Source organism: Triturus cristatus, chromosome 4_2 (assembly GCF_964204655.1).
Source record: "Triturus cristatus chromosome 4_2, aTriCri1.1, whole genome shotgun sequence".
NCBI lineage: Eukaryota > Metazoa > Chordata > Amphibia > Caudata > Salamandridae > Triturus > Triturus cristatus.
The window spans coordinates 454,306,720-454,450,898 of record NC_140586.1 but is presented as its reverse complement, the minus strand read 5'-3'; positions in this window follow the sequence as shown (position 1 = coordinate 454,450,898).

The following is a 144,179-nucleotide window of genomic DNA, read 5'->3' as shown; positions in this document are numbered from 1 at the left end:
CATCCAAGAAGTGTTGGCAGCCATCTTGGGACCAATATACATGATAGCACCTCATTAAAAAGCATTGCAGTTAATAGAAGGTTTTAAGACTTTTGTTACATTATAAATCATTTGTTGATGGTACCATACTCATTTTAGGAATTGTGGTGTGTTCTAAGGTGATTTTACCATGTGAAAAAGCCTTCTGCTGTGAAATCATGAATCATGTTTGAGAGAAAACTATTTTCTCATGCTTTTCCCACAGAGGTTTGGAAGGTGATCTATAAGCTAAACTGAGAGCATATTTTCTGTAAATTCACATTATCGTTCTCAGTCATGTGAGAATGAAGTCTGACATTCTCAGTAAAACATGTACATCCAACAAGGGCAGAGACTGTCAGTTGATTCCTTTGTGTTCTACTGCAGCTTCCCAGAGTGTTCTAAAGAATAACTAGAGCGCTAACAGTCCTACTTATGACAAACGTATTGCACACCTGAAGCCATCTTGATTGGAATAAAGGGGTAACTCTTAAAACATTTAATTTAAAAAGGAACAAAATGAGGGGGTTCATTTTGCCATAGAAAATATTGCTGCAGAAAGAAAGATTAGGATACATTTTGAGTGACCTCTCAAAGCCTCTTCTATTTCATTAAAAACTTCTGACATGCAGACTGAAACATGCACTTTCAATACCAGCAGCAGACTTCCCTGGTGAGCAGTAGCTTTACTACAGTGATCTAATGAGCAACTAGAGTGCTAACATTCTGAATTGATGGCAAATTTGTGACACATCTGAATGCCTTCTTGATGGAATCAAATTAAAAAACTGAAAGTAATTCCTACTGAGGAGACTGTAGTAAATGAGGAAATTAGGAAACTTCATAACAAATAAGTCTCTCAAAATGGCCACCAGAGACTAAAGAGCCCAAATGTAGCCCAAATATCACCCAGATGTAGCCCAAGTATAGCCCAATGACAGAATGTCCCAGAGTGTTCTTAAGAACAACTAGAGCGCTTACTGTCTTACTTATGACAAAAGTATGGCACACCTGAAGCCATCATGATTGGAATAAAGTGGTAACACTTAAAAGATTTAATTTACAAAGGAAGAACATGAGGGGGTTCATTTTGCCATACAAATTATGATTAGTGCTGAAGAAAGTAAAATTAGGGCACATTTTGAGTGACTTCTCAAATCCTCTTCTATTTCATTAAAATATTCTGATATGCAGACTGAAACATGCACTTTTAATACCAGCAGCAGACTTCCGTGGTGAGCAGTAGCTTTACTACAGTGATCTAATGAGCAACTAGTGTGCTAACATTCAGAATTTATGGCAAATGTGTGACATATCTGAATACCTTCTTGATGGAATCAAAGTAAAAAACTGAAAGCATTTCCTCCTGAGGAGACTGCAGTAAATGAGGAAATTAGGAAACTTCATAACAAATAAATCTCCCATGATGGCCACCAGAGACAAAAGAGCTCAAATGTAGCCCAAATATCACCCAGATGTAGCCCAAATATAGCCCAATGACAGAAGTGTGCAAAACACTTATTTTTTTGTATTTGCAGTTTTATATAGTGCAGAATCTAGGTATTGTGCACGGCGAGGCTGTTTCACATTCGCCCCACGCTATTTGAATTTAATCGAAGCTGCTAATCTTTGCTCTGCATTTTTGATCTGATTTTGGCACATAATTGTAATTTGCACAACTTGTTTTTAAACCTGTTTTAAACGTTCATTAAATAGCAAGTGTCTTTTATTGGGGAATTTCTTACTTGCTTTGGGGCTCTCCTACCTGCTGCACACAGCGTGGGTTCCTCGGCGGGTCGCAGTCCCCGGTCCGTCACGGCTAACAGTGCCGACTGAACGGAGGGACGGACGCGACTCCGCCCACCTCGTGCCTTCATTTCCGGGTCCGTGGGTATTTTAAACAGATGGCTTGCCGGCCGCGTAGCGGACGCGCCAAGGGCGCGCCTAAGGCAAGCCCGTCTGCGCCCATCCGCGGCCAGACGCCGGCCAGAGCCGGCCTGTATGCGAGAGTCAGGAGCGATCAGCCCGTTCGCTGGTCGCGGGATGAGCTGCTGGATCTTCAAGGTCCTCTCTGCATTAGAGCTCACCAGCATGATCTTGCGGCCTCCCCATTACCACCGAGTTGTGGGACCTGCCACAGGAGCTTGGATATGGTTAAGGCCCCCAATATAAGACAACCTGGTCTTCGGGGGGACTCTAAGGAGCGCAAGGTTAATATTAAAGCCTGCCTGATTAACTGTAGATCTTTGGTCAGGCATGCCACGGAGGTGTGGTCCCTTCTTAACAATGTGGTCTAGGACCTAATATTCTTGACAGAAACCTGGCTCCACCCAGATTCGGTGACTTCAATTGCATTAGCTACACCGTCTGGCTTTAACTTCTTTCATGCCGACCGCGAGGGCGGGAAAAGAGGGGGCGGAGTCGCTATCATCCTCAAGGATTCTTGGGTGATGACGTCCTCGGAACCACTGGTCGAGCTGGGCATTGAAGGCCTCAACTTCTGTATCCAATTCAATCCGTCTTTTGCCCTGGCGGGCATTCTTATTTACAGACCCCCGACTGTGCCACCCCGGCTCTGCTAAACTTATGCAGTTTGATTGCCCAAAAATCAGTAAAATACACGAATTTCCTGGTATTGGGGATTTTAATGTTCATGCGGACACCTCAAATTGCACACAAGCAGTTCAATTGATATCTGCTTTGGCAGGCGCTAACCTCACCCAACAGGTCTCTTCCCCCACGCACATAGCAGGTCACACCTTAGACTTAGTTTTTACCTCTCTCACAGAGTTAGTGATGGAGAGTCCTGTCCCTTTAACATGGTCTGACCACTATCTGATCCCTTTTGGCTTTCACCTGCTAAATGGAGGACAAACGGAAGGCCCCCGTTGGATGCTAAAGAGAAACTGGAAAAACTTGAACGAGGCAGACTTAAGTGCGGCCTTGCAAGCCACTCGTCCCCACCTATTTTCTGATCCGAACGCAGACGCAGTCTCTATTCATAAATGGATTGCCTCCGCAGTAGACGAGGTGGCACCGGTTACAGTAGCTAAATCTACGAGATTATCCCCGACTGCCGCCTGGTTCTCTTGTGCCCTTAAAGCAACAAAAAGTAAGTGCAAAAGATTGGAACACCCGTGGAGAGTGAGCTACTGCGATTCAATCAAGGCATCCTATAAAAAAGCTCTAAAAGACTACCATAGGGACATAAAAGCAGCTATGAGAGCTCACTTTATAAATCGCATCCAGAATGCAGATCACTCCGGCCGCGAGATTTTTAAAGTAGTCCAATCCTTTTTTAACCCCAAGGCGCTGGAGACTAAAGTAAACCCCACCCCAGCCTTGTGTGGCAAAATAGCCAATCATTTTGAAAACAAAATTTTAAAAGTCTATGACTCCTTTGCTCCACCAGAGCCTACTACGGCATCGGACAAATCCATAATTGCACCAGGGGCCCCTGGGCTCCTCAATTTTACCCCAATACAATCTCTGGATGCTTTAACTGCTATCCAGAGTTGTCGCTCAGGCGCTCCCGACGATCCCTGCCCACCAAAACTTTGGAAAACAATAGCTAACCCTTTGGCGGATTCACTATTGCAGTTATGGAACTCCTCGCTGGATACGGGCATTTTCCCGGATTCATGGAAACATGCAACTCTATTGCCACTAAAAAAGAATCCTAATGGCGACCCAGACGATCTCAGCAATCTCTGTCCCATTTCCCTACTCTCAGCCCCAGGCAAAATGTTGGAGAAACTGGTGCAGCACCAATTGACCTCTTTCATCGAGCTTAGAGGGGCCTTACATGACACACAATCAGGTTTCAGAGCCAGTTTCAGTACAGAAACCGCGCTCCTTGAGGTTGCTGAGTCAGTTAGGTGGGCAATGGACTCAGGTGATTCAGCAATGCTGGTGCTACTGGACCTGTCTGCGGCGTTTGATACCGTGGACCATTCTATACTGATCCAGAGGTTACATGCCGCGGGCATTGGGGGTAAGGCTCTAGCCTGGCTGACATCCTATATGAGCGGCCGCACGCAGAGGGTCACCCTTAAGCCATTTGAGTCTGACCCGAGACATCTCTGATGTGGTGTTCCACAGGGTTCTGCCCTGAGCCCCCTACTCTTCAACCTATATCTCGCGCCGCTCTTCTCTTTGATCGCCAATTGGGGTGTTAAAGCGATCTCCTATGCTGATGACACCCAGCTGTTTTTCTCTTTTAAAGAGCAGTCGGCGGAGGCCTTTATGAACTTTAAAGCTGCCTACGGGATATTGCGGTCTGGATGAACTCAAACAAACTCAAACTGAATGCGGGGAAGACCGAGGTTTTGTTCTTCGGTCAGGGCGGCGCCCCTGATGCAGAGCTGTGGTGGCCAGTGGAAATGGGCCCACCGCCCTCCCCCGCTAAATGCATCCGGAATTTAGGGGTGAGATGGGAGACAGATCTCTCCCTCTCAGCGCAAATCCAGCAAGTCTCTGCAACTTGTTTTAGTAAATTAAAAAACCTAAGGAAAATTCTGCATTGCTTACCTGAAGACTGCCGTAAAACGGTAGTTCATGCAACAGTCACTTCGAGGCTGGACTATGCAAATGCCCTGTACCATGGCCTTCCTAAATATGCGATTCATCGACTCCAGATAGTACAGAATGCGGCTGCGAGACTGGTCTGCCGCCTGCCTTTTCGAGACCATGTCTCTCCACATCTCCTGAGACTACACTGGCTGCCAGTTGAGAAGAGAATTATTTTTAAGGCTATGACCCTGTCCTACAGGGCTCTAAGAGGCAGGTGCCCGAGCTATCTGGAAGACAGACTACGCCCCTACAAACAGTCCCGCGCACTGCGTTCTAACGCCCAAAACCTGCTCCACTCTTTCAACTTTAGGAAAGCCCGTCTGGGGGGCAGAACCTTCTTGGTTAGAGCGGCCACACTGTGGAACTCCCTGCCAGGTCACCTTCGCCTGGCTAACACAGAACTTGTTTTCCGGAAAGCCCTAAAGACCTGACTGTTCAAGTCAGACTAAGATAACAGGGGTGGTTGTTGACCCTTCTTTGCCTATGCTATTGCCTGATGTTTTCAGCGCCTGGACGCCCCTGTTTGGGGTAGCTGTCGCGCTCTATAAGCTTCTGTATTATTATTATTATTGTCAGGTATTGGAGTGCTTTACATGAGCATTGATTACATCACACAAGATCAAATTAATTTTGGTTGTAGACATGGGGAGATTAAGTGATTTGACCAGAATCACAGAATGTTGAGCTGAAGCAGAAACTCCAACCTGGTTCCCCAGTTGCAACGTCTGCAGCTCTGGAAGTAACACCACATCCTCTCCCCTAAGTGCAACATTTAATCAAGTGGTCAACTGGTTAAAAATACTAATAAACAACAAGAGTATGGGAAAAATACTACAAAAAGAGGAAGGGGAAAAAAAGCAAAAGCTACAAATTCAATCAAATTTGTAAAAAGAGCCCTCACTCACCAACCTAGTTGGTGACATGCTTTATCATTGGACTCCCACCAGGGGGGTCTAATACCTCCCCGGTGTGCTACACCGCCTGTTTACAGCGGAGCTGGCGATTGAGTATAATGTGTGAGGTGCAAGGTGGTGTGCAAAGTGAAGTAAAAAATGTCGAGGTTTTAACCAAAATCCTTTATTATGCTAAACCCGGCATTAGTTAAAAAAGGGGGTTGTAATAACTAAATACCAGATCTGGTTAGTTAACCCTTAATAGTGAAAAGAATAAAAAATTGGTCAACATGTTTCTGCCTTTTTGGGGGTGTTCACCAGGCATTCATCAGGACCCTACTGCCCCGGTGGTATGCACACACTAAGGTGCACCCAGCCGTTGGCAGCAATGCTTAAAAAACTCACGGTTCTTGTTACCGGAAGGCTTCAGGATTTCTGAAAAAATATGTCTGCAAAAATAAACAGAAACACAAACGAGTATTTGTTATATGAGAAATTCCAACTGGATAAAAAAACATAAAGATTACAAATAATTTAAAAGTTCTTTGTCGCTATTTGAAAACTCAGAAAATATGTCCTCATTTTAGTTTTTTAGAGCACTAACCATAATTTTGATGCAAATAAGACCCTCTCATATATGTAATTTCTAAAGGAAATGCTCTAGGTATTACAGTTTTGATTAAATCAAGATGACGTCAGGCGTTCCACACTTTTGTAATAAATATAGAATGTTAGCAATCTAGTTGTTCATTGGGAAACTGTTGAGAGGCAGAGGCCAGGGGCACGGACTCTGAAAATTGAAGGCAGGTAGGAGAGTGCTGAGGCAACAATTTGACCACACTGGGCAGGCAGGAAGGGCAGTGGCAGCATAACAGACTATGGAGGGCAGTGGAAAGGGGGGCAGGGGCAACAAACCAACAATACAGGACTGGCAAGAGAGGTTGTGGCAATATAATAGACCATTGTGGGCAGAAGGAAGAGGCAGTGGTAGTACAACCATACATGCCAACAGACCCGTTTCAGCCAGGAAACGTCCAATGTTTTTAAGCTCAAATGGGCTTTATTTGATCTGTCTCCTGTCTACAATCTCCTCTTTTTCAATGTAACTCAAAGGGGAAAATCAATACCCCAGTTTTTTTTCAAAATCTCCCTCTTACAAAGTTCAAAATGTTTGCAAGTATGGTACATTGTATCATGGTAGGGAGGAGGAATTGGGGTAGGGACATGGACTCGGATAATAGAGGACAGGAGGGACATGGAGAGGTGCACCAAACTAACCCTACAGGGCAGGCATCAGGGTTTGCAGCATCACAATACACCACACAGGGCGTGCGGGACGGGAGTGCAGCACAACAATCCATAGAAAGCAATAGGGAGGGGACAGGACCATGCCTATGGACAACAGAGAACAGAGGGGAAAGAGGCAAGGGTAGCTAGCTGACCATAATGGACAGACAGGAGAGAAAGCTGCAGCATGAAGGACCATAAAGGGCAGGAGGGACGGATCAGGGGCATTACAATGGAACAGACAAGCCAGGAGGGAAGGAATAGGGGCCTGCACATGGAAACAGAGGGCTGGGGGCAAGGGGGCAGGGCAGGAGCAGCAAGATGACCATGGAGGTCAGGCAGGATGGGCACTAGAAACAAGACACACCATGGAGAGCAACAGTGAGACTATGATGGAATACACACAGACCATGGAGGGAAGGTGGGAGGGGGTCAGGGGCAGCTAGCTGACCACACAGGGAAGGTGTGAGGGGCCATGGCAGCATAGAAGACCATGCATGGCAAGCAGGAGGGTTAGTGGCAGCTCAATGGCTATGATGGCAAGAAGGAGGGTGCAGGGGCATGCACAAAGGACCATGGAGGATAGAAGGGAGGGTCAGGTCCTGGGCACAGACAAGAGAGTTCAGGGGAAGGGGCCTCACAACAGACCGCGCGGGGCAGGCAGGAGGAGCAGTTGCAGCACAACTGACCAGGGAGGGCAGAAGGGTGTGGCAGTAAAATGGACCATGGAGGACAGGGGGAAGGGGATAGGGGCATGGCATGTGGACAGGCAGGGTGGAGGTGGCAGGCAGGTGGGAGGGGAGTGGCAGCTCAACAGAACACTCAGAGTAGATAGGATTGGCAGGTCCATGGAACATGGTGGGCAAAAAGGATGGAGCAGGGGCATGCACAAAGACATCGGAGGGCAGGGGGAAGGAGAATAGGGGCAGCAAGCTAAACACAGAGGCTAAGCAGGAGGTCAATGATGGGCCATATAATTGGGCAATGGAGGGCAGGAGGAGTGGACTGGTACATCATGCTAAATGGAGGGCAGTGGCAGCACATCAGACCATGCATGGCAAGAGGGAGGAGGCTAGTCCATCGATTCAGACAACAGAGGATAGGGAGGAGGTGGATGGGGCAGCAAGCTAACTGTTCAGAGAAGGTGGGTATTAGGAACTTTATTGTTTTTAAAATGTGTGTCTTTGCGAACTACTTAAAATATGAACAAGTATGCAGCATAATCTCACTTTTATTCAGGAAGAAGAGGACGTTTGTGACTGTGACTCCGGGCTCACTTGGCAGAAACACCCCCTGACCCTCCACCCCCCATCGCAAAATGTAATGCCCGTGAAAAGGGTAGATGGACACAGTGGTAATGAAAATGAAAACTAGATATAGTATATGGTATAAGCTATGCACCAAAAAGTGTGATATAAGATGAACCGGGGTGTGAAATATAATATGCAATACATTGTGCGCAATGACAGATTCATTGGAGAGCACGAGATAGCACAGGCACTAGCACGTGCTATGCGATATGCGCCTTAGAGTGTAATATGCACAGGGCAGTGTTGTGTAACCTAACTAGTCTCTAAAGTTGTAATATAAAATATGTGCTGGGGAGTGTAACATTGCTTATGCACTGTGACAAAGATATGGATCCCAGATTGTAATATGTATGGCATAGCGCTGTGCGTTATAACATAGGCATCGAGGAAGGCACTTTAGATGGGGCAATGTAACCCATGCAAAGGCAAGTGTGGCATGACATATTCACGGGTGGTGTTACAAAGCACATGGGCTAGAGAGTGTCATAGCATTCGCACTAGCTGGTGGAATACAACACAGAGGTGTGTGGCACTCGGCGGGCACTGGTGGGCTCAGCCAGGAGCACGCTGTGACTCTCAAGTGAGGTTCGTCTCCTATCCAGTGAGTAAAATAAAAAGTATTACACATCCGGCGGTGGATGTGTGTTTTATTAACCGTGAGGGGGGTTTCTTGCATAGTTTGGTAAAATTTTTGTCGAATCCCCTTTGAATGGCTTGGTGTGCGTGTGTATTAAATGTCCCCGTCAATAGCTACCCATGTTTGCATTAATAAATGACAAGGGTGTCTACTTGGAGAGTACCCACCGGCGGGGCGCAGGGATTAGGCACAGTAGGGCGTCAGACACGTCAGAGCTTCACTAGCGGTGTAAATACATTCCACGTGGATTCATTGTATGCATAGTCGCCTTTTATTGAATATCATGCAAATCGTCATGGTGATAGGTAGATACGGTTTGTCTAGCATGTCCTAGGTGTTTCTATAAATATATTTTTAAAAAACAAAGGCCGGCCCCGGGGGATGGGGTCCCCGGGACCATAAGTGGCCTGAGGAGGGGGGTAACGCAGCCCCCCTCCTAAAGATTTTTTTTTTAAAAAGGCCATGACCCGGGTGTTGGGGTCCCCGGGGCCGATTGAGGCCTTGGGAGGGCCAAATTTATTTTTTTAACAAAAACAATTAGGGTGCAGGCCCTGGGGGATGGGGTCCCCAGGGCCAGTAAATTAGAAAAAGAAGGGGAGCACACAGCCCTCCTTCTTAAAAAAATAAAATAAATAAAAGACTGGCATTGCGCCGGAGGCCACGCCCCCTCCTTGCAGTACTCTGCAAACGCGCCCCCTGGCCAGTTGTAAGTTGGGGAATTAATTCCCCTTCAATACTGAGGGTCCCTGAGGGCCAACTAGCCCAACAGGTATCTCCAGTATGCGCCAGGGAGCTGCGTTGCAGACAGGTGTTCTGAGGCCATGCCCCTTTTTACACCTCTATGCAACGCAGCTCTGTGGCGCTTACTGGAGGTACCTAATGGGCTAGTTTGACCCTAGGGACCCTTAAGATTCAAGGGGACTTAATCTCTCAACGGCCACAGGGTGGGTTTACACAGTGGTGAAGGGAGGGGACGGGGCCTGAGGTGACGTGTGCAAACACGCCCTGTGGCGCGTTTTAAGTTGGGGAAATAATTCCCTTTCAATCCTGAGGGACCCTGGATGCCAACTAGCCCACCAGGTGCTTCCAGTAAGCGCCACTGCTCTTCGTTGCAGAGAGGTGGTGCAGGCCGTGCCCCTTTTTACACCTCTCTGCAATGACGCTTACTGGACGTACCTAGTGGGCTATTTTGCCCCTAGGGACCCTCAGGATTCAAGGGGACTTAATCTCCCAACTTAAAAAATGGCCACAGGGCGTGTTTACACAGTGGGGAAGGGAGGGGACGGGGCCTGAGGTGACATGTGCAAACATGCCCTATGGCGCGTTTTAAGTTGGGGAAATAATTCCCCTTCAATCCTGAGGGCCCCTGGGGGCTAACTAGCCCACCAGGTGCTTCCAGTAAGCACCACTGAGTTGCGTTGCAGAGAGGTGGTCCAGGCCGTGCCACTTTTTACACCTCTCTGCAACGCAGCTCTGTGGCGCTTGCTGGAGGTACCTAGTGGTCTAGTTGGACCCTAGGGACCCTCAGGATTCAAGGGGGCTTAATCTCCCAACTTAAAACTGCCACAGAGCGTGTTTACACAGTGGGGAAGGGAGGGGGCGGGGCCTGAGGTGACGTGTGCAAACACGCCCTGTGGCGCGTTTTAAGAGGTAGTTTTAATCCCACGCCCTATTATATACTAGGGGCTTACAGAGGAGGTCATGCTAATCACAGGGAGACCCCAAGGCATAGTGTTCCCTAGCGTATGTAGGTGTTTTCACTGTATTCTGAGTGTCTTTTAACATAGCACTGGCTCTAGGACTGGTTAGTCAGACTCAGTTACCACCAGTATCCTTCTGAAAAAGTTGAGGGTACAGGATGATTTTGCAACAAGGCTTCTTTCCGCTCGTCTGTTTGTTCTTTCTGCACGTTATCCTTCTTCCTGCACTTTTCTTCATTTTTGAGGACTTCTGTTGCTTCTTTCTGCATTTCTTTTTTTTCTTTCTGTGCGTGTTTTCTTCTTTCTTCACATGTCCTATCTCTGTAGGCATAGTTAGAAATTAGCATTTAAAAAACCTTTGAAATTCACTGAAAAAGCCATAGGTTTCAGGCACGTTATAGTTAGGAATTAGCATTTTAAAAAACCTTAGAAATTCACTGAAAAAATCAGAGGTTTCAGGAGCGTTATAGTTAGCTGGACTTTTCACTCGTACAAAACCATTGAAACTCCCTCGTTATAGTTAGTTCAGCTAACTATAACTCGCGCGCCCGCAATGCACTGCTGATGACGTCACATATTACATCACTCATGACATGGTCAGTGACATCACTCATGACATCACTGATGACATCTCAAATGACATCACTGATGACATCACTGATGACATCATCCTTGTGATAGAGTGGCAGACATCCTCTCCCCCTAATATAACCTTGATACACACATTCAAAAATAGAAACAAAAATGTTCTTTTTTTTGCACGTGCATTTTGTGATGCAGGGCGCGCAACAAAATTCGTTTTATTTACTTTATTGTTTACTTACCTGCAATTATCCATATTCCGGTTTTTAGAACCCCCCACCCTGCCCTTCCCCCGCCCGCCTTTCCACCCCACGGAGCTCCCTCCACGGGCCCTGGCTGGTCATGAGTGATGTAATATGTGACATCATCAGCAGTGCATTGCGGGCGCGCGAGTTATAGTTAGCTGAACTAACTATAACGGGGGAGTTTCAATGGTTTTGTACGAGTGAAAAGTCCAGCTAACTATAAAGCCCCTGAAACCTATGGTTTTTTCAGTGAATATAGATATATATATATATATATATATATATATATATATATATATATATATATATATGCAACTCCTTGAACTCCTCGAACCTCCGCTACAAACACGCAGCAGCAGCGGCGAACAGAGTAAACGGACCCCAATTGCTGGCAGGAAGATTTTATTTCTGCTCCTCTGCTAAATGACGCGTTTCGAGCACAGCCGTGCCCTTGATCACACACAGGTAACAGTTTGCCAAAGCCTTTTAAACATGCAGGGTGAATTCACTTCCTGTGTCAGGTGATCATAGACACAGGAAAAAGACTTGCAAAGAAAGACAGATTCGGTACATTTCAATATACACTCGCCATAAATTGCCTAAATGCATCACACAATTACTAGATGATGTATGCAATATATCTGTATAAATACAAATAAAATTAAAACAGCATCATCGTAAAATATATATCACTTGGTTCACTTCATGAAGTTCAAAGTGAAAAAAATAATGTAAATACATATATAAATATATTTACAACAACAACACTGGTAATGGATAAAAGAATGTAACACGATATAAAAACTGTTAATAAATAGGATAAAATATCACTAATAAAACAGAAAAAATAGTGCCACATAATCCAGTAATGACCCAGCGAAGGTGATACATAACAGCCTGAATGCTAATGAATGATATGAATATGGCTTGAGTGTGGTTGTTACATGTCTTAATGCATAGTCTGAGGTAGAAATAAATATAAAGTGCCACAATTATGTGCAAAAGCATGATCTGATTTTTCCTTTAGAAAGTTTATTTTCATCTCTATTGAAAAAAGGAAAATCTACAATAAGTACAACCCTTGAAAATTCCCTAAAAGATCCTGAAAGAATCTAAAAAATCTAAAAAAAACACAAATGTGCAAAACGTGCAAAAGCAGCTGGAGTTCTGTAATGGTGCTGATATAAAAGACAAAATAGAGCCCGTTAAAAAACCCTTCAAGATATTGTAGAGGAGTGAGGGCCGGAAAAGCAGAGGTGTGACTAAAATACCTATAAAAATCTACCAAAAACCCGTAAACAAAACCATGAAAATTCATAAAAGCTTGTAAAACTATTTATAAAAGCTCATAATCAATCTACAAAGTAATGGGTCCAAGGAGAAGTCAACACAATGTAAAAGAGGGAGCAGCCAATAATACTAAAGGAAGTTGTGCAGATCTTCATTTGTATTTAACCCATGTGGTGTTTTACTATCAAGTTCTAGAATAATGCGAGATTCTAATTGCCTTAATTTCTTTTCTTTGTTTCCACCCCTTCTTAAGGGGGGAATCGCATTGATAACAAAGTACGAGAGGCAGCTGAGATCATTGTTGTGTTCTCGTTTGAAGTGTCTGGCTACAGGATAGGAAGAGTCATTGTTAACTATAGCCCGAATATGTTGAAGAATTCTGACGTGCACCTGTAGCTTGGTGCTACCGACGTAACGCAAGCCACAGGTACACGCCAAAACATAGACCGCAAACTCAGTGCGGCAGTTGTAACTCCCATAGATAACACATTTTTCTTCCGAAAATGGGGTGGTGTAATGTGTAGTATTGACACCAAACTTGCACGCACGACACGTGGAGCATTTAAAAAAACCCTTTCTTGGTTTCAGCCACGTGCCTGAAGTTCCTGTTTCTGGGCAGCTTTTAACTAACTGACTCCTCATAGACTTTGCTCTTCTAAAAGTGATAGTAGGAATATCAGGTAGACGAGGACCCAAAACCCCATCTGTAAGGACTATGGGCCAATTTTTTTTGATAATGTTTTTTATCTTTCTCTCTTGTCTACTGTATGTAGTGATTAGCCTTGGACATGAGTCAGCTTCAGCTACATCAGTTACTTTGGCTGTCCCATGTAGAAGGGTATCTCTAGGTCTGTCTCGTGTTTTCAACACCGCACGGGTCAAAATTTGGTCACTGTATCCTCTTTGTTTTAATCTTTGTAACACATCCTTGGTGCATTTGTCAAGTTGTTCCGTTGTACTGCAGATACGTTTGATCCGCAGTAGTTCACCAAACGGAATGCTCTCTATTAGATGTTTAGGATGGCTACTATTAGAATGTAGAGTGCTGTTGCCAGCTGTGGGCTTCCTAAATAAGGTTGTTTCAAGTATGTTATCTTCAATCAGCACTCTAACATCTAAAAATTCGACCGTGGTTGTGCTGATTTGTGATGTGAAGTGCAAATTCATATGATTCTGGTTGATGGTAGAAATAAAACTGATTGCACTTTCCTCATTTCCCCTCCAAATCACAAAGACATCATCTATAAAGCGTAGCCAATGCACCACATGCCGATTAAAAATTTCCCCATGTTGTTTTTTGAGGACCTGTTCCTCCCACCAGCCAACATGTAAACAGGCATAGCTGGGGGAGAAACAGGATCCCATAGCCACGCCTCTTTGCTGTTTAAAAATGTCATTCCCAAATAAAAAGAAGTTATTATTCAGACACCAATTTATCAAATTGATTAACATTCTGTTATGAAGAAACAATTCACTCCCCCTTGAGTCAAGGAAATACTTAACAGCATTCAGCCCATCCGCGTGATTGATGCTAGTATATAGCGATTCAATGTCTAAAGCAATCAATAAAAAGTTCGTCTCCCATGTGATGTCATTGATCTTGTTTAAAAAATCACCAGTGTCTTTGATGTAGCTGGGGAGTTTTTTTACAAAGTCCTGTAGAAAAAAGTCAATATACTGGGAGACGTGTTCACTCACACTGTTGATGGCGATAATAATCGGTCTTCCTGGTACTGGTTGAGTTAGTTTGTGCACCTTTGGGATCAAGTACAGTGTGGGTAACACAGGGAAGTCCATGTCTAAAAATTTGTATTCCGATGAAGAAATAAGACCCTCCCTTTTGTATTTTAATAATTGCTTCCTTAATGATTCTTTGGCAAGGTTGTACTCTTTAAGATTTGATTTACCATAGCATTCTTGATTGTTTAATTGTCTTTTTGCTTCAATAATATACTCCTTTTTTGGCCAGAGTACGATGTTACCCCCTTTGTCAGATGCCATAATAATAATTTCATTGTTCTTCCCCAGTTTAGTCATCAGACGATCATATTGGTTGTTCATATAAGATGAATTTTTTGGTTTCTTTCTGGTTTGGATATACAATTTTTTAATATCATCTGTCACCCGGTCATGGAATACATCCACTGAATCTTTGGGCATCATAGGAATGAAGGTGCTCTTAGGTTTAAACGGACTGATCCCAGCTCCATGTTGAACAATTCCTTCATTGGACAGTCTGTTTTGGGTGTTAGAAACAGCCTCTGTATCAAGTTGTACCACCGCTTGTTCATTGCTCAATTCCTGCATAGTTAAAAGGGTCGGTATATCAGCAGCTTGTAAACCCAGCAAGTTCCCAGGCAAATTGTCTTGCGTTGTTTGGCATGTTCTTCAACTATTTTTTTTGGTCCAGTTTTCTTCAAATATAGATATTGTTGCTGTTCTTTTCTCTTTCTTGACTTTATAGGCATATTTAATTAATTTCACTGTTGTTCAGCAATACATGAAAGAAACTAAAAAAAAAAATACCTTTATGTAATTTTAATACATGACGATTTTTTTTCAGAGCTTTTCAAATCCTATCATATGACCTGTCCCTTTCCTACAACTGCAAGTCTGACAGAACAAGAGCAACACGAATTAAATCTGTAACATCAATTCTTGTGTGCACACAGACTCATGGTGTGATTCTAGGCAAAAAACTATTTTGGTTTGGCAATTTCAAAGCACATTTACTACTATGGAAGAGTGAGTGATAATTACTATGGCAGCCTGACACATTTTCCTTATATTTTAGAGAGGCAGAAAAGACTACACGTCCTAACAGCTACTTGAGACCATCAACATGTGTTACAGGGTGAGTGATTAGAGTAGAGCAAAGGAAATGAGCCTTGGTCACGTTGAATGTGTTAGCATTACACACTGCTATCTGAAATACCACACAGAGCTGAAGAGTAAGCATGAGAGTGCAGGAGAAGCACCTGTCTGTGTGCTAAGAGCGTGCTTCTGGAGGCCGTGTATTGTCAGGTGCAACACAGATCTGCATGGACGCTTGCACAACTGCATGAAGACTGCAGAGATGTTTGTAAGAGTACATGTGTGGTAAAGGTTAATTGGAGTTTTGAACATGTAGGATCTACCTCACCCATTGCGGGAGTGGAAGGAAAACTTACCATGCTAATTTCAAATGTGTTAGCATTTGCCTCTCATTTGTTAGAAAGTGATTTCTGGTAAATGCTAACCATCACGGTTCTTGATAACAAAGCTGCCCCTTCCTGCGAGTGCAAGTCTAACAGAGCTAGGGCAACACAAATTAAATCTCTGAGAAGAATTCCTGTGTGCACACAGACTCATGGTGTGATTCTAGGCACAAAACAGTATTCCTGGGTGATACCAGTACACCTTAACTTATGGTGAAGACATACTCCATAATATCTGACATGTTCAAGGCAGTTAAATATCTTCCTTAACATAAAATGTAAAACACAACTTTTAAAGTGGTAGGAAAATGTACCATGCTAATTTCACATGTGTTAGCATTTGCCTCTCATTTGTGAGAAAGTGATTTCTGCTGAATGCTAACCATCACGGTTCTTGAAAACAAGCTGCCCCTTTCCTGCGAGTGCAAGTCTAACAGAGCAAGAGCAACACGAATTAAATCTCTGAGAAGAATTCCTGTGTGCACACAGACTCATGGTGTGATTCTAGGCACAAAACAGTATTCCTGGGTGATACCAGTACACCTTAACTTATGGTGAAGACATACTCCATAATATCTGACATGTTCAAGGCAGTTAAATATCTTCCTTAACATAAAATGTAAAACACAACTTTTAAAGTGGTAGGAAAATGTACCATGCTATTTTCAAATGTGTTTGCATTTGCCTCTCATTTGTGAGAAAGTGATTTCTGCTGAATGCTAACCATCACAGTTCTTGAAAACAAGCTGCCCCTTTCCTGCTAGTGCAAGTCTAACAGAGTAACAGCAACACAAATTAAATCTCTGTGAAAAATTCTTGTGTACAGATAGACTCATGGTGTGATTCTAGGCACAAAACAGTATTTCTGGGTGATACCAGTACACCTTAACTTATGGTGAAGACATACTCCATAATATCTGACATGTTCAAGGCAGTTAAATATCTTCCTTAACATAAAATGTAAAACACAACTTTACAAGAAGAATCACATTTCTATTATTTATATCCAACTACACCACATACATCCCCTCTCAAATTCATAACTCACCTTTAAAAGTAGTTAGTTGAGAAAGAAATGTGCCACTCACACAGCAGATTATCAGAGCCAGAATCTCTGAACTGTACACCTCTCAGCAGAACCAGTAAATGGCAATGTTTCCCTCTCTTTTTTCACACATATACATGTTAACTTCAAATCACAGTGTTTCCCACATTTTTTCATATGGAATCACACATTTCTATTGGTTGCAAATTCAACCCTTTTCCAAATGATCCCTTCCCCCAACATGACTTCTGCCTGCTACCATAGCAACAGGTCATGGAACACTGGTGTGAGCAGAGAGGTCAGAAGTTCAGCACACAATGTTTCAAATCCAAAGAGCAAGAGTGCTTGAATTTTCAAACCTAACAGCAAATCCAAACTAATGTTCTGTGGGAACACATTTTTCTGAATCAATACAAAACATGTTTTTAAAAATGTAAACATACAGCCTAGTTTTTAGTGTTGAATGGTCTAAAACAGCCAATGATTGCTTTTTATTTTGAAAAAGTATGTAAGCCTCCATTTTACATCTACCTTCTGAGTGCATCCAGATCTCCTTGGAAGATGTTCACAGTGTGGATTATAGGTCACAGCTATGTCTTCTGGAGTGAAACGTTTGCAGAAAAAAGAGGTATTGTGAAAGATCTTGCTTTGCCAAATGTAGACATTAAATGGATTGGTCAGAGAGGGTTAAAGTGGCACCAATTAATGCCTTTGGTGAAAACCTTTCTACATCTCCCACAGCCTAACCTTATTATTGTGCACTGTGGTGGAAATGACCTAGGCACTTTAACTGGGGTAGGTCTGGAAATGCTTATTAAGGACACCTTTGTGCAATTGATGTCACTTTTTCCACAAACTGCCTTTGTATATTCTAATATATGCCAAAGGCAAAAGTGGAACTGGTCCAACCAACATTGTCCGCAGATTGACAAAGCAAGAAAGCACGTCAATAAGTCTGTTTCTGCTTTCCTCGGAGACTATGGTATGGGTTCTATATACCACAACAACTTGCGTTACAACATGCAAGGCATTTATAGAGGTGATGGTGTACATTTCAATGATGAAGGGAACAGAGTCTTCCTCTTGAACTTTAGACTCTGCATCGGTACTTACTTGTAGGTACCAAAAAACACTCAATAAACACAACGGCTCTTTTTAGAGCCACCTAATATCTAAACACTTAATCTTCTTTTTTACATCTTTTTTTAAAACATTTTTTGCCGTGCGCGCTCGGTGAGCGCACCTCGCGAATTTTAAAAAAAAATTTAAATCTTTTTTTTTGCCCTTCGGGGTCCCACTGTGACCCCCTGACAAACGCTAGGGGGTCAGGAACTCCCTACTCTGCCCCCTTTTCACGTTCTCCACCTTTCCTTTTCAGTGTGACAGACAAAATGACGGCCGACACTTCCTGATTTCGACCGATTCGAATGTTTACAGACATGTACCAACCAATCAGAATTTCGCTCGCGCATGTTAGGGTGCGCGCACGGTACGCTTACGGTGCGCGCACGGTACGCGCGTATAGATATTTATATGCTTTTAAATTCTATTTTCTCAGGAACTACTGAACAGATTGACACCAGACCTGCAAAAGGCACTTCCCTGACCTGAGGACTACTTCTCTGCCAAATTTCAAGAAACTCTGTTCAGCCGTTCGGGCTGTACCTTCGACTAAAGGTCCTATGGAAAAATGCATGGGGAAAATGCATTTTGGGACCCCTTTTTTCTCGGCCTCCGCTTGACGAATCACCCCGAGACTTTCAGGGTAGGAGCTGAGCGGAGCGCCCCATTAGTTTTGAAATTTTCGTGAAGATTTGTCAACCGGCGCCAAAGTTATTCAAAATAGAATTTTGAGATTTCCTATGGAAACACGGTCCTAACTATAACTATCTACCGCCAGTAGATAATATATATATATATATATATATATATATATATATATATATATATATATATATATATATATATATATAGGAAACAGTCATTCCTGAACTTCCTGGTATGGCGAAAAGGAATGAAGCGAATTCCTCCTAGTGGCAATAGAAGTTTGAATTTATTTATCTCTCAACTGCCTGGCGTGACGCGTTTCGGCCGGAACGTCGGCCTTGATCACATATGGTAAGCTTTGCGGAAAGATTCTTTTTTTTTTGGGAAATTGCTAAACCCTGTGTCACATGATCAGTAGACATGGAAAACAAACTTATTACAATACATGTAGATTGGAAGACATACTGGCGAATAGTGCACAATAATAACATCATAGTCAAAAAACAGTGATTTCATTGTTAATAACTAGAGTTATATGGTAAATCACATGTGTTATTACAATAAATAAATAAATACGCATTTAAATATATGTTATATAAATAAATGAATTAATAAATATATCCCTGTATAAATACAGTTATAAAACACATAGGTAGGTCTGTAATAACAGCATAAATGCAGGATGGCTACTTGGATGTAATAAAAATTTACATCAATATTAGTGCATATATGTTACATATAACACATCTATTCGACACAGTAAAAAGTCCAAAATATAAGTAAAAGTCTGCAAAAAGCTCCATGATAAAATGTCAGCTGGCCAACTCCTAAATGAGCAAAAAGTGCAATATTTGTATATGTTGCGCTGCTAACATTCATAAATTCATATTAGTGCGATATTTAAAGTGCTTAAAGATGTGCAAATGTGCCGATTTCTAAAAAACATATAAAAAATATATACATATGCAGTAACCAATAATGAGTTATATGGAGACTGCAGAGGTAGAAGGAGGTGTCCTCAAATGTGATAGACAGAAAAATTCTGATCATGCCAATAATAAATGTATGGGTGTGGAGTACACTGAATATATATTATAAATCATACCCAAGTAAATAAATATATACATATATATATATGGTGAGAAAAACAACTGACGAATGTTACAGATACAGAGAGTTGAGGAAACAGAAGAGGCAGAGGCTACAGGTCAAAATACACTACAGATAAGTGTGCATGTCCTCAGTAGTGTTCAGACCAAAGGGGGCCTTTGTATCGAGTTCCAATATTAGCCGGGTCTCCAATTGTCTCAACATCTTTTCCCTATTGCCACCCCTTCGTAATTTGAGGATGGCATCAATTACAAAATAACTGAGACATTGGAGGTCATTGTTGTGCCTTTCTTTAAAATGACGAGCCACCGGATAGGTGGCATCGTTATTAACAATTGCTCTCAGATGTGGGAGAATGCGGGCATGCACTTGAAGTTTGGTGCTGCCCACATAAGAAAGACCACAAGTGCAAGTAAGAACATAGACAGCATATTCTGTTCGGCATGTGTAGTGCCCTTTGATCTGCATTTCCTTGGAACTAAAAGGAGTGGTGTATGTTGTGCGGTTGATGACAAATTTACATGCCGTACATGAGGTGCATTTATAGAAGCCCTTCTTTGGTTGCAGCCACGTGTTACTTTATGTGATCTCAGGGCTGCTTTTGACTAATTGGTTTCTCATAGAGACAGCACATCTGCAAGTAATTGACGGTTTGTCTGGTAAGTAAGGTGCCAACACACCATCTGTTCTCAAAATAGGCAAATTTTTGTTTATAATTGCCTTCAATTGTTTATGTTGCCTGTTGAAAGTGGTGATAAGACGCGGAGCATTATCCTCATCTCCCTTGTGTCCTATCTCACAAAACCTACTGGCATTGCCTAATAGGGACTCTCTTGTTCTTAGTGCCGCCTTGTCACTGGCTTCTCTGAGTATAGACTCACTGTAGCCTCTATCCTTAAATCTAACTAGTGCCTCTTGAGAACACTTGGTAAGCTCAGCATCAGTGTTACAAATTCGTTTAAGTCTAAGAAGTTCCCCATAGGGGATACTTCTAATCAGGTGGCTGGGGTGGGAGCTTGGTGCGTGCAGGGTAGCATTACCCGCAGTGGGTTTCCTAAAAAGTGTAGATTCCAATTTGTTTCCTGATACATAGATGGTAGTATCAAGGAAGGCTACCTGTGTTTGGCTAATATATGATGTAAATTTAAGATTCATGTCATTATTGCTAAGCTCATTGATGAAGGATATAGCACTGTTAGTATTTCCCTTCCATATCAAAAACACGTAATCAATATATCTTAGCCAATGCATCACATTACTGTCATATATTGTACCCATAGAGCCCCTGAGAACCTGCTCCTCCCACCAGCCAACGTGCAAACACGCATAGCTGGGAAAGAAGCAGGCTCCCATAGCCACGCCTTGTTTTTGACAAAATAACTTGTTATCAAACATGAAAAAGTTATTGAATAAGCACCACTTAATCATTTCAAGGAGCATCACATTATGGTTATGAAGAGTAAGCGATCTTTTGTCTAGGTAATACTTTACAGCAGTCAAACCTGTTTGATGATTGATACTCGTATAGAGTGATTTAATGTCCATGGTAATGAGCAAAAAATTGTCCTCCCATGTAATGTTTTTAATTTTGTCAAGGAAATCACTAGTATCCCTAACATAAGATGGGAGAGCTTCTACATGTGTTTGCAAAAAATAATCAACATACTGTGCAATCTGTTCGCTCATACCACCTATTGCAGAGATAATGGGTCTGCCAGGGGTTGGACTAGTTTCCTTGTGAATCTTTGGAATGAGATACAACATAGGAATTACTGGAAAGTCATTCATCATGAATTTAAATTCTTGATTAGATATCAGCCCTTGTCTTTTCCAACTCATCAAATCTTTTTTGAGACTTTCCTTTGCCTTGTTGTATTCCGTCATGGTACTGATGACATAGCAGGCCGGGTCGGATAGTTCTTTATATGCCTCTTCGATGTACTCTTTGCATGGCCAAATGAGAACATTGCCACCCTTATCCGATTTATTAATAACTATATCCTTGTTATTGCGCAATTTATGAATAAGATTTTCATATTCAATGTCACGATGTTGAAATCTTTCTTTGCTGTGATTGATCTTGTGATATAGTTTCTTTATTTCATCAGTAACTCTCTCATTGAATATATCGATTGCGTCTTTAGGCATCATAGGGTAAAACGAAGATTTGACTTTAAATGGGATGATACCTGCACTTGGCTGAACAAGATTCAAAGCTGTCAGTCTTTCTTGAGTGGAAATTTGGCTGTTATCTCCCACATCTGCTTGACAGTTTTCATTATTTAATTCATGCAATGCAAGTAAAGTTGTGGCATCAGATGCTAGGAGGGTTGGAGTATTAGTGGCTACTTGAGTTGTCTCATTTTCTGTGATTTTGGTGCCATTTTTGATCCTGAAGAACTTTTTTAACTTGAGCTTTCTAATGTATTTGTATATGTCCACTCGAGTTTTGCCATAATTAAAGTTATTTTCAGGACAATATGATAACCCAAGAGCCAACAACTGAGTTTCAGCCTTTGTTAGAGCGATGGTTGATAAATTAATAACAGTTTTTGAGTCTTCTTCTATCGTCTGCGCCATTGTTGCCTCTTTGATTTTCCTCTCCCTATGCTTGCGCCTTTCTCTACGGCACCGCTTTCTTCTTTGCCAGGTACTTTTGCTGCATTCCGGGTCCATGGTCGTAAGGTCTGCAGGCGATCCGTTACTAAAAAAGTTAGCTCTTCCGAAGGACTCAGTATATTGGCCATGTCAGGATTGTTGGTTCTCTCTGCCCCGTCTTCGGATTCATTATCACTTGTTAATGAGCCCGTTTCAGAGCTTGACGCTTCAGTAATGACTCCACTTGCCACAGTTTCTTTTTCCTGGACCGTTGCATTGTGGGTTACATTTCCTGATCGGATTTTTTTGGCCTGATCATATTTGCGAGAAAATGTAAATACCTGGCCCAACTCATAGTCCGCTTTAACTCGCGCATATTTGAATGCCTTTCGTGTTTTTATTTTATCATCATGTTTCTTCATTCTATCATCAATATCCTTTTTGAATTTATGAATGAATTCCGTTTGTTCCAGCTTATTCAATTGTTCATTAATATCTTCTATTTCTTTCAATAGCTGTACACGATCACTTTGAGCATACTTTATCAAAATCCTTACCAAATTCATGGATGCTGCCAAATTGTTTGTAGCCCATTCTTTAAGCATCTCCGGATTAGGATTTTCAAATGAAGGTGCCAATAAAATTTGTAGTCCTCGTGGCACACGTCCTGCCTCCTCATACTTCTGTAGTGATTTGTATTCCCACCATTTTGTAATTTAATTTCTAGTACATTTCTCTAATCTTTTGAGTAATGGATTTATGCCAATTAATTGAGTACCCTGATTGATCTCCCAGGTTCTTGAGGATCAACATGATTCTGCCTTTGGAGTGTTGTGGGGAGGTGACATGCAGCAGGACATTGTCTGCGTACAATGATATATGATCTTCCCAGCCTTCCACCCAGTGCAAACCCTGTATCAGATGATCTCCTCTAATCCACACCTCCAGTGGCTCAATAACTAATGTGAACATAAGCGGTGACAAGGGGCGGTCCTGCCAAGTCCCCCTCCGCAGCTTGAACACAGTCGAAGCTCTCACATTTACCACCACCTGTGCCATGGGTCCGGAATACAGGAGCTTGATCCATGCCCGACACTTGGGGCCAAACCCTATCTTTTCCAACACAGCGAATAGGTATGTCCCCTCCACTGTATCGAATGCCATGCGTTCTTCAAGGGACAGAATCACCGTCTCCTCTCTAATCGTATCTTTCCGACCAAGTGCCCCGAAAGGCAGCGCAGGTTTAGCGCTGTATTTCCTCCCAGAATGAAGCCCGATTGATCTGGGTGGTTCAGGTGAGAGACATGCCGATTAAGCCTAGAGGCAAGGATTTTGGCAAGTAATTTAATTTCAGCGTTTAGGAGCAACATGGGTTGGTACGAGGAACAACGGTCAGCCGGTTTGCCTGGTTTGGATATGACAACTATCGTGGCGAGCCACTGCTCCGGTGGCAGCTCCTCGCTGGACACACTTTCTGAGTACATATGTTACAAGTGTGGTGCCACTACTTTATACAGTTCAATTGGGATACCGTTTGGGCCCATAGCCTTTCCGGACTGAATAGCTCTAATGGCAGAGGATATTTTCCCAGTCGAAATATCACTATCTAAGTCTGATTTGGCCTCTGGGGTGAGGATCGGAAGTGGGAGATCCGCCAATATGGTTCTAGCCTCCTTCGCTGTGGCCGTTGGAATCTCTGTATAGATGGAGGCATAGTATTGTAGAAATCCATCCGCAATTTCTTTTGAGTCATTCATAATCTCTCCTGAATCTGTGGTGATTGCGCATACCCATCTGCTTACCCCCTCTCTTCTCTACAGCCAGGCCAAGAGTTCCCCAGCCTTGTCCCCTTGCCCATATATTCTATCTCAAGATGCTTTTAGTTTGGCTCGACATTTCCGTCGCCAGCTACCGGTATTCCAGTCTTTTAAGTTGCAAGGTACGTGTCAGCTCTTCGGAGGGGTTATCGATCAGCTGGTTTTCCAACTGTAGTATGGCCCTCTCAATCGCCTCTATAGCCACACAGAGCCAGACTTTCCCTTCTGTTTCAACCCTTAGCTTTGCCGGAACTAGCATTACATATTTAAGGTTCCTAATCCTCAGAGCTGTCTTTACTTCCAGGAAGTTACGTCTCTGTCTCTGAAGCTTGTGAAATCTGGGAAAAATTAGTTTACACTATTCTCACATCGCACTGGTGGTGCGCTGCATGCTGCTTGAAGAATTACATCCCGGTCACGGAGATTGAAGACACGTGCCAGTATCGGTCTAGGAGGTGCCCCAGGTGGGCACGTCCTATTGAAAAATATTTGGAGATGTTTTCGGGCTGAATTGAGTTTAGGATTAAGTCTTCAACAAATAGGTCTACTGCTGCTCCCTCGGCCGTTCTGTTACTCCTATGATTCTGACGTTATTGCGTATAGACCTTCTTTCACAATCGTCCAGCTTAGCTTCCAATTCTCTGCTGCTTTTGGAGAGTACTTTAACTTGTTGTTTAAGAGTACCCATGTCTCGTTCTATGTCCGCTGTCTTTTCCTCCACCTCCGTGACTCTCAAGCTCATTTTCCTTAGATCTGCCCTGATCAGTGAGACTTTTGTGTTGATGGATTCAATTCTAGTTTCCAATAAAGTCTGTACTCTGTTCAAGGCCACCATAATGTCTTGCAGTGTTATACTTTCTGTGGAGGCTGGTTCTGAGGCGCTAGCTGTGGCGCCTGTGCTTGTATTTGTTTCTGCTTCGGTCTGTTTTGTTCAGGCGTATTTGTCCAGCTTGGCTTGATGAGTGCTTCTCTCTTCTTTGCCACCTGACATGGTGGGGAAGATGCAGATGTTATTTAGGTCACAGCGATTACTGTTATTCTGTCCCATCTGGGTTCTTCCACCGCCTAACTGTTGTGTCTTGGGGCACTACGCGGCTTGTCGGGTGCACCCCGGTAGGACCACAATGGGGAGCCTGGAGGACCCCCAGCCAACGCTCCGGAGCGGCCCTCTGAATCAAAATGCGAACAGATTCTTCACATTTCGGAACTATGGTTGTGATTGTTCCCTTAGGTGGTCCTCTCTTCTTTAAGCGTGCTTTTGGTACAAATTTGTGGTCAGTGTACAGCTGGAGAAGTCGAATCGCCCCCCCCCCCGCTTCATGTGTCTATGTTCAAATTGCCCAGGTCTCAGTCGGTCCTGGGGGTATTGTGCACTCCTTCAGCCTCCCCTTCTGGCCCCTTTTTGCATTACCATTGTTGTGGAGACTGTCCTTTCCCTCCCTTCCTCGTGATGCAGCCTTCCCCTTCTTCTAGGGTGTGTGCAGGCCTTATTTAAACCCAGCTGGTGGCCACTTGCTGCTTGGGTCTCTTAACCTGGTGGAACAGCGTCTATGGGTAACTGCTTTGCAGTAGATCAATTTTGTCTCCCCCACCTCTTATTGCCGTTACTGACCGAGGCTCCGTCTCTTCGGGGTGTCTGCCCCTTCCGTCCTGGGCCTGGCTGACGTTACTCCCGATCCGAGGGCCATGTCAGATTACATGCCTGCACCTGATTGTCACTTTTGTCTCCTCCACTGCCTCGCGGGTCTCCGTCCCCCCGATTGGCACCCCCAGCTCACCTTGGTCTCTTGGGCAGTCTGACAGCGTCTCTTGTTTCAGGGGGGATGAGACCCACACCACCTCTGCATGTCCCTCTCTGCATGGGCGTCGGGTCCCCCAACTCGAGACCCCGGCTGACGGCCACTGAGTAGGCCTCACTGTGGATTGAGTCACTTGCTTCACCAAGAGGCTCACTTCTTCAGCCCCTGTGATCCGGAGTGTTCACACGGTCAGCAATGTCTTTTCTTGTTTTCCCAGCATGGATATTTAACTCAGATTTTTCAATTAGGGGGTTTGGGGAATGGGAGCTTCCCTAACTATCCCCGTTAACTCAACTGAGCCGTCAAACCATATCTCTCCAACCCACCATCACCCTTACTAATAACGTGGAACTGATCCCATCTCTCTGCCCTGAAGAACCTCTCTCCAACTCATGGACATCCACCATCACTCACTATAATCACACTACCCCTATCATTACTCTCCGACACCAAACACCCACAACTATTACATCTACTGAGCACACTAGGAACAACAAACTCACAATTAACAAACACCACAAGACCGATCTAGATCTTGACAGTTCGGACTCTAACCTCTTCCCTCCCATAACCGAAATCCCCACAGGCAATCTCCGCTCGACCCGTGATAACCTGAACCCTCCCTCACAAACTACCTCTTCCTCCAACACAGACCCTTTTCCCCCGACCCTTACGTCCCCCTTGTCCAACGTCATCTCCAATCCAGTGATCTCTCTGCCCCCTACTACCACTGCACACTCCCCCGCTGATGTCCCACTTCCACAGACACAACCGGTCGCCACTGATTACCTCACTGATAACCCCCACGACATCCCCATGACCAACGTCCTCACCAATCCTTTAAACTCGTTCCCCCCTATTATCACTACACGCTCCCCCTCCCCCTCCGCCGTCGCACACCCACATACACAACCTGCCTCCACCGCTAATCTCATTGACATTCCCCGGAAATCTGACTTCTTACCTAGAACTTCTCTCCCTCCTCAATTGGACAGTAGACCCTCTACTCCTCCTTTGAACCCCTTGAATGGGAGCATTACTAATCCGGCTCCCTGCGCCCAACCTCTCCCCTCTCCTAACCCCACTGACTCTGTCCAATCCCCGACCCCTGTTCACTCTCCCTCCAAAGACCCAAGTCATTCTCGGCCCCTGCCTAAAACCTTTAACTTTTTCAGCTCAATAGCACAGCAACTGAACAGAATGGAGCTGAAAATTAACTCCCTTGCTGCTGATCTCCTTTACTTACAACAAGATCTTCTCAACAGGACCAAGCCGCCGGGCTCCCTCTCCCCGGGTAGATTTACTCCCACCCCACTCACTACCACTCCCTTGGCCCCTCAGTGCACCCCTCATCCCTCCAGTCCATCAGCGAGTCAGGCACTTCGACCCAACCGGGATCGCCAACCCTTTTCGATACCGAAACCTGATGAGATCAACAACTCTTAACTCACTTCTAGCCAGAAGTCAGCCCCTTTTCCCATCCCTGTTATTATCGGCACTAACAGAATCCCAAAAAATGTCCACTCACCTAGACCTCCTGCTCAATACTCCTCTATCCACCTCACTCCCCCCATCATCGAAGCTCCCCGTCCTCTCTCTTGCATGCTCCTCAACTGCAGATCAGCAGTACAACACGCCACAGACATTGCTGAAGCTCTACTCGCTGAAGAAATTGACATCGCTTTCTCCACTGAATCCTGGCTCAATGTCCACTCCACACCCATTCTTGACATTCTCACCCCTCCAGGGTACACCATCACCAGACAAGACAGACCGATCAAAACGGGGGGGACTAGCCATCATCCACAAGGCAGGAATTCAGATTACCAAACTTAAACCTGCAGAATACCTATCGTTTGAATACCTGGGTGTCAAACTCAGTGCCAAGGGCACCTCACCCATCAAATTCCACACCATCTACCATCCTCCTGGAGAGCGTAACCTTTTCCCTGAAGAACTAACAGACCTAATATCACGGTTCTCCATTACAGACACTAAAGATGTGTTCCTGGGTGACCTCAATATCCACTGGAACGACCCAGAAGACTCCACTGCCAAGAACCTATCCAACCTACTTGAAATTTATAACCTCAAACAACTCTGCAATAAACCAACTCACATCAAAGGTGCAACACTGGATGCGATCATTACCAACAATGATCTGGTCTCTCTGACAGTGATTTCTCCCCTTGACTGGTCCGACCACCACCTCATTCTGTTCAAGATTGATGCACTTGTCGTCCACCAACCTATTCGTGATGACAAACCTAAACACTGGACCAGAAATATCAAAGCAATCCCTTTATCCGAACTTGAATCCAAGATTCATGCCCATCTTCAACTCCAACCCTCATCATCGACGGCCGATGACCTCACTACACACTTTAACTCAAAAATGACAGAGGTTCTAGACCAAGTAGCTCCTCTCAAACTCAAACAAGTGAGGCGAACCAAATCTAAACCCTGGTTTAAAGTGGTTCTCAATGAGGAAAGGCGCCAACTCAGACAAACGGAAAGGTCTTGGAGACTAAACCCCTCGACCTTACACCTAGCGCAACTTAGATCTGCTCGGCAAGCATACAAAAAACACATTTTCAGTGAAAAGGCGTCTTTCTTCCGCAGCCAACTAGATCTGGCAAAAAACAGACCGAGAGAACTCTTCAACATTGTCAAAAGCCAAACTAACTACACTCCCTCTCAAGAAATCAAAGCCACCAATGAACGTTGTGAAGAAATTGCCACCTTCTTCACTAATAAAGTTTCGAAAATTGATCAATCCTTCATCCAAACCTCTAACCCTACTTCCCTCTTAACCTGCCCCACTCTAACCACCCCTGATCCTTCAGAAAGAGTTCTTACCAAGAACAATCAGGTTTGCCTCCAGCTAAAAAACAACGCGCATTGATCCGACTTTGAGCTAATGTCGGATAATGAGGTTTTCAATATAATTTCTAACCTAAAACCTTCCTCCCACACTATGGACCCCATCCCATCCACAATCATAAAAGAACTTAACCACACCATTTCCCCTTTCTGGACTAAAATCATCAATGACTCTCTCACCTCAGGCTGTGTCCCAGACTCCCTTCAACTTGGACAAATCACACCCATTCTCAAAAAACCATGGACCGACCCTAATGATCTCAACAACATCAGACCTATCTCCAACCTCCGATTCCTTGCAAAAACATTGGAGAAATGCGTTCTCCACCAACTCAACAAACACATTGATGAGTTCAACCTCCTCGACACCTTTCAATCAGGTTTCAGGAAAGGCTGTAGCACGGAAACAGCTATGCTCAACGTCTCGGACGATATTCACAAGGCTTTAGATGAAGGTGATGCTTGCCTACTCATTCTTATTGACCTATCTGCAGCATTCGACACAGTAAATCATCCAGCACTTCTGGAGACCTTGTCGAAGCGCTCCGCCATCAATGGCACAGTACTAAAATGGTTCACCTCCTTCCTTCAACACCGCTCGCAACAAATTAAAATCAACTCCTGTCTCTCGAAGCCAACAAAAGTCACACTTGAGGTCCCGCAAGGCTCGATCCTCTCCCTGGCCCTCTTCAATCTTTTCATGGAGCCCCTCACAATCATCTTGAAAAAAGCTGGCGTGAATTACCACATTTACGCTGATGACACCCAAATCTATTTCAAAATCAAGTCTCCCAGCGACATCCAACACCTCAATGCCACTCTAACGGAGATCCAAACTTGCTTCAACGCTAACCACTTAAAACTCAATCCAGATAAAACAGAACTAATCCTATTCTCTCCAAAAAGCAACCATCGTCCAATCCAAGAGTGGATCAATTATCTGGTCGCCCTAAACTGCCCCATCGTCCTATCCGACTCAGTTAAGTCTCTAGGTATCACCCTTGACAAGAACTTATCTTTGGAGGCCCACATCAAAAACTCTGCAAAAAGTGCTCTTTTCTCCCTAAAACACCTCAAGAAATTGAATCCTTTTCTTCCCCATGATGACCTCAAGACAGTAGTCCAATCCCTAGTTCTCTCTAAAATCGACTACGGGAAGGCCATCCTAACAGGGACTCCAAAAGCTCACCTAGCGCCTCTAAAGGCAGTGTTGAACATGGCCGCTCGACTCGTATCTGGAGTAAAAAGATTTGATCACATCACTCCAGCTCTCAACTCCCTCAACTGGCTTCCCATGGAAGGGAGGTGTATTTACAAACTGGCCTGCATCACACACAAAACCCTTCACTCTCTGGCCCCTAACTAACTGAACAACAAACTGGTAAGAGCAGGTCAATCCAGAACGCTGAGAAGCACCAACTCACTCCTTCTTATTCCTCTGAAACTGAAAAAGAAAACCACAAAATACCGATCGTTATCTGGCAACGCTCCCAGGATGTGGAACGCTCTCCCTAGAGTCCTCAGATGCAGCCCCTCCTTCTCCTGTTTCAAAAGGGGCCCGAAAATCCTTCTCCTTAACAAATACTTTCCTGACCAACGTCAACTAACCTAGACTTTAGTATAAGAGTTTACTCCTCTCTCTTGACATTCAAGGATAGTTGGCTACCGGACTGTGTTAACCACCTTATATTCCATGCTGTATTTTTTTATCCCTGGTTTTGCTTCCTTACTGTCTACTATGTAATGCAATTTCCATCTGTTTTTCTGTACAGTATGTATGTAAAGCGCTCTGATACCTACGGGTCAAGCTAGTGCTATATAAAACTTTTAAAATAAAATAAAATAAATATCCGCCATCTTGCGTCGCCGCTGGCCACGCCCCTCTGAGGAGGTGAAGTTCTTGACAGCCTGTTCCAGGTTGGTTGTAGTGTCAGGGTGGGAGATGTTGAGGACATCGGTCCATTGGCTTTCAGATACTTTGTTCCGCCTGCGGTGTTAGGTGCTGGGCAGTTTGGTGGTGCTGCTGCAGGCTGCTGTGATGGTGAAGTGGATGATTGAGTGGTCCGACGAGGTGAGCCCAGTGACATGGCTGTACTTGACTCTGTCACTGGCTGTAAAAATGAGGTCAAGCATGTGCCCTTGCGTATGCTTTTTCAATTAGACATTTGTTTTCAAAGCCAAAGCCGGTTTGACTATCTTGCTAGATCAGGCTTTGCATTAAAACCGATGGCTGTTTCTGCTGAACCTCCCTAGTAATTCCCCCTTTGTTCAAAGCAACGCTAAGCAGCAGAGAGCAGTTTTGTTTTGAGAAAAAAAGGGGTCCTTTCCAGACACTTGTTGCGCAGGATAGCATGCGCCGCCATGTTTCACCTTGCACTGCTTTGAACCAGCACAAATCTTTAGTAAATCATGGTCCTAATACATTTAACACACTATTAAGAATGTACGCACATGGCTTTCTACATGAGGCCTAAGGACCCAAGACCACCATGCCTCCACTCAATGAGAAATGCAAGAACAATGCCAAAAAGGCTCCAATAAGAGCACTGCGATGCCATTCAATTGGCAAAAGCGCGGCGCCCAAATGTCGATAACTTAACATGACATCCATATGAACGCGTACTTAATTCCATTATTCTGCTTTTGGCTTTGACAACAGATGCCCCTAATGCAGTAACAATACACTGTAATTTCATTTACGTGATAACAAATGTGATTAATGGCGGCTGATTATTTTGTGCACTGTCTGTGTTACTTAAAATCTGTGTTTTTTTCACTACTAGATGCTTACAGTGATAATTTGGGGCATTTCTAAAAAACTGATGCATTTATGCCACAAGAGGTCAAAAGAAAAAAAATCAGCTCGTTCACTTCACATAGGGACACATAAGTCAGAGGTGTAAACTGAAGCAGGCAAGTGGTAAAAGATAAAGGGGAATTGTTGCAGACAGAGCGCTTGGCGCATCTCTTGGCAACAAACTGCGTGCTACTGAGGGGAGATAAAAGGCAGACGTTAAAAGGTTATGGTTCCATAGACAATTTTCGACAGGTTTTCGCTCCCAGATTGTGCTCATCAACTTCTAATTAGCACCTCGTCACTCTCGGCTTTGTGTCATCCAGCTGGCCACAAAAGATGACACCTCCAGCCCGAGCTGGCCTGTCTTCCATTTTCCCGGCGCTCCTCCAGGCGCGCGGACCAGGCGCGCGGGCCTGTCTCGAAGTGCAGCCGGTGCTGGCACATTCCTTGTAAATTTAAATCACACTCCCAGGCAAAAAAAGGTGATGCGAACACAGGGTTTCATGTCCCCGGTGTTTCGCCTCGGGCAAATCCGCGAACAACACATTCAAGATTCTTTCAGATTTGATCCGCTCTTTTTTTTATTTAAAGCAATACCTTTTTTTATTATTCTGAATAAAACTACCACATGGGACCAACTCGAGTACACTTTGGTAAAAAAAAAAAAACATTAAGCGTTTGTTTCAAAGTACGAAAACTTAAACTGTCCTTTTGAATATAAATATTGTTATTACATTTTTTGATCGTGCAGCCCAAGGAATATTGAATAGCCATTTCTCTGGGGTTGGACAAAAATGACGTGTGTGGACGATTTAATGCAAAAATTAGGTCGTGATAATAGTCTGTGGTCTGCATAATGCAAGACCAGGTCACAGATTGTCCTGCGAAGACTGAAATGTAGTATTTTTTTTTTCATTTCCTCATATGCGTGTTTACAATCCATGGTTTACATAAACAGTTACACGAAGAAGCAAAGATCAACGGCTGAGCAAACTCAGCAAAACTATATGGTTTGACGTCTGAGAGCTGCAGGGAGGACTGCACAAAAGTACATTTGCGCTATGCGAAAATGTCATCTTCTTTATGCGGTAGGCAAACGGCAGCCTCATCGTACTTTATTGCTGTCTGCAGTTGCCGTGTGTCTGCTTCCTCTCGTGAAAGCTCCTGGGAATAAAGATTCATCAAACAATCTTATCCCATCAGGCGAGTCGCGCGCAGCCAGATGGGGCAAAATATCCTCAGTTGGTCTTTCTGATTTGCTACCGTATTTCAATCGATTCTGAGATATGACCACAACCTCAGCTGAGCCAGGCTAATTGCAGCGCATTTATAAATAGTTTTTTTTATAGTCATCGCTGTACACAGCACGCACTGTGCTTAATAAAAATAAGTTTTTTTTTTTTTGCACAGCTGCCCTCTGTTAGTCTTAATTTCGTACCGCCTGGAGTTAGAGGGGAGAGACGCGTTAAATCAGGTATTCAAAAGTGCCACCGCCTTTTCATTAATATATCAAAGTAGTGGTATCACGAATCCAATTCGAATGAAGTGTTCTAAAACATAGATGGCGTTCTCTGTTGTTTGGAGAACTGGTGGCAGTCTCAGGTGCTTTTTTTGGATTTTTATTTGCTATTTGGATCAGTGTTTATTTCAGCCACTTCAAAAGTAAACAATTTCTGGACACAGTGCGTGCTGCTGCGTGCTGTCAGTCAGGACCGCCTGTGCCCACTGCAGCCAACTCTGTAAGTGTTCTAATGAGGTTCGCCCATCTGTGTAACAGGGAGGAACAGCCAGGGAGGGAGAAATTGTTTGGCACGAAGTGACCGGTCTAAGCACCACTGCCAATCAGCAGGAGAGGTGGAAGAAACAACTTTGCTAATTCTAAACAGAAGGGAACAGAGATTTACATTTCGTTGTGTTGCACTAGTGTTCCCTTGTCAGATGCGGGTACCTTCAAACCTTGATCTCCAGCATTCAATCACAAAACGGATTCTGCTTTCTGATTGGTTGAGTGGGATCCAGCTGTGATTAATATGCTGATGCCCTGTTTAAGTTTGGTCGTCAGATTTTTTTTCGTAATTTTTTTTTTTTATTGAGCATAGCAAGGACAGAACAACATTGTAATACATTTGGACGTCAGGAAAAGCGGTGATACACATTCTTAAACATTTTTCGACATTTGTTAACAGGAACCCTTAAAAAAAAATACCACATAAGTCCAGTAGAACCATCAATTCATTTAAAAAGGTACCCAAAACTACCCAAAAATCTAGCCACAAAAATCTAAAATACATTTCCCCTAAATTATTACACCGGCTACCTCTTAACAAACATGTTTACAAACATATTTACTAACAAAAAGAGCATTAAATTAAATAATTCTGCCCTCATATTGTTCTGTTCTAAAAAGGAAGGAGCCGGGGACAAATAGACCCTCCCCTTGCTATGAGGCCCTAAAGTGACACATGCATTATTGCCTACGACTGAACTCATATACATAAATAAATGATAAAACCTTTAGTCTCATGTGAATAATTACTTTACGAAACAATGATATACATACAAAGCAATACATCCTCCACATTCCAGCGAAGGTAAAAACCCCAAAATCCATCAATGCATGTTTTTAAACCTTGTGGCTATGTAAACAATGGCAATCATACAGAGCAGTGGTGTAAAGAAACTTGAGGGGGCCCACCTGCAAAGTGTATGAAGGGGGCCCCTTCCGACCACACTCAGGAGCTCTGCTAAAGTACCTAAAGTGCAATATGCTAAAGTGCTAAGTTCCTGTCAATGACAAGGCCTAAAGTGCCACGTGCTAAAGTGCTAGATGTTTATCAACAATGTCACAATTATCAATAAACTTCCAGACCGCTGTAAACTTTTTTATTGCACCAACCCGTTTTGCATATGCTTCTTCCAATCGCCCTATCTTTTGCATTTTATTTATCCATTTAGGATAAGATGGTACCTCTTCAGATCTCCGGTTCTGAAGAATTAAAGAACGGGCTTCTGAGGAACAGATTGAAATGCACACCTCTTCGGCTTTGGTCAAATCTGACCTTGCTTTTGAAAAACCAAAGAGAGCCACTTCTGTCTCGGGATCAAGCTTTTTTTTAATAGCCTGGCTCATCACTGAAAAGATCTTACTCCAGAACACTTCAAGCTTAGGACATGTAAAAAATATATGAAGCCAATCTCCCTCACCAAGACACTGGCATCGGAAACACTTATTTTCGACGTCCGTATAGCACTTATTTAACATTTTCGGAGTGTAATAAGCTAGCCACCGTGACAGAAAGGCCATTCTTTTGAAATTGGCTGCTCTCAGTACCTTAATTCCAACTTGGGCAACAATCAACCGCCATTCCTGAAGAGAGAAGGTGCAGTTAGTTTCCCGTGTTATTTTCCCCAGGAATACCTCGACCTGGGTAAGTGCCTTGCGCTTTATGGGAGAGAGTACCAATTTCCTACCCCGTTTAATTTAATTTTAAATAGGGCATTGACTTGATTATTTGGCCCATCGCTTGACAGTAGAATATATTTTTTAATAAAATTTACGATCTGTAAGTACTCTAGGAATCCAGGTTTATTTCGATTACCACATCTACTAAAAACCTCGTGCCAAGAAATCACTGTCTTAGCGATTAAAAAATGGCCCAAGTTCTCAAAACCACAATCCTTCCATCTCTTGAGCGACTGGAATGAATTTGCAGCCCAAGGACTTGACATTCCTCTAACTTTAGAAAAGTAAACCCTGAGGAGTCCATCTGTTTAAAAAAAGATTGCAGTCTATCAGAATAATCACAAATTGTCTTATAGCGAGACTTTGTAGATAGTTTAGAAGTCTTCAAAAAGATTGGAATTTGGGAGCCGTACTCATGAACCATTTAAAAAAAAGAAAAGATATCCATCTGCCCATTAGGTTCCAGAAGACGAGCTATAAGATCTAATAAAGCAACCTCATAATAAGTTTGAATGTTTGGTAGGGCTAGACCCTCTTGATTTATTTCCAACGGTAATATGGGCAGTTTAACCCTGGAGGCTTTCTTATTCCACACAAATTCCCTAAACATTGAATCAATTTCTTTAAAATATTCAAGATTGCTTTTCATAGGTATATTTATATAAAGAAATATTAGCAGGGGAAGAATGGACATTTTTAAAAGTGCTACCCGGCCAATCAAAGTCAAAGGTAAAAGGGTCCACTTATCCAAGAGTGATTTAATTTTATTCCTCATGGCTAGATAATTCAAACTAAATAGTTCTTCTACGTGATTGGAGACGAAGATACCGAGATATCTAATCGGTTCTTCTTTTAATGCCTGGAGTTTTAAATCAAAGGGTAAAAAATTGGTCGTCAGATTTGTTGAAATGTTGTTGGTTGTTCGGTGTGTGCAGCCGGAGAATTTTACCAATGCGAGTAAATGCCCTTTGCAGTTTGGCGTGAGCGAGACAGCTGTGACAAAAATATGATTACCCCAATAGAAATATTCTTTTTGTCTTAGTCTCCCTAAATCACGATTCTGATAATTTTTGCACAGAACTTTTTCAATTGTAGCAGCAAAGGCATAGAATTATCTGCCAGGCTTGCTTTCTGCTCTGATTCTAGTATATTATCGTTAAGGAAAGCTCAGGAAACCTATATACAGGGCTTTAAATGAGATGAAGAAACTGGGGGGGGGGGTCTCTCAAAGGGGCTTGGCCAATCTAATAAAAGGCGTGGCTGAAAATACGTGAGCTAAAAATCTGTGCTTAGCATAGTGTTTCACACCACTGATATTCTGCCGCTTCTGTCAAAGCATTCATATACCTAATACAACAAGTAAAATTACACCTACAGTAAGCCAGTACTATTGGCTTTATCAATGGTTGTTAGTTGCGTATGACAAGTAATCAGCAACTCCGGCGTCATTGTATAGAATATTGAAAATGCTTTGGTTTTCAATTGAGACCGTGAAAGAACTGTTGCAAGTCTCTTTGAAGTTACATCACAGGCAGTGAAGGGTGGTACTGTGGCAGAGTTAGGATTTTTTCTTCACCTTGATGGTGAGGGCAAAATAGGAGAGCCCAACAGGGACCCGTCTCAGCACCTGTTTTTTAGAACTGCCGGTTGTGAGCACCAGCAGGACCTGGACCACCTAAAGCCATACTTATATATTTTAACTTATTCCTGTATCAGAAGAAGTTACCAGCAGGGTGCTTCTGCCAATGTGAGCTCTGAAGGTCGTGGTTAGGAATAGACCATATGCAATAGACCATTGTAACTGTCAAAGTAAATATGTTGATGCGCTCTGTGATGTCCAGGAAGGTTATTGATTCGTGATATTTCCCACTGGTCGTTTTTGATGGATTTTTAATCACCCTAGCATAATTACAATCGTTTGGATAGGCATAAGGACAATATGCAGCCTTAAGAAAGTGTTAAAAAGTATTATCAAATAATCATTATGTAAAAAGAAATCACACACCACTGTGAGGGATACTTCGATAAGAATGTTGCACCTGGAAGGGGATAGTTGGTGAAGGCGTTGGGCTGCCTTGAGGCAAAAGGCAGTTTTTAGTTTGGAGCCAGCTGAGACTAATTATTTCATACATGCTCTCTATGATAAGGAGGAACAGAGAAATACAACCATTGCCTAGGATCACACAATTTGGTAAAATGGTGAACTTGACCTCATGGTCACACCAATTACAAGTAAAAGCAAAATCAAAAAGGTCTCAGAGATCTCACAGAGTTACAGGCCTTTATTCTGACACACGTGTAGTGCAGAGCTCAGCTGCAGTCATGCATGGTTTGACACAGATCACACTGTCATACTGAGGGCTTTGCTCATTTTTGAGAATCCCCTGGGGACGGGGGGAGGAGCAGTTTATATGGCTTACTGTGAACACCCTGTGTAGTGCCATGAAAGTAGTCAGAGAGATTTGTAATGCTAGTGACTTTACACATCATTCAGCCATAAAACAAACTTATTGAAGAATCATTAACATAACGTCCCTCTCCGAGCACTTTCTCAGCACTTCTCTACAAGCCCATCTGAGCCATGTCCTCACCAGTGGTAACCAAAAAAGCAAAGAAAGAAATGTTGCGTGGGGAGCATCTCTTCTGTTGTGCGGTGGGATGCCTTGGGTCTAGAGGTTGAGGTGAAAGTGACCAGGAGGAGCCAAATGAAAGCCTAGCTCGTTTTTGGCTTGGGCATCCAAGAGGAAATCGGGGCGAGTGAGACCCAGGCTTCTGGTTTATGCTGGGCTGAAGTTAGCCACACACTTCATTGACTTTGACACCCAATAGCAGTGCAGGAATTTCCTTTCCTATCCCTAGCAGTGCCTTGGAAGTCCACTTTTGTAACAGAGAATTGAATCAGAAAGACGATTTGAAGGACATAGTCATCGCCATAACAAGAATTGAATACACTGCATTTGAGCATAAATGCATAGCACTGGAAACAACCAGGAAAAAGTTAGACAAATATGGATGAACAAGGAAAGGCAAAGTATACGTTGGAGAGGGGAACAAGTAAAGGAACAGTACAAGATGGAGAGGGTGCTAAATGGAAACAGAGTTGAAAAATGTACTTCCCTGTTGAAAAATATCAAAATAATAAAACAAAACCATGTACTTTCATCAAATATTTCACCAGAAATAATTTGCTAGAACTATGTATTATGTGACTCATCGAGAACAGTAGACACAGTAGTAACAGTCCTCTACTTCACTTTAGGTATGTGATGAGATTTTACTGGTAATACGTGTTTTGACATTAACCAGCATGAAGTCATGATGGTCTATATTTGCTCAAACTGCATTAATATAATTATTATCATTACCCGACAACTTTGTACCCAGTTTCCTGGTGCCCATATGATAAGTGGCTAGGAAGACCCACTCACCGAATTTCAGAACAGAGATATATGTTCTACTACAAACCTTAGAACTGATGGATCTGTTCACTTTGCAATCTTATCTCTTTCTCATTTTCAGAAATTCTTAGCATTCAGCAATTCTATACCATTGCTGGCAAAGAGTGAAGTATATTATGGGAAACATTCAGCAATGTGGTGCAAAGACTAAGGAAATTATGTTAAATGTAACTCATTTTAATAAGGATGCTAGTGTTAGAGCTATCAGCCTTAGGGTGGTCTTCCCCTAACCTTTTGCTTTGGACCTACATGTTTTTTCTCTTTCTTTTTGTTGGCTTTAGGACTCTGAGTACTTTAGTACTGTCAACCAGTGCTAAAGTGCATGTGCTTCTTCCCTAATCATGCTTGTGATTGTTATATAACTGAATTACCTTTAATTTACTTGTTAGTCCCTTATCATATGATACCCCATGTACCCAGGGCCTGAAAGTTAAATGCTATTAGTGGGCTTGCAGCACTGATTGTGCTACCCACAGAGGTAGCCTTTCAAACATGTCTCAGACCTGCCAGTGCAGGACCTGTGTACGCAGTTTACTGCCACTTCAACTTGGCATTTAAAACCTACTTGCCAATCCTTAAAATCCCTTTTTAATACATATAGTTCCCCCCTCAGGTATGCCCTAGGAAGCCCTAAGGGCATTGTGCTATGTACGTAAAAGGTAGGACATGCACCTTTATGTTTTGCATGTCCTGGTAGTGACAAACAGCCTAAATTGCTTTTCACTACTATGCGCCTAACCCTCTCATAGGGTGGCATTGGAAACAGTGGCGTAGGAAGGGGGGTGCGGTGGGTGTGGGCCCCCCCGGGTGTCATCACTGAGGGGGGTGACATAATGGCACTGGGGGGGTGACAAAATGGCAAAAATATTTGTAACTATCTTTTTTTCCTTATTTTAATAATTTCAATGTGGGCGGGGTGGTGACAAGAAATGTTCCACACTGGGTACCACCTGACCATGCTATGCCACTGATTGGAAATTCCTTAATAATCTTTTCAGCTGTAATTCATGATCAGAAAGGAGTAGCTTTTTGATGTTTCATGTGTTTGGAATGATATTGACAATTCCTACTTACTGGTGAAATTGGATTTAACTTTACTATTTTAGAAATGCCCCTTTTAGGAAGTGAAAGGAACAAATGATGGACGGAATGATGAACAATGCAAACCCTCACCCCCAGTCACAAAGATCTGGGTTTAATCCATTGTTCTTTTGCTCACTATGCCGCCCCAGTTTGGACACAGCCATATTCAAATCAGGCTTGACCCTGTTCCTCAGAGGAACAGTCCAGGCCGAACTGCCACGTCAGATCCTCCCTAGATCAGAAATAAGCATCCTGGGACCGGTTTCGGGGCATCACCCTTCATCAGCTAGGCTAGCTTGAATCCAGTAGTGCTGCAAGCATGGGACCCCACGTCTGGGTATGCCATTCCCACTTATGGCGACAAAAGCAAAAGGAACAAATGATGTACACAATGCTGAACAATGCAAACATTCTCCCCTAGTCACAAGGATCTGGCTTTAATCCATCGTTTTTTTCCTCACCTTGCCATCCCAGCTTGGACCCAGCCATTTGCAAATCAGTCTTGACCCTGTTCCTCATTGGAGCAATCCAGCATGAATTACCAAGCCAAGGTATCCCTGGACTAGAAACAAGCATCCTGGGCAGGTTTTAGGGCATCAACCCTCATCAGCCAGGCTAGCTTGATCCCAGTGGAGCAGTGGGCACCGGACACACGTCTGGGCATACCCTTCTCACTTAGGGCGACAAATGCAAAAGGAACAAATGATGGACAGAATGCTGAACAATGCAAACATTCACCTCCAGCCACAATGATCTGGGTTTAATCCATCGTTCTTTTGCTCACCACGCCACCCCAGTTTTGACCCAGCCATATGCAAATCAATCTTGACCTTGTTCCTCATGGGAGAAGTCCAGCTCGAACTGCTAAGCAAGGTCCCCCCTGGACCAGAAATAAGTATCCTGGGGCCGGTTTCAGAGCATCACCCAGGCTAGCTCGAACTCAGTTGTGCAGTGAGCTCGGGACCCATGTCTGGGCAGGTATACCATTCCGACTTAGGGTGACAAAAACAAAAACAACAAATGATGGACGAAATGCTGAACAATGAAAACATTCACCCCCAGACACAAGGATCTAGGTTTAATCCATTGTTCTTTCGCTCACCACACGTCACCAGTTTGGACCCAGCCATACGCAAATCAAACTTGACCCTGTGCCTCATGGGAACTGTCCAATTAGGTAAGTTTAAGACCAGCCTATTCTGGAAGGGCGAGGAGACAAAAAAAGAGAGAGACCCCAAGATTGAATTGTAATCAGATTTCCTACCATGAGTGAAACCAAGTATAGTGCCAACTAAGCCGCATGAATAAAATATATTGGATTTGTTATGAATTATATAAATGGCCCCACAGTTGGATACAGTGGATTTTGTCAAAATACAACAGCATACTCCAACAAGGAATCATAAGTGGGAATGTTTATTAGAGTCCTCATTCTTTATATGGCTATAACTACAAGATAGTACTACCCTATACTTAGCAATGAATGTATCCACAAGTATATCAACTGCATATAACATGCTATATAATAACAGATTATCTCAAGGACCTCATGATGTAGTACATGCTGGTTATGATACCCCAGTAGTGGTTCAAAGATGCAGTTGCATGTTTCACAAGAGCGTTGATGAGCACGTGGGGGCGTAAAAGTCGAAAACTCTTGATATTTGTTGTAATATGGCCAAAATACAAAAACAATAAAGCCTAAATTATATCAAGGTGCTCTGTGCCACATTAAATGTTTTAGCAAGAACCGCCAACAACAAGTGTGTCTTGACTACAGCCAAAATAGTTTACAGGGAGAATAGAAGAAAAAAGAAAGGAAGACAGCAACTGCGTTGGCCTTACTGTTTGCACATATCCCAGCCGTCAACAACTGTGTACATCCTAAGGTGACTTACTTGAAATTTGCATGTTGGCGGGCATGAACTGCCCATCTCTCGTGTAAACACGGGGTGTGGTAATCCCCGCGGTGCCCCATTTTAAAGAATTGAACGTGTTATCATGTGACAACGTGAAGAACGTAGAGGTGCTGGGCTTGCGATCTAATGAATCCTAACCCAATAACTACCTACTGATGGTGCAAGTCAAGCGCCATATTGGGGTGCAGTGTGGCTGCTAAGAAAGAACCATGTATTATCATACAACAACTCCAATACTACGATAGTTCTAAGGGAATCGGATGTGCATTATTGCATCTCCAAACAGTTGGAGAAGCCTCCGCATAATGTCGGGACACAATCTGACTCCAAAAAGAAAACAGGCACTGCCTCAAAAGAAAACAATACCAATAGTATGATGTATTTAACGATCCTGCAATTCCTAAACTTGTGGCAAAAGAAGACCATGACAGTCACAGAGGTGTGATCAGACTCAAGACTTTATAAGACGGCAGCCGCCATCTCATAATTGTACTTCGATACATACTATAATATGGGTTTAGTTATCATATGCCATAGATAAAAATCCTTATGAACCCATATCCAAGCAGGATATAACAGCCATACTGATCAGAGCATATCTATCTTTATAAGAATAACTAATAACACTTTCTCAACCAAGGAATATGATATCCCTGGAACAGGCAGATGTGCCGACACAGTGTGAAAGCGAATAGTATTGTAAGCAGGACAACATTAGAAGTGGAATCACAACCCTTGGTACTTTCTGCCTGACTGGTATGTTCTATGATGCAAAAGTAGAGGGGCACAGAATACTGATGCCTGCTCTTGAACACCTGTAAGGTACAGAAAGGATCATGTGACCGCAATCTGTGATCAGTTGGAGCCTTACCAGTATGTATTAACTCAGTATCTCAGTCGACTTCAGTTCTTATAATCATGAACAAATTAATACATTTCTGCATCACAAACCAGATAATCTCTTCATTTAAGCCTTCTTTGACTGTATTGAGAGAGAAAATCCAAAAAGTTTCCCTCTGTTTATGAGTCTGTTCTAATGATAGGCTTTGTTTCGGTCTTACCTTTTCTAAGATGAACCATTTAAGATTTTTATCCGAATGGTTTTGCTCCTGACAGTGTTGCACTATAGGGGCAGTTGTTTTGCCATTGCGTATTGCTGATTTGTGTTCACTTAACGTGGTACGAAACTCTCTACCTGTCTCACCAACATACCCCAAATTGCATGGGCACAGACTGATGTAAATTACAATTGCAATTGGTCATGTCCTTTAATTGACCTCTCTTGCCTTTGTATTCCCGGTGATTAGTTATAATTGCTGCTTCACATTCCTGCCATGACCCACATCTGTGGTTACCTACAATTGGCTTAAGGCCGGTGATTTACTTTTGTATTGTATCAACTCTCAGTCTGTCTCTAGTATGTTCTACTGTGTCTCTGGATTACGATGCCTCCTGTATGCAACTCTAGGAAGCTGTATTTTTTCCCCTTCATCATGAACATTCAGTAGTTTCCAGCTTTTGTTCAGGATATTCTTTACTTTGAAATTTAATTGTGAACGATTGATGACACATACTATTTGATCATTGCTTTCCCGGACCATTCCCTGTAGCAGTGAGTCTCAAGTGTAGTATTTGGCACGCTTGATAGAAGTTTTAATTAGGTGCTTAGGATAACCACGGTCCAAGAGCCGTTTTGCAGCAATTCCCCATGTATTTTAAAATCTTTTAAGTGGGAGGTCTTGATATTGATTTATATTGATTCTGGTATAGATATATTTCAGTTGCAGACACCCTTCCCCAGAACTTCACCCAGGAGCCAGTCTGGATCCAAAAAACCTGCTAGCGTGTCACAAAATTCTTGATTTCTGCCTGCATGACATGAGCTAGTCGGTGTAACCAGCTTTTTTTATTACAGAGAAAAGAGTTTTATTTGCATCACAAGCTGCTTTTATATGCTCTGAGTAGTATGTGGTCTTTGCTGCTAGGATAAACTCTTTATGCTTTGCTAGTTTAGCTTTATAGATGTTCTTTTCCTCTACCTCATAGTTTCTTCTCCATTTTTGTTCTTGTCTATGGCAATCCTGTCTTGATAGCCTGAGGTTTTAATTGTACCAGGGCTGGGAGGTTTTTTTAGTTCTACTTTTATGGGTAATTGGCGCTACTGTGTCCAATGCAGAGTTTAGCCAGTGTGTAAAGTTCTCAACACTTTGCTCCAGGTTATCCCCTAGTTGACAAGGGTTGGAGGTAATTGCACCTCCTAGTTCCGCTGAGCGTATTTTATTCCAAGTTCTGCCCTGGGATTGCTGGATGGGGTGAATGTTCATGATGGTTTTCTTGGTCTTTATCAACCATTTGCCCACCCAGTGGTCAGACCAAGTCACTGGAAAAGATCGCAGTAGGTTGATGGAGTCATTGTTGGAGAAGATACCATCCAGCATGTGACCAGCCCTGTGTGTTGGACCTTTGGTATAACACAACTTTCCATGTCAGAAGCACAGAGCCATGAAAGTCACTGACCACTGGTGTGTCAAAACGAGGGCACTTTAGTAAAGTCCCTATCCCTAGAAGTCAGTTCACAGAGTGGGGAGGGTGGGTGGGGTGGTAAGGAATCTACAACTAGAATATTTCTCTACAAGATACATTGTTACTAAAGGTAAGTAACTTACTCATCTGATAGAGACTTCTACTTGTAGATTCCTTAAGTTTAGAGTAGATACCCCAGCAATACCAACCCCTAAGAAGGGTCTGTGAACAAAGATCACACACAAAAGTCCTGGAGAACCGAACGGGAAAGTACCCGCCCCTCTGGACTTGGCTGTCTAGACAGTAGTTTCTGGTAAACATGTGTAGGGATGCCCACATTGCTGCCTGACAGATGTCCAAGTCTGGGACTCCACGTGCAAATGACAGGAGGCTCCTTCATTGCCAATGTGTAGCACAATTTAATGCAGAGGACAATGCAGAGGACAACCCATCAAGAGAGGGAAACAACCTTTACAATGCGGACATTACACCGCTATACCTTCACAACGCAGTTGTTGCAACAACCACGTTGTTACAACGCAGTGCTATTACAACGTAAGTCATTACAACGACTTGCTCTAGATGGCGCTCTAGACTAAGGAATAGTATGATTTACTATTCCAACACCTTCCCTACTTTTGCCCACACTGGAGTTGGAATAGTAAATTATACTATTCCTAAGTCCAGCGTGCCATCGTTGTAATGACTTGCGTTGTAATAGTACTGCATTGTAACAAAGCAGTCGTTGTCACGACCACGTTGTAGAGGCAAGCAATGTAATGACTCATGCTGTAAAGAATCATATTCCTCAATTTTGAAGGAATTTGTCTTTTTAGCTATCTATCTATCTATCTATCTATCTGTCTATCTATCTATCTATCTATCTATCTATCTATCTATCTATCTATCTATCTATCTATCTATCTATCTATCTATCTATCTATCTATCTATCTATCTATCTATCTATCTATCTATCTATCTATCTATCTATCTATCTATCTATCTATCTATCTATCTATCTATCTATCTATCTATCTCTTTATATATTATACAGAAAAGTTCCAGTTTGAAATGATGAAACGCTCAGTGAGGACTGGTTTCAGAGAGTGTTTAGCAACACCATCATATGCAACACATTTCTACCCTCCTGGCCTTGATCATGCATATATATGTATATATATATTACCTACTGGCAGTCGCCAGTTGGTAGTTACAGTTAGGACCTAGTTTCCAAAGAAAAAGCATTTTTTGACCTAGCTATAACTTTGGCCAATTTTGCCCAAAAAGTGTCACATGGCTACTATTGATTGGGAAAGTTTGGGGGTGATCCAAGCAGTGGAGATCGGGAATTCGGGGTGCGAAACAAGGTTGCGTATGTAATATCAATTCCCATAGGAACCTTTAGACACGTCTACAGCCCAAGCAGCTGAATGGAGTGACACCAAATTTTGGCAGGGAGATGGATGTCAGTTCAAGGAAGTGCCTTTTGCTTATTTGCTGTAAATCTGTTCAGTAGTTTTTGCGAAATGTAAGCAGAAAATTATATTGATATCTCTGACCGCGGATATTTTGCGAAGGTTTCGCGATTAATCACAAATGCATGCGCCAACGGGAATGCTCTGATTGGCTGGTTGCAAACTGAATAGATAGTTGCAACCACCATTTCCTATTGGGAATGGATCCTGAGGCTGAAAATCTGTGTGAAAGCCCACATAAGAGGTCAGGGTGGAGATATTCTGACCCCATGGTTGAGAAATGGAGGTGTTAGTGACACAAGTTAGGTGTCCAAAATGTATTTTTCAAACTGCGCACAATATTCTTGACAATTCCACGACTGCTAGCGCGACCCCCGTTTATCATTGCAGGGACGTCGCGACTACAGACGTGAAGTTTCAAAGAAACTCACTTCAAAAATATGAGTTTAAACATCCTTTGAAAAAATATGTATATAGTAATGTGTGTAGGGCAATGTTCAGAATGGATTTTTTTACATTTATTTTTGGATGTGTTGATGGCCATTGAATGTCTGCTTTTGTTTTCCATTTTTATGATGTGTCAGCAGGGATCACGACGTTGTCGTGAAGATCCCCAAAGACAAAAGAAAAAAAAGAAACCCCTAGAAAAAATCTTCACAATATTTCAGGTACTAGGGTGGCTCCGATAAGAGCCGTTGTGTTCGTTGTGTGTATATGACTTCTACACATAAAACCAGATGCAGAGTTTCATGCTACTTAGAAATACCCTGTTGCCTTCATCTGTAAAGTGCACTCCATCATTTCTATAAATTCAATGCATGTCAAAATGCAGATTGTTGTTATAGATACAGCCCATGCGAAGGTCTCTGAGGAATGCAGAAACAGTTTTATTAACATGTTTCCTGACTTTGTCAATCTGTGGACAGAATTGATTTGACCACTTCCATTTTTGTCTTTGGCATATATTAGAGTACACTGTGACATTGTGAGGGAAAGTGACATCAGTTCTTCAAAGGTTTCTTTAATTAGGATTCCAAGCCCTACCCCAGTCAATGTGCCTAGGTCATTGCTACCACGGGGAGCAATCATAAGGTGAGGTGTTTGGGGATCCAGAAAGGATTTAACTGAAGCCAGGAACTGATGAAACTTTAACCCTCTTTTGTCAAACCAAGTAATCTGCATATTTGGTAAACCCAAGTCTCTGTCAATAACTTTCTTTTTTGCAGCCTCTTTAGCCCAATAGATATAGCTGTGGCCCACAATCCATACTCGAAGCATTTTGAAGTGAAGGAGCCAAAGAAGTCAGGAGAAGGCTGGAGCTGAATAAATTAGCTTTCAAAATGAAAAGCAGTTAAAATGGATGTGTTATTTTAAAAATATAGATTTCATTTAATGCTGTCAGCATGAAACTGAATAAAATTAGGTAGTATGTTGGATGTCTTATTATTGGCTGTTGTTTAAGAAAAGAAATGTAATACAGAAATTGATATGCTTTTGAATCTGTGGAGTAAAGCACACCTGATGTATCTTATTTGGAAGTAGCATGTTCTTTCTAGCATGTGTTATGAATTTGTGACCTGCTGGTTGTACTGGGTAGCTAGGTACACCGAGCTAAGAGTGTATTTTGGGGCAAGGGTGTTAAAGAGACAGACATTTTTTTTTTAAGTTGAGGCGTGATGGCACAATTTAAGTAATGGCAATATATAATTTCCAACTCAGGACTATGTAATAAACTGTTGAGTAGTATTTAAAAAATTAAAAAATGAACCTAGATATAGGTTAGAACTCCCATTTTTTTCAAGATTCCTCTGCGATCATCGCGAATACATCGCAAACACACATAGATAGGAATCTCTTTTTGAAAGCGAGGGAAAGGGATATTCATCCACTCACTCATCCATGCAGGGAGTCACACCCCCACTAAATCATCCATACAGGCACTCATACACTCACTGATTTATCAGTACACCTTAGTGTATATATATATATATATATAGAAACAACGAAGATTTCCCTGCACCTCCACACAAATGGCGAACAGAGACAGCAGACCCAGTCGAATGAGGTTAGATGGCGTTTATTGTTCTCTCAACCTGACGCGTTTCAGGCTACAGAAGCCCTTGCTCACAAGTCAGCTTGAAGCACTCTCGTCATTATTTTTAAATGCTCAACAGTGATAGGAGTGACCACACCACATGGTGCATAGACATAGAAGGTGAAACAAATTACTTCACAACTCTGGTAAAGTGAAAAAGTCTGTTTTCTTCACACATGATAAAACATTACTGCTTAAATGCTTGTGAGTTAACAATTATGTTACAATATACGACCAAATAGAGAAATTAATACTTAAAAATCATTTTAAAAGCTTAATTTTAAAAGCTAATAAATATGTTTAATAAATAAAGTTTCGTTTCATAAAAAGTTATTTATATAATAAAAAACATATTTGACCCTCAAGGTATATTAAAATTGTTTAGCCCTTAGGTATATAAATATATAACCATAATGCAACTATTTACGAGGATAGATCAGTATTCATCTTATGGTCGTACTAAAACATGTCAGCCTAAATGCTGTGTAACTCAACTACATCTTATGTAAACAGACTGATCAGTGCAGTGTTATACATCTAAGTTAAAAATACTAACTATCTAATCCATCCATGGATCACCATAAAGTGCAAGTGCGATACTCAACTGTAAAAAATGTGTGCATGTAAACATATCACGCAACATGATATCAAGTAAAAGAAGGCTAAAACCCACATTCAACAGAGTTAAAATACGGGCTAAACACCTAACTAAAACCAATTGATGTTTTCATGTGCAAAGTGAAAAGGGGAAAGGGGATTATAATCATCTTGACTATATTGTCGAAGATCATATACTCTAAATTATGTTTCCGGGAGTTCCCAAAGATTAATTAAAAATAAAAAAGACTAGTAAACAATTCGATAACAATTGTTATTATTGTTATTTATATTACAGCAAAAATGTGTCTTCTATGCTGAGTAAGCCCAAAACCGTAACTCTCTAGTATTTACAAAAAATGATACATCTCATCTGTGTTATTTAATCCGTTCGGGGTCTTGCTATCTAATTCAATAATCATTTTAGATTCCAGTTTCCTAAGGATTCTTTCCCTGTTACCCCTACGTCGCAGTTTGGGTACATTTGCTATAACATAGTATGTCAAACACTTTAGATCGTTATTGTGTGCCATTTTGAAGTGCCTAGCCACTGGATAGGAAGAATCATTGTTGACTATGGCTCGTAGGTGTTGTAGGATTCTGACGTGCACCTGCAGCTTAGTACTGCCCACATATCTAAACCCACAGGTGCACGTCAGTACATACACTGCGAATTCTGTTTTACAAGTGAATCTACCCTGAATTTTTATCGGTTTAGGGCTAAAAGGGGTAGAATAGGTGTCTGTGTTCACTCCGAATTTACAGGCTCTACAAGAGGAACATTTAATGAACCCCAATTTAGGTTGTAGCCAAGGTCTCACAGCAGCTAGTTCAGGGAATGGTTTCACGATCTGTGTCCTCATGGAAGGGCCCTTCCTATGGGTAATCGTGGGATATGCTGGCATCACAGGAGCTAATACACCATCTGTCAAAATGATAGGCCAATTGCGCTTGACAATTGCCTTAATCTGTCTTTCCTGCCTGTTGTACGCCGTAATGAGTCTAGGAATATTATTCGAATTATCCTTGTCTTCTGACTGGCTCTTGGAAGATAAAAGTGTAGTTCTGGGTTTTAAATCGACTTTAGAGATTGCCTCATTAAGGATATATTCCTTGTATCCTCTAATGCGCAATCTTCTCAATGTCTCTTGCTTGCATATTTCATAATCTTCAGGCGTACTACAAATACGTTTAAGGCGTGTTAATTCACCTAGAGGTATGCTCCTGATTGTATGGTGGGGATGTGCGCTGCTGGCATGCAACGTAGTGTTACCTGCTGTTGATTTTCTATGCAGGGAAGTGGCCGGCTGTTTCTCTTTCACATAGATTTTGACATCTAAGAAATCTATTTGTGTTGTACTCAAATGTGAAGTAAATTTGAGATTATAGACATTATTGTTGATTTTGTCAATAAAGTTTTTTGCACTTAACTCATCCCCTTTCCAAATAATGAGGACATCATCAATGTACTGCCACCACTGCATAATGTGGGTACAATAGTCATCCCGAAATGTGCTTTTGAGGACCTGCTCCTCCCACCACCCAACATGTAAACATGCGTAGCTAGGGGAGAAGCAGGCTCCCATCGCTACGCCTCTCTTCTGTACATATACTTCATTGCCAAACATAAAATAGTTGTTAAATAGGCACCATGTCACTAAATCTACTAGCATCTTATTGTGGTTGTACATTTCTAATGGTCTTGTGTTCAGGAAATGTGACAGGGCATTCAGTCCTGTTTTGTGTTCAATGCTAGTGTATAGTGACTCTATGTCCAAAGTGATGAGCAACTAATCATCAGTCCATTGAATGTTGGTAAGTTTGTTTAAAAGATCACCAGTGTCTTTAATGTAAGTCGGGAGTTCTTTAACCAGGTCTTGTAGGAAGAAATCTATGTATTGTGTAATATGTTCTCCCATACTGCCAATCGCTGCTATTATGGGTCTCCCCGGCACTGGATTGATCATTTTGTGGACTTTAGGAATGAAATATAGCCTGAGTAAGATTGGGTGTTCCACAAACAAAAAATTGAATTCATCAGTAGAAATACAACCATCTCTTTTCCATTGCATTAGCTTACTTTTTAGACCACTTCTGGCTGTATTGTACGTTTTGTGGTCTACTTTTTCGTAGCATGTTGTGTCTTCCAGATGCCGTTGTGCTTCAATTTTATAATCCTTTTGAGGCCACAGTACAACATTCCCTCCTTTTCCGATTTGGTTATCAGGATTTCATGATGTGACTCGAGTTTTTTCATAAGCTCAAAATATTTTGTTTCCTGGTAACTTTTGTGCCGTTTTTTATGTTTGGTCTGATGGTGTAGTTTTTTGATGTCCTCTACTACCACTTCATGAAAAATGTCAATTGCGTCTTTCGGCATCATTGGGATGAATCGTGATTTTGGTTTGAATGGACGTATACCGGCTCCGCTCTGTTTGATGTTTGCAACTGCTAGGCGCTCTTGCGTATTCGTTATATCTGTATTTTCCTGAGTGGCATTCTCAAATAGATGGTGTAAGGTCAGGAGAGAAGACACATCCTTAGCTTGTAGTTGTATTTTTTCTGTATTTGCCTTCCCCTCTGTTTGAGTGTCTTTTAGACCCTCCTTGATGGCAAAAAACTTTTTTAATTTAAGTTTTCGTATGAAGCAGAAAATGTCAATTCGTGTGCGGGTATAATTGAAATCACTGACTGGGCAGAACGAGAGCCCCAAGGATAATAATTGCTTTTCTGCTTGGGTGAGGGTGAGGGTGGACAGATTGATGATAGTATTGTCATCTATGTCTGTTTTTTGTGCCAGAAGGTTTTTCTTGGCTTTTTGCTTATGGCTTTTTCGCCTTTCCCTCCTTCGTATGTTGTTCCTTTTGCGTCTTCTTTCCTTGTTGGCTGTCGAGGTCGTAGCGTTTGGCGCCGGTCCAGCGCTAAAAAATCCACCTCCTCTCCTAGGTTTAGTACTCTGCTTGGCATTTCATCCCCCATGTTACTTCCTCTTTCGGATGAATTTTCACTTGTGAGGATTCGTTATCCGATATTGTCATCCGTTCATTGCTTGCATGGATAGAGTTGGTGTCTGAACTCTGTTCTGGCAGTTGGTTCCCTTTATTTCCTTTGTTGTTGATTTTATTGCGCTTTACTGTTTCATATTTGCGGGCGAACGTGTAGATGCGGCCCTGTTCATAATCCGCTAGTATAATATATATATTATCTACTGGCGGTCGCCAGTAAATAGTTATAGTTAGGACCGTGTTTCCATAGGAAATCTCAAAATTCTATTTTGTATAACTTTGGCGCCGGTTGACGAATCTTCGCGAAATTTTTAAAACTAATGGGGCGCTCCGCTCAGCTCCTACCCTGAAAGTCTCGGGGGGATTCGTCAAGCGGGAGCCGAGAAAAAAGGGGGGTCCCAAAATGCGTTTTCCCCATGCATTTTCCCATAGGACCTTTAGTCGAAGGTACAGCCCGAACGGCTGAACAGAATTACTTAAAATTTGGCAGAGAGGTAGTCCTCAGATCAGGGATGTGCCTTTTGCATATATGGAGTCAATTTGTTCAGTAGTTCCTGAGAAAATTGCAGTTAAAAGCACATACATATCTATAGCCGCGCACCGTGCGCACACGGTGCGCGCACCCTAGCGTGCGCGAGCGTAATTCTGATTGGTTGTTACATGTCAGTCAACGTTCGAATCGGTCGAAATCAGGACGTGTCGGCCGCCATTTTGTTTGTTTTCAGTGCGAGAGTGGAAAAGGAAGGTGGCGAATGTGAAAAGGGGGCAGGGTAGAGAGTTCCTGACCCCCTAGCCTTTGTCAGGGGGTCCCTGAAGGACCCCGAAGGCAGAAAAAAACATTATTATTATTTTTTTTAAATCGCGGGGGTGTACGCACCGTGCGCGCACGTTGAAAAACCATTAAAAAACAAAAAAATGTAATACGTAGTTTATTGTAAAATAAATATATATAAAAAAAATAATACATACATAACTTAGCATTTAAAAAACCGTACAAATTCACTGTAAAAACCATAGGTTTCACACATGTTATAGTTAGGTGGATATTTCACTCGTAAAAAACCAATGAAATTCCCCCGTTATAGTTACTTCAGATAACTATAACTCGCGCGACCGGCACTCTATCACAAGGATGATGTCATCAGTGATGTCAAGAGTGATGCCACTGACCATGTCATGAGTGATGTAATATGTGACGTCATGAGCAGAGGATTGCGGGCGCGCGAATTATAGTTATCTGAAGTAACTATACCGGGGGAATTTCATTGGTTTTTTACGAGTGAAATATCCACCTAACTATAACATGTGTGAAACCTATGGTTTTTTAAGTGAATTTGCAAGGTTTTTTAAATGCTAATTCCTAACTATAACGTGTGTGAAACCTATGGTTTTTTCAGTGAATATATATATATAAGCATAAAGAAGTTGGTAGAGAGCCACGAGGACTAAGGGTGATGATTGCTCCTTCTTTTGAAAACCCAAATCCAATGATGTTAAAGGAGTGGGCCACTAACAATCTGGACGCCTCAATGAATATGGTGTCAATTCTAATTAAATATGCTGAAATTGATCGAGTGGGAATTCTAAAAAGAAATCGAAGATGTGAATGTTTTTTGGAAAGAAATTAACACAAAGAACAAATTAAAAAAGGAAGGGAGGAAATTACAGCAAAACTGAAAAAACATGAGGAAACTATAAAAGAAAGGAAGATATATAAATTTGCACGTGATAAACTAGATTATGAGACTGGGCATGTTTTTACTTTCTCTAGAAAATTTGACAATATTAAGCGTCGAGCGCTGGCCAATGGTGGCAATAAAAATACTGCATGCACTGCAAGTACTTCGGGCGCACAAATTGATGGAAACGTTTCCTCAGTAGATTCCAGCAGTATACATAGTAGCAACTTTGATTCTGAAGAGGAGCTACGACAAAATGTACCACGAGTACCAACCAATCTGGCTCTCTTTTTTAGTGGAGGACTGCCGGCAAACTCTCAGACCACGCAACCAGGCACTGAAACCAGGGCTAGAAGAAACCATCGGAGAAAACAGAGGCGGAAAATCAAACTTCAGAGGCAGAGGCAGGAAGAACTTCAACAGAAACAAATAAATCAGGTATCTAAGGATATGAGTGACAACACAGTGATTAATTTGTCGGACATCACTTTATCTTTGGCAGAAAAACCATTATTGTCTTTAGGTTTGTCATATTGTCCTATGAGTTGCTTCAAATATACTCAAACACGAGTAGAAGTTTTTAAATTCATCCGTAAATTGAAGCTTAGAAAGCATTTTCAACTTTAAAAAGCGGTGAATAAGGCATCTCAAAGTAAAGACACTCATAGATTGTGTTCCAATCTTCAAGCGGCAGATGTTGGTACTCTGATAGTAGCACAGGATTTGGCAGATCTTAACAACACACAGGGAATTTCAACACAAGAAAAACGTTTGGAAGCTGGCATAGTTTGCAATACACCTATTACCAGCCCATTTAGACCTCCATCGTCCTTTATACCATTGATGCCAAGGGATGCAATCGATGTATTCAGTGACTGCATGATAGAGGATTTAAAGAAGTTAAATCGGGAGGTCATGCAACAAAATAGACAACGTAAGAAAGCTGAAATCCAATATACTAAACTCATTCAAAAATTACAACAACATACAGAGGTCATTATAAACAAAGCAGATAAAGGTGGAAATATTGTTTTATGGCCAAGAGTTATGTACCTGGAAGAAGCAGAGTTGCATCTTAATGACATTAACTGTTATCGAAAAGCCAGCTTCCAAGATTTAAGACTAAATAAGGAATATGTCTTCAGTGAATTGGCGCGATGGAAACGTTCAGGCTTATTATCTAAAAACGAGTACAGCTTTCTGAAAAATGAACATCATATGACTCCCTTTTTATATTTTATTCCAAAAATACATAAAAATGTGGTCCCAGTCCCAGGTAGGCCGATTATTTCGGCTCAGAAAAGTTTGTTGGAGGCAATGTCGAAATACGTTGATCATTTTTTGCATGAATTTGTTGAAAATTTGCCAACATCTAATGTTTTTAAGATCAAATGGGCTTTATTTGATCTGTCTCCTGTCTACAATCTCCTCTTTTTCAATGTAAATCAAAGGGGGAAATCAATACCCCAGAGGATGGTAGGCAGGAGGAATTGGGGTAGGGACATGGACTCGGATAAGAGAGGACAGGAGGGACATGGAGAGGTGCACCAAACTGACCCTACAGGGCAGGCATCAGGCTTTGCAGCAGCACAATACACCACACAGGGCATGCGGGACGGGAGTGCAGCACAACAATCCATGGAAAGCAATAGGGAGGGGACGGGACCATGCACATGGACAACAGAGAACAGAGGGGAAAGAGGCAATGGTAGCTAGCTGACCATAATGGACACACAGGAGAGAAAGCTGCAGCATAACAGACCATAAAGGGCAGGAGGGACTGATCAGGGGCATTACAATGGAACAGACAAGCCAGGAGGGAGGGAATAGGGGTCTGCACATGGAAACAGATGGCTGGGGGCAAGGGGGCAGGGCAGGAACAGCAAGATGACCATGGAGGTCAGGCAGGATGGGCACTAGAAACAAGACACACCATGGAGAGCAACAGTGAGACTATGATGGTATACACACAGACCATGGAGGGAAGATGGGAGGGGGTCAGGGGCAGCTAGCTAACCACACAGGGAAGGTGGGAGGGGCCATGACAGCACAGAAGACCATGCATGGCAAGCGGGAGGGTTATTGGCAGCACAATGGCTATGATGGGCAAGAAGGAAGGCGCAGGGACATGCACAAAGGACCATGGAGGATAGAAGGGAGAGTCAGGACCTGGGCACAGACAAGAGAGTCCAGGGGAAGGGGCCTCACAACAGACCACGAGGGGCAGGCAGGAGGAGCAGTTGCAGCACAACAGACCAGGGAGGGCAGAAGGGTGTGGCAGTAAAATGGACCATAGAGGACAGGAGGAAGGGGATAGGGGCATGGCATGTGGATAGGCAGGGTGGAGGTGGTAGGGACAGGTTATAGTCATCTGACAATGCTAGGCAGGAGGGAGGGGAGTGGCAGCTCAACAGAACACTCAGAGTAGATAGGAGTGGCAGGTCCATGGAACATGGTGGGCAAAAAGGATAGAGCAGGGGCATGCACAAAGACATCGGAGAACAGGGGGAAGGAGAATAGGGGCAGCAAGCTAAGCACAAAGGCTAAGCAGGAGGTCAATGATGGGCCATCGAATTGGGCAATGGAGGGCAGGAGGAGTGGACTGGTACACCATGCTAAATGGAGGGCAGTGGCAGCACATCAGACCATGCATGGCAGGAGGGAGGAGGCTAGTCCATGGATTCAGACAACAGAGGATAGGGAGGAGGTGGATGGGGCAGCAAGCTAACTGTTCAGAGAAGGTGGGTATTAGGAACTTTATTGTTTTTAAAATGCGTGTCTGTGCGAACTTCTTAAAATATGAACAAGTATGCAGCATAATCTCACTTTTATTCAGGAAGAAGAGGACGTTTGTGAATGTGACTCCGGGCTCACTTGGCAGAAACACCCCCTGACCCTCCACCCCCATCGCAAAATGTAATGCCCGTGAAAAGGGTAGGGGGACGCAGTGTTATATAGAACATAGTCCTGAGAGCACGATTGAAAATGAAAACTAGATGTAGTATATGGTATAAACTATGCACCAAAATGTGTGATACAAGATGAACCGGGGCGTGAAATATAATATGCAATACATTGTGCGCAATGACAGATTCATTGGAGAGCGCGAGATAGCACAGGCACTAGCGCGTGCTACGCGATATGCGCCTTGGAGTGTAATATGCACAGGGGAGTGTTGTGTAACATAACTAGTCTCTAAAGTTGTATTATAAAATATGTGCTCGGGATTGTAACGTTGCATATGTACTGTGACAAAGATATGGATCCCAGATTGTAATATGTATGGCATAGCGCTGTGCATTATAACATAGGCATCGAGGAAGGCACGTTAGATGGGGCAATATAACCCGGGCGAAGGCAAGTGTGGCATGACATATTCACGGAGTGGTGTTACAGTGCACATGGGCTAGAGAGTGTCATAGCATATGCACTAGCTGGTGGAATACAACACAGAGGTGTGAGGCAATCGGCGGGCACTGGTGGGTGTAACACAGCATTGGGCTCAGCCAGGAGCACGCTGTGACTCTCAAGTGAGGTTCGTCTCCTTTCCAGAGAGTAAAATAAAAAGTATTACACATCCGGCGGTGGATGTGTGTTTTATTAATCGTGAGGGGGGTTTCTTGCATAGTTTGGTTGAATTTTTGTCGAATCCCCTTTGAATGGCTTGGTGTGCGTGTGTATTAAATGTGCCCGTCAATAGCTACCCATGTTTGTATAAATAAACAACAAGGGTGTCTACTTGGAGAGTACCCACCGGCGGGGGCGCCGGGATTAGGCACGGTAGGGCGTCAGACATGTCAGAGCTTCACTAGCGGTGTAAACACATTCCATGTGGATTCATTGTATGCATAGTTGCCTTTTAATGAATATCATGCAAATCGTCATGGTGATAGGTACATACGGTTTGTCCAGCATGTCGTAGGTGTTTCTATAAATATATATATTTTTAAAATAATAAAAAACAAAGACCGGCCCCGGGGGATGGGGTCCCTGGAGCCATAAGTGGCATGATGAAGGGGGCAATGCAGCCCCCTCCTAAAGAATTTAAATAAAAAAAAGGCCATGACCCGGGGGTTGGGGTCCCCGGGGCCGATGAAGGCCTTGGGAGGGCCAAATTAATTTTTTTCAACAAAAACAATTAGGGTGCAGGCCCTGGGGATTGGGGTCCCCAGGGCAAGTAAATTAGAAAAAGAAGGGGGCCACACAGCCCTCCTTCTTAAAAAAATAAAATAAATAAAAGACCGGCATCGCGCTGGAGGCCACGCCCCCTCCTTGCAGCACTCTGCAAACGCGCCCCCTGGCCAGTTGTAAGTTGGGGAATTAATTCCCCTTCAATACTGAGGGTCCCTGAGGGCCAACTAGCCCAACAGGGATCTCCAGTGTGCGCCAGGGAGCTGCGTTGCAGACAGGTGTTCTGAGGCCACGCCCCTTTTTACACCTCTATGCAACGCAGCTCTGTGGTGCTTACTGGAGGTACCTAGTTGGAAAGTTTGACCCTAGGGACCCTTAGGATTCAAGGGGACTTAATCTCTCAACTTAGAACGGCCACAGGGAGCGTTTACACAGTGGTGAAGGGAGGGGACGGGGCCTGAGGTGACGTGTGCAAACACGCCCTGTGGCGTGTTTTAAGCTGGGGAAATAATTCCCTTTCAACCCTGAGGGACCCTGGGGGCCAACTAGCCCACCAGGTGCTTCCAGTAACTGCCACTGCTCTGCGTTGCAGAGAGGTGGTGCAGGCCGTGCCCCTTTTTACACCTCTCTGCATGGCGCTTACTGGACGTACCTAGTGGGCTATTTTGCCCCTAGTGATCCTCAGGATTCAAGGGGACTTAATCTCCCAACTTAAAAAACGGCCACAGGGCATGTTTACACAGTGGGGAAGGAAGGGGACGGGGCCTGAGGTGACGTGTGCAAACACGCCCTATGGCGCGTTTTAAGTTGGGGAAATAATTCCCCTTCAATCCTGAGGGCCCCTGGGGGCTAACTAGCCCACCAGGTGCTTCCAGTAAGCGCCACTGAGCTGCGTTGCAGAGAGGTGGTCCAGGCGGTGCCACTTTTTACACCTCTCTGCAAGGCAGCTCTGTGGCGCATACTGGAGGTACCTAGTGGGCTAGTTGGACCCTAGGGACCCTCAGGATTCAAATGAACTTAATCTCCCAACTAAAAACGGCCACAGGGCGTGTTTACAGAGTGGTGAAGGGAGGGGATGGGGCCTGAGTTAACGTGTACAAACAAGCCCTGTGGTGCGTTTTAAGTTGGGGAAATAATTCCTCTTCAATCCTGAGGGACCCTGGGGCCCAACTAACCCACCAGGTGCTTCCAGTAAGCACCACTCCGCTGCGTTGCAGAGAGGTGGTCTAGGCCGTGCCCCTTTTTACATCTCTCTGCAACGCAGCTCTGTGGAGCTTACTGGAGGTACCTAGTGGTCTAGTTGGACCCTAGGGACCCTCAGGTATCAAGGGGACTTAATCTCCCAACTTAAAACGGCCACAGGGCGTGTTTACACAGTGGGGAAGTGAGGGGACGGGGCCTGAGGTGACGTGTCCAAACACGCCCTGTGGCGCGTTTTAAGAGGTAGTTTTAATCCCCTGCCCTATTATATACTAAAGGCTTACAGAGGAGGTCATGCTGATCACAGGGGGACCCCAACCCATAGTGTTCCCTAGTGTATGTAGGTGTTTTCACTGTGTCTTTTAACATAGCACTGGCTCTAGGATTGGTTAGTCAGACTCAGTTACCACCAGTATCCGTCTGAAAAAGTTGAGGGTACAGGATGATTTTACAACAAGGATTCTTTCTGCTCTTCTGTTTGTTCTTTCTGCACGTTATCCTTCTTCTTGCACTTTTCTTCGTCTTTGAGGACTTCTGTTGCTTCTTTCTGCATTTCTTTTTTTTCTTTCTGTGCGTTTTTTGCTTCTTTCTTCACATGTCCTATCTCTGTAGGCATAGTTAGAAATTAACATTTAAAAAACCTTAGAAATTCACAGAAAAAAACATAGGTTTCAGGGGCGTTATAGTTAGCTGGACTTTTCGCTCGTACAAAACCATTGAAATTCCCCCGTTATAGTTAGTTCAGCTAACTATAACTCGCGCGCTTGCAATGCACTGCTGATGACATCACATATTACATCCCTCATGACTTGGTCAGTGACATCACTCATGACATCACTGATGACATCTCAAATGATATCACTAATGACATCACTGATGACATCATCCTTGTGATAGAGTGGCAGACCTCCTCTTCCCCTAATATAACCTTTGATACACACATTCAAAAATAGAAACTACAATGTTCAAAACAATGGACATACCAATACCAGTTACAACAACCTATTCAGTAATTCTAAGATCCACATACACATCCACTCATTGACCAACAGTCCTATACAGTCACTCATACATGTACTCACTCATAATATGTACTCACACACCTATACATCCTGTTACACAACGCCACTCATCCATAGAGTTACTCACACACATAGTCACTCATGCTATTAAAGAATCAAACACCCATTTACTTTGATATACAGTTATACACACACTACCACACTTACTTCTACAAAAACTTACACATACTTAGTCTTTTAAACAATCACTTATAGAAACACATACTTATTCATACAGGAACTCTTTCAATCTCTCACTCTCACATATACTCACTTATATACACCAATAGTCACATATACTAGTTTAAAACATATGTAGTTACTCATAAAGACACTATTGAGACAGTCTATCACTCACTAACACACCCATGCTCACACTCATCCACCCATACAGTCCTGCACATATGCTGTCTTCAACACATACAAACAGTGAGTCACTCATTCATGCACCTATGCACTACGTAATACCCCCACCGAACCATACAGACACTCAGACACTCACACTGATACTCAAAAAACCAACTAATAATCTATATAGACACTCATGTAGCTACTCACCAACCCATGCAGCCACTTATACACAAAGTAAGAGACTGATACAGATATTTACACATTTAAAAATTTCTCACTAAGCCATGTATTCACTAAGATACACTTAATCAGTCAGTTATACAATACATTTTTCAAAAACAAATCATCCATTTAGCCACCTATATACTCATTTATGCTTCCATCGACCTTGAGATCTACATATATAAAACATATGTAATTTTCAGAAAAACACACATTCACTGGATGATGTCATCAGTGATGTCATTTGAGATGTCATCAGTGATGTCATGAGTGATGTCACTGACCATGTCATGAGTGATGTAATATGTGACGTCATCAGCAGTGCATTGCGGGCGCGCGAGTTATAGTTAGCTGAACTAACTATAACGGGGGAATTTCAATGGTTTTGTACGAGTTAAAAGTCCAGCTAACTATAACGCCCCTGAAACCTATGGTTTTTTCAGTGAACAGATATATATATATATACAAGCACCAGGTCGCGATTTCTCTGCCTCTTGAGTGGCGGTGGGCTTCGGTGAGGTAGCAAACCTCGTAACACCAAGTCCAATTCTTAAGATTTTTTACTAAAGAAACCGAGGCCAGATCCGTCAGCGTGGTTAAAGAATATTTTATTTGTTAAATGGCAAAAACATTTATGTTGATACAATTTTTTAAGTCTCAACTTTCTAGTAAAGTGGAACAAATCTATTCCGCTTTGTGTGTAGTCAAATATTTTAGTGGGACAAAATGTTAAGCCAAGGGATAAAACATTAATCTAATTAGTAGAAAGTAAAATGTCAGATAGATTTACCACAGTCAATTGGTCCATTATTTGCTGGCCGATGTTCCTCGTGTTCTCATCCCCAGCCATTTTGGGGTGGTGGTATAACTCCATATATAATTGTACTGAACATCCTTTACATGATTGGGCTACATGGCTTTTGACTGTCTCACAATAATTGGCAACAAATTACCGAACTAATTCATTAGACAATGTCATTTACACACGATTCTAATTATTGTCATTATTTTAACAAATTTCGCCCCAGCGCCTGAATAATTTTTCTTTACAGAATTCAGTATAACAGTTATTCATTTTCCTTACTCCACATGAGTGAAAAAGGATGTTCAGTACAGTTATATATGGAGTTATACCACCACTCCAAAATGGCTGCCAATTTGCAGTAATCCTGATGTGGTGTAGTAGTCCTACCTTTAGGTTTTGTTATGTGATGTGAGCACTTTATTTATACTTTGAAGTAACAAACATTCAATGACCCGTGACAAAGGAGCTGTCGCTCCGAAACGCGTTGGGCGTTTTTGCCATTTAACAAATCAAATATTCTTTAACCACGCTGACGGATCTGGCCTCGGTTTCGTTATAGTTAGTTGGACATTTCACTCATACAAAACCATAGAATTCCACCGTTATAGTTAGTTCAGCTAACTATAACTCATGCCCCCGCAATGCACTGCTGATGACATCACATATTACATAATTCATGACATGGTCAGTGACATCACTGATGACATCACTGATGACATCTCAAATGAAATCACTGATGACATCACAGATGACATCATCCAGTGAATGTGGTTTTCTTTAAAATTTAAATGTGTATTATATAGGGGTGGGCGGAATTTGCGAAAGCGGCTTTTGCAAATTATCGCGAAAAATGTTAAAAATTTCCGCAAACATGCGGAAATATCGCGAAGATGCGTAAGTTTTTTTCCCGCCCGTTCACGGTATTTTCAGTGTGGTCGCGGCTCGCCAACTTACCCATGCGGTTGCTCGCGGGCACGGCCATCTTGTTTTCACTCTTTTTGCGGTGCATGATCGCGAGAAGAAAGACGTGATCACGTGACGCATGACGTTACTGCGGGCGCGAACTGTCGCGAGACAGCACAAATGGCTACCAACAATCCAACATCTCGTGGAGAACGCGACCGGATCGGGAAAACTTGTCGGCGAACGCGGGGAATCAGGTAAGGCTAACGCGCGCACGCGAGAATGTATTATTTTACAGCGCGAGCAAGAATCAAATTATCGCTAAGCTGCGGAATGCGGAAATTTTGACATTTTCGCACTCTCCGCGGAACGCGAAAATGTCAAATTATCGGAATTTCCACGAGCAGAACGGAAATTTAGCCCAGGCCTAGTATTATATATATACCAAGCTGTGTTGAAGTATGAATGGATGTATAAGTGTCTGGAAGGACGATTTAGTAGGTGTGTGACTGACTGTTTAAGTGAATGATTACATGTATCTTACTGAATACATGGGTTAGTGTCTAAAGTGTGTGAATGTCTGTATCACTCTGTCTGTTTTTATGTAAGCTACTGCATCGGTTGGTCAGTAGCTTCATTAATGTCTATATGGGTTATTGATTAGTTGCCTGCATATTTGTATAGGAGACTGAGTGTGTGTGTGATTGGGTGGGGGTGTGTGACTCTGTGCACAGATGTGTGAGTGGTTGATTGACTGGGTGTATGAGTTTAAGAGTGCATGTGAAAACCGTTGTATGGGTGGGTAAGTGTGTGTATGGGCGTCTTGGTGAGTGAATCGATGTCTCAGTGCACATGTTCAGCTTCGTACATATATAAAACGCAGTGTGTGTGAGAGTTGGTGTATAGAAATGACTATACGTGAGAGTCAGTGATTGTGAGAGTGGCTGTATGTATGAGTGTATACTTGTATTAGTGATTATATAAGAGACTAAGTATGCGTTACTATCTGTATGAATAAATGAGGTGGTGTGTGTATAACTGTGTATGTGAGTAAATGGAACTGTGATTGATTCTTTGCATAAGTGACTAGGTAGAGTACATAACTGACTAGGATGAGTGCTGGTGTGCCAATGTCTACATAGGTGTATGAGTGCATTTGATAGTGTTCTATTGATCAGTGACTGCATGTATGAGTGATTGCATGGGTGAATGGGTAGATGTGTGTGTGGACCTGGGAATCACTGAGTGGGTATGTAGTAATTGGTATTAGTGTGTCAATGATATCGAAAATCGCAGTCTGTATTTTACAGTGAGTGTATCAAAGGTTATATTAGTTTGTCGGGAGGTGCATCAGATTGTCACATGGATGATGTCATTTGTGATGTCATCAGTGATGTCATTTGAGATGTCATCAGATTGTCATCAGTGATGTCACTGACCATGTCATGAATGATGTAATATGTGACATCATCAGCAGTGCATTGCTTGGGCGTGAGTTATAGTTAGCTGAACTAACTATAGCAGTGGAATTTGTATGGTATTTTATGAGTGAAATGTCCAACTAACTATAACGTCCCTGAAACCTATGTTTTTTTCAGTGAATTTCTAAGGTTTTTTAAATGCTAATTTCTAACTATAATGTGCCTGAAACCTATGGTTTTGTCAGTGAATTTCTAAGGTTTTTTAAATGCTAATTTCTAACATAACATGCCTGAAACCTATGGTTTTTTCAGTGAATTTCAAAGGTTTTTTAAATGCTCATTTCTATCTATAACGTGTCTGAAACCTATGGTTTTTTCAGTGAATTTCAATGTTTTTTTATGCTTACTTCTAATTATAATGTTCATTTAACCTATAGTTTTTTCTGACACCCAAGAAGGACACAACACCCACTGCCACAACCCTCAGGACCTCCCCCCGTACCACCCCTCTCCCTACTACCACCAAGGCAGTGCTGAACAGGACAGAGAACCCTCCAAAAACGGCATGGTGCCTCAGCCATATAATAGCTCAATGTTGGGAAATGTGGCAATCGTTTTTTCAGTAAATTTGAATGTTTTTTTTAAATACTAATTTCTAACTTCAATGTTCCTGAGACCTATGTTTTTTTGTGAATTTCAAAGGTTATTTAAATACTAATTTCTAATTATAACTTTCATAAAACCTATGTTTTTCTCAGTAATTTTGAAAAACAAATGGGATATTTTGTAACTTTGTTATCCTAAAAATATTTTTTGTGATTTTCTTATTTGTTATTTAAACTATATAATGTGTTCTTTTTTAAAAAATATTAAGCAACTACATACAGTATGAAAGGGAGCCCAGCCCAGAGCCACATCTGAAGACCAACACGTCATAGACATACTGATCAAGCAGCTGCGACACCCAAGAACGCAACAACACCCACCACCACCCCAGGACCCCCACTCTACCACCAAGGCAGCACAGAACAAGACATCGAACTTTCTGAAAACAGCATGGGCCCTCAGCCACACAATAGTTGAATATTAGGACATGTGTAAACAAACTATATGTGAAGGAAGCAATTCACCCATGAATGACAATGCACACAATGCAAAGTGTAGCGGTGATGTGCTGGACACATCTCAGTATGCAAAACACACACACCATCTGCACAAATACTACTGGTGTTTATAGTGTTGTGGACAGTGGACCCAGCCATGTTACCTCAAACACTAGGGAAAATCTCAGTCATGTAGCTGTGTCGTCCCCCCTTGTAACCAGAAGCGTAACCGGAGTGGACTGCTCCAAAGTACGCCACTTCAGCGTAGGAGTGTGAATAAATAGGCCGGGGCTCTGGGCGTGGTTCACTTGTGAACTGTGAAGACCAACGACTGTGCCAGAGTTGCGGGCCTCAAACTGCCACGTGGCTACCTCCATGACCGCAGGTCTCCTCGACACAGGCCCCCTGCAAACCCAGTGGCGCTGTGCTGTACAGCAGACTTATGTCTGTACAGACTACTGCCTTCAATCTACAATGCGAACAGCAGGCATCACAATTCACATGGAGTACTGATTGCAGATGACGCAGTCCAGTATGCAAGATAAATTACTCCCAGTGCGGCCCTCTCGGACCACGCATCATCGCAGGGTGCACACACGCTGAGTGCTTCAGGTGCCACTAACTCAGTGCACCACAAGTCAATGCCACTTGGCCTTATTGAGGCAGAATTCAATAGACAAAAGACATTGGTCTGAGTGCAGGCCCCCCAGAACCACGCATCATCGCAGGGTACATACACGCTCAGCACCAAAGGTACTTCTAACTCACTGCACCACAAGTCATCACCAAGTGGCCTTATTGAGGCAGAAGTCAATGCAAGCCGCAACATAAGGTGCCACTAACCCTGTTGAACACAAGCCGGCGACACGTGGTGCCACTAACCCTGTTGAACACAAGTTGCGACACTTGGTGCCACTAACCCTGTTCAACACAAGCTGCGACACATGGTGCCACTAACCCTGTTCAACAGAAGCCGGCGACACGTGGTGCTACTAACCCTGTTCAACACAAGCCGATCCCACATGTGGAACTGTGTCCTGAGTCCTGAATGGCAATGACCCCAAGTCCGTAGCAGCGACCACAGCACCAGACTCCCTTTGATCAGCTAGGAATATTTCCATATGCAAGGCCGGCGACACGTGGTGCCACTAACCCTGTACAACACAAGGCGCATCACGTGGTGCCACTAATCCTGTTCAACACAAGCCAATCCCACATGTGGAACTGTGTCCTGAGTCCTGAATGGCAGTGACCCCAACTTTGTGAGAGCGACCAGAGCACCAGACTCCCTTCAAGTACGCGTATTTGCATATGGAAGGCTGGCAACACGTGGTGCCACTGAACCTAAACTACGCAGGCCGGTGGGGCCACCAACTTATGCATGTGGCTGTGGGCCCTTGCTCGATGCTACCTCTGGCCTACACTGCGGTCAGCAGGGCTCACAATTAAGATACAGTCGTGATTGCAGATGACGCAGTAGGCAAGAGACATTGCTCCCAGTATGGCCCGTCCGCACAAAGCAGCATCACAGGCTCATACACTTCGACAGTGTATTCTATACATATTTCATCTTTTCATGATATGCCTACACTGCGGTCAGTAGGGCTCACAATTAAAATTAAATCTTGATTAATTAATTACAGAGTCCACTAGGCAAGTCACTATCACAGGCCTAAAACCTACATTATATCCTTTTAGTATCCTTGCTTCGAGAACTTTTTTTATATCAGTTATATCTTTAGTACAATCACCAAATTCATCTTCAAGTGCAAATGAACACTCAATAACAGTCTACACTGCGGGCAGCAGAGCTTGCAATTCGAATTTTGGACGTGTGGTGCCACTAACCCTGATCAACACAAGCCGCGACACGTGGTACCACTAACCCTGTTCAACACAAGCCGATCCCACATGTGGAACTGTGTCCTGAGTCCTGAATGGCAGTAACCCCAACTTCGTGGCAGCGACCACAGTACCAGACTCCCTTTGATCAGTCAGGCATATTTCCATATGCAAGGCCGGTGACACGTAGTGCCACTAACCCTGTAAAATTCAAGGCACGACACGTGGTGCCACTAACCCAGTTCAATACAAGCCGATCCCACATGTGGAACTGTGTCCTGAGTCCTGAATGGCAGTGACCCCAACATCGTGGCAGCGACCACAGCACTAGACTCCCTTCAAGTTTATTTGTTGTTGTTTTGTTTAAATAAACTGTTTTATATGTAATTCTATACATGACTAAGATTCTTGTTTGTCCAACCCCACAGGGACATTTCCGGGCCCAAGAAGGTTGTTGGGGGTATGTTGGTAATGTGGGAAAAGGGTGCGTTACCTGCTGATGTGGGGAGAGGCAGCGTGAAAGGGGTATCTCTCACAGAAAGAACTCCGGTAGGTTTTCAGAAATGCCTCGGACAGATGCCAGTTGACGGACTGAATCACAAAATGGCTTTTCAATGCTTATGTAGTGTGACCTATGAACAGTTCGCATCTAGGCTTGCAGAGGGACAACTGCGGCCCGTACGCTCGACTCACAGACACAGTACTACGAGCTGTCTGCTCCCAAAGGAACAGCAGCGTAGTAGCTCGCAGAGGTACAGACACAGCAGCGTACTAGCTCCTCGCAAAGGTAGAGAGCTGCGAGCCGACGGACTGGCTTCTAACTGCATAGTTGCGAAGTGGTGATGTTGGGCAGAGGGAGCGAGAAAGGGTTATCTCACACAGACAGAGCGCCGGTATATTAAATTGCCCCAGTAACTTTCTTTTATATTTTCACTCGATGCGAGAAAGCGTGCTTTCTGGACCATGACCTTTCTCCCTACCAAATTTGGCATAATTCCATTCAGCAGTTTGACCTGTAGCCTTGTCTAAAGTTTCCTATAGAAAATCCATTGAAAAAACATGTTTTCACACACCCCACATAGCTACCTGTCGCAGGCGTACTCACTGTTGGTGTGCAGGTCAGTGGTCTAGTTGTCAACATGTCATGGCCACTCCCTGAGGGCAGGTTTGCACACACACCACACCCATCCGGGACATGCGTCACAGGCCATGTGACCACGCAAATATAATCTATCGACAACATCACATCCTTTATTGCCGGTGGTGACTGGATGGCGGACGCTCCACGGGTCTCAATCATAAAGACTCCATGAAAATGTGCGCAGAGGGTTAGTCACACCCTGAGCTGTATGGCCGTCAGGGGCCTACTACCACATGGCACGGACTTGAGTTGCACAGGGTTAGAGACACCCGAAGCTGATGTGGCCGTCAGGAGCCTACCACCATGTGGTACGGACTTGAGTTGCACAGGGTTAGTTGCACCCTAACTTGTATGACCGTCAGCGGCCTACCACCATGTGGTGCTGACTTGCATTGCACAGGGTTAGCAGCACCAAAATCTGATGTGGTCTCCACCATTGATGACTCAGGACTCAGCGACATGTGTGGGATCTGCTGGGCCGCGGAGCGGTTCCACATAATGGGCACCAAGCCATGGTGGCGGGACCGGGCCCTGGAGCTTTCACAGGCACGTGGAGTGCCCACTGGTAGACACTCCGTGGCAGCAGGTAATTGTTTGGTCATGGATGCGCAGGGGTGCCAGTGTCTCTCTCTCTCACTTCCCTCTCTTCACTCTCTCTCTCACTCCCTTCCTTTCCTTCTCTCTCTCTCACTCTCTCCCCCTTCTCCCTTTCTCACTCCCTTTCTTTCCTTCCCTCTCTTTTTCTCTCTGGCTTATTTTTCCTTCTCTCTTTCTCTGTGTCTCACTCCTTTGATATGCGCATTACACACGTCCTTATTTTGTGCTTTATTTTCCAGGCTGTGTCGTCCACATTGATGGACCCGACAGGAGAGTCTTCCGCTTTGCTGTTTTGTGTTGAGTTTGTTAAATTTAGTTTATCCTCTATATGTACATAAACGGAAAAATAAAGTTTGAAAAAAAAACAATTTAAATAAAGTTTTTAGTTGACACTTAAGTGTGGTGTGACTCTTTCTCGTTCTTATTACTGTTATTTGGGGGTGTCCACCATGGTGTTAAAGTTTGGGGCAGTTATCGCGGGAATACTGGTGATGTCTGCAGTTTGCACCAGCTTCTAAATAGTGTGTTAGATTTATCTCAACTTTAGTTGCATTAATTTGCTGATAATGACATGCAGAGTAGGCGTTCCCGTGCAAAAACACACAAGGTGCACCTTTGCGATTTATTCTAAATACTAAAATCCTGTATTGAATTACACTGTGGTAGTGGGTGCATTTACAGTGTACACACAAAATCAATGAAAAAATCTCATTGTATTTATATTGATTGGGAATAGTGGGTCAGGGGCTGGATCTTGACGGGATACACTGGCCAGTTCTCATGTGCCTGTTTCGTACTGACGCTTTTGGACGTTTATCTGCCACAGGCGAGTGCATTTGTGTCCTGTGTTCGATTGTGCAAATGCTTGTGTTTGGACAACATTGTGTTGGATGTTGGTGTGCTCTGCTTCCTATGTGTGTGTGCTGCATTGTGTGTGAGATGTACCTTCATGTGAGGTTTTGTTCACCCTTCTCCCTTTCAGGCAGTGTGGTTTTCACTTCTGTGCTTGTTCAGTGGTGTGATATTGGTGGGTTATGTGACTTGTGCTCCTTATTGGTGTGTTTCATTTTAGCCATGGTTTGTCTGTAGTTGTGCTGTACTTAATTGTGCATGTGTGCCATTGTGCCCATCTCCCCCTGTCCCCCCACTCCCTGCTTGTTCCTCTTCCTGGTGCTGTTTTGTCTGTAATTTTGTTACTCCACACATAAATACATGTAAAGAACAAATTAGAATAGTTCCTTGATTCTTTTAGATTGCAAAACTTCTCTCTATTGGTTATTTTTTAATTTTCCATATAAACAGTTTTTTTAATATTCAAGGACACATAGAAGTCGAGAAGTGCAATGTATTCTATCAACACACTTTCTAGAACATTCTACAACATGTGCCGGTTAAAAGTTTGTCAATGTTTTTAAACCTAACGATATTTTTTTGCAACATGTTCTCCAGCATTTAACGTTACAACAAACAAATGATGGACGGAATGCTGACAATGCAGACATTCTCCCCCAGTCAAGAGATCTGGGTTAAATCCATCGTTCTTTTGCCCACTACACCACCCCAGTTTAGACATGGCCATATGCAAATCAGTCTTGACCCTGTGCCTCATGGGAACAGTCCAGCCCGAACTGCCAAGCCATGTCTTCCCTGGACCGGAATCAAGCATCCTAGGACCAGTTTCTGGCTATCAGCCGTCATCAGCCAGGATAGCTTGACTCCAGTGGCGTAGTGAGCACGGGTCCCACGTCTGGGAATACCCATCCCACTTAGGGCGAAAAGCGTTACAACAAACAAATGATGGACGGAATGCTGACAATGCAGACATTCTCCCCCAGTCAAGAGATCTGGGTTGAATCCATTGTTCTTTTGCCCACTACACCACCCCAGTTTAGACATGGCCATATGCAAATCAGTCTTGACCCTGTGCCTCATGGGAACAGTCCAGCACGAACTGCCAAGCCATGTCTTCCCTGGACCGGAATCAAGCATCCTAGGACCGGTTTCTGGCTATCAGCCGTCATCAGCCAGGATAGCTTGACTCCAGTGGCGTAGTGAGCACGGGTCCCACGTCTGGGAATACCCATCCCTCTTTTTACATTTCTGACGTGAAAACCTAAGGAGCAGAAAGGATTTTTAGGCTTGAATTCTAGAAACTCAAAACACACCTTGCAACCCAGTTTTTTCTGGGTCAGCCTACAACTTTGAAATTCCTTACCCGAAGACCTCCATTAACATATAGACTAAATTAAATTCCAGTAAAAATTAAAAAAAAAACCTATATAAGGTCTACCGTGATAGTAATGTTGTCTTTTATTCTTTCTCTGCCTTTCCCCTCCATCCTCGACTGTAGTCTTTTCCTCCACTGTGTAGCTAGTCATTTTCAACTGCCAGATCTCACAAGATCCCTCCTCTCCTTTCACATTTCTTACTCTCATTCTTTTTCATACCAATTTACAATCAGACCGATTTCTCCAAACCATACTCAATTTTGACTGGTGTTCAGTCCTATATTCTTTTCCTTACATCCATCACCTTCTGCTCTAATCTCTTACCCTATGTTGTTAACTATCATTTCTCTTAATCCCACGAAACAATCCTTCACTACTTCTTCCTCACTTACAGATCGCTCTTTCATCTCACATTTAAACATTGTTTTACCCAATAATTCTCCCTGGGAGGCCGGTCTATGATAAGTATTAATGCCTCATTGTTTTCGTTCTCTGTAGGAAGAATTTCTAGTCTCCACAGTGCGGGGTGATAGTGTGCCTTTTTTAAAGTTTTCATGTTAATTGCAGCCCATGAAGGGCGCTGCCATTAACATGAAAACGTTAACAGAGGCACACAGTCACCCTGCAGCTGCGCTCTATTATGAGAAGAAATGCAGCAAGCTTACAAATGCGGCATTTGCTTCCAGGTCACCAGTGCTTAATTTGTCACTAAAGAGGTGCCGGGGCTCTTAATAGGCGGCAGATTTCTATAAAATGTTTGTTTCTTGCCTTCCTAATGATCAGCATAGTATGTGACTTACAACCAGACATGCCAAACCTCCCGATTCAGGCGGGAGACAACCGATTTCAAGGCTAGTCTCCCGCCTCCCGATTCAAGCATCCAGAAACCCGATTCCTCGGGGTTTCAGCGGATAGGGCTTGGTATTGTGTAACGTGCTAATTCTTCCAGCAATAGTCAGAGTGGCGATGCAGGGGCTCTAGATGGGGTGAAAACCCAACAAAGCCTCATTAACAAGCGAATGGTCTTTTAAAGACCTGTGAAGTACTGGGGGGAGGGGGGGGGCTGCTGTGTGGTGCCCGGGAAGCTGTTTCAGCCCGGGCTGCCACACACGATGGGAAGGGGGGAGGAGGGGTTGGGGGGGGTGTATGCACTGCCCGGAGGTATCAAACCGCTTTACATAAGCACCAGCTGCATTAAATACACATGCAATCATGTTTGTTAGGCACAGGCAGATTGACTGATTTGCCCAAAAACACACATTCTTGAGCGACCCTGCGGAGACTCGAACACCGTTCCCCAGTTCCTACCTCTACCACCATAACCGTGAGGCCACATTCTGTCCACATTGTGCCTTTATTCACTATGTCGGCTATTCACGTTTCCGGCGTGTTTTTAACCTTTTTATGTATTTATAAATATGCTAAATAGGACTTCGGTGTTTCTGCCTTCAGCTTTTTTCTCATGAGTTTTTTTTTCTGGACACACTCTCACATTGTTCCAAGACTTTTCCTCAAGGAAGATCCTACAAGGGAATAGCCAGCAAGTGAAAAGATTCCCACTTTGCACCATACTCTGAAACTTTTCTGCTAGCATGTCACCCCACCCGAAGTCAGCGCCCGGTGCGATCGCACCACCCTAGAGCCACCCTGCTCAAGGGTCCTGTGACCTCAGTGACTGTTGCGCTAGGGTGTGCTGCTTCATAGGCCTGCCTGTAAGACTGGAGGTGAACTTCGGTATGGATTGTGGTTGACAGACCTTTACGGTTAACCCACAGTTGCCACCGTTAGGGTACGCATGATGGTGCAAAGACACCAGGTCTTCTAAGGTATAGCAAGGGAATGTGCTCCCTCAGGAGAGTGGTCTGGTGGACTGGTCACGAAGGCTGAACCTGGTTCCCAAGTTCCAAACTCGGCAGCTCTGACCATAGTGCCACATCCTCTCCTCCACTGTTCACCATACTGCCCCACTGAGAGAAACTTGCACTGGCTTCAGCTACCACCCAATTGTGGCCCGCTATAAACTCCTGGATGCGACACAATTCAAATAACGCATTAGACGAGAGTAATATGCTGCCTAAAAAAAGTTACAAAATCATGGAGAAAGCAAAAACTCATAGGGAATGCAAGTTTAAGTAAAGCATGTGAAATGTAAGCAGGAACAACATGGTTACCTTGACGCTTTTACATTAATCATTCAGATATCCGTGAGTGCTTTTGCCAGCGGCAGAGCAGAAGTGGACACTGTCCTGGTCTTCTCTGGGCAAGAAGGAAGAGACAAGAGTCCTTTTCCTTCTCCACCCGCCCTGCCCCGAACTCCGAGCCTTATCTGTGGGCCTTGGCTATTTCTGCCATCCTGGGACACATGTTTAAAATAAAAAAGCAGGGGAATGGAATCTATCAAATTAAAGAAGTAGACTCACAGGAAGGCTGGTTGGGGCACAGCTAATTGATCTGGTAAATTCTGGCCCGCATGCTCAGCGCTGTTCATGAATATTATATCTCTGACGCATAGCATTTTAAATTTGAAGGCGCAGTTGCATGCTCTCATATGTTAGACAATTTTAGCATGCTGGTGCTGCCTCATTGGCAGTGTGCCTCAATTGCAGTATTGTCAGAGGGGCGCTAGAATACGTGACTAATGCATTTTAATGCGGTGATACGGACACTGGCATTAAAATGTGTTAGTCAAAAGCCTGATGCGGCCCTACCCTAACCCAGCCCTGAAACTGCAAAACTAAAATTATAATAAGGTTATTATAATTGTATTTTTCCTGCTCAAAGAGAGCATTTGTTAAAGTTTTCATGTTAATCGCAGCGCCCAACATGAGCTGAAATCAACATGAAAACTTGAACAAATGCACACAAACACCCCGCAGCCCAGCTCTATTAAGAAAAGAAATGCAGCAACATAGCTGCTAAGGTTTCAAATTGCTATCCGGGACGGTTTCAAACCTGCCTTAACACCATTCACGTGGATCTGTATGTGAGGAAATGCACCGTCTTTTCACTTTTTAAGCAAAAGTTTTGAGTGATATTTAGCGCTGCACCCACACGCACGCCTGGTTACTGGCGCACACAGCCTTGGTTGCAGCGCACATAGACCTTACACTGCCGCACACAGAGGAAAAAAATTAGAGGGAACATTGGTAGTGGGGGTTGAGCAGACGGCCTGGGTGTCATTTTTAGTAAGGAAGTCCTACAGACTTTGTGAAAGGATCAGAATGTCAAAATATAAAAAGTGGGCCTATAGTCTTTATGAAGGGGTCAGGATTTCAACATATATAAAACACATGATTGTCATTGTTAAAAAATGTATATTTCAATAATTCAATAATTCAGGCAATTCAATGTTTAATAAAAAGTGATTATCATATTTATTTTAATAAAGTTCAATTTAAAAATTTAACTTGTCTTTGTCTCTTTTTTAACACTTTTAAAGGTATGAAGTACAGCAATAGAACCCACCACAAGGGGACTCTGCACTCACATGGAAGAACATAGAGCTCCAGCAGGAGTGCTTTAAAAAATATGGTGAGCTCTCCTGGGGTCATGGTTGTAATGACCCAGGAGGCTTGCTTTCTTTTTTTAATGTTGCTGGGGGTGGCGCTAAACTCCCTGCAGCCCCCCAAAACATTACACAAATGCTTGGTGGTGCCCCTGCCACTTCTAGGGGCACCACAAGCAAGAACAAGCATTTGCAATGCAATTGGTCTCACCTTTGGGACCTTATATGTATTTAGTTATGCAGCACATTAGCCTGGGTGCTGAAACATCTACTGTTCTTTAAAATGTAGGGGAAGTAAGCACCAACCTGCGTGACACACCAGGTATGGGAACACATGGAGAGAAATATTACCTTTCAGCGACAAAATGGTATAGTCCAAACCTCTGTTTTTAATATAAAATCAGGGCCTTCAGTGGTCATAGCACTGAAAATACAAGATTTGAAACAAATATTATTGTCTACGGGTGCTCGTGGAAGACAATTTCTATTTGGTATTTTACTGATCACTGCTGGTCGTTTTCTATCAAGAAGGTTAAATAGAGGTAGTTGCCAGAAAAAGAAAAAAAAGAAAGTCCCTCAGCAGAAAGCAATTCTGGTATTTTACTGACCTCTACTGGTCGTTTTCTATCAAGACAGTTAAATAGAGGCAGTTGAACAGAAAAAAAAGTCCCTAAGCGGAAGCAGACAAGCCCTAGGGCTGATCTCCAGAGCCCACAAAGTACATACACATATAAGTATATACTAAAGCATATAAAAGAGGTCACGAATGTTTGACCTAAAAACCTACTTTAAAAAAGACCTAAGGAATTATGGGGTGCACCTGTCCTGAGCAGTGAATAATAAATCAGCAGACCAGGCTACTGAATTTTGTTTTTATAATTTTGTTGTGGGTGTTCCGGTGAGATGTATACAAACAGGCCTCTTTGCTTTGGGGGTTATGCTGCGGGCCTTTTCGGGCAACTGCACCAGCCTCAATGCAGAAAGACATGTTTCCAACTGCCTCCATGGCGGCTGGATCCAAATTAGGCGGTCAGGACTGCTGACTACCTGTCGGCCAATTCCTTTACCGCAACTATGCCGGTCGAATGCTCTTCCGATCGGCATCGAAATTGACCCCTTAATGTTGTTCTCATACTCCAATATTAAGTTAACAAAGGACTTACATAACAGTTAAATACTTCAGTGCTTCAGTTCTTCACCTCGTTGCCCTGGGTCTGACTCCAGCACTGCTCATTATCAGGCCCTTCTATCCGCAGCCTGAAGACAGTCCTTTCATAGTGCCCCTAGTCAAATTATTTTGTTCAAACCATAGTATCTGGTTTTATGGACATTTGGCATAAAGGTAATGCAGCTGGGGGTGAGGGAGTCTGGTAACAATGCATGAGTTGCTTAGCCTTCAATAGCCCATGATGATTTTCACTGATCAGAAGTAGCTCTTCCTCCAGAAAATATTGGAGACCCCCTGGCCAAGGGACTATGATGACGATGCGGCATTGATGAGGTTATGATGATTAGATACATTTCCAGTAATGTTGTAGTGTAATAGTCTGGATGCAGAGTAGTCTTCTCCCTACTGCAGCATAATCTTTTCCCTAATTGGTAGTCATGTAGGTGGTTACTGCGGTCTTCCTATAGGCAGTGTAAGCCATCTGTCAGAGACATCATTGTATACAATACTCCACAGATCCAATCCTTGCTCTAGATTGGATGTCTTTCATGTCAACCTCTGTGACCTTACTCTTATTTGTTGCTTTCCTCTCTGTCTGTGTTTGAGCTGCCCACAGGAGCTATTTGGGTTCACTGTTGATGTTCATAATTGTACTTCTCCAACTTTCATCTATGAAAACTGAGCCACGTTTTAATACGACGTTTGGCTAACCCCATGACAGAATGCTATTGTATTTGGTTGTATAAAACAAATAAAATACTTTGCAATTAAAAAAAGACAAAAAAAAACCACCACGGGGCTGCATTTCAGTGCCACTTGGTGGTCACTAGAAAATTGCAACAGAAATATTGAATTTACAGCATTGATATTGACAGGCATTGAAGACTGCTATAAACAAGCACTTGAAATGCATGCATTCTATTCCATTGCAGCATTTACATAAAGATAAGCGAGACCACTTGACAATGCCACCACTTGTTTGTTTTTGATGTCCTGACCATGTAGTAAAGACTGTTTTGTAAATTATCTTTCTGAGAAAGGAAGGTAAGTCGTGGCCAACTCTTCACAGCCATCAAACTAGGCCATGGTGAGAATATCAACACTGTGGGACATACTGAAGGAAACAAATCATATTGTGTAAACACATTCCATCCATTGAAAGATTCTGCGTGCAATTGTGTTAGACTTCAAAGTAATTGTTTACTGTAAGATATTTTTATAATGTTTCTATCAAAGTATTTTATTTGAAGAACTTCGCCTTTCGTATTGCTTAAAGCAAAACATAGCATAAGAAATGCATTGCTTCCAGAACTTTATGTGTGGCACAAGTTTGAAAACGAACTTCAAATGTACACCCCGCAGACATCTGAACTCTATAAATCCACTGGGTTTTAAACAGCCCTAAGGGCGAGGTCAGATAGCAGACTTACCCTTCCACGGTTTTACAAGGATTTAGCTCTGTGTAAACAACACTTGCTGAGTAAACCCAGAAGCAGAAAGAGTCACCTTTGAATTACTTCAATATAAATAAGACTGTGTCCCACTGAAAGCAAATCAATGCGCAATAGAAGTGAGCAGAGATGTATTCAACAGGCAGTAAAGACCTGCACGAAGCGACGCGGAGGATGAACACGGTACATTTGAAACAGCATGTATTTCAGGGGGACAAAAAGAAAGGGATAAAGTGTGTGTGTGTACGTGTGTGTGCTGGTGTGTGTGTGTGTGTGTGTAAGTAAGAGAGAGAGAGAGAGAGCATGCATTCATGTCTGTATGGGGAAATATAGCCAGCCAGAGTCATGGCTGCCATGTATCATTTTATAAATCTCATCATTGTTTCGTGATGCACATACATAATTTTATAAACCCGAGTATCAAGTGACCATTTTTAAACTTTGTTGGTCTCTGCATGAAAAATAAATCCAGGAAATGTAGATATGCTTTATGCAGTTCTTCGAGTCATATGTTTGAAGAGAAAAAGTTTAATTGACACTGCTTTGTAAAACAAAACCTGGCATGCGTATGGAGGTCTGGAAACTCTCACGGTGTGGCCTTTGTTCCCTCAAGAGAGCAAGCACATCGGCATATTTCTCGAGATCAAATTCATTTCCTCCAAATGCACCAGAAAACAATGTTATTTCTGGGTAGAGGGACCATCCCCATCCCCACTCCATAACGTGGTTATTATTGTTTTTGTATAGTGGATCATACCACAATTTACCAAAACTCGGAAGGATGAAAGGGTAAATTGACCCTCTAAGAAATTAAGGGGCATATTATCAAGAAAAGGCGTTAAAATTATCGCCGATTTAGCGGCAGAAAACTGTCACTAGAGCGGCCATAATGGGCTTGATAATATGCCCTTGAGAATTCCCATAGAAGCCCATGTTCTGGTGTCAACATGGGCTTCTATTGGAATTCTCTGCGGCATATTATCAAGCCCATTATCGCCGCGATAATTTTAACGCTGTGCTTGATAATATGCCCCTAAATTTGTTACTCGCAAGTCACAGTAGTTACTGCAGCTTCGGTGACAACGAAAATGCTACTTTCAGAGGCTTCTGGGCTAGAGAAATTTCGGTCTAAGAAAACAGCCATGAGGTAGTGGAAAATGTATTTCTGCACAAATATTAGTTACTTCTTCTTTGAAGTAATGCTCATTGACACCATGACAGGCCCAGAAGAAATTGAATATTTCATGAGTTATTCATATGATTTTCATTTAACCCTTTGGCTTTTAGCCAATATGTATGCATCAAATTGTGCTGTAAAATACATTCTCGGCTCCCTTTAAAGAAGAAAAGAAATGATCCAGGAAGTATTAAACAACACACTCCATTATTTCCCTTAGGTTACTGGGCAAATCATTTAATGCAGCCACTTTTAGGTCTCAGTCCAGCCCTCCAGTTCAGGCGAGCTCATGACCTTACTGTGAAGTATTTAATGGGATCTACACGAAAGAACGTTTCAGACATTTTTAAAGAAATACATAGCTGCTATTAGGGTGAAAGGTTGTGCATGGATTTGATAGTTTCACTATCCCACTGTGTTTGAATTCTAGTCTATGTCTTCCTGTATTTTCAGAGCAGTGGTTTCAAAACTACAAGATCACCACTGTACCAACTTTTCTTTTATTCCCTGTCAGAGTTCTAGAATTTCTCGTATTTGTGGGTACTTCCAAAGTGTACCCATGCAAAGGTGAGATGTGTATGACTCATGTGTGACTGGAGTCTTTAATCCTCTTTGCATGTGCTTCAGAGGATATAAGTATGTGTGAATGTGTGAGCAATATCTAAAAAGATGATCAGTGCACAGCTGTACCTTGTATGAGGCTCCGGGAGTATACTGTGTACATGCACTTCGACAGATGGAATCAAAATGGATATGCCCTCTGAGGGCAATCAGCTTGGGACATAATACCGATGGGGAGATGCACTACTTCCTTTGAAACATCATGGAAAATATGGTAGTATCCTTATATTCTCGATATACGGGAATACAAAGATGGCGGTTACTTTTGTTTATTTACGATCCGCTTGCATGGTACGTATGACGTGGCACGTACGTACCACGCATGCGCAGGTTCCGCTTTTTACTATTTAAATTTATCAAAAAATGGCGCGCTTACTTTACATTGTGGATGAGGGATTCTGCTCGTCGGTATTGCTACTTTTCCGGTGAGGGGAACATTTAACTCCCTTTTCTAAGACTTTTGACTGTTTTAGAATATTGCCGTTACGATTAGAGCCGTCATGTGCAGGCATGGTGCAATATCAAAGCACGTTAGGAACTTTGGTTCTCATCTTGGAAAGTGTCTTACGGTCTATTTTCAATTCGTCGTGGGTATGTCTATCTGGACGACAACACTCGCTTATTTACTTTCCCTATATAACAATTAGATACGCATCATGTGCTATTTGCCTTATTTGGAATAACTGTCCTCCTTGAGGTGGGATGTTGTTCGTTGCTTATGTCTTGACTTTATTGTATGAACAACATATGCGCTATATTTTTAGGCGTCATTTAAGGCTGTTCTATTATGTTTTTTATGAGTTCCTTCCTGAGAGGTTGGTTATTGATAATATAGTTGGGACCACAATCTTGTTGGTCCATTAGACTGTATGGTGATATGGATCTTTGGGGTTATCCCCTTGCATGCGTATTGATAGATGCTGTAAGGACCGTATAGAGATATATATACATATGTATGCATATATATTTTCTTCATAGGACTATTGGCATCTACTCTTGCCGTGTTTTTTGATCAACATTGCGAAGGACTATTTACTGAAAAACTAGTTCTTTTTGAATAGTGGAGAGGTAAGACATTATTGGTACCTCTCTTGTCGATGTATAGCAAATTGCCTATTAGGTGTTTTTATAATTTCCTCGGCTTAGCATTAATTTGTCGGCTGAACACTTTGCATAAAAGACACATGAAAGGAACACGTACAAGGGCTTTGTGGTCTAAATAGGCTTTATATGTCCTTTGAGCTTTGATGTTTTTATTAAGATCAATAAATAATTCTGCTTGTTGATACCTTATATATATATGTTTTTCTGTTACTTTATATCTTATTTTGGATTTATGATGGGCAATAATTAGTTTTGCTCCAAGATTCTCTATTTGGCACACTATTTTCTAGTGTGACAGACCGATCCCCTGCTATTTTTGATTATTAATTTTAGTTTTATATTAATGTGAGCTTCATAAATGTGAGTTTCAATAATGAGTGTGCTTTAGGGGCACATTTGGAGATATTACTTTTTTCTTTTTTTGTTTGCCTTATTAGAAACCGATATCAATTGCCAATTGAATTTTATTCACCACCATATATATGTCAACTGGACTTTCTTTGAATATCTGAGGTGAGATCCTTAGATTTATTTTGCTTCATTTTGTTTGTTTGGGATTATTGAGTTATGGTTGTATATGTTTTCCTTTTTCTTTCTTTTCCTTTTGTCTCCCACTCCTCTCCACTTTTGGTCTTTACTGGACGTGTGCCACTTGCTTTAGATCTTTTTCTATGAAACAAACATACTATTGCTACATTGTCCAAAACTGGTAGACATTTTTATCTTTGTATATATTCGTCATGTTGTTTAGTCTGTATTCTTTGCATGTCGATATATGTATATCTTTGTGATTTTTTTTTTTTTTAAACATCATTTTATTATTTTACCAAGTTTGCACAGTTCTTACAGTGCCGTGACATTACATAATAACTCTTACATATAACTTGCACTGTAAAATAGCTTCTTGTCCGCTTTCCATAGCTGTTCCCGGCTCCTACAATCTTTGTAATTTTATACGTATATTTTTGTGCCGTTCCATGGATAAAAATTTTGCAAATGTGCTAAGCTTTGTATATATATATATATATATATATTCACTGAAAAAACCATGGGTTTCACACACGTTATAGTTAGGAATTAGCATTTAAAAAACCTTAGAAATTCAGTGAAAAAACCATAGGTTTCACACATGTTATAGTTAGCTGGACATTTTACTCGTAAAAAACCAATGAAATTCCCCCGTTATAGTTAGTTCAGCTAACTATAACTCGCGCGCCCGCAATGCACTGCTGATGACGTCACATATTACATCACTCATGACATGGTCAGTGACATCACTCATGACATCACTGATGACATCTCAAATGACATCACTGATGACCTCACTGATGACATCATCCAGTGAATGTGTGTTTTTCTGAAAATTAAATATGTTTTATATATGTATATCTCAAGGTTGATGGAAGAATAAATGGGTATATTACTGTCTAAATGGATGATTTCTTTTTGAAAAATTGATTGTGTAACTGACTGATTAAGTGTATCATAGTGAATACATGGCTTAGTGAGTAATGTTTAAATATATAAATATCTGTATCATTTTTTCACTTTGTGTATAAGTGGCTGCATGGGTTGGTGAGTAGCTACATGGGTGTCTATATAGGTTATTAGTTGGTTTTTTGAGTATCAGTATGAGTGTCTGCATGGTTTGGTGGGGGGTATTACGTAGTGCATAGGTGCATGAATGAGTGACTCACTGTTTGTATGTGTTGAACAGAGCATGTGTGCAGGACTGCATGGGTGGATGTGTGTGTGTATGGGTGTGTTAGTGAGTGAATGACTGTCTCAATAGTGTCTTTATGAGTAACTACATATGTTTAAAACTAGTATATGTGACTATTGGTTTATATATGTGAGTATATGTGAGAGTGAGAGATTGAAAGAGTTCCTGTATGAATAAGTATGTATTTCTATAAGTGATTGTTTAAAAGACTAAGTATGTGTAAGTTTCCGTAGAAGTAAGTGTGGTGGTGTGTGTATAACTGTATATGCAAGTAAATGTATGTTTGATTCTTTATTAGCATGAGTGACTATGTGTGTGAGTAGCTCTATGGATGAGTGGCATTGTGTAACAGGATGTATAGGTGTATGAGTACATATGATAAGTGAGTACATGTATGAGTGACTGTATTGGACTGTTGGTGAATGAGTGGATGTGTATGTGGATCTTAGAATTACTGAAGAGGTTGTTGTAACTGTTATTGGTATGTCCATTCTTATGTAAATTTTAGTCTCTATTTTTGAATGTGTGTATCAAAGGTTTTATTAGGGGAAGAGGAGGTCTGCCACTCTATCACAAGGATGATGTCATCAGTGAGGTCATCAGTGATGTCATTTGAGATGTCATCAGTGATGTTATGAGTGATGTCACTGACCATGTCATGAGTGATGTAATATGTGACGTCATCAGCAGTGCATTGCGGGCGCGCGAGTTATAGTTAGCTGAACTAACTATAACGGGGGAATTTCATTGGTTTTTTACGAGTAAAATGTCCAGCTAACTATAACATGTGTGAAACCTATGGTTTTTTCACTGAATTTCTAAGGTTTTTTAAATGCTAATTCCTAACTATAACGTGTGTGAAACCCATGGTTTTTTCAGTGAATTTCAAAGGTTTTTTAAATGCTAATTCCTAACTATAACGTGTGTGAAACCCATGGTTTTTTCAGTGAATTTGCAAGGTTTTTTAAATGCTAATTGTTTTTTTTTTCTTCTGTTTTTTTTAACATATTTTTATTTTAATTTTCTTACCTTTTATAAAGACTATGGTTAAATTTTTAAAATTCTTTAATATGTTTTTTTTTAATATATTTTTTAAAATAAACATGTAAAATTTATTTGCAGTACATTTTTTTTTTTTTTTTAATTATTTTTTTAGTACGCGTACCGTAAGCTCACGGTAAGCGTACGGTATACGCAACGCCCGTAATTTTTCTATGCTGCTTGCGTATAGTTACGCAATTTGCGTAGCCGCGCGTACTCCGTGTGGGACGCGTGCGCGCATACGCTACACGCGCACGTTACGCGGAAGTGTCGGGTATTGACTGTTATGCGCATGTGCGCAAGCGCGTGTCTTTTTTACGCGCATGCGCACTTTAGCCGTAAGCGTACCGTAAGCGTACCGTAAGCGTACGGTAGGTCATGTGATCATGAAACACAACTTTTGATTGGTTGAAACTACTTTCGGTTCTAGAACTCTCCTACACCACACCCATTCCCCTCATTTCTGCTTGTGATCCCTTAGGAGAAGGAGCTGGGTTGTCTTTGTGATACGATGGCAGAACAGCAGAGCTCTTCTGAGAGTGAGGCTAGCACTAGCAGCACTGTTTTGAGGCAGAGAGCGAGGAAACAAAAGCCCTCTTATATATGGGATTATTTTACTTTTCCTGAAGGCCAGCAAAAGGTAAATGCACCTTTAGTAACTTGTAAGCTGTGTAAGCGTGTACTTTCAAGAGGTAATCCTGACAAGAAGTATTCCTTTGGGAATCATGCCATGAAGAGACACCTCAAGGATGTACACAGAAGGAAACATGCTCGACTTTTTGGAGGTAACTCTTCAGAAAGTCAACCAAGCACATCCACAGCAGCTCAGCCTGGACCATCATCTGCAGGGCTGACTCCTTCTTCTGCAGGTCAGGTGAGCCCTTCATCTGTGGGGGGAGCATCTCCTTTTGCTGGCCCTCTGGAAATGAACCCTCGATTTCGAAGGGTTGATATTCGATGCGCCTTTTGTCAAGATCTAATTTGCCATAGGGAGACCAGTGTTTCCCTAGTGAACAACAAAATAGATCAGCACATTTGTCGCTTTGAATAATTTTCCCATTCTTTCTTTCCTCTGTCCCTGCATGAACACAACGGTTCTTTTAAGAGCCAACCTTATCTTTCATCTTTTTTTTACATATGTTTTTTAAAACTTTTTATTTTTTTTATTTTACCGTACGCGTACGGTGCGCGTACTTTATTTTTTTTTTTTTTTAAAAAACACTAAAAATCAATTATCACATTACAAGGTCCTTGAGAGACTACAATTATTATTATTGACTTACCATACCCACTCAAAAAAATATTTATTCATTTGTTTTTTAAAAAAATAGCTTTAAAAATGGTTCTAGTTTTCGAAATTTTTCTATATCAATCTGAAAAAAAAGTAAAAAAAAAAGTATTAATATTTTTAAAACATTTTATAATACAGTACACATATTTACATATTTTTCAAAAAATATTTTTGCCTTATTTTTGCTGTTTTCAGAATATATTGCCTTAGTGATGCTGAATGTATTTGCATTACAGACTGAAACCTGAAAACCCCACTCTCTTGTAAATACTGTGCATGATTATACATGGCAAGCAGATGGGTGTGTGCTAAGAGTCTGCTTCTTCCCCCAAAAAATCGCTCCCCCTTTTTCCTACTAATGCAACTGTGAAATCACCAGAAAAAAACGCAATAAATCTCTGCCTGTAATTCCTATTTCCACACAGAGTCATGTTTTCACATTAGTCCCAAAACGAAATTTCTTTGCCAATTTGAATGCACACTTACTGCTCTTTTTTTTTGGCAAGTGAAAATCACTTTTACAGACTGACACATTATGAAACCACTTTTTTGATTTTTTTAAATGCACATGTCCAAACTGCTTTTTCAGACCACCACCATGTGTAACCTGGGTGGCTGCCTACATTCCAGCAAGGGCAACCAGCCTTAGTGATGCTGAATGTATTTGCATTACAGACTGAAACCTGAAAACCCCACTCGCTTGTAAATACTGTGCATGATTATACATGGCAAGCAGATGGCTGTGTGCTAAGAGTCTGCTTCTTCCCCCAAAAAATCGCTCCCCCTTTTTCCTACTAATGCAACTGTGAAATCACCAGAAAAAAACGCAATAAATCTCTGCCTGTAATTCCTATTTCCACACAGAGTCATGTTTTCACATTAGTCCCAAAACGAAATTTCTTTGCCAATTTAAATGCACACTTACTGCTCTTTTTTTTTGGCAAGTGAAAATCACTTTTAGAGACTGACACATTATGAAACCACTTTTTTGATTTTTTTAAATGCACATGTCCAAACTGCTTTTTCAGACCACCACCATGTGTAACCTGGGTGGCTGCCTACATTCCAGCAAGGGCAACCAGCCTTAGTGATGCTTAATGTATTTGCATTACAGACTGAAACCTGAAAACCCCACTCGCTTGTAAATACTGTGCATGATTATACATGGCAAGCAGATGGGTGTGTGCTAAGAGTCTGCTTCTTCCCCCAAAAAATCGCTCCCCCTTTTTCCTACTAATGCAACTGTGAAATCACCAGAAAAAAACGCAATAAATCTCTGCCTGTAATTCCTATTTCCACACAGAGTCATGTTTTCACATTAGTCCCAAAACGAAATTTCTTTGCCAATTTAAATGCACACTTACTGCTCTTTTTTTTTTTGGCAAGTGAAAATCACTTTTACAGACTGACACATTATGAAACCACTTTTTTGATTTTTTTAAATGCACATGTCCAAACTGCTTTTTCAGACCACCACCATGTGTAACCTGGGTGGCTGCCTACATTCCAGCAAGGGCAAACAGCCTTAGTGATGCTGAATGTATTTGCATTACTGAGTCCAACCTCAAACCCTTAAACTATTCTTTTTTTTTCCAGTACACCTTAATTTATCGTGAAAACATAGTCCATATTATTTTACATGTTCCTCACATTTAAATTTCTCCCAAAACAGAAAATGATAAACGCAACTTCAACAAAAAGAATTTCCATTTCTATTATTCATTTCTTAATTTACCATATACATCTCCTCTCAAACTCTAACCTCACCTTTAAAATTAGTTAGTTGTGAAAGAAATGTGGCACTCAAACAGCAGATTATCAGAGCCAGGATCTCTGTTCTGTTCACCTCTCTCCTCTCAGCAGAACCAGATAATGGCAAACTTTCCCTCTATTTTTCCACACATATACATGTAAGTTTCAAATCTCAGTGCTTCCCCCTTTTTTTCAAATGTAATCACACATTTCCAAACTGTCTTTCTTTTCATATTGCCATTCTACTGAAAGACACCTCCTGAGTGCATCCAGTTCTCATTTGAAGATGTTCACAGTGTGGATTGTAGGGCACAGCTATGTCTTCTGGAGTGAAAAGTTTGCAGAGAAAACAGATATGGTGAGAGACCTTGCTTTGCCAAATGTAGACATTAAATGGATTGGTCAGAGAGGGTTAAAGTGGCACCAATTGATGCCATTGGTGAAATCCTTCATGCAAATCCAACACCCTGACCTCATAATAGTGCACTGTGGTGGCAATGACCTAGGCACTTTGACTGGGGTAGGTCTGGAAATGCTTATGAAGGACACCTTTGCACAACTGTTTTCACTTTTCCCTAAAACTGCCTTTGTGTTTTCCAACATATGCCAAAGGCAAAAATGGAACTGGTCCAATCATTTCTGTCCGCAGATTGACAAAGCAAGAAAGCACGTCAACAAATCTGTTTCTGCTTTCCTCCGTGACTATGGTATGGGTGCCATTTACCACAACAACTTGCGTTATGACATGCAAGACATTTATAGAGGAGATGGTGTGCACTTCAATGATGAAGGGAACAGAGTCTTCCTCTTGAACCTTAGACTCTGCATCGGTACTTACTTGTAGGTACCACTAAAAAATCATTTCATAAACACAACGGCTCTTTTTAGAGCCCCCTAATATCTAAACACTTAAATCTGAATTTCATTTTTTTTTTTTTTTTTTTTTCTACCGTACGCTTACCGTAAGCTTACCGTACGCGTACCCCGTGATTTTTTTAAAAATCAATAAATGTTTTCTTTGTACTTTACAGTCCTTCTTTGACCCCCTCACAAATGTAAGGGGGTCTGTAACTCTCCTCATTGCCCCCTTTTCTTGTTTTCACTCTTTTTTTTCTGAGTGAAACACACACAGTCAACTATAACTCACGCGACCGCAATCCTCTGCTGATGCTAATACTGTATTTAGACACTTATTTGCCCATGTCTTCTTCCATACATTTTTAGCTATACATATATTACAAATATTTTTTTTTCATAAAGACACAGCAGAAGATTGCGGTCGCGTGAGTTATAGTTGCCTGCACTAACTATAACGGGGGAATTTCATTGGTTTTTTATCAGTAAAATTTCCGCTAACTATAACATGTGTGAAACCTATGGTTTTTTCAGTGAATTTGCAAGGTTTTTTAAATGCTAATTCCTAACTATAACGTGTGTGAAACCTATGGTTTTTTCAGTGAATTTGTACGTTTTTTTAAATGCTAAGTTACTTTACGCCATTCGTGGCGTGCACGCCCATTTAACGCAGTTCGTTCCGTGCGCGCACGGTGCGCTTCACGCACCGTGCGCGCACATTGAGCACGCGGTGCGCTTGTAAGTGATGACAATAATACGCCATGCACAGAGAGTGTTTTTTTTTTTTTTATTACATTTTTTAGCGTAAGCGCACCGTACGCGTACGGTAAGCGTAATCGGCGAAATTTTCAAAAAATAAAAACTTACCGTTTTTGCCCTTAGGGGATCTTTGAGGACTCAACTAACATGGCTATGTGCATGGGTGCTGTCTAAACAGCCCCTTTATATGTTTTTTGCCTTTGTTTACAGCCCCCCCCCTCAGAGTGCGAGAGAGAAAATGGCGGCCGCCGCTTCCTGGTTTCGACCGATTTGAATGTTTACTTAGATGTATCAGCCAATCAGAATCGCGCTCGCGCACGCCACCGTACGCGTACGGTAAGCTTACGGTAAGCGTACCGTAAGCTGGCTCAGATATATATATTGATTTAAAGGCTATTTTCTCAGAATCTACTGAACAGATTTACACCAAACCTACAAAAGGCACTTCCTTGACCTAGGGACTACCTCTCTGCCAAATTTCTAGTAATTCTGTTCAGCCGTTCGGGCTGTAGCCCTGTCTAAAGGTCCTATGGAAAAATGCATGGGAAAAACGCGTTTTGGGACCCCCCTTTTATCTCAGCCCCCGCTTGACGAATCCCCCCGAGACTTTCAGGGTAGGAGCGGAGCGTAGCGCCCCACCTATTTTGAGAAATTCGCGAGGATTCGTCAACCGGCGCCAAAGTTATTCAAAATAGAATGTTGCGGATTTCCTATGGAAAAGGGGTCCTAACTAGGGGTGGGCGGAATTTGCGGAATTAACCTTCGCAAATTATCGCGAGAATGTTTAAAATTATCGCAAACAAGCAGAAATATCGCGAAGATGCGGAAGTTTTTTTCCGGCATGTTCGCGCGATTTTCTGCATGGTTGCGGGTCGCCAACTTACCCATGTGGCTGCTTGCGGGCGCGGCCATCTTGTTTTGAGTTGTTCTCGCGGTGCATGATCGCGAGAAGAAAGACGTGATCGCGCGACGCATGACGTCACTGCGGGCGCGAACTGTCGCGAGACAGCGCAAATGGCTAAAAACAATACAACATCTCATGGAGAACGCGACCGGATCAAGAAAACTTGTCGGCGAACGCAGGGATTCAGGTAAGGCGATCGCGCGCGCGCGAGAATGTATCATTTTACAGCGCGAGCAAGAAACAAATTATCGCCAAGCTGCGGAAACCGGAATTTTTGACATTTTCGCGCTCTCCGCGGAACGCAAAAATGTCAAATTATCGCAATTTCCGCGAACGGAACGAAATTTTTGCCCAGGCCTAGTCCTAACTATAACTACCTACTGGCGACCGCCAGTATGTAATATATATATATATATACATACGTACATATGTTTATTGTTGGTATGTGATTTGTTACATGTTGTCTAATATGTCATTATCTGTTGTTAAGTTATGTCATTGTTTTTATTTATGTATTTTTTCCAGCCCTGACGAAGTTCTTTGAGAACGAAATGCGTTGGCTGATGAGTGCTTTTTATACTACAATAAAGGACATCTCCTTGATTGATTTGCAGCTTGTTGACTCTTTCTGGTGCACCTTCCTCTTTTGTACAACATGGTATTTGAGCCTCCTTGAATGTTGGAGATTCAATGAACAAATAATAGTTCTCCTCCTGCCCCCAGAAAGGGTGATTCATGTGGATGTGGCACAAAGAAGCTTTCCTTCCTTTCCCCCGGATGGTTTGCAGATTTCTTGCTTTTGGTGCCCAATTGCCAATTTTTGGGGAACCAATCAGAATCTTTTAATTTGGTCTCAACCTTCCCAAAAGAAGCATGAGAAAAGGATTTCTCAGCTCATCTTCTTTACTATGCAGGTATTGTGATTGAAACTGAATCCTTCTATAGGCCCTTGGGCATTTTGGGAAGCCCTCTCCACTTGTAGCCAATACTTAAAATCACTGCGAACATAAATAGGCTATGTAGATCGGCTGCAGTATAAATACACTCCTGGAAGTGGTCTGAAGCAGTCCTGGCTTGTGGTGCCTTGGTGACAGAGGGGAGCTAATCTGATGACTGGAAGTTGAACCTTTCCAAAAGTAAGCTACCCAAGAAAGGACCATCGTATAATTCACTGGACATAGCAGCCAAATTAATCACACAATGTAAAGAAAATATAGAATTGAGGGACACATTTCTAAAACACCTGTGCCAACAGAAGAGACCTTGAAAATGATTTCCCACTGGATCCCTCTATCTGCTACAACATCCTATATCTCTGAGGTCATGTACTGTTGGACAGTGGCCAAAGGTTTTTTCCTGCCCAAGTTACATGAAAGATGGCTGAGAACAAACTTTGTGGTGCCAAAAGACTGAAACATCGTGACCATTCTTTTAGTCACGTCTGTTGTTGCCGCAAGAGTCTTCACTACCATCTCATAAGGTGCTCCATACCTATATGGAGAATCAGAGAAAGCGTCTTTCAGCTGTAACTCTTAATACTGGAGCAATTTTTTCTATACCTTCATCTTCAGATATAATCATTAAACAACCCCCACCACTGGTCATATGGACCTTTACTTGTTGACAAAGAGAAATTGAAAGGATAAAACATCTACTTCAATCCAATAGAATGATAAATAATTTATTACTTCTAGTGCAGACAATAAAGAGAGTTTGTGTGAGTTAAAGGTCTTTATTTTCAAATCCTTTAATTTTTATTCATTTATTAAGTAAAATTTAGTCTATTAAGCATTACTGATGAACATAATATGTATATTTGTAAAGTGCACATTCACCCATAAGGGTATCATGGCAGTGAATAACAGGCAGCGTTTAAAGCTACCCAACTCAATGGTACTCATTTTTACGACATCAGAAGGATGAAAGGCTGAGTGGATCTGCTGGGATTTGAACTTGTGACCATGAGGTTAAACACAGGACCCTGTAGTGGATGCATCAGTCCTCTAAGACACCATACCCAACTGTTATGTTATATTATGCTATAGAGGGCTCTGATGAGAGAATCATTGCATAAGCATAAAGCCTCTGCATGCCAAGCTGGAAAGTATTCTCAGCTCTAAATCAGCAGACAATCAATGACAATATGTAAAGCAACCTCTCATGTAGGGAAGGATTAGAACCTCAAAGAGGAGTCTTGTCAGAAAGTCGGGGTAGGAATCCGGCAACAACTCTAGGAACACAGACTAACATGAACACACATTTTCTTAATAGTAACATGTTTTCTGTCTTTGCTCAATAGGGTTTCAGTAAACTCCTGGGAATAAACAAACTTCCCACCTTCTCACACTTATATAATAAACTTTAGATATTAAACCTTCAAAAGTTACATTGTTTGCATTTTGTAGTCCAGACTTTTCTCCTCATGATTCATTCTTCATATTGCCTCTTCTCTTCCAGGTGAAATATCATTATCAGTTGTCTAATAAAAACAAGTGCCTATTTACTAGCTAACAGAATGTTTCTGGAAAGTTGCAACATTCACAGCAAAGAGAAGAAAACCATCTTGTGTAAAACATCAATTTAAAATGAAAACAGGCCTTTGGACATTAATGCATTATTTTCAGTTAACATGGCATCGAAAGTTAGGCTAACTTCAATCAGCACGTATTTACTTCACCTTGTAGGCCTATAACATTTAAGTATAATTATCTACTACACATTTTTCATTTTTAGTATGTGTGCTATTTTTACATAGGCTTTTGAACATTTATTAAAACCAATTTGTGTTGGGTGGTCTCGCTAGGAGGCCAGATGGCGCCAGCCACTCGCTCAGCTTTGTAAGGCGTTCTCCTCCTCCCAGTCCAACTCCCCTCAGGCATGTTGTAATCTACTGCAGAACTGTATGCAGGACTGTGTTATCAGAGATTATCTGCAGTAATTATGTGGCCTGTCCATGATCTCTATTCTCTGATGCTGTTAAAACTATGCCTTACCTGGTATCTTCCCTGCTGTTCTCGGCTGGCTCCCCCGGCATTTGGACGTGGAGTACCTCTCACAGTAACTCCAATGACACTAAGATCGCGGGAGGAGCAAAAGCTTACAGCCTGGCTGATGCTCCCGGGTACCCGAAAGACACCACTGAACTGCAACATGGTGCAGACGGCAGCTGCGTCAACCTGAAAGGCTCTCTGGAGAACTCGAGCCTTGCTGACCAAGGGAGGAAAATAGTTCTGCCACTATTCTTGGCAGATAAAAATAAAAATAAAAGCCAAAGTTTTGTTTTTGAAAGGGAAAGGGAAGCCACGAACACTGCTGCAGATGACTGCCTTGCTACCAATGGAAATCCACAATGTCATCCAGCGGAGCCTTGGGTATCCAGAACCTGCTGGGGTCATGCAGGACATCCCAAACCAGCCCCGCTAACAGATGGTATGGTTCATAAAAAACCCGGGCAAACACTAAGAAGACAAAGGCTGTGGGCTACAAGTCAATTCAGGTCCAGAACGGGGCTGGTCAGAGTTACAGACTGGACAATCCTGAGGCCTTGAAGAACACAGATTCTGGAGATAAATATTTTTCCCTATCAAATCCATCTAAGTCATCTGAGGACAAGACTCCTGGTGCTATAAGACATGGTCTGGTGGGGGAAACATCTTGCAGTGATTGGAGTCAGTCAAGCAGCTTTCATTATGAAGAGGAGGCTAGAGGAAACATGGAAATTAAATCAGGCACAGTGCAGAAGAAGAAAGAGCTCCCTGGCGGGGCAGACTTGATACTGTGGGGGCATTCGCATGGGATTATTCATTCTCTTCCGGTCTGGGGGTGGACGGGGCAACGGCACCTATGCATACTACTGCGGGCTTATTGGGGAGTTCTGAGGAAATCTCGCTTGCTGTCATATATCAGTGCATCATGGCACATAGAGATGAGACAAGGTAGGAGAGCCAAATAATCAAAGGGGCTTGTCACAAACTACAGAACTCCATTCGACGAGTAGCCACATCTTGCTCAGAATTTGCGGAGAGGTTCATCGAAGCAGAGACTCGAATTTCAACACTGGAAGATGAGCTCCCAGTCCAAAAATCCCTTACAAATTCATTTAGCAATCATAATGATGATGCTCAATGAAAGCTAGTGGATCTAGAGAACCGTCTCAGGAGAAATAATCTTGGAGTTCGCGGCATACCAGAAGGCCTGGAGGGATCGGATGCTCAGAAGTTTATTGTGCAACTATTCACTGAAGTTTCCTGAGCTCATGCATTGGACTATGGACCTGGAAATTCAGTGAGCTCCCCGGTTCCCCTTTAAACAGCATCTACGTACAGGACAGATAGCAGTCAAACCTAGGGCAATTTTAATTTGTTTAAATAATTTAGCTTGAATAATTTTCTGGCTCAGCAGGCTGTCTACGATCTTGCAAGACCAGATAGAAAAAGGTTTGGCAGGCGGAGTTAGTTCTTTGTAAGACCTGATTTCGGCCATGCAACAGTCGAGAAGAGCTGGCAATTTTGGCAATTAATACTATTGTTTCAGGGTTAAGGGGCTCAGGTATTTCTTCTTAAGCCTCTCTAAGGGTTTAACACAGTGTTTTGTCTCTGAGGTGCTGGCTAAAGAGCATTTGCAATCAATTTAGGCAATAAATAGAACCCTGATTTGATTGTGGTGCAGTAGATGCAATCACAGTATGGCAGGATAAGGTTTTTTGTGTTTGGGGGAGTGAGAAGAACAGTGGGGGTAGCTATCCATCACACCAGACCTCTGGGTCCATGTGCCTCTTTAGTTGGGCAAGAGGGGGGTGGGATGTCACATGGATGGGTGGGTGTAGACGGCAAGAGGGGGGTTGCAAGCGGGATGTGGGTGGAGAGGGGATATGGGTGTGGGTTGATGTGGGCGAGGCGTGGGAGGGCTGGAGAGGGAGAAAAAAAGCCATGGCAGTGAAAGTTTAGATCAAGATGCTAGTTTACAGAATCTCATAGCTATTACCATGTATGGGATGAACAGGAATATATGCCACTTAACCGGATTGCTGATGGAATGCCACCTGCAAGGTTGCAGATCTGCTCGCTGAATGTGTCTGGCCTGAACAATAAGTCTGAAAGACAGAGGGTTACAATGGAGCTGAGAATAATACAACCTGATGTTGTGTGTATACAAGAGACTCACATCCCATGAAATAAACATATGCTGATGGCAGAACTACGGTATACTGTGTTAGCTTGCACGCAACAGGCTACCACAATCCGGGGTGTAGCTCTCTAGACCAAATCAAGCATACAACTAGCTGGCAGGACACTGGCAGATGTATATGGTCGCTGGGCAATTGTGGAATGCACTGCAGGATTTACCAAATTTGTAGTATGCTCTATGCATGGCTCTAATATGGATGACTACATATGAAAAAAATTACCTATACCTCTAGTGACTTCAACACTTATTCATATGAAGTAAGATAAACGAAAATTAATAGTTTACCTAAGCAGTAATTTCTGCCTTTTATTTATTTTTTTATTTTTTAATTTATATCTTTGATCACAAAAAGAACACATAATGAACTACACGAAATACCACATTAGTACTTACACAATGAAAATGAACAACGTGAAAAATGTGTTTTGACATACAATTACAAATAAACTCATAATAATCAAACATTGAAACAATCAAATGAAATGTCACAAAGAACAATCATTATATACACAATCCGAAATACAAAGTTGTCATACAAATTGATGAATTAGACAACTAACACCCTTATATTTGGAATAAATCAAATCCTCTGAAATATCAGGGACACAAGGGGGTATATTTGCAATATTTAACCAAGGAGTTGAGTTCCTTTGTCTGCCGACGCGTTTCGAGTGCCGGTTAAATCAATTGCCGCACTCTCATCAGGGCTGGATTAGTCTTTCTCACGAACAGACTGCATTATGCCGATTAAATGTAACCATCAGCAATATGTAACAAGCAGTGGTTGCCAATCTGGTTTTCAATATTGCGTGGCCAAGACGATTTATAAACAGTAGACAGCAATTGCAGATCTTTACTTTCAGGGAGAGGGGCCCAAAGGCGTGGCCCCACAGAGGAAGTGTTGTAACAAATGACGGTCCTTCACTTTCTTTAAAAATAGTTTGTGGCTAATGAAGCTTCAGGCTTGAGGTTTCAAGTGGGGATTTGTCTCCTTTATTGCTAGGTCTAATATGGATGAGGCACAGATTCAAAATTCTCTTAATACAGAGCTGGCCTGTTGGCTTACACCTCTGATCTTTTGCGGTGACCTAAAAATATACATACATTTAAGTGGACCAAACTACAATCTGGGAATAGCCAGTATAAAGGGAGGAAGCCTAAGGTTTTAAGGGCACTGCAGCAGCTCCTTTTGGATCATGGTCTGGTTGACATGTGCTATGCTAAGAGATACCCTGACCCTGGTTTTACATACTTTTCACATCCACATAAAAAGCTTGCCAGGTTAGATTATTTTTATGTATCCAGGACAGCTGCTGTAGAGGCTGAAATTCAGATTCACCCTAGACTTACGTCTGACCATAATCTGTTATGTATTGATATACCGGCTCGGGGCATTCTCTGATCTCGAAGAGCCTTTTCATTTGATAGGAAACTACTAGCAGATGACTTGTTTATTAGTCATATCAAACAGTGGGTCATCCAATTTTTAGAAATCAATCGGAACTCTACTGCCCAAGCTGTAGTATGGGATGCCTTAATAGCAGGGCTATGGGGGGAGATTCTGAGTTTTAGTATTCATAAGCAGACACAGCATACTCTATTTATACATAACCTATATGATGAACTGAGAAGGGCAAATGTAACCTAGCTCAATGTCTGTATGATAACTTGCCGACCACTGAGATTCAAACAGAGGTGGCCCGTTGTAAGGCCAGGATCAACTCACAATGGTCTAAAGAGATTGCTTGCAAGTATCATACATACAAAAAAGAACGTTATGAATTTGGGGAGGCCACAGGAAGATGCTTGGCGAAATGGATTAGGTGCAAGGAGTTTGAGCGAGGGATAGCCGCTATTGAATATCTGGCAGGGAAAGTAGTGGAGACACCCTTCGAGATTCTCACAGTGCTCTGCTAATATTGTTATCTTTAAAAAAATAGATAAACCACCTATATTACTGGGGTCATACAAGCCAATCTCCCTGTTAAATTGTGATGGTAACATTTTTGAAAGATTCTGGCTATACCCCTTTGGTCTCAATCCGTCAGCACGGTTTTACTCCCGGAAGATGCACCATCAATTATATTAGCAGGGTAGTGACTTTATTCGATGTGGCCAATGTGCATCAAGCTCCCGTCAGGTTGGTACTGACCATGCCTCTTGGGAGTATTTATGGATGGTGCTTCGGCGGTTGGGGTTTGGGTTAGGTTATATTGACTCGCAAAGAGTTATGTACAAAACACCAATGGCACTTATATGGGCAATGGGTTTAGAATCTGAGCCAGTTGCTATTTCCAATTGTACGAGACAGGGATGCCCATGCTCTCCTCTGCTGTTCATCTTGTATATCAATCCTTTTCAGGTCGATCTTTTGAGACCTGTTGTATCTTCTTTGTTGCTTACAGCCAGCCCACTGCTTGCCATTTGTTTGCTTCAGTGTCCTTTAAAAATCCTTGTTTGCTAGTGGTCAATTTGCCTCTTTGTCCCTCCTTTTGTCTGTTTGGTTCTGCCCATACATCAGGGACTAAGTACTGCATCATTATGCTGTGGTTGTTTATATGTTGTTTGGGGGACTATTTCTTTTATTTCTTTTATTTCTTTCCTGCTGGTGTTACATTGGGGGCCTGTGTATAGCTTCCCCAGTATTTTATTGTTGCAGCTTTGCCCCCTCCCCCCCCCCCCTTACACTCAACATCATGCACCCACAACTGCTCCCAGGGATCCAGTGTGAGTAATTAAACACATTATTAGTCTCTCCGACATTAAAACCGGGTTGGAATTCCTGTTTCCCTCGAGTTAAGAAGGTGCATGCCACCAAGAAGTTGTGGTTAGTTTGCACTCGCACTCTTCGGCTGCTTCCTCCATTCTCTGCCTCAAGCAGATGAGGCGCAGCTACAGTCCCTGAGAGTAGCCATAGTTCCTGGATGTGATTTTTTCATCCAAACAAAATCAAAGAGCAGTTTCTACAAACCGGGGCTGGACCTCCTGTTTCTCTCAGTTTCCAACTGATTTGTTTTAAAGTAAGTGCTTGCGCACTGCGAAGACATTGTTTGTTTTCACTCAGGCTCGTCGGCTGCTTCCTCTGGCTCCGTTCTCTGCTCTGTATGAAGCAGTCGGTACACCGGTGAGGCACAGTGACAGTCACTGTGCACGTTTTTCAAGGGGCGAGGCGAGGGTAGCCAGTTCCATGTTTGTGACTTGAATGTCTACAGAACAAAGCAGTTTGCCGAGATGCAGCGCAGTGTTAGTTTGTGTACGCAGCTCCCCAGGGGTCTCTTCTCAATTAATAGGAGGCGTCAAAGAGAGGGCATCGCTGTCTCTTCCAAAAACACCGTAGAGCTGAGACTGCTGTGGGTGTGGACATCGGGCAGGCGAGTGTTCATCAGTCTCCCTATCTGCGCAACGCTCTCAGTAAATAGGATGTTGTCTTAGTCCCAGAGATGCCACTTTTCCCTATCCTGGCCCTGCTGCACGCTTATTTTTCCTGATTTAGAGCACTAAATCGAAGAGTCTCTCTTTTGCTTTATTGTACTGAGATTTAGAGAAGTTTAAAGTAAGTGAGGAGGAGGCGGGGGTACAGAGCCTCGCAGCTGAGTATCAAGAGAGAAGCATAATACTGTACTAATTCGAGCGTACTGAAGATCGACATTGTAAAGTATTCTGAATCATGGAACTTCCAGAAGAATAGCAATACTTAGGACTCTTAGAGTATGTTTTTTTGTCCAGCTGACATTAATTCCACTGCACTGCATTTTTGGATGAAATACCAAAGAGAAGCACATGCATATATTTTAAACATGCTGCCAGTGTTTTCTGGACATTTCTACACTGACACTACATTGCTTGCAATGAATCTGATTTCATTGTTTCTGTTTGGTGACCTCGTTTAATCATTATTTTTTTGTATCAGAGAATGCAGTAATCATTTTCTGAAATTATTTCATAACTAAGGTTATCTTCTTTGCAGGCAGTGATCCCTGTGGCCTAGAAAGCGCAACTCCTTATTTTGACAGCACATTGTAGCTCCTTTAAGTGAATACAAAAGACGTTTATGATGCCTCTCACCCCTGGTGTAAGGCATTGATTTGATCCTCATATTTTCCTGTGGAAATTGCATATTGAGGGTTTGGAAAGCTACTTGCAGGAGATTATTGATTTGCCACTTGTATTACAGACAAGTATTTTGGCACATCACAGTACTAGGGATACTTGCTGTGCCACAATAAATATAAAGTGTTTTGATAGGTTTTTAATATGTGAATATTCAGAGTGCTTCTATTGTAAATTGTATGTACATAGTGCTTACTAGCCCTATTGAGGCGTTGGAGAGCTCTGCAGCGAGTAGCAGATTACTCTAGATCCCAGGGTTTGAGAATGATAGGAATGTATGCTTCTTTTTCCTAGTAGGATCAGCTGCCTTAAAGTTAGGTTTGTGCTCTGAGAGCTCGTGCATTTACTCTACTGTTGTGAATAGGGTTATATTAATTGAAGTTGATTAATAAAAGGGAAGATGAGGGATCTTACTAGGAGTTGTGGACATGTGCGGCTATTAGAGGGATACATTCCTTTAAGAAAAATGATGTCTGGAAAGTATGGTTGGGAGTCCATAATGTCACACTCCACATATTTCCACTGTTCACAATACAACATAAAAATACCCCACATAAATGTACTCTATGCCACATACTAGCTAAACCACATAAATGCACTACACACCATAACACACATCCAATAAGTAAAATTTCACTCAACACTACACAGTTTAACTTCAAACATTCCCAATACACACCACATGATTTAACCACAAACTACATATTTTAACTACACAACACAAAACAATTCAACATTACACCTGCAATACACACGTCAGATTTTAACAAAATACCGCAGATTTTAACAGCACATCACATGATTTAAATCCACAACATGCCACTCCAAAATACCATTCCACATAATTAACTACATAACACACAATATCACTCTACATAATTCCACTACAGTCAATATCATTTAATTACTGTTCACAAAATTCCACAACACACCGTGCCACATATTTCCTCTACACAACTCCACACCACACAATCCCACACCACAAAATTCCACAACCCATCTCTACATTGCACTTCCACCAACCCTGTCATCTCTCCCTCACAAACCCACTGCCCCCTCATCTCTCCCTCACCCTCCCACCTCTCATCTCACAACTCCACTGCCCCCTCTCATCCCTCCCTCATATTCCCTGTCTTCTCTTGATAGTGCCTGCTCACAAATGCCACCTTCCTGTACCTCCAAGAGCTGTGCACTGGTTCACCTCTCACCTCGTGCCTCTCCCATTCATCCCTCTCTCTATCTCTCACACCTCTCTCTCACTCTCTCATGCACTCTTCCCGACCTTCACAATTTGGCTCACTGAGTGTTTCTAGACAGTTTCCGGTGCCTTTTCAAAACTTCTGTCCCTCAAACCAACGTTCTCCTCTTCTTCTGAGTACACAAGCACATTCTCTTTATACGCCTGTGGCCTGCTCTCCCATTTTTTCCCTTTCTCACACACTCTTTCTGCACCTCTGTCTGGAGTTCATTCATTCTACCTATCCCTCCCTATCTTCCTTTCTATCTATTTTATGCAGCTCTCACCCCATCTATTCACCATTCCACATAATTCCACTACACAAATACACTACACACGATACAATTCCACACCACACATTCAACTACTAACACTTCCAATTCAACCCACATAATTCCACTCCAAACCACATACATCCACTCCACTCCAAACCAAAACACATGGGTAAAAGATATTGTCATTTACAACGATAATAGACCTAACTCTCGCAAATGCAAGACCGATTGCATTGCAAATGCATGTTTGATTATGTTGGACCACAGTGTGGCTATTAAATCAGTCCAAGTTCGACAGGAAGAGTATAGCGTGTTTGCCTATGTGAACAATGTGGCCATTGTTACTTCAGATCCTATGGTAGCAGTGCCGGAGATTGAGCGATGGCCAGTCTATTTGAGCGGATTTCTGGGTACAAAATAAATCCTGCTAAAACCCAGATTTTCAGCACAAACCAAGCACATTTCAATGATCCCAGAGTTACAGATAAAGCAGTGTATTTGGGTATTAAAATTAGAGAATGCTTGGATGAATTGGTAAGTGTAACTTAGGATCCCTTGGTGGGTACTATTAACAAGCATTGGCATAGCCAATATGTCTTGCTTTTGGGACCTTATAAGTATTTAGTTTTGCAGCACAATATCCTTGGTGCACCTGTTGCATTGCTAAACCTTGTATCTTATATGTGTTTAGCCATGCAACAGTTGATGTTGTTGCACCAAGGATGTTGTACTGAAGTTATCCAGCACAATATCCTTGGTGCAACAACATCAAGTGTTGCATGGCTAAACACTTATAAGGTTCCAAAGGCGAGAGCTATTGGCTATGCCAATGCTTGTTAAAAATGTTATCTTTTAAACAGGTTTTGCTCATTTTCCACCTACTTTCCACTCCTTTGTCTGCAAAACTATTTAAATATTTTACTATCTTCACACCGCTCGAAGTGTGACAATAGTCGTGAGAAAAAAACTGTCGCTTACACTGTAAATTGTGGGATACATTTATGGAATAAATGTGGACATTAGCAAACTGATACATCCTTGTCCACGTAAATCAAGAACCAGAAGAAGATAGTACCCAGAGTAAAGTACACAATACAAGGTAAACTCAGAGCACGTGCTACACGTACAACACCGAGGACACAGAATGGGTGAAGGAATGAGTGGGTGTGGAGTTTGTTAGTATGATGGGGGAAAAGGGATGAGTGGATCTCAGTGGGAGAGAAATGGGGAAGAAAGAGGGCAAGAAGCAGGAGTGATCGATGGCTGGCGGAACAAGGAATGAAGAGTAAAGGGGTGAAGGTGAGTGAATGAAGGAATGGGCGTGGCTACGAAGGATGTGGTGAGGTGGTATAGGAGGAGACGAGGAATGAGGGAGGTGACGTATCACGGTGAGGATGGGGCGGGTAGTAAAAGGAGGGCATGAATGCACTAGGGAAGGAGCATATGAGGTGCGTGGAAGTGAGATTGGGACCCACTGAGGGCTGTGGAGGTAAGACAGAACTCAAATAATTTTGGTGTCGGAGACAAATGAATACGGGAGGGCAGCAAAATGGGGTTTGGGAGGGAAGATATGGAAGAGGGTTAGAATACATTTTCAGGGTGAGGGATAAACGGGTAGTGCGGAGCGGTTTCGGGGAAGTTAAGGGTTGTGAAATGGGCGAGGAAAGAATCTATGGCTGTGGGGGTAAAAGAGACCTTAGGGGTTATAGGGAAGCTGAGATGGGTCAAGAGAGGAAAGGCAGGGCCAAGCAAGGAATTTGTGGGCGCAAGTAAAAACTGAGTTAACATGAGTGGGCAGGAGGAGTGAGGAAGAGGGGAAGGCGAATGGGGGCATTAATTGAAGATTTAAAGGGAAATCAAACCGAGAAAAGAGGTGGAAGTGAGAGAATACGGATGTGAAACTGCTAGAAAAGGTTTGCGAGAAAGGAGGAGAGAGAATGCAGGCAAAGGAGGGAGTGCGCCAAGAGGAAACCGGACAGGTGTAGGCTGTAAAAAAGGGGAAGCATGATGGGGCATAAAGAGTGTTGGTGTAAAGAGCAGGGCACACAGGCGAAGAAGGGTCGAGAGCGAGAAATAAATAAAGTGGGATAAACACAGACGAGGTGGTAACAGAGTGGGTGGTGGAGGGAGAGCCACAGAGAGCTAAAGAAGAGAGGGAGGTCTAGAGGAGGGTACAGAGATATAGAAAAGAGCCGAGAGCTGAGTGAGGAGGCAAAAGAGTGTGGGTGGGGGGACTCAAGGATAGACACAAATAAAGGCAAAGATTGAGGAGGGAATGGTACAAAATGTGGAGGAGTGAGAGGGGAAGGTACAACGGGAGATGAAGGAAGTGGGGATGGTAAGGGGTCGGGAGGAGTCAGTTAAGAGACAGTGAAAATATTATTGAAAGAGGGGAGGAATGGTAAAAATCGAGGAGAGAAGAAAAGTGAGAGGAGCAAAGAGACAGAGATAAGAGAAGGAGATAACAAAAGACAGGTGCATGTAAAGAAATCAGGTGGGAGCTAAATTGGTGAAGATGGGAGGGAGAGAAAAGGGGAAGAATGAAAATAAAATGGGACAGAAAATATTCGGCATAATCCACCCCTGAATGCGAGTGTCCAAAAGAGGAGGGGGCTGAAGAAATGGAGTGGAGGAGGGAACGACAGGTTTCAAAGAGGCTGGGGTAAAGAGGCCCACAAGGGTCTGGCAGAGGAGACCAGGGGAGCGACTACTGGTAAAACGATGAAAATGAACACCTGGATTAGAGTGAAGGGGCGTGAAGGTGAGGGCGTGTTGAGGTGAGTGGAGTTAGCGAATAGATGGTTCTACTATGGGGAACGTAACGGAGGCAAGGGGGAGGGGGCACATGGGAGAGCAGGTGGAGGGCAGGAGGTCCTAACGAAGTTTGTGAGGGAGAGCGGTTTGAGGCGCGAGATAAAGATGGGTACTGACACAGTCTGGTCAGGAGGGTTGCTAGGGGGAGCCACATAGGGGAGATTGCACAAGATGCGGGTGGAGGTTAAAGTAGACGGCTGGGGAGGGGGAGATACGGGGAGGTCTGGGTTGGTGCAAAAGGAGGGATCCGGGAAAAGGCTACTGAAGAAAACCAGTGGATGAGGGAATTGGAAAAGAAGCTGCTAGTGAGGGAGAGCAGTGGGAGGAAAGAGTACGACATGTGAGAGGATGGTGAGAGCGGGGGGGTTGCATAGGAGAAGGCTAGCGAGGTGCAGGGGGGAGTGAGCACTGGGGAAAGGAGGAGGCTGGTAGAGAGGACACTGCGGTTGGGGCAAAGGCTTGTGACAGAGCATGGGCAAAGAGAGGATGCATTTCAAGCAGCTTGAGCGAGAGGGTGGGGTAGAGGGCATGGGAGGAGGCAGGCGAGGGAGAGCTCATGAGGGCAGAGGAAGACGCATGCGGAGGCTGTTAAGAGAAGAAAGGGGCAAACAAGGAGGCAAACAAGGAGGCTTTGGGAAGAGAGCAGAGATCAACTCACAATTGGGTGGTGTGGAAGAGCAATGTGAGAGGGTGCAAACGAGGTGGCACTGAGGGACAGCAAAAAGATTAAGGTACAGGAGTGAGCTTGCGGTGGAGGGCAGAGAGGAGAGCATGTGAGGTGGCTGGTGTGAAAGAGCAGCAGGGGAGGGGGCAGAGAGGAGGCTCTGAGGGAGAGTGACGGATAAACGGAGATCAACGCACAAGAGGGGGCTGGCAAGGGAGGGCACGTAAGTGGGTGGTATGGAAGAGCAACATTGGAGGGTGCAAATGAGGTGGCACTGAGGGACAGCAAGAAGATTAAGGTACAGGAGTGAGCTTGCGATGGAGGGCAGAGAGGAGAGCACGTGAGGTGGCTGGTGTGAAAGAGCAGGAAGGGAGGGGGTAGAGAGGAGGCTCTGAGGGAGAGCGACGGCTAAAGGCTGAGAGGAAAGACAGATGCGCGCAAAAAGGAAATAAAAAAAAGCACACGAGTAGTGTGCGCGAAAGTGAAAGTGATTGAGTGCTGTAAGAGTGCCGCAAGTGCTTAATGAGTCATGACGGAAAGCCAGATGGCACCTGTGCGCGTCACTCGGCGTGTGACCGCAAGCTTTAGGCCACAAGCAAAAGCGTGTGGTCGGATTTCTAAAGCCCACTTATTAAATGTCTCGCCAGAGCAGTGCATGCGCTGGCTCAGGCGAGACCTAAAAAAAGAGCTTGATAGACTTGAATGTTTGCATCACTCAATGGTCAGATGATGTAATGTGTTAAAAAGGAGTATACTGCCTAAGGTACTGTACTATTTTAGGTTGGTACCCTTAGAGCTTAGTACAATCAATATGTGGCCGTTTCATCTGGTGCAGAAGAAGCCGCGTAGTGCAATGACATTTATGATGTTACCCAAAAATCGGGGAGGGTGGGCAGTTCCTAATTTTACACTGTATTATTATGTATGTCTCTTGCAGAATATGCACATTTTATTAACTGGGAAAGGGATTAGCAACGTGGCAGAGGCTCCCTCTATTTATCAGATGCTGCTTGGCCCAGAGGCCAACTCTTTTTAAGACCTTAATTTCAGCTTATAAAATTTGGAAGCAGGCATTAAAATATTTTAAGATCGACAGGATTTGCTATTATACAAATATCTCTGCCTCATTGTTATTACCCTCTGTCTTTTTGGATTTTATGATGGCCAGATGGAGAAATAGTGGGATTGTGGTAGTAGGCGAAATCTATGATCAAGACTGTATTTATGCATTCTCTGAATTGGCTCGAAAATATCTACTCCCTAAAATTGACTTCTTTAGGTTTCTGCAAATTCGAGATTTTTTATTGAAAAAGCTCCCACATGTTGTACTAGCCAAAAAAGCACTGATTGAAGCAATCCGCTGCAAAGAAAAGATAGGTACTCTTTACGTGCATTTTGTTGAAACCCAGAAGGACGATTTGGAGGTTCAAAATCAAAAGTGGAATAGTCTTCTCGGTCAAGAGTGGGAATTCTGCAGGAGTCGACTGAGATGGTGGAGGAAATCCTGATCTCATCTCATTTGATAGCATCACATTTTAAATATAATTTTAACCTGTATCATACTCCCGCTAAGATCTTAAGTGGGGTGGCATAAACAATGGCAAATGCTTCCCCTGTCAGGCTGACATGGCCGATGGTCTCCATATTTTTTTCACATGCCCCAAGATAAATCTTTTCATGTGGGTATTGGATGGTTTTTCGAACATATTTGATCAGGGAAGCAGTTACCATCACACCTCTAACGTTGCTACTGGGCGTGTGAAGGAGTCAGTGACCAGACGGGCTGCAGCAGGTATCTGATTTTTATGGCTGCTGAGGTAGCCGGACTCTGCATAGCTTTCTCCTGGCTGCAAAAAGAGCCCCTGTCTTTTGAGATATGGAGAGCAAGATTGTATGCTATTAATAATCTTGAGTATAGTTTAAACTATTTTAAAGGTACACAGAGAAGAAAATTAGGTTAAAAAAATTGGGTGCCAATGGTCGATCATCTGAAAGGTGAATGCCATTTGATCTTAGCAGTCTATATGTATCTAACCATCTGGGGGGATTCTATTTCATTGATGCAGGGTTTTGTATGAAATTGTATGAATTATTTGTTCTGAGATATTTCCTGACAATTCTATATTATTTGTCAACTGAAATGTGATGCTTTTTTATATGATTATTGATGTGCTTCTTGTCATGACAATACAAATACATTTAAAAATAAAAGCAATTTTTGTTTGCAAGTAAAATACACTTTTGAATTTGTAACTGGTATTTATAGTGACATTTGACTTAGGGGATTCCCTAGTAGTGCTTATCAATTTCCACTAGCCTACAATGCCCCCACGAAAACTCCTACAATCACTGTGAGATCAAAAAGGCTTCAGTGTACCTAAAATCTACAGAACAGAAATAGACCATAGGGAAACCAAAGTTATAAAGAAATATTGTTTACTCGTGCCAGCTTGTAGAGGCACCGCTCACTGCGTAGCAGTCTCAGATCCCCCCTAAGAGGAGCAGTAGTACATCATGCAACAGACATGCAGTGGGGATCCCCAAGCACTGAGCTGCAGATGCAGCAGCAGTGTAGAGTGGACAGGCAGAGGGATGGGTATATAATTTCTATTTCTATTTAGGGGGTTTTGTAAAGCACTTGGTGACGCCCAGCGGCGTGTCCCCGCGCTGAGAAGCAGATACTTACTGGAACCTACAGAAGTGGAATACCTTACTGTTCGAATAGTGCAGTTTTAAGCTTGGCTCTAAAGATTAGTTCTGATGGTATAAGCAGTGGTTATGGGTGCAGGATCCAAGTGAGGCATACTAAAAAAAAAAGAAATGTGGCATCTCAAAAGCTGATAAATGTAGTTCCTATATACTATGTGGTTTGAGCTTAGGGTTATGTGAATCCCTACACAGCTTTATAACCAGCCGACTATGATTTTATGCTCATGCCTATTTTCTGATTATGCCCCATAAGTCTATTAACTATTGTTTATTCCTTTCATTGTCATGAGCCATCTGGCCTGGATTTTCTGTGACTTGTTCCAATACCTCAATGTGGTTACTGCCTTTAATTAGAATTAATTATAATCACTGAAACTGCTTGTACAGCACAGTTGTGCAGTATGTTTAGTGGCACTCCAGAAAAGGGAATCAGTAGTTTCTTGGCGCTATTTTTTAGAAGCTTTGTTGAACAAACTTCCACTGCACGTCCTGTAGAGAATATATCAGCATTGCTGTGATTTTATTTACAGCTGCTGACACATTCTAGACATAGACAGATGCTATTGCCTATCTTCTGGCTTTAGAACTACTGTTATTATTTTAATTGATTCACTTTTGGGGTTTCTCATGCAAAATCTATTGCCGCTGCTACTACCACCTGGTTTTAATGCTGACGTGAGAAAGGATGGCTATCTCTTCACTCAGTTTACCAGACATGGAGAGATGAGGGCATTGTTGCTTAGAGCCATGTTATGTAGCTGATTTACTATCACGTTATCCCCTTTACTTGTGGTTGTGAAGAATACAATAAGATTAGTAAATTAGAAGTTTGACGTGAGTGTAATTCAAGTTTTGAAATATATGTTTCACTCCTCCACTATCAACAATGAGCCAGGAATTAACCACGATTAAATAGGATGACCAGTAATTCTGTATTTGGATATGTATTAACTTTTCTTGAATCTATGGCAACTCCACAGAGGTTTCTGTTAAATATGCAACACTATTAAAGGAAAGCAAATATCTTGTTTGCCCTTTCAGTTCTTATCCAAGGGTCAGTGCTTTTCCAGGAGAAAGCATGAAGACATTTGTAAGAAAATGCCTCTTACGCATTAATCACCCCTAAGTTTTTGGATTGATGCTGCTGGTTTTTAGCTCTGAAGGTAGACTGAGTCCTGGCAAACAGGCCTCATTGCCAATGCTCTGACCCACATGAGGATATATGTATAATTGGCTCACCCACAAATGGCATAAATTAACTTACTCATAAGTCGCTGTTGTATAGTAACGGAGTACTTAGCCCAGGGCCTGTAGGTTAAAGTGTCCCTTGTGGACTGCAGCACCTATTGGGCCACCACAAGTGTGACAAAACGAACCATGATTCCCAGCCATCATTGCTGGCTGCAGACTGTTTTTTTCACTGCTAACTCAACTTTGCCATTTAAAGTAAAGACAAATCACAAATTTTCCTTTTTATTATTTACCAGTCATCCCTAAGGCAGGCCTACTGATCCCTAGACAGGGTGCGTTATATTAAAAAGATGGGCATGTGTTTCAGTAACTTTACATGTCGTGGCAATAAAAATCCTGAATTGTCATTTTTACTGTGGAAAGGCTGGTGGCCTCATTGGCAAGTGCAGAATTACACACTGACAGCTTAGCCATGCTAGCTTCTGAATGGGACTTCAAGGTATCAGAAGAATCATTGTATTAAACCCAATTTGATGCTCAAGTTAAAGTTACTTTTACAGAAATGACAACTTTAGGTATCCCAAAGTTTACAGTGTCTGTTTTATAGTTGCACACAAGTTGTTGCACTTGAGACAGCCTTCTGCCCTCCTCAATCAATCAATCAATCAGGATTTGTAAAGCACAGCTAATCACCCGATAGAGAATCCAGGTGCTTGCAGGCTCCGATGGCTTGTTCGAACAGCCAGGTCTTAAGGGCCAGTCGGAATCCCAGAAGTGAGGTGATGGTTCGTAGGTGCGTGGGGAGGCTGTTCCAGGTCTTTGCTGCAATTTGGGAGAAGGACCATCCTCTGCTTCTGCTTTGGTAGATGCGGGGTGTATGGGCAATTGAGAGAGAGGCAGAGTGTAGTCTCCTCGATGGTTGGTGGTAGTTCAGGCAGTGGTTAATGTAGGCGGGTCCTTGGTTCTGTAGAACCTTGTGTGCATGGGTCAGCAGCTTGAATTGGTACCTCTTCTGTACGGGGAGCCAGTGGAGTTTCCTGAGGTGGGGTGTGATGTGGGTTCATCAGGGAAGGCTGAGTATGAGTTTGGCTGTGGCGTTCTGTATGATCTGAAGTCTCTGCAGAAGGTTTGTGGCGATTCCTACCTAGAGGGCATTGCTGTAGTCCAGTCGGCTGGTGATGAGGGCTTGTGTCACAGTGCCTCTCATGTGTAGGTGTAGCCACTTGCAGATCAAGTAACAAGATGGCTGCTGAAGCTGATACTCCCTAGGAGAGCTTTCGGGCTTGGGATAACCTATCCTGGAACATCCCTGTCCTGCCCCCATCCACACACTCACTTGAAGCCAGAATAACAACTTGTTTTCAAAACTCCAAGTTTGAATCTGGGCACACTCAAACACTTCTCAAGACTTTGTCTTTGTGACATTGGATGGTAGCGGATGACTCGCTTTTCCTGCATTTGGATGAGCCGGCCTTCGTGGCTCGCTCATGCCTAGTGATTGCAACATGGAAGTAGCCCTCTTGCCGATGGGGTCTGGAGCCCATCAGGGATATACAATGTTGGTCCTAGCACTCTCCTGCTGTCGCTCCTGGGTCTTGGCCCTAAAACTGACCTGCCTGCCTTCCCTTGCCACGGAACAGGCAGATTACTCTTGAGGGGTTGGTTTGGCCTATCTCGGATTGACCTTGCTGCTGTGCGCTGACTCTGATGTGGGAATCTGCGACCACCAGACCCAGCTTAACACCCTCCTCTGGATGTGGCTGGGACAGACTGTATGGTGGTTGCAAAGCTGCTCTGGCCTGTTTGGGACAGGGCCCCCGCTGTGGCGCTCTAGCTGGGTGCTGACGTGGTACCAGCGGACGGGCGCAGTCTCACGCGGATATATTGATCTCTCTGGAGGGCCTCTGCCCCTCTCAGGATCTACCTTGACTATTCCCCTGGACCTGGCGGCCCCCCTTGGTGACACCAATTTAACTGCCGCACACCACGGTACTACTGTCTTTAGTTGTTGCCCTCCACCTGAGCTCCAGATCGGCACAGCGGTGCAGTTATAGCCTGGCCTCTTCTGTGTCCCGGGCGTCCACGGTGGTGCGACCGACCCGTCAGGTCCCATTTGCCCTATGATGTTGGGGGGGAGGACCCTGCTGGCTTTAAATTTGCCAGAGCGCTGACTCGCTCGTGCTTGGTCTGCACCCTGCCAGCAGTAGATTTTTGGGGCTGCTAGGAAGCATACTCTGCGTGCTCATTGTTTCATTTGGGATCGCACGTAGTCTGACCCTCCTTTATTTTGTAACTCTTCCTCTTATCTTCTACACATCCCCAGAAACATAATGGTGACAATAACTGTAGCAGTAATGTAGCAATCAACATAGGACTCTTGCCCATCAACAACCAAACAGTAAAGAAAGTCTGCCACGAACACCCACATTACTCCTTTTTTTTTAATAGAACTGCCATTTAGTAATGGCTCTAGTCAGTTCACAAATTACCATGGAAATAGCTCCCAACCTAATGCTGGTCATTTACTCATTTACTCAATGCGCGCCTCGCACCCCTTGACACAGTATCTGCCCAGAAATCCTCTTTCCTTCTTCTATCGCTGCAGAACTACCACCACCAAAGAAATTAAAGAAGGTCTTTCCTACACTCCCTCCACCTCCTTTTCTACAGCTTGCTTCAATAATGGAGCCACAAAATACAACCAATACCAATTTGGACCCTTTGGGATGTTATGCTTATAAAATTAACTACCCCTGAATCTATCTAAAAAAACATCCAAGGCCCTAAACACAGACTACTCAAATCACATCCAGAAACCCTGGTCTCTGACCCTTACATCTGCGCGAACAAAGGAGCCATAATAAGTGACCTCATTTTTTATATCAATGGATGAGTACAATGGAGAAAGCATTGCTATCACTGCTCTTAATCTCTACAGCCAGGAAAAGTCCAAATGATCTCAAACTATCAGTAGCCCCCTCATCACCTTGCAGAGCAGCAACCACCATCACCATCTATAACAATGGCATCATCCTCATTCAGTCCTCAAATCACCACTTTAAATTGTTTGAGGAATTCTTCCCTAACATCTTGAAAACTGCATCTAAGTCTGATTTCTCCAATGCTCCAGTACTTCACAATGCTGGAGACATCTCTAACTTACCTCCTTCACCTGGCAGGTCGGATTCCGCCACCCCCCCCCCACACCAGTTTGCAATATCATTCAACAAGCAGAATCTTTACATCAGAGTTACACAACCAAGCTACATCGATTATACCTTTAACGGCCCATCAGCCTCAAACACAGACTCTCCCCTTGGCTGATCCTCCATTAATACTTAATAATTTACCAATTTCACCCCATCTCTCCCCTCCTAACGTCGATCTTTTCCCCTCCCCATTCCTCCTTCCCTAATGTCTTGTCACACACTCTATCAGCACCCTAACCCCATTGTCATCTCCCCCTTGCCCCCTGCCCACCACTTCAAGACCTGACATCTCGCCACCATCCCACACTAGAACCCAGACTGGATGAGTTTACTAAAAACCTGCATGATCTCAAAGTTTTGACCTACATAGCTCAGTCACTTCACAATAAAGATGAATAACTTTCTGTTGTCCAATAGGAATCTCAGGTTAAATACTCTCACTAATGACCAATCCTACTACCACTCTGCCTTATCTCTAACTTACCTACCCTCCATCCTTACCTTTCCCACCACTTTGCCCAGGAACTAGAAGTGAAGAACTAGACCGCATCCCAATATGTCGACACAACCGATTAGACAAAACTTCCATCTATCTGACATCAATATCCAATCCCTCCTCTTATCATATAACTCTCTTCACCCTGACGACATTGATAACCAGGGAAAAATCCATCCCATCCCAGTGAACCCTCATAGAGCTCCCAGGCTCAACTCTAGAGTGGTCAACAAGCACAAACTCATTTGAGTTACCCTCACACAGATTCAAACACACCTCGAACCCCACTTAAAAATGCACGTTATTCAACTACAGATCAGCCTCTAGACATGCTGGTGATACTGCGGACCCTATCCTCACATATGATCATGGCCTTATTCTATTCGAAACCTCGATAAATGACTAGCTCTGCTCCTATCCTGTACAAACTAATCCCTCCCAACTATGGCATTGCCAGATTGGACAGACCCTGCAAACCAGATGGTTGGACTGCTTGCATTCACAGCCTCAACCTGTCAGTAAAACACAAACGTACCCCTGCTCTATCCACTTGTGAATACCTATTCGTCGATATCTCTTGCAACAACAAACCACTTTGCAAACTGCACACATTCTACCACCATTCAGGAGACAATCAGGTTTTCATAGAACACATCATGGAAACCTTTGTAATTAACAGTGAACATCAGTGTACTCAAATCTGTCTGGAGACTTCAACCTCCACTGGAATGACCTAAATGATCCTGCAGTTACCAGCTTGAAAAATGTCCTTGCTGACCTTAACCTGACTTAGTTCTCTGACAGGTCCACACATAACAAAGTATCAACCCTAGATCTTATCATTGCGAAGCACAGTTTAATTATATTGGAATCTATCCTCCCCTGTGTTTGGACCGACCACCACCACATCACATTCCTCATCATACAAGCGGTGAATACCAACACAGCGCAAACAATGAGACCTAGACTCTGGAAAAGGAACTTGAACATGAACATCATCAACAGCAATGAACTGATCTCTAGCTGTCACAGCATCCTGCCTCCTCCGGGCGAGATGGCAAATGTACAGGATCTTACAAATCACTGCACTCACTCAACGGAGACTGTCCTTGGCTCAATTGCTCCACATCAGCTAAAAAGAGTATCTACAAAAGACTCCAAGTCTTGGTATGATGATTGCCTTAACACCGAAAGGTGCAGCCTGTGGTTAGCTGAATGTCAGTGAAGATCAGCTCCGTCCCTTAAACACGTCAAACACCTGAGATCATTGAGAAACAGATATTACAAAAGCATCAGAAATATTAAAGCAAATTTCTTCAGAAGGCCAGTAACCAACCCAAAAAACGTATTAACCTCATAAAAATGGCGCTCCTATACCGTCCAATACCAAACTGTGAGGAATTTGCCACCTTCTTTCTTCAGAAGACAGAAAGCATGAAACAGGACCTGCAGACCTCTTTGGAACAAGCACCTCTCCCACCTCAACTCATTCTCTCTCTACCTGACTACTGATTCCTCATTTACTCTGGGCACTTCCCCAAAAACAACGCATCTTGGAACTCTTTTAAAACCTTTGAGAAAAGTGACATCTTGAAAATTTCTCTCATCACTGAAACCCTCAAACCACTTCAACGACTCTCTACCTCCAAATTTCTTCAAGGAAATCTTACCCTCGATACTCCCACTATTGACCAAGATTACTAATGCCTCCCTCCTTCAAGGCACTATTCCAGACTGCCTTAAACCCAGTCAGGTTTCCCCTATCCTAAAGAAACTTAAAGCAGATCAAACTGATTTAAACAACTTCTGATCTATCTCAAATATCCCTACCCTGGCAAAGTTCCTTGAACTCTGACACCGCCTCGAACAATTGTGACTATTAGACCTATTTCAATCCGGCTTTCAGCCAAGGCATAGCACTGAATCAGCTATGACAACCATAGTGGGTGATGCACTAAAAATGCTGGATCAGAACCAATCATGTCTCCTAATCTTCCTGGACTTATCATTGGAATTCTAAATGGTCAAGCATGACAACCTACTAGACCTCTTGGAACACCTCATGGGGCAATTGGTAACAGTTCTTAACTGTTCACCTCCTTCCTCCATAACAGGACTAAAAATTTTAAGGTTAATCACTCACTATCGCAGACCACTCCGGTCACTTAGGTATCCCTCGTGGCTCCTCACTCTTGCCCACTCTTTTCAACCAGTTCAAGGAGCCGCTAATGGAAATTCTTAATTAATCCAGCATCCCCTACCACATGTACACTTACGATACCCAACTATACTTTATAATATAACGTTTCCTCCCTTGAATACATCAGCGCCCTCAACACAACTCTACAGATAACTCAGAATTGGCTGGCTTCTAATCAACTCATACTAAACACTCAAAAAACAAATTCCGCCATATCGCCCCACCCAACCAGTCACCTGTCATTGAAGATTGGCCCTCAACTGCATGACACGGATGGTTGGGTGTATTGCACATTCTAGGAGTTCCACTCATCTAGTGTAGAATGCACCAATGGGACAATCTGGCTAGCACCATCTCATAATGCTTCACATAGCACTGGACGGGGGCTTCCACTATTTGAAGTCAGCACCATATGAGTACATATCAGCAAGAGGCACAGCATTGCCAAGTTACTGTATCTTTGTCAAAACCTTTAGCCCAATTCTACCTCTCAGGCACACAATGCCTCACATAGCCCTCAGTGGGAGCTTTCATTTTTTAAAGACTGCTCTTTATGAGCAGTTATCTGCTAGAAGCTCAGGGTTGCATAGTTACTTTTTCCCCCTTGTTAATTCCTAGCATATGTCCACCTCTCAGCATCTATTCCTTTGTTAAACATGTGTTTGATATATATAGGCAAGTACATATTTGTTTGTAGCACATATTTATTACTTCTTCAACTTTCTAAAGCTTCTTCTCTAGTAGTAGCAATCCTGTATAAACAGTATTGCATATATTTAGCTTATGTCATCAATACTAGAACCCCTCTCCAATTTGGCGCCTATCTTCGTTTTTTTCATTGACTCATTTGTTGGTTGTCATACTATAGTTTCTACGGTCACGTGGTCATGCTGTCTTAAGGCGGGCGGATTGAGCGTTCAGTGCTTATAGGCTTCTGAACGTTTTGCGGTTTACATAACCCTCAGGTCAGTGTTCGGTGTACCGGCTCACCGCTGTTGGGCTTAGCTGGTGATTATATGCTTGCAGACTACACATTGGAATCTTTCTCATTTTCGATGTCTACTATTATAGGCTTATTATGGCTTTGGATCGGTCGATTGCCATGGTACTTCATGGCTGACACGATACTACTTTTGCTTTTGTCAAGGTGTCCACTGGCATTATGCCCGTATTACTAATAACAGGTTAGTGCCAATTAGATGGTTTATAACATTATGTACATCTGACTTGCTGGCTATTTGATAATGGGCATGTGTTGATTTTTCTTTGTTTTCTTTCACTCCCATGCAATATCTTGAGGTTGAGGTAGGTCTATGTCAAATATTTTCTACCAGGTGGCTAAAATACTCTGTGCTCGCCCCGGTTGATATCGGGTGGATTTCTACGATGCATTATGATTACCTACATGTTAGTTTATTGTCATGCTATGCTTGTAAGAGTTTATACCCCAGTAGCTACCCTATCAGTTAGCCTGCTTTTACCTTACTTATGTATTTTACTCATGCAGGTACAGTTAGCCATTGGTTGAACTGCAGGCTACTGTCTGCTCTTGACGTTTGGGATCTCATCAGCACTCACAACATATTGTGACCTAACACATGATTTTGAAGTCAGGCACGACTACTTTCGAACATCCCACGTCTGTTTACAGATATTCAGGTCAGTCCTAGGATATTTTCGCCTTAGTGGCACAAAGTATCAGTACCTTTTAGTATCTCAGTGGGGAGATATAGAGGCCATATCAAGGGGTGTACGTAAAGATCAACCATGTTACTATATTAGTTAGTGGTGTACCTGGAGATCATTGCCTCTCCATATGACACTTTTTGTCCATGGTTTATTGCATGTTACCATTGTCCTGGGTAGGACAGTCCTTTTTTGCCATGCAGGATTCTTATGTTGATACTGTTGTTCTTTCTTATTGTGTTTGTTCGACAGTTTCATTGCTAGTTTCTTCCAAACAGAATCTTCCTTCACGCATTACTTACCGGTGCGTTTTGATCAGAGGTGCCGGTCGTTTTTCTTATACCTCTTTGGGCAAGAAATAGTGCTAATGTAGTTTTTCAACTCAACATGCTCGTTGGTACAAGCACTATAGTGAGACATCGAGTACTTTGTATTGATGAATGTTGCTCCCCAACACTTTCTATCTGCTTCATTTATTTATTTTCCGTTTTTTCCACAATATTATGCATCAGGTCGTCAGGGCGCTTTTGTGACTGTTTGTGGTGTTGGTTATACTTGGGATTGTCCAGTCTGTGGGTGTTCCCTTCTTTTTTAGTGTATATACATATTGTATATGTATGGTTTTAATTGTAATTAAATTGTTTGCAGCCTTGAAAAGGTCTGTTGGCAGCCATTGTTTTGTACATGAGTTTGAGAAGAAAAGAATAAGAAAATAAAGAGAAAGGAACAATTTAAATGGACTAATTTTGATTATTATTTTGGTTACTTCCTTTGATAAAAGATGGACTAATTTTGTGTGCCTCTGTATATGTGTATTTATTTGTAACTCTACAGAGACGTTTCTTTATAGAGCGAGTCTCTTTGTGGGTGGAAGTTGATTTATTGCCTGGAGAGCACCACACTACACAATACAGATGTCCATACGATGTTTCAGTTGACTCAGTTAATAGATGTGCATTTGCAAGTGGGCATTGCCACCTCCATGTGCTTGTGTGAATCAATTTATGCTGTTTCATGGGCTCTTGCTGTTGTCAAAGATCATTACTTCTGTCTCATCTGTGTTCAGCTGCAGGCAGTTGTTCTTCATCCAGTCTGCAAAGTTTGTCATGGTTCTGTGGAAGTTGGTTCTGGAGGTGGTGAAGTCATCAGTGAGTGAGAGGATGAGGTGATCTCCTTGGGTTCAGAGGTGAAAGATGTGAGGTGGATCCTCTGGGTTCTTCCAGGAAGGGAGGAGGTAATCCATCTGAACACTTTCCCTGGGATGCCAATGTGATGGAGTCTTTCATTCAATGTGTGATGGGATAGGGTGTTGAAGGCTGCCGAGAGGTTGAGGAGGATCACAGCTACTGTTTCTTCACGGCTTAGGAGGGTTCGGATGTCATCGGTAGCTGCGATCACGGTGGTTTTGATCCTGTAATTGCTGTGGAAACTGGATTGGGAGGCATTGAGTAGTTGGTTCTGCTCCAGGTTTCTCATGAGTTGAATGTTGATGATCTTATCCAGTACATTAGGGAGATTGGCCGGTAGTCTTTGAGTTTGCTGGGGATGGTGGAGGGATTTTTGAGTAGTGGTCTGATTTTGGTGCGTTTCCAGGCATTGGCAAATGTTGCAGTGGTGATATAGGTGTTGAGTAGGGATCACTGAATATAGAATGCCAAAATATCGTGGACAAAGTATAGAATGCCAAAATATTTAATTCCTATCTACAAACAGTTAAGTACAAAAATATCGAATTCAAAATATCGTTGTAAATAATATAGTTTGTTAAAATATCGAATTTTTTAAGTGTCTTGAAAGTAATGTAAAATTAATGAAATAATAAATATAATTAACTAAAACATACTTAAAAATAGTGAAATAACCTTAAAATTAATACATAATTAATGTAAGTTATAAACATACGTTTTTATTTTTTAATAAATATATATATTAACTTAATATTAATAAAATATATTCAATATTTTTAGCGTAGGATAGCGTAGGGGTAAAAATTACTATTCCCACTCCAGAGAGTGCAACAGTAAGGAAAGCGTTGGATAGCGTAGGGGTAAAAATTACTATTCCCACTCCAGTGAGTGCAACAGAAGGGAAAGCGTTGGATGGCGTAGGGGTAAAAATTACTTTTCCCACTCCAGAGAGTGCAACAGTAGGGAAAGCGTTGGATAGCGGGAGGGTAAAAATTACTATTCCCACTTCAGTAATTGCAACAGTAGGGAAAGCATTGGATAGCGTAGGGGTAAAAAAAACTATTCCCACTCCAGAGAGTGCAACAGTAGGGAAAGTGTTGGATAGCGTAGAGGTAAAAGTGACTATTCCCACTCCAGAGAGTGCAACAGTAGGGAAAGCGTTGGATAGCGGGAGGGTAAAATTTACTATTCCCACTCCAGAGAGTGCAACAGTAGAGAAAGCGTTGGATACCATAGGGATAAAAATGACTATTCCCACTCCAGTGAGTGCAACAGTAGGGAAAGCATTGGATAGCGTAGGGGTAAAAATAACTATTCCCACTCCAGTGAGTGCAACAGTAGGGAAAGCGTTGGATAGCATAAGGGTAAAAATTACTATTCCCACTCCAGTGAGTGCAACAGTAGGGAAAGTAATGATTTAATATTGAAATAAAAATAAATTAATTATCAATACCAATAAAAAAATAATTAAAACAAATTACCAATTACAAAATATTTAATAACTAATTAATTATAAATTCCAATAAATATTATTTATTAAAAGGTAATTACCTATTAATAATTAATTAACCATAAATTAATTATCAATACACAAAAACAATTTCAATAATTACTTAATTACAATTAAATTATTTCCCACCCTACTACCCTATAAACTCACAACCCGCTCCGAATAATACATTAATACAATTAAAATAATTATCAATTTATCAATTAATAAAAATTAATTACCAATGAATAATTAATGAACAATAAATTAATTATCCATACAAATAAATTAAAATAAATATTCTCCAATAAACCCACAACCCGCTACAGAACTAAAACACAAAATTAAATAAAAAATAATTAATAATTCCTAAAAATGTATATTTAATATACTATAATTAAATTGCTTCCCACCATATTCCCCTATAAACCCACAACCCGCTACGGAATTAAATTACACAAAAATTAAATAACGTAACATTTATTACTTTAAAAAAAATATATATATACACTTTTAACACATATACTAACATAGAAAACACTTTAAAAAATTCGATATTATTAAAAATTCGATATATTTTAATGCCTATATTATGTACTTTGATATTTTGACAGTCGATATTACTTACCTGCATTTCGATATTTTTAACCACTATATTATGTCCATTCGAAATTATGTCCATTCTATATTTTGACTTCGATATTTTGTCCAATCTATATATCTTTTTCGATATTTTGTCTAGTTACCATTGAGTAGGGTGGTGTGCTCCTGGCTGATCCTCTGGTTTCTGAGGCTGCAGATGTGGTGTCGACATGGGTCTGTGGGAGCTCCTAAGTGGATGGATTTCATGGTGGAGGTGGTGTCCTGGGTAGAGAGGATGTTCCAGGTGGTCAGTGTGTGGTGTGTGTCAGTTACGGGGGTGGCGTATCTGTCGCGGAAGTCTATAGGTGTGGGTTGGGGTTCAAGTATCTGTATATGGTTTGATCTTGTCCTGGAAGAAGTGGGTGAGGTTGTCGCACAGCTCCTGTGAGGGTGTGATGTTGTTTTTGCTGACAGCCGATTTGGAGAATTCCTTAATGATGTTGAAAGGTTCCTTGGTGTTGTTGGCGCTGTTTTCAATACATGCAGCAATGGCTGTCTTCTTTGTTGCCCTTAGCAGGCTGTGATAGAGGTTAAGGGAGGTCTTGAAGGCTGCCCTGTCAGAGGTGTACTTGCTGGTCCGCCATTTCCACTCCAAGTGTTTGCTGTCTCATTTCACTGTTCTGATTTCTTGGAAGCAGCAGCTGGCCTCTATAGAGCATTTTCTCTGGCTGTTGCTCTTGATGGGGAAGCTGCTTTCTGCACAATTGGTGGTCCAGGCACTGAAGTTTATCACTCCCTTTTCAAAGTTGGTAGCGATAGTAGGGTTGGAGGTGTTGAGAGCATTGGCCCAGCTGGTCACTGAGATTTGATTCCATCTCTGGTGGGGGTGTTGGTCATTTTGGGGGTGACGATGTGGGGGCTGGAGATGCTGAAGTGGATGATGGAGTGATCGTCTAGTGAGAGCTGTGACATGGCTGTATTTTATGCAGGTGCTGGAGGTGAAAATTGGCCTGAGTGTGTGTCCTGCAGTGTGTGTAGGGTCATGGATGATATGAGTTAAGCTGAGGCTGCTCTTGCTGTCGAGGAGATGTGCAGTGTTTTTGTCAATGGGGTAATTGATGTGAAAATGTAGGTCACCGAGAAAGATGCAGTCCTTGGAGTCTAAGGCTAAGGTGCAATGAAATCTGTGATGGTGTTTCAGAAGCTGGAGCGTGGGCCCAGGGGGGTCAGAATGCGAGGGTGCCTCTTATGGTTGGCTTGCCCTCCATGTGGATTTTGAAGTTGAGGTGTTGCCTGGGGTGGTGGTGTTGTGTGTGGTGGAGGTACACTGTATGGTCTCCTTGTGGATGATGGCTGTTCCTCCTCTGGGCTTGTTGGTATGGTCCTGGTGAGTGTGCTCCTCCTCGCGGCTTGTTGGTGTGGTCCAGGTGAGTGTCTTAATATCTGTCAGGGATTGCTGTGGCAAGAGGAAGTATGAGGAAGACTATGTTGGGTGCAAGAGTGGCAATGAGGTCCCATAATTCAGTGGGATGCTCGCATAGTGAGTGTGTGTTGAGAAGGGCTCATGCAAGTTGGTGTTTTTTGTCCAGGTGGTGTTTGTGGTGTGTTTGGGTAAGGCTGGTCGGTAGGCTGGTGTGTTTGTAGTGGCAGGTCAAGTGGCAGTGGGTGGAGGAGAAAGATCCCACCATGGAGAGTGGGTCAGCATGGTGGCTGTGTTTGTTGCGTAGTCCAGGGTCGAGGGTTTAGAGATAAGTGATGGTGTATCTTTGGAGGAAGGAGGGCTAGGGTTCATGGCACTGGATGTTGTCTGGGCATGAATGGACACAGGTGGACTTGTCTTTGGGGCACCAGCAGTGAGCCCTCTGTGCAATCATGCTGTGGCCTGTATTAAGTGGGTCCTGAAGTGGGCCGGGATTCTGTTAGTGGGAAGAATGGTGAGTGGGAATACCCGGTAGGGAAAACCCCAGAGATAAAACCCAGGCAGCTGCGGTGTCACTAGATCAGTCTGGAACAAGCAGAAACTGGAGGCCATAGGCATGTAGCATGCTGTGTGTCCAGGTGCCTACTGATGTGGTCGTGCTGCTGCCTGCATAAATTAGGTCCTGGGGTGGGCGGGGCATCTGTTGGCAGGGAGAAAGGTGAGTGGGAATCCCGGTCAGAAAAATCCCAGTGGGAGAACTCAGACAGCTGCAGTGTCACAGGATCAGTCTAGAACAAGCAGGAGCTGTATGCCACAGGCAAGTGGCAAGCTAGGTGTGCAGGTGCCTACTCCTGGTGAGAGGTATGAATGACTCTCAGGAAGAAATACAAAGGGCTAGCTGTTGGAAAAGATGTGACCTCCTCCTGGAAGGATGGCCAAGCATGGTGGGCACCCAAAAGGCAAGTGTTGGACCCTTTTTTGTAGGGTCATCCCAGAACTGTTTGCCTTCCTCCTGTATTTTTTTTGACCTGTTATTGATGGTTTCATGACTCTAGGCATGTTATCACTACTGTTCATTGCTAAAGTGCATGTACTCTCTATGTTAAACTTGGTAAAATTGGACAACACATGTTTGGCATATTTAATTTACCTGTAAGTCCCTTGTACAGCGGTATCCCTTATACCCAGGACCTGTAAATTACATACTACTGATGGGCTTGCAGCGCTGCTTGCGTCACCCACCAAAGTAGCCTTTCAAACCTGTCTACGGCTTCTGCCACTGCAGTGCATGCGTGATCAGTTTACTGCCGCAGTGACGTGGCACATACAGTGGTTGCCACACCTGCAACTCCCCTTTTACTACATATAAGTCACCCCTAAAGTAGGTCCTAGCTAGCCATATGGGCAGGGTGCGTTGTAGGTGAAAGGTAGGTCATGTGTCTTGACTGTGGCATGTCCTGGTAGTGACAAACAGCCTATTTGGTTTCTCACTGCTGTGAGGCTGCCCTCTCATTGGTATGAATTGGGGATTCCCTGATATGTGCTTCAGTGGTAATTCCTGACATGAGAGGGGTAGCGTGATCAAGTTTTTTATGTTTGTAAGAGTAGTGATAAATGCTGCTTATTGGTGCAAACAGATTTATTATTATTATTATTTTAGAAATTACACATTTAGAAGTGGGCAGTTCTGTGTGCTATGTGTCTTTGTGCCTGTCTGATGTATATTGACCGTCTGCTTCTGACTGACAGGGGAGAGGGGATGCGCATTCACTCCAGCCAGTCCCTGTGGGGGTTGAGGTGTGCCATTCCCTGCCTGGGTGACTCAACGCTATGCTGAATAGGCCTGGTCTGCATTTGGAGTGGTGGGAGGAATAGAACCTGCACCTGAATAGGTCTGTGCCTCCCTTCCACAATGATGGCTCCGCCCCCCTGTGGGGTGTCTGGAGCCAAAGCTTACACTAACAATGGGGATGGTGGTGACCTTGTAAAGATATGCTAAAGTGCCCCCGAAACTGCATTGGACTGGGCTCAGAGCCTGTGCCAAGGGGAAGAACAAAGACATATGGACTATAAGTATTGGGGCTGTAACCCCCTGTCTGTTCAACTGGATCTGAAGAACACTCTGCCAAGATGAACTGTAGCACTGGGGAGCACTTCACGTGCCTGCATTTGCATGTAGTAAGGTACGGCGAAGTACCTTGGTTCCTGATTGCCAAGAGGAACGCTTTATCTCTATTACCTCAGAAACACGCTGGGTGAGTGCTAAAATCCATCCTGTTTCTCCCTTTGTGTGACCAGGGCGGAGCGCTGTCCCATTGCCCTGCGGCGTGGGCGGCACTGCATTCCTTTGTGGCCGGGAAGTGGGAGGGGAGAGCTGAGGAAATGGAGCACTCTCTCTCTGGCATTGTGCACCAACGCAGCCGCTGGAAGCCAGGCCGAGGCTAAGCCTGGTTGTGGGTGGGCTGTGTTCTAAAAGGAAACCAAGACAGAGGGGCAGACAGAGACTTCACTCCGTGTCCTGCACCCCTTTTTGTCTTCACGGTGGAGCAGCTGCACCGCATGGTCACGGGCCACCGCCGGTCTAGTAGTCAGGGCGGACAGCCCTGACCTGCCGGAGACTTTCTGCCGATGGGAGAAGCAACCGGAAGGCAGACAAAGGCTGGGCCTGGTTGTTGGCGGGGATCCCACAGGGGAGAGGAGAGCCCTGAGTTTTGCTAGAGTCGGGAGAGATGGGTAACCATTGGCTGTAGGACTTGACGAAGAGATCGAGGAGGCTGGAGAGGCCCGAAGAGGCCCTAGCGAGTAGGGCCTGTGAGGAGCCCTCTTTGCATTCCTAGCATTGTCGCAGCTGCATTCTTATCTAAAGCACTGAGGGCATTCTCCATTGAAGGAGACAAGGTGACCTGCACCCCCTCCTTGCTTGCGATGTTGGGCACAAGAGCAGGGTGAGACCGTAACGGTGGCCCCTAATTAGAAGTGCCACATTCCCTGTGGTAGGCAGGAGCCTATGCAGGGGAAATCGGTCGCGGTGGGCATAAGGTCCCTAATGTGTGCAGCTGGCCAATGGTTACTCTGGAGCACCGTGGTCTAGGGTTATTCGTAATGTCTTGTGCCCTGATGTAATGTTGTCTAGTGAAGGGATATGCACAGTAATGGTGTGGTTATGAGATGTGCACGCTGCAAGTGTTTACAATGGTGCACTGCTAATTATGTTTCGCATAATGTGTATTAGCTGACTGACTGGCATCTCAGACACAGAGAATGAAAACATTTCCAAACATGTTTTCCCATGGGCACGTAGCCCCCAGGTAGCCACAACCTTTAGGATGGGATAGAGACCTCAACACACCAAGAGCGGGATTCTGCCATGTTGGGAGTGGGCAGAAGTGAGAATTCTGGGCCAGCTAGATGCCACACTTTCAGAAAGTTGTCACTAGGGGGCCGATTCCAAACCTTTAAAAAGGCTGTACGAATCGTTGTACAGAGCGTTTTCTCCATATGACTCTTACCCGGTAAACTTTCCGTACAACCTAGGAAGTACGATTCGTACAGAAAGCCTATTTCCGTATGTTTCGCACAAAAGACCGCACGGGTAAAAAAAAAACAACGATTCTAATCCGGAACAGCTTGTACGCGACGTCCGGACGCATTAAAGCAGCGGTTTCCGGCCCAGCAAGTACGATTCATCCCTACCTCACTCCGTACGGCTGTTTTTTTTACCGGAGCCAAACACAGCCGAAAAAGCAGAGTCCGACGTGAACCGCTATGCAACGGAGCCCCGGTACGCGACGTACACACCATGAACCCCATCGTACGTGTCATCCCGGTCCTCCTAGCCTACGACCTGGTGCACCGGACCCGACGCACACGCCGCAGAAGGTGAGAACAACACCCAGGGGCCGGGGGGGGAGAGGGGCAGGAAACATACCCCATACCCAAAGCAAAACCTATAATATGGAGCCCATACATTACCACCAGGGTCTGGTCACTTGGGGGGGCATGACCAGCAACCCCTGCGTACCGCAACAACGGAAGTGGACGTGTACGGCGCATTGCACACGTACCCCTACGGCACAAGTACAATAGTGATACGGACCGTACACACGCAATGAATGCGTGGGTACGGTGCATTGCACACGTACTCCTACGGCACCAGTAGAACAGTGATACGGACCGTACACACGCAATGAATGCGTGGGTAGGGTGCGTTGCACATGTATCCCTACGGCACAAGTACAATAGTGATACGGACTGTACACACGCAATGAATGCGTGGGTACGGTGCTTTGCACACGTACTCCTACGGCACTAGTAGAACAGTGATACGGACCGTACACACGCAATGAATGCGTGGATACGGTGCGTTGCACACGTATCCCTACGGCACCAGTAGAACAGTGATACGGACCGTACACACTCAATGAATGCGAGGGTATGGTGCATTGCACACGTACTCCTATGGCACCAGTAGAACAGTGATACGGACCGTACTCACGCAATGAATGCGTGGGTACGGTGCATTGCACACGTAACCCTACGGAACCAGTAGAACAGTGATACGGACTGTACACACGCAATGAATGCGTGGGTACGGTGCGTTGCACACATACTCCTACAGCACCAGTAGAACAGTGATACAGACCGTACACACGCAATGAATGCATGGGTATGGTGCATTTCACACATACTCCTACGGCACCAGTACATTTGGGATACGAGGCGTACACATGCCAGGAATGTGGGCTTACGGACTGGCCTTGCATTTTACCTTCATATTGGTGTGTGTGTAGGTCCAGGCCAGCAGTGTACTGCTCCAAGGGGGTGGGTGGGTGGGTGGGTGGGTGCAGAGGATTCCCAGCAGTGGCCAGGCATATGGAGGTGGCTGCAGATCAATACCAGCAGTGGCCACACATATAGGGGTGGGTGCAGATGAATACCAGCAGTGGACAAAGACATGGGGGTGGGTGCAGAGGACTCCCAGCAGTGGACAGAGATATGGGGGTGGGTGCAGAGGACTCCCAGCTGTGGCCTGCAATATGAGGTATGTGTGCAGATGAATACCAGCAGTGTCCAGACATATGGGGGGTGCACAGGACTCCAAGCAGTGTACAGAGACATGGGGGTGGGTGCAGATGACTCCCAGCAGTGGACAGATATATGGGGGTGGGTGCAGAGGACTCCCGGCAGTGGCCTGCAATATGAGGTGTGTGTGCAGATGAATACCAGCATAGGACTCCCAGCAGTGGACAGAGACTCCCAGCAGTGGCCTGCAATATGAGGTGTGTGTGCAGATGAATACCAGCATAGGACTCCCAGCAGTGGACAGAGACATGGGGGTGGGTGCCGAGGACTCCCAGCAGTGGACAGAGACATTGGGGTGGGTGCAGAGGACTCCTAGCAGTGGACAGAGACATGGGGGTGGGTGCAGACGACTCCCAGCGGTGGACAGAGATATGGGGGTGGGTGCAGATGACTCCCAGCAGTGGCCTGCAATATGAGGTGTGTGTGCAGATGAATACTAGCAGTGTCCAGACATATGGGGGTGGGTGCACAGGACTCCCAGCAGTGGACAGAGACATGGGGGTGGGTGCATAGGACTCCCAGCAGTGGACAGAGACATGGGGGTGGGTGCAGAGGACTCCCAGCAGTGGACAGAGACATGGGGGTGGGTGCAGACGACTCCCAGCAGTGGACAGAGATATGGGGGTGGGTGCAGAGGACTCCCAGCAGTGTCCTGCAATATGAGGTGTGTGTGCAGATGAATACCAGCAGTGTCCAGACATATGGGGGTGGGTGCACAGGCCTCCAAGCAGTGTACAGAGACATGGGGGTGGGTGCAGATGACTCCCAGCAGTGGACAGATATATGGGGGTGGGTGCAGAGGACTCCCAGCAGTGGCCTGCAATATGAGGTGTGTGTGCAGATGAATACCAGCAGTGTCCAGACATATGGGGGTGGGTGCACAGGACTCCCAGCAGTGGACAGAGACTGATGTTTGTGCTATAAGAACACATCACTGACAGCAGTGTCCCACTCCCAGGAGGATGGATGTATTTCACACACTGCATGACACACCACATGTGGGTGTGAGGACATATAACACATGCATACCCACCCATTGCGGATGCAGCACAATACACACCCTGATATCATGCCACAAGACTGTATAGTCATGTAACTGCCTACAAAACTAAGATAGCCAAAGGGAACACACACTGTCACGCACATCCCAGGACTGATAGGAATGTACAGGTGCTGGTCCAGCCACCAAGATGTTGTCTTTCATGGAAGGAATAGGGTGGAATTCCCCTAGATACAATGCCCACAATTGTCAGTCAGGTGCCCAAATACCCTGCATAACAAGTACCATTTGTGTGGTAGGCCGTGATTACACACATGCATAGTGCTGAAAAGGGGGAACTTGTCCCTGAAGGCATTCCGACATACTCAAAACGCAAGTACAGTGACTAGCAAGGATGGCACAGACGATTCAGAAGGAGACATCGGTGAGCAGGCATGGCCATTGTTGAAGGGATCCGTCACCAACAAAGGAAATGTTGAAAAAGGTTGGCACAACAATTGTGCAACTGTTTGCAGGGAAGATGTCAGGTGCCACAGAGGAAGGAACACTCCTTGGGACAATGTCTCTAAACAAAATTAACACACACTACCAATGATTCTTTGCAGAGATATTGTGATGGCACACAGATACCATGGTCCACCTCATGACCATCATACAAAAACATTTCTCAGAACTCTAACACATTACCAGAACACCAACTCCAGGAGCCTCATCACCAACATCAAGTACCTGAAATGCAATAGTGTTGAAAGTAAAAATAAAGGCTTTATTCAGCACAAAAAAAACAACGAAAAATAGACTATGTACAGAGGCCAATGGCCAGTCCATATTTCAAGTCCAAGGGGGGACAAAGTGGACCGCGTCTACCCCTAGATTGCCTGCACAAAGGAACCTCAAGGCTTGTCGACCGGGGGGGGGGCATCATCTGTGGCAGTACCAGGCACTGCAGGGACAGGAGGGGGAAGGGTAGGTGTGGCAGGTGCAGGGGGGATGTCTCCACCACAGGGGGTGGGGCAGCGCCGAAGGTGGAGGTGAGCATGGCGCTGCACACTGCTGCTAGGACGCCCAGCCTATCCCCTGCACCAGAGGATTCCCCAGGGTCAACAGAGGGTGTGGTGGGTGTGGGATGGGGTGCAGCGCTCTTGGGGGAGGGGGTCGACATGGTGGGGGACTCAGCTCCCGTGCCCGGGGACTTTCTCGCCTGCTTGTGGGGTGGTCGCTCAGTGGGGGTGAGGTCCAGCTCACCCATGAAGATCTTCTTGGTTGAGCGTTTGGCAGGGGAGCCAAGGGGAGTGGTTTTGGAGGAACAGGGTCTTGAGGACTGCAAACTGCGACTGTGGCTGCGTGTATGTCGTCTGTCCCCAGCCCCTGTGGGTGTGCCTACATCCCCCTGAGTGTGCGTGCCAGGAGGTGTGCGCTTTGCCTTACTTGGGGGTGTGCTGGCTGTGTCTGGTGGGGGCCGTGCCCGTGACTGTCTGGGTGTGCGTTGGACAGGCATGGGAGAGGGAAGTGTGGATGGGTCTGGGGTAGGAGGGGATGGAGCACAGCAGGAGAGTAACTGCTGCCATCAGGGAAGAGTCCATGGACCGCAGAATCCTGCGTTGGTCAGACATCGTTGCTGACATGCCCTCCATGAACGACACCATCTGTGTGAGCAGTTTAGTGTGTCCATGGAGGACATTCAGCACCGATGCCTGCCCAACCTGCAACTGCCGGAGTATGTCCACAGACTCTTTGCTGAGGGCAGCAGGGGTGACAGGGGCAGGGGGTGCGGTGCCTGGGCCGAAGGAGACATGTTGGGCCTCTGCACGGACAGAAGGGACGGGAGCAACTGGGAGGGCAGAGATGGTAACGGAGGAGGCAGGGACAGATGTGGGGATGCTGCCAGGTGGTGTTGCAGCCTCCGCCTCCTCGAGGAGGTCAGCGTTGGACCCGTCGGCATCGTAGCTGGTATCATGTCCAGACAGGTCCTCTGATTGACTCCCCTCGCCCTCCTTGCCACTGGCTCCTCCTGACTCTACAGCACTGGTGGCACTGTCGCTGGGTCCCTCCTCCAGGTCCATGCAGGTGTCTCCCTCCGTTGCGGATGATGATGCTCTGGGCAAGGAGAAGAAACCGAAATGCATCAGTCACCTGTATACATCTGACACATGAGCACAAAAACAATTGGTCACAGTGCATATCAGGCAATCATGAGTAACAGCTAGATTACTCCGCACATATGTAAGCCCTGTACTGCCCAGTTGGTAGACCTACTATGCCACTTGGACACAAGGAAAAAAATAACACACCAGGACACTACTTGAATGAGAAATACACTGAGAAGCTAGTGTCTGTGAACCGGTGAGCACAGCAATACAATGAAGTCATGCCACCTCTTGTTTACCCTGAAAGAAACAAATAGTGGTGCACCCAACGTAAACTGACACACCTCAATACTCAAGGTGTCACCACACTCAGAGACCTGTAAGTACTTTGGAACACAAAACAAAAAAATGTTGGTACCTTGGGACTCACAATACTTTACACAATCGACATGTTTTGAATGTGCCAATTCGCCATTTCGTGAAAAGAACACTCATGTGCCTGCATGAAATATGTCTCACAAGGCAGTGCACACAAAACTACATTTACACTGTCATTGAAGAAGCTAGCAACTTTTCTAAGAAGCCACTGTTAGAAATGAATGGTGTTGCAGAAAGTACATATACATGGGCCCACGGAGGTCTTGATGTCTTGAGACTTGTTAGTTTGTATCACCAACAACAAAGGAGTCTCACAAAATCAAGACCACTGTGGGAACATGTATATGGAGAATCTGCAACACCATTTAATTCTAACAGTGGCTTCTTTGCAAAGGTGCCAGCGTGTTCCATGAAAGTGGAAATGTCGTTTGGTGTGCACTTCCTTGGGAGACATCTTTCATGCAGGCACATCAGTTCTTAACACAAATCATCAAATGACCACATTTAAAACATGAAGAACTGTTGACAAGTGCTGTGAGTGCCAAGGTATAATTTTTTTAGAGTAACAACTTGAATTATGTCAGTTGTCACATGGCCATCCGTCACCTGATTACACAGTTGGCTACACATATGACCTACTGTATGTCATCTGGAGTGGCACCAATGTCCACACCCAGGACAATGCATAAGCTACTGGGCCTGCAATTGGGTTGTTAAAAAGCATAGCTGTACTGTGGAGACACCCTCATGGCAAGCCAGAATGTCCACACAGATGTCATCACACAAAGTCCAAAACTGCGTTGCAACTGAACCACACACAGGTGCCAAAAATGTATGAGCAGGAATCATGTTTTGGAAAAAATGACACAGGCTGCAAAGCACGAACATTAAGCACTGGCCAGCATCACAGGGGCACTGCACGGTGATTCTGTGTACAGCCAATTCTGACACACAGGTCAAACCTGGCAAGGAAAAATCAGGGGTGGTCATGTAGGCCTCTCCCGCACAACCACCCACACCTGAGTCAATGTGATTGATACAGATCAAGAAGTGACACCTCTTATTCAGGGTAACAAAATTTGTGCAGCAAAAATTGCTAGATTTACACAACATCACCTCCTGTGGCTAGCAACACATATTTGTGACAAACAACCAGCAACAGATTTTTGTGAATAGCCACACAGGCACTGCCCAGTGTGAGTATGCACAAGCAAAATGGTGTATCCCTGTCCAGTGGACACATGTAGCACACATTAGAAAAATACAAACTAGGCCAGGGACCAATGCCACAGAGGCAGAGCTATGCTGAACCCACAGAGAATGTGCACAGTGTTGGATGACACACATGATTAGGAGGCCAGGGTGTCTCAGGGGACTGTAGTGGACACACTGCTCCGTGTTCCTGGAATGAGCTGACTGTACCATGAGCAACCGTCATGGCACTATGCATATCTCCCACTCATGCACATCATGTCTGCGGCCACAACATTGGTCATGCATGCTGCAAGGGTGTTCAGTTGAAACCTCACACTCCTATGTTGAGAATCATCATCAGTGCCAACAAATTTGGACCCCCAACATAGTGAACAGGTCATGGCACAGGCAAGGTACCAACACAAGTCACAGACCACCCTCCCACATGATGTAGAAAGCAATGTGCACTTAGATTTACTGGAACCCTAGATGACCATGTGCAAATGTGAATACACACAGACCAGGGGACACATGTCAAGGAGGGGAAGGGATGAAAAAGAGCACCAGGTGACATTGGGGAACAGAAAATGCACTGCACATATGAACTCTGGGCGTGTATCCAGGCTACAGAGCACTTCCAAAAGCTGGTGACACATAACACAACAAACAGCCATGTACCTACCCCCTTGTTGCTGCAGTCTCTCCTGTAACTGCCTATCGAGGTCAGGGAATACCACCGCCAGGACACGGCTCATGTGGGGGGTCAGGCATCAGTGCCCGCCGTGGGGGCGAGGAGGGTGATCCCCAGCTGGCCCCGGGCGATCCGCTGGGTCCAGCACCGGATGTCCTGCCACCTTTTGCGGACCAGTGGCAGGCTCCGACTACGCTCCCCCGCAGATCTCATGGCCCTGACGATGTCCCGCCAGATCTCCCCCTTCTCGTAGGCAGTTACCTGTCAGGATGACAAAGTGACACAACATCAATACACCTGCTCCATGTCCCAGAGACACACATTTGAACATCTTTTAAATGTTGAACAGGGGATAGGATGCTGACAGGAATTGTATCATTCACAATAAGAAATTGGTCTGTGTGCAAGCCCCAATGCACTACATGGCATTGAAAGTCAACAGGTGGTATGAGGGGTGCGACACACTCACTGATCATGGCACACACTGTGCAGCACATGCAACAGTAGGCTGATGGCCAGCACGTGTCAGGCAGTCACATGTCCCACTCCACTGACGCACCCTCAGGAGACTAGACAGACACACCCAGGCACAGATCACTCGCCTGTCATTGACAACAGCGGATACAACCCTCACTCTGCATATGTGCCACTTGCCAGTGGGGTGTCACAGGTGTCGTGCTGGCTCTGCAAGTCAGACACACAGCACGGCTTACTTGTCACATCAGATGGGTAGATCTTTTGCCTCCTCCATGCAGCTGTGGTGCAACACTTCACATAGACACTCACCCACATGACAAGGAACATTCACACACATCAATGTCCATGAGGTCATACACATCATTTGGACACTCTCACCACAGGTCCACTCAACTCATACACATCTGTGGGTACAGTCACCTGTCACACCGGGGGGACCACTGAATCACCTCAGGACAATAGGAAAAAAAGCCACCAAGGATTTGCCAGGCTGAATGTGTCATGCACTATGCAGTGAAAGTCACAGTAAGCAGAATGCAAGTGAGGAGTGCACACAGGAACTACATCATGCTCTGCATGAGAGACATCAGCATGTCCCCCCCTGGGACCCACTCTAAACAACATTGCATGTCTGTCCCACCTGTACACAATATTGACAGTCACACAACAGGTGCATAGGCAAAGGTAGTGGAGTCAGCACTCCCCTGGTCTCCCATACAGCTTGGTGTACTGTGGGAGGAGGCAGGCCAGCAATGCCTCATTCTCCTCCAGGGTGAATGGCTGGGCCCTCTCCACAGTACGTGACATGGTCCAGAGGAAGCAGAGATAGCAGCAGTGTGGTCGACTCGAAAGTTGTGCAGGCAAGTGCCCTCTCATGGGTGCTGGCTGCCTTATATCTGTCTTGCTGAGGGGCATTCATTTTGAGGAGTACATAGTGATTGGTCAGACACATTTGCATCGCACGTTTACTCCAATCCCTTTAAACATACACCTATGACACGCATTTGCATCGTTAAAATTTTGAGCATCATGTCAAGTCAACAACCACTTGCAACATTGTATTTTGTGGGCAACTGACTGTTCCAGGACACCTGATGGACACATTTCAACTGAAAAGTCAGTATCCATGACAACCAGCATGCATTTAGGGCCTAATACTTGTCCCTTATGTGTCCCCTATGTAATTTTGAAATCCACACACAGGTACGGTGTGTTTCACACGTACTCCTATGGCACAAGTACAATAGTGAAATGAAGCGTACACACGCGATGATTGCGGGTGTACGGTGCGTTTCACACATACCCCTACGGCACAAGTACAATGGTGAAACGAAGCATACACACGCGATGATTGCGGGTGTACTTGCGTTTCACATGTACCCCTACGGCACAAGTACAATGGTGAAACAAAGCGTACACACGCGATGATTGCGGGTGTACGGTGCGTTTCACACGTACCCCTACGGCACAAGTACAATGGTGAAACGAAGCGTACACACGCAATGATTGTGAGTGTACGGTCCGTTTCACACGTACCCCTACGGCACAAGTACAATAGTGAAACGAAGCGTACACACGCGATGATTGCGGGTGTACGGTGCGTTTCACACGTACCCCTTCGGCACAAGTACAATGGTGAAACGAAGCGTACACACGCAATGATTGCGGGTGTACGGTGCGTTTCACACGTACCCCTACGGCACAAGTACAATAGTGAAACGAAGCATACACACGCGATGATTGCGGGTGTACGGTGCATTTCACACGCTTACAATGGTAATACAGGCGTACACATGCCAGGAATGGAGGGCTACGAGTCGCACAAGAATGTCCATCAAGTACTTGTCATTGAATTCTTTCATGTGCAGGCCCTAGGTGTGTCAGCCAGTGATATTGCACAGGTCATCTCATCTAGTTGCACAATTGATGTGTGATGACCTGTGTACACATGTCATGTGTGATGGGGCACTATGTGGCATACATCACCTTGACACTTGCCACATGGGTGTCTGTAGTCCAACTGTTTCATGCACAGCAGCAGTGGGATGGCACAGTCATTAACACCCGCACCTGTCTCCTGAGGCCAGGGACAGGGACACTCTATCAACTGACATGTCACGATCAGCGTGCCTCTATGTGACTATGTGTGTCATGTGTTCCCATGAGCTTGCTGTTAGTGTTCCATCAACTGCATCTGCTGTTGGTGCATCCAACATGGGCCTGTGTGGAGATGGGCATGGCACACATCTACGCACACCATGCCACATGTGGATTCCCACGGCTGTAGGGTCTGTGTGCATTGGACATCATATTTTCCCAGGCATACATGTCTGCGTCGTCTGAATGGCTGTGTTTAATTGTTGTCACGTGTACCCCTTCATCGCAATGTGTGTCATATGCACATTTGACATTCCATGTGACCTGTGCGTGTGCCTTGCAGTCAACTGTCTGGATGAGATGACATCCTTCCAATGCAGCTATGTCGATGTGTGTCACTCTGGTGATATCTCTGGCTGTTCACTCAGACTTGCCCCCAGCTCATTTCAGGGCATGGTATGTAGACTTGACAATCAACAGGTGTATCTGGCTTTTCGTAGGAGTGCCAGCAAGCTGGCATATATGTCCTGGATGTATTGCACACACCAGACTCCATAGTTACCTGATGTTTTGTAGCAGTTTAGCATGTGCTATGTTCATTGACATTGATGTTGGCAGACTCTCAATCTTCATTATTCCTAACAATGTCTTGCAGGGCACCGCCTGTCCCAAGACCAATGCCAGACTTGGCTGCCATGAGGGAACGTGCCTGCATCCGACGTTACAGATTCACTCAACAGTTGATTGAGGACTTGACCGACAAGCTGGCACCACACCTCCAACCGTGACACAGGTATCCTACTGCGCTGACCCCCAAGATGAAGGTGATGGCAGCCCTACATTTTTTTGCCACAGGCACGTTTCAATTAACCATAGCTGATGTTGGTGGGATGTCACAGACAATGTTCAGCCGTGTCCTGCGTGATGTTTTGGCAGCCATGTTGGAGCACCTTGATGAATTCATCAAATTTCCAACTCCTGAGGAGTTGACAGATGTCAAGGGTGATTTCTATGCCCTGGGAGTGATGCCCCATGTCATTGGGTCCATTGATGGGACACATGTGGCTTTGGTACCACCACAGGCACAGGAGCAAGCCTATCGCAACCGTAAACATTACCACTCAATAAATGCCCTTGTGGTGTGTCTTCCTAACATGCTGATTTCCTATGTCTTTGCACGTTTTCCAGGATCAGCACACGATGCCTACATCATGAGGCGTAGCAGGGTGCCACCAATGATGCTTCGGCTGCACAACGAACGAGCATGTCTTGTTGGTGGGTATACTCTGTTTGTCCTGTGTGTTGCGGTATCTTTGGCTCTTACGGCATCTCCTGACCCACTTATTTACATTTTGTTTCCATGTAGGGGACTCTGGATATCCCAACATGCCATGGCTAATGACACCTCTCCGCAACCCGAGAACAGCTGCAGATCACCGGTACAACAATGCACACGGGCAGAGACCAGGCGAGTGATTGAAAGGACGTTTGGACTCCTTAAGAGTCGATTCCGGTGCCTTGACAAGACAGGCGGGTCCCTCCCATATGCACCGGAGAAGGTGTGCAAAATCTTCACTGTGTGCTGCATGCTGCACAACATGGCTGTTGAGAAGGCAGTGCCACTCATCCTTGATCCTGATGAGTAGGAACATCCACCTGTGGAGGATCCAGTGCTTGGTCACGAGGCAAGTAATGAGGAGGAGGAGGATGATATCCGGAGTCAGCTCATACGCAACTTCTTCTCATAATGGTGAGTCACTGGGTATGAGTGTGCAAGCTTGTAGCATTGAGTGGCATGTTTTCCAATGTGTGTGTCCAGCTGACTGAATGCAAACTGACTTTGATGTGTGTACTGATGTGTCACTCGAGTGATGATGTCATGCCATGCAGTTTTGCGGAGAGACTTTCTTTGAAATTTGCATGTGTCCAACATTGTTCATGTTTCGTAACTGACCATGTGTGCGGCGAGATTTGTTTTAGGTGACTTCTTGTGTGTCTGTCATTCCCAGGTTTTTGCGCCTGTTGTCTGCTCGTTTAATCTTTGCCCTCCTGCTATTCCTCATGAGAATTACAACGTGTGCTGAATCAGCGTGCCATGCACGGACATGTGGAAATGTCAGTTTGGGTAAGGATAGCAGCAAGGCTTTTTGATGGTGGTACAGGTTGGGAATGTGTGGGGACTGCTTCTGAGCATGTTGTGGTACCATGAATACATGTCTTCTCACCATGGAGCATGTTACATGTAGCATCACTCCCATGACATGATATTCACCCTTCATGACAGTCATCTGTAGTGGAGTGTGGAGTCTGATGTAGGCATCAATGTGCGTAAACCTTGGCTCTGAAACATTGCGGCTGCTACTGGTGGACATAGTGTGGGACATCACAACAACAGGCTGTATGGTGAATTGCAGCCTCTCCGTGTGCAGCAGGATGTGTTTGGCTCATCCCTTTAACTTGTGTGCCACTTCATTGGGATTTACAACATCCGTGTTGTGAAGGGAGGGTCCAGCGTATGTCCCACATGTTCTGTCAACTGACCCGTGAGTCTGTTAGTATGGATGCATTTCCCTTAGTGTGAGTTTGTGTAATAAAGGTGTTCAGCACAATCCGAAGTGCCTCATCTCTCTCACTGCAGATCTCTTGCCAGTTTGCATGCGTCATCTATGGCATAATTGTCAAAGATTGAGCATATGTGTGTATGTGTACTTTGGCAACATGCATGCAGTTCTTCATGGCTAATAATATGTATTGTGCATGAAGTACCTGTTTGTGTATGTATTTGTGCTGGTTGCTCCTCACAACGGGACGTGAACGCCTGTTGACGATGAGTCTCCTGTGCGCAGCTCTGCTTTTTGTTGCCTGATCCTGTGGCTGTCATTTTTGGTGATTGTTCATACATTTTCTCTGAGTGACCCACCCCACCGAGTGCCCTGATTCTGCAACCCACACACCTCCAAAATGCTCCTCCCTTCCCCCTCCACCCATTCTAAATGCAGCCAACAGCTTGTCTGTGCCACTGTTGCGCCAACGCCATGCCAAAGGCAGGACCGTCTGCGCCTGCAATGTGCACATTGCACGACCCTCTGGTCATTGAATGACCCACGTCACACAACTGGCTCATGCTGCAGCCACCCTCCAAGCAATGTCGTCCAGACAATCAACCGCCTGCTATCAGGCAACCCCTAAGCACACACACGACACCTTCACATGCTGAGTGTGCAACTCCAACTGCCTACACAGCGGTGCCCCGCCTACCAGACCCTGTCAGAACAATCAGGTCATGTGCCTCCTACTCCACACCCGCTCTGTCCACAAGCGCGCCATTGGACTCTGTTACCTCCTCAACACAACAGCCCCACACATCACCTTCATGACAGTACCCTGGCCAAATAATTGGAGGCTGAAACGCGAACGCGTCGACACACTGATCTAGGAGGAGTCTACAGATCGGGTTGACTAAGAAATCAGTTATTTTGGCGTATACACAAACAATCAGGAGAGGAGCAATACCTCTGACGCCAAGAGGATTACCTCTAAATGTATTACTGTAAATAAGAATTGTACATTCTTTGGAACAATAGTCAGGGGAATTTATATGCGATAATTTGTTGTGTATATAAGATGTACATATATGTTGGATGAAGCTGTATATAGAGGTTGTTATGTGATGAATTTGTGCTTATGTTTGTCAATTGTATATATTATGTGTAAAGTACTCTGATGTCCACCAAGAGATATTCGCTTCTGAAAAACAATTATTGAAAGTCTGCATATAAGAAAATAATAATTGCCGAGAACATTTATTGTTTCTTGTGTATAAATAAACAAGAGATTGATCCCTCTAAGTCAATTTTCTTTATATATATTAGTACCCTGGACAAAAGCATCCTCAGCACACAACTTCTTCATTGCCATCTCAGACGGATACAAGATCACCTGCAGGGATGGCAACAACAATTCCGGAGGATGAATTGCAATTTATTCCCAAGTACACCCTCAGAGTCACAAATCCAGTTTTGCTCCAACCCCCTGGCAACCCTCAGAGTAACACTCATCTACAGATCTCCAGGCCTACATCCACAATCAATTCCGCAAAGCCATCAACACGTACATCTGCACGCATGCCCTCACCTCCACAGGCTACATGTGGCTGGGGGCCAGTAACTTCTTGCTGGAGGAGAACCACACCACCATCCAACATTGGTCCATCAGCATTTGCATCCACGTCTCCGACAAGTAACACACTGCCCCACACCCCGCTACCGATCCCCCAAAGATGCTTGATGTAAGTCACCACAGATGAGCTGTGTGGGACACTCAAACCAACACCACCGCCACACCCTGCAACCTCACACACTGGATCAGCTACTTATCCAACAATATGGCCACATTGATGGACTTTCCTGTGAAGCACAACAACAGTTAAGCCGCCTGGGACAAGGTAGACCTACTGGACTCATACAGATCTAGCCAGACTCTCGTGCAAATCTTGCAACACAAAGTACCTTCATTTACCTTACAGCCCTGGAAAACGCCACACACAGCCATCACCATATCATCAGCAAGGACAAGTGGAGATCCTTCAGATAGGGCCGAGGCACCAAAACACACGACATCAAGGAGCTCATCAGCATTGTGAGTGAACTGACAGCAGATCTCCATCCAAAAGACACCCCACCCTTGCAAGGCAGATCACATCCCTTGCAACATTCTACCACTGCAAGCTCATGGCCATACACGACAGCCTTGGCACAAAGAGGCAGACAGCACTATTATCCGTGGGACAAACCCCGCTCAGGTTCTGGACTCCCGTCAGCAGCAAATACACCACCTGGCTCATGTGCACCATCCGCTCTGGCTCTCCATCAGGCCCCTTCCCACACAACATCTCAACCACATCATTCCCCATCCTTGAAGCCCACGTCCAGAGCGTCCTGAATGTCTCCTTTGAGTTTGCCACATTCCATTGGAGCTGGAGGCATGCAGAGACCCAGGCCCTTCTTCAACAACGGACGGCAGTACCGCAGGATCTCCTGGAACATCCCCCTGCTTCCCTACTCAGCAAATGTCATCAGGAAGACACTCAATGAGCAACTGACAAACTTCCTCCGCGCAAACAGCTCCAGGCAACCGGCACCAGAACATCATCCACAGTAATCACACCACTGCAACCGTCATCATTGCCACCACCAACAACAACTTTACCCTGCTCAACAATGGTGAGACCACCCCCCTTGACCTCTCAACGGCATTGTACACCACGTGCTAACACACTGTCAGCTCACACATCTCCAACACTGGTATCCAGAGGAGAGCCCAGGATTAAATCAACAAGTAGCTCACCAGCAAGGCCCAGGGAGTCGGCCTCCACCCTGCAGCATGTAGTACACTGGGGTCATGTGGCCCATGACCCAGGGCTAATCTCTCAGCGTTACGATCTTCAATGTCTCCATGACCCCCCTCCACCATCACATGTGCACACGACCTCATCATCATCTCGTATGCCATTGACACCCAGCTGCTCCTCAACCTCACCAAAGACCCAGCCATTGCCAGATCCAACCTTCAAGAAGGCATGAGATCCATTGACGAATGGCTGAACATCAGCCACCTGGGGATGGACTTGGACAGGACTGAGGTCATCATCTGAGGATTGTGCCCTTACGGCTGGGTCAACTCCTTGTGTCCCACCGGCCTGGGCACAGCACCACCACCCAGTGGCAACGCACGCAAGCTGGTGTTCATCATGGACTCATCGCTCACAATTACCATGCAACTCAACACCATCTGTACCTCATGCTGCAACACCCTCCACATGCTGCAAATGATCCACAGATAGATCCAGTCCAATGCAAGACAGACCGTCACCCAGGTCTACGACACCAGCCGGGTCAACTACAGCACCACCCTCTATGGAGGAACATCAGCAAAACTGCAGGAGAAGTTGTCCACATCCAGGGTGCATCCGCACACCTCATCTTCAACATCCCCTGCCCCAGCCACATCACCGTCCACCTGAGATAGCTACAATGGGTCACTGTCTGCTGCAGGATCACCTTCAGACTCCTCAACCACACACAAGAGGCAGTCCACAACCCCAGACCCAAAACCGACCTTGGACGTCTGTCATCCAACTCCCCATTGGCCCAACTCCGTGCAGCCCACCTTGCCCTGGCCACCATTCATCACATCCACAGAACAACTGCATGCAGGAAATAGTTCTCCCACCTCGCCAAACAGACCTGGGACTCCCTCCCTGGGCACCTCAACACGACCCATGACCTCTACACCTTCTTGATACTCTGCCAAATTGCTCTGTCTGAGCAGTATTGCAAGCCCCCCCTCAGCAGCTTGAGGCCATCACGGGTGAGTATTGGGCTCCATGTCTGTATTTGGTGATACATTGTGACCCATGTGTGTCCTCGACCGGACTCAGATCCCAGTGTATGGATGGCTGGAGTTAGTTCCACACTCAGGCATACTTTGACATATCCCCACACGTATGTTGTGGACTCATGCTAAATGACTGCAACATCAAATTACAATTATACATTTTTTTATTATAGGTTTGGGGCGTGATTTGTGCACAGAAAAAGGTGCAATACAGGGCCCATAGAATCCAAAGTTCACAGGGGGAGATGGGATCCTTGGCATTTGAAGTCATCAGAGTCCAGGCCACAGTGTTTGTCATCATTGGTCAGACTGTGACCAGCATGTCCATGTGGCAGATGATGTCAGTCAATGAGGTGATGTTGTCGCACATGGAGGCCAGGTGCCATGCCAGGTGACCTGGGAGATGTGGATGGTCCGCTGCCTTGCACGGTCTTTTCCGTGGACAACCCACCTTCCTCCGGGGACCCTCAGATGCAGGCCTTGACGATGCTTGGGACGCTCCGTCGGACGAATCCTCCTCCTCCTCCCTCCCTGTGGCTGGTGATGGTCTTCAACTGGTGGCACAGGGAGGGTTGCCCATGTTGTCGGCGATCCGATGGAGTGAATGGCTTAAGTCCCTTTGCACCGCCAGGAGCTCAACCAGTCTTGCCTCCATCCGTCCTTGGTGTTCTTGTTGACTGGCGTGTTGCTCGGCCTGCTGGTTCTTCATCTCTGTGAGGGTCACCACTACCTGGCTGAACTCCCTGGTGTCACACCGGTATGCGTCCATGATGTTGTCTATGTGTGACATACCGGTCCCTTCAGCTGGCTGTTCAGGTTCTCGCCTCCGCCTGCCTCCACTCCCACCACCCCTGCCCACACGAGCCTCGGCTGCCATTTTGGGCACATTGGGTCTACGGGACCCCTGAGGGATGGCAGTGGCAGTGTTGTCTGCCTCCTCGTGGGTGCCCGGCGCACCTTGTCCATCCTGGTCAGACTGGCTCAGCTGTTCACTGTGGGCAGGGCTCCTCGGTGTCTCCAGAAATGTGGCAGGAATGGGGGTGGTGTTTGGTACAGATGTTCCTGAACCAGGTGCTGCAGGGGCTTGGATACCAGAGGGTCCAGGTCGGTCGGGGTCATCCGTGGAGTGTTGAGAGGCATCGCTGCCGGTGGGATCAGGTTCCTCCCGAGCCTGGGATTGTGATTCTTCACCCCCATTGTTGGGGGGAGAATCATCACGTTGCCCTGTGTGTGAGAGACAGACAATGTTAATACTGTTTCATGCAACATCCATGTTTCATACACATTCAAGTTGGCACTGTTCCTCTAGGTAGTTGTATGAACCTAGCATTCTCCTCAATGTTGACTTATGGATGGGTATGTTGCGGGGGACAAATTGATATGTTCTCCTGAGTCTTTGACATGTAGATTTTTGGCTTGGATGCTTCTTCGACTATGTATTGGTGTTGTTGTGTTACATGTCCATTGTGACAGTGGGTAAATCCATTGCCTGTCCCGGGGTGTCTGCTTGTGGGGTGTGTCTGACAGGGCCTGCTGGTGGGTGTAGTGTGATTTGGCACTGGGGCTCCCAGGTGATGTAGCTGTCCCCCCATGGAGCATGCTGCCATGACAGTGAGTGTGAGTTCCTGGCCTAGATATTTGACATTGTTGTCTTGGTGTTTGGGTTTGCACTGGTCACAGGAGGGCCTTGTGCTGCCTACACCCGGGCCAAGTGTCAGCTATCTTGTCAGTACTTTCCCAATCCCTGTGCATTGCGCATGGTGCATGGGTATGTACCTGGGCCATATGGAATGAGTGCAATTGTGTCTGATTTGGAGTTCAACAATGCGTTTTGTGACACCCACCCTCCCAGCGTATGGGACATCCATTCTTGGGTTGGTGCTTTGTGTAGCATGGGACATAGCATGGCCTTGCTTTCTCAATGGGGCATACACATGTTATTGGCATTAGCGTTGTTTTTGACTGTGGCTCTGGCCGGTGAGGGCTAGGGGGTAGTTGCGTGCATTTTGTGTAGTTGGGGTGTGGATGCAATTACCCCCATGTTACGTAAGTTGTTTGTGTACTCACCAGGTTCTGGAAGTCCTTGAAGTCCATGTACTCCCACCGGCGGAAGCAGGGCCATCACCTTCTCCTCCCAGGGATGGAAATGTACTGGTCTGCGGGGCCCACCACCTCCAGTGATGTTGCTCTGGGCATAGTCGTCATTAAATTTTCGTTTGACCGCCCTCCGCAGATCATACCACCTGGCTTGCCATTCAGTCCTGGTCCTTCTGATGGGTGCAACAGCATTCACCCTATCAATGATCCTCTGCCACAGGTGTGATTTTTCGGCTATGATGGTCTGTCTGACCAATGTCCCAAACAGCTGTGGCTCGACTAAGATGACTTCATTGACAAGGATCTCCAGCTCCTCCCTTGTGAACTTTGGATTCTTGTCTGTGGGCATGGTGTGGGGTGAGGGTGTGGATGGTTGTGGGTGTGTGGGTCTGAATGTGAAGGTGTGGGTCTGAATGTGAAGAGGGGGTATGTGTGAAGGAGGTTGTGTGAAAGTCTATATGTTAAGGTGGATGGGTGCAGCTGTTGGTGTGTGCTCTCTAGCTGCAGTGAGTCTGTTGCAAAGGCTCATGGTTTGTGTGTGTGGGCCCTTTTCATTGGTCCATTTGTGGGTGGGCCTCAGTTTGATTTTTTGGTGGGTGAGTTATAAGGGGTGGTTGTGAGTTTGCCCCTCTGTTTGCCTGTTTGGATGTGGCCAGGTCAGTCATTTCCATGTTTTGTGCACTGTAGATGTGTTTTGTGGTGTTGTGCGAGTCAAATAGACCCTCCTTGTGCTGTTTTACATTGCCTATGTACGGTGCGTACATACGAGATGTTGTTGTGAGGTGCGTACATACGCGATGTTGGGGTACGCACCGTACATACACGATGATGTTGTTGTTAGGTGTGTACATAGCGATGATGTTGTGAGGTGCGCACATACGCGATGTTGGGGTACGCACCGTACATACGTGATGATGTTGTTGTGAGGTGCATACATACGCGATGTTGGGGTACGCACCGTACATATGTGATGATGTTGTTGTGAGATGCGTCCATACGCGATGTTGGGGTACGCACCGTACATACGCAATGATGTTGTTGTGGGGTGCGTACATACACGATGTTGGGGTACGCACCATACATACGCGACGATGTTGTTGTGGGGTGCGTACATACGCGATGTTGGGGTACGCACCGTACATACGCAATGATGTTGTGGTAAGGTGTGTACATACGCGATGTTGTTGAGAGGTGCGTACATATGCATGGGGGGCCTGTACGACTTGTACCCCTGTACGACACGCACACCCGGAACTACTTTTCCCGGGATACGTGTCGTACAATATTTGCTTTGTAGCGAGTGAAGTCATTCCCCGTGTACGGGACGTTTTCCCTATGAATCCTAAATCAGAAAGCCGGTCCAGATCGTACTTGTACGGCCGGACTGTATTTTTAGGCTTCGTACGGAAAAGTGTCCAGGTCCGTCTCGTACAACTTTTCCCGATCGAATTTGTACGGATCGGGCTGATCCGTATGTATTTTTCCTGTACGAATCGTACTTCACGGGTGGGACGGGACTTGTACGATTCATACAGGAAAAATTACAGATATGAGTCGTACGGAAAAATAAAATACAGGATCGGAATCTGCCCCTAGGTGGGAAGAGACTTGGTGGCCCATTAGAGATTAGTAGCTATATCCCCTGAGGGCAAAAAATGGGCATAAATGTGGCACCTCTGGCACCTGGACCTCAGATTACATCTTAACTAAAGAGCACACCAAAGAAGGCCTGCCCTGTTGTTCCCTGGAACAAGTATAGAAAGGCTGCACCAAAGACTGGACTGCACCTGCTGCTACTTGGGCTAGCAAAGAGAGGACTGTGCCTCTTGTGCCCTGCTTGAGGAAAAGTCATCCCTGATACCCAGACAGAAACGGAAACTCTAAAAGTTTACAGCCACCGGGATATAAAAGCTGGTGAAGCCTGCCTTGGAGGATAGGTAGCCAAGAACGCCTGATCACCACTGACCACCGCAGTGCAGCCTGGGAGATTGAATTCCCACCCTCAAAAGATGCACCGATTCTTCTGGACTTGGGAGAGTCATCAGAGTGCATGGAAGTTACTGCAAGTTAAAGGAAACCGCTGGTTTTTGTGTAAGCAGAGGCCAGTAGACCAGTGGCAACTGGTTTTTGGCTGGACTCCAGCCAGACTTCGACAGACATCGCCCTCTGAGTCTAAAGTCACCCAACCATGTTTATGGACCAAGGGGTTGACACAGGAAAACCCCTGACTCCAGCTCATTGTCCTCAGCATCCTTGAGCATCTTCAGCATCCTATATGTCTTGCATCAGGAGAACTCCATTGATCCCTATGACGGTTCACCTATAGACACTGGAACTGGGCTGGAGACTGCTTTTCTTGTGAGGTAACTGTTCTATTGGACCTTGTTGGTCCCTGCAACTGACTCCATGCCAGAGCTAGTCACCCTAAGAGTTCCTCTACAACCTTTTTCAAGTTACTTGTTGTGGCTAACCCTAAATTGTGAGTCACTGTTGAAAATCTGTTATTTACGCAGGAACATGGCGGCCACTGACTGAACGGCCGCGGGCACTCCTCTCCGGGCTCCTAATGGCGGCGTGATCTCGAGTCAAAACTAACTACAAGCCCCCCATATCAGTCTCTCTGAACATGGTGTGGTCCTCTACAAATGGGAAATCTCATCTTTGTCTATCGGTACCGGTACCTGACTTCTTGTTGGCGCCTACGGCTACAGCGGCTGCAGCAGAATCGACACCGAGAATCTGCCCCCGACCCTCCGGTTTCAGTTCCGGTGTATGCGGCGGGGACAGGCAATAAGGAAGCTGGGTCACGCCTAAAGCGCCAGTGAAGAGCGAGCGTGAAGCAGCTGAACAACCGCCGAGTTGGAGGTGGGGAAACGCAGCGGATGTATTGAAACAGAGTGGACGGCTCCCCGTATTGTCGTGCTGTAGTTCGGACGGTGTTCTTGGCCCGGATTTTCCATATTCATCCCTGGAGCAGGTAGAGAGGGCTGGGATAGGGTGCAGGAAGGGTTGGCGAGGATCCCAGGCTGGGGTGTACTCGGTGTGTCCGCTGGAAGTTTTCTGGCCACATCGCTCGCCGGTGGGAGTAGTATCCCTGAGTGTAGAGGTGGCTATTTTGGATTTAACAACGAATAAATCATTTTTATTTTTCCCCAGCAATAGGAAGGGCATACTGGAAACAGCAGAGGGGTCTATTCTAGGTGAAGTTCTTTCCGAATGTATGGGGAGCGGGGTCTTTGCGCAAGAGGGTGCTTCTCCCCCTAAACTTACTAGATATTCATTAAGGGCTAGGGCGACACACTTAGTTTCTAATAAGTTGATCACCCATTAGATTATTCCGCAGCGAGTCTTCCCGTCTGCGGCTGAAGTTAACATCTTGACTAGGAAGGGAAAACAGATTAAACAGGAGGGGAGTTTAGGAGCCCCAGCGACACCTGCTTTTTTTTTAAATCTCAAAGGGGTAAGGCGAAACTAAGGGAAAAGAAATCGGCAGAGACTAAAGTAAGAATTACCCCTTCACTGAAATCAAATTACCAGGTCCTGTCTCTCACCTCCACAAAATTGAATCCCCGATCTCAACTACAATTCCCTTCTAGCCCCAAAGTGGTATCTCCACTCAGATTAGAGCCCACTCTGTCCCTTTCACCTGTCTCCTCTCGTCCCTTCCCTCCCTTCCCCCCTAAAGGGAAGAAAGGGTCAATATTGGAGGTCAAGGACAGCAAGCAGAACAGTGTGCAGAGGGAAAGCCCCCTCCCAGAGTTAAGAGGTGCAGTCAACTCGGTAGAATGTACTATAAAATCTAATCTGGATTTAGAAGTGCATCCAGCTATTACCCTCGTTAATAGATACTCCATTCTGGACCAGCAGAAGGAGGACGACCAGGGGTTGGACCAGTTACAGGGAAAGCAACAAGTTCAACTCTGGGATGAAGGGTACGGAATGGATAAGCAAGAATCATCAGAGCCATTAACAGGGGAGCAAGGGGAGCAAAATAAAGAGAGGGTAAAAGGACAGTTGGAGGATCCGAGCAGTTCCATGAGCCAGTACACCAAAGGCTCAACCTCCCTCCCCCGGAAATTAAGGCCACCTCAACTCCAATCTCCCATTCATTGGCTGATATCCTCTTTGCTCTGATGGATGAGATGACAAACAGATTCACAGTCTACGAGGCAAACCAAGCCGATTTGGCGAATATGTTCTTGGTTTCTGAGGCAAATCAGGCTGCCATCCGATCCTCCTGTTAGTTGCTGGCCCAGAAACTGGAACTAGTTACCTCAAGGACAGATGCAATTCAAGAGGAAATCCCCAAGATTAAGACTGTGATGGAGGCCACCGCGTCACAACTGGAAAAACTATCTATCCAGAACAAAGATCTCAAAGACGATCTTGAGAGGTTGGAGAACCATTCGAGGAAAACTAATTTGAAAATTCTGAACATCCCCGAAGCAATGGAGGGAGATGATATCATATCAAGGGTTTTCTGATCTCTCTATTGAAGAGCACTGTTCTGAAAGACCACCCCAGAATAGATCTAAGCTACGAAATCCAGAGAGTCTATAGAGACCCTTTTAAAACAAACCCTGGTCGGTTGAAACCCCGGAAAATCCTGGTCAACTTCTTCTCCTATTCACTGAAAGAACAGATTTTATCTGCTGTCCTAAAGGAATGTGCTATCCCCTCTCCATTCTCAGAACAGTCTCCTTTTTCCTTCTTTATTAGATCGGACATTTCCCACATAACAGCGGAAAGACAGTGGGAACTGGGGAAAAGACTATCAGAGTTGAATGGGTTGGGGGCGAAGGCTCAACTAAGGTTCCCAGCCACACTGCGTGTTATGTGGAACAACCACATGCACATGATCCGCTCACCACAAGAAGTCGACACCCTAATTGCAAAAATTTAGAATGATAAGCAGGGAGGTCTGTGAGTGGGGAGTGCAGAAGTCAAATGTAATGCCTCGAGTCAAGCCGCCAGTTTACGATTATTTTTGCAATGTTTTTTTTTTAAGCCCGGCGAGGGGAAG